Below are 125,283 nucleotides of genomic sequence, written 5' to 3'. Positions count from 1 at the left end.
AGATCAGGGGCTCTGGGGTGACTTGGCCTCTGCCCGTGTCGCTGGTGGGAGGCTGGGGCCCAACAAAACTTTACCATGGATAAAACTTCAATTTCATATGATTTGCACATCAAGAAAGAGTCTTCTTTATGTTTGTTCCTTACCACTTATATATACAAAAATCAGGGGAAAGACCCCGAGGGCCTGTTTACCGAGGCCAACGTTGTGGCCTGCGTCCTGGACATGGTCATCGCCGGGACGGAGAACACCGCCGCAACGCTGCAGTGGGCCGCCCTTCTGATGGGAAAGCACCCGCGCGTGCAGAGTGAGCCTGGGGCGCGTCGCGGGGCCCTGGGCGCAGGGGCCGGGGCCCTGGCCCTAGCGGGCGGGGCATGGACTAGGGACTCAAGTGGGGCTCGACGCGCAGGGGGCGGGGCCCGGGACGGCGGGGGCGGGGTCCCGATACGCGGGCCCTCTGTCTCGCCCGCAGGCCTTGTGCAGTAGGAGCTGGACCGCGTGCTGGGGCCCGCGCAGCTCCCGCGGCCCGAGGACGTGCGCGCCCTGCGCTACATCAACGCCGTGCTCCACGAAGTGCAGCGCTTCATCACGCTGCTGCCCCACGCGCCGCGGTGCACGGTCGCTGACACCCAGCTGGGCCCCTACCTGCTCCCCAAGGTGCGAGGGCCAGGCCCCCGGCGCCCCAGACCCTCCCCCTCTCCTCTCGCCGCGGTAGATGGGGCTTGGGACGGCGTCTCAGGGACACAGATGCTGAGCAGGGCTTCCCGTGCTCCCCATCTGCGGAGAGCGGCCGGCCGCTCACCTGGCGCCCCCGCAGGGCACACCCGTGCTGGCCCTGCTGAACTCCGTGCTCCTGGACGAGACGCAGTGGGAGACGCCCCGCCAGTTCAACCCCGGCCACTTCCTGGACGCCAACGGGCGCTTCGTCAAGCGGCCGGCCTTCCTGCCTTTCTCCGCAGGTACTGCAGCCCCCGCCGGCCGTGGCCTGGACCCCAGGGCCTCGGAGCTCAGGGCCCCCCCGTCGGGGCTTCCCCCACGGCCTCCGGGACTCACCGGCGCCCCCTGTCCCCGCAGGCCGCCGTGTCTGCGTGGGGGAGAGCCTGGCCAGGTCGGAGCTGTTCCTGCTGTTTGCGGGCCTCCTGCAGAGGTACCGCCTTCTGCCCCCGCCGGGCCTCAGCGCCGCCGCCCTGGACACCACACCCGCCCCCGCCTTCACCGCGCGGCCGTCCGCCCAGTTGCTGTGCGCCGTGCCCAGGCTGCAGGGGCGCTGACTGCGAGGCCTGGCTGACCGAGGGCCCCAGGGTTGGGGAGGGGGGAAGCTGAGTTGCTCTGGGCTTGTGGGTGATGGAGACAGGATGGTCGGAGAGACACACATGCAGCCGCTCACCGAGCTCTCTGCTGCGGCCACCACGGGCTGTGTGTCCCGGGCCAGGGAGCCTCATCTGGGCACCATGGGGGATGGGGTGCTCCCCAGCCGGAGGGCCCCTCCCAGCCTGGCCCTCCTCTCCCCCTCCCAGGCCCCACAGCCCAGGGCAGAGCTGGGTGTTGTCCCTGCTCCACCCCCAGCCCCTGGAGTGTTGCTGCTGCCTCTGTCTACACCGGGGCCCCTGCCCATCCTCCGGGGTCCCCGCAGCAGGTGCTGCACCCCCACATACCCACAGGCCCCTCAGGCTTCCTGCTGTCCCCGCTCCCACGTTCCCCTCCCCACTGGCCCTCATCCGGTTCCCCAGCAGGGCCCGCGTCACCAGCCAACACGTGCCAGGCACAGGGGTGTCACCCACCTGAACTTGGGGTGCAGGGAGATAGCTGGGGCTGTTGGGCCCCAGGGCGACATCCACCCAGAGGCCAACCTCGGACCAGCATTCCCGACTTGCTCTGCATCGTGCCAGGCCCTGGGCCCGCCGGGTCCCTGCAGACCCCACCCTGTTCCTAGGGCTCCTTGGTGCCCTGTGGGCGGTGGACCAGTTGAGGGAGAGCGGCTGCCCAGAGCGGGTCAGCCAGGCTGGGGTGAGGCAGGTCGTAGGAGTCTGCAGGGAGGCCTCCTCCAAGAGCTCTTGCCCCACAATCCACCTGGACCCTCCCTATGAGCCAGCTCCTGATCCCTCGGTGGGGGCCACCCACCTCGGGGCAGCTGGTGGTGGGTGGGGAGCGGGCCAGGACGTGCAGGTCAGCTGAGATCACAGCCCTGCCTGCCCAACACCACCTCTGCCAGTGGGACCCGGGCAAACAAGGCGTAGCTTCCGCTCTCCTGGAGCTCGCCAACTGAACCGACTGGACCAAGGGAGGCATGGGGCCCTGGTTCCCAGCTGGGCCGTAGGGCCTTCCTGGAGCCGGGGGGGGGGGGGGGGGGGCGGGGGGCGGGGGGCGGGGAGCGGGGAGCATCAGATGAGCAGGAATTAAAAGGTCTGCCTGCTCTGAGTGTCAGTGACCACGTGGGGAGGCTTCCCTTGGGACGTGAGCTGGTGAGCAGGACGGGGTCGGGGTGAGAGGAGCTGGGTGACAAGGCACGCGTCCCTCCAGAGGTTCAAATGGAATGACCCAGGACACACCAGTCAGCACACAGATCTCGGGAGTGAGGCAGGGCAGGAGAAGCTTCCTGAGGATCTGGGGCAGGGCCGTGGGTGGCCGTGCCTGGATGCACTGATGGCCCAGTGGGCCTGGGGAGGGGAGGGGGGAGGGGCTGCCGAGTCCTTCTCTTCTCAGGATTTGTCTCTTGGCTGGGTGGGGCTTTCGTTGCCCCACTGACCCCAGGCCAGTGCCCTGTGCTCCTGGAGAACCAGGGGAGCAGAGGGAAGGGGCCCCACCTGCCCTCCATCCCGTCAGTAACAGGCGCACCCGCTCACCTGTGGGGGTGGCCCTGGGCGTTTCCTCTCGGATATGGCGCTTGGTTCCCCCCAGCCCCTGAACCTCCTCCAGGGTCAGGAATCATGAGGACGGGCATGGATTTCCAAACCCCATGGCTGCATGCATTTCATTTTTCCCCAAAACTTAAAAATAAAGGAAGTTAGTCGCACAGTGGTGTCCAACTCTGTGCGATCTCACGGACTGTAGCCCGGCACGTCCACTGTCCGTGGAATTCTCCAGGCAAGAATACTGGAGTGGGTAGCCGTTCTCTTCTCCAGGGGATCTTCCCGACTCAGGGATAGACCCCGGGTCTCCTGCACTGCAGGCGGATTCCTTACCAACTGAGCTACTAACTAAAAGTGTTCCTAATCTGTAGGCACCACGACCAGTTTTAACTCTAACTCGCTCGGGCACGTGTGTCAGTGTGGGGCGGGCTATGTGTGTCTGGTGGCACGAGGCTCACGTGTACTTTCCAGCCCCATCTCTCCAGGACCTGAGGCCATGGCGGGGGGGCGGAGGCTGCTGGCTTCGGTCCTGATCCCAGTCACCCCCCGAGGCTGGCAGAGCCTCAGTCAGGCTGGAACACTGGACTTCCCGCCGAAAGTAGCCTGGCCGAGGCCCTCCAGGGGGCGCCAGCAGGCCTGAGGCTGGAGGGTCAGGGGCTCCAGGGAGACAGAATGTCCCGCGGCCTCCCATACCTGCACCCTGAGCGACGGCCAGGTCCCGGGGAACAGCGTGGTGCAGGGGGCAGCTGACAACCGTGCCAGTCAGGCTGTGCTGTGGCCCCCGGCGCATGGCGTCCTGAGCTGAAGCTGGAAGTTGGCAATTCTCCTTTTTTCGGAATAACTCAGCGAAGTCAGTGACTTCCAAGGCGGTTTCAGTTGCAGCCTGCAGGGCCTCCGTCCTGTCAGGAGGAAACTTTGTTGCGGTGCATTGACTCTACTTTTGGTCCGCTGGCTCCAGAGCTCAAGGGCTTAAAGCTGCGAGGCAGGTGGGATCTTAGTTTCCCCGTCCAGGGATCAAAGCATCGTCCGCTGCAGTATGAGGTGGATTCTTCACCACTGGACCCCCAGGGCAGTTCTGTGCCCTCTTCCTGTCGGTCTGGAACACCTGGGCGTTGGATTCGGGGCTGAGAGACCAGGCCTTGCCCCGGGCACAGCGGAGGGACGGAGCTTCATCCTGCAGGGGTTGGGGGGTGGGCTGGGCAGAGGCCCCGGCCGTGACTGGGAACCACGGTGACCCCGGGGGGTGTCCTTGCATGGCAGAGTTGGGGAACCCCGTTTCTGGGCGGAGGCTCTAGTAGGCGTGCGTCTTTGTGGGGACAGGTGGGCGCTCCCCCCGTGACCTCCATCCCCGTGGCCGATCTCGGGGGCCTGGCTCCCAGGACGCACAGCGCCACACTCGGTGTCCTGTCAGCCCTGGCCCCAGCATGTCCGCAAGCGCTGGACGCCGACCACGCCCGAGGGCAGCGCACCAGGCCGGGTCGACGAAAACACCCCTCTACCCATCTGACCGTCCGAGGTGGCCGGGCCACTCCCTGAATACGGCCTCCGGGCGCCCCGTTGGGGACCGAGGGCTGGGCAGGTGCTACCTGCAGGGGGGCAGTGCGCAGTCCCTGCCAGCGCCTGGAAATGCAGGCTGCAGAGCAGTCAGAAGCTCCACCCGAGGGGCTCCCCCAGAAGTCACCCCAGGGAGGCCACGGAGCCCACGCTCACGGCCTCTGGGCAGAAAATGAGTCACGTGACGAACCACGGTCCCCAGGGGCCTGTTTTTTATTGAAAATACAGCCAGGGGGAGGAGCAATGGATGAACCTCAGCCCAGCCATCAGCGAAGGCAGGCAGGTGGCCTCGAAGAGGCATGGGAGGGACCATCAGCCAGAGGAGGGGGCCATGCCCCACGCGGATGGGCTGCAGCTGGCAGGAAAGGCCAGCTCTGACCTCTAGCATAGTCCTGGTAGAAAAACAAGACGTTTCCCACAATGAGAAGCTTCTGTGGGAGCCTGTGGGCCACCGGGAGGCCAGGTCATTTCAGAGTGACCGCATTCTACCGTGGAGGGGGTAACCTGTCTTCTCCTCTGAAGAGTTCCTGGTCGAGGAGTTAGGAGAGAGAGGCAGGCCCTCCGGGGTGCAGGACCCAGAAGACCCAGGGCCCTTGCCCTCGCTGGGGTCCACGGGGCCCAGGTGCCCCCGAGCTGCCCGCTAGGAGAGCAGCTGCAGCACCTGCCGGGCGCGCTGGGTCCCCCCGGGTGGCAGGGCGCAGGCGCCCACCTGGTCCAGCTCCCGCATCAGCGCCTCCGCCTTCTGCACTGTCAGCTCACGGGCGCGGCCCCTGAGCCCCTCCAGATAGGCCAGCAGGGTGGGGAAGTGCTCATCAGGGACCTGGAAGGGGCGGGAAGGTGGTCAGGGTCGGTGGGTGGTGCGCGGCGATAGCGGGTGTCCAGGGCTCACCCCGAGGAGCTGCTCCCAGACGGCACCCCCGTTCCCCGCACAGGCTCTCCTTATGCTCCACGGGCTGGCAGAAGTTGGCCCTCCTGAAACGCCGCTAACAGTAGGCAGATCGTTTTTAGAGAGAAGTCACTTGGGACAAAGAGAATCCATGAAGAGGTGACAGCGTTCTGGGGCAGAGATGGATGAGAATGCCGGGTCTCAAGAAGGGGAAGCTCAGGCTGAGACCGGGGAGTCCTGCTCAGCCCCTCCCAACCCCCAGCCCCTCCTTCTGGGGCTGGCTGCGCAGCCCTTCCAGAAGCAGGAGCAAGGGCGGGGCTGAAACAGGGGCTGGGGTCCAAGTCAGAAGCTGCTGGCGCCCCGCGGACTCCAGAACCTGAGAAGAGGCGGGTGCCCTGCGTGGCGAGTGGGGAGGGCTGCGGAGAAGGGGCACAGGCTGGCATTTCTGGCCTCTGCGCCCTGCGTCCGGCCCCACAGCACATGGCCTCCTCCATGGAAGATTCCCCGCCCCGTCCTGTGCACGCAGAGGCAGCCCTCGACGTCCCCACCGGGGGAGCCCCTCCTAACTGGGATGACTCTGACGATCGTCCCGATGGATGTGACGGCTCCAAAGGAACGGATTAAAGCCCGTCCAGGGAAACGGGCGAGTCTAGGCTGATGCGAAACTCGCAGTCCACAGTGGAGCGGCAGCAGAAGGAAACAGAAAAGCCCCGGACAGGGTCACTGAGGCGCAGCGAGAGTGAGACAGGAGGCAGCTGCTCAGCTCCAAGCGGCCCCCAGACACGTGCTGGTCACTGAAGGAAGCAGGAGTGACGTCACAGGAACAAACCTGACAGCCACCCGCGTCACACGACTGACATCAACGTCAAGCCACCGCGAACCGGCCACGCCCGGCCCACCACGCCGGGCACACAGGTGCCACGTAACTGTCCTCTGAGCACGTGGGGCCGGGCGGGTCAGGTAAGAGGAGACAGGGCAGGCCCCCGGTGAGCGAGGTTCTGCACAGACCCCGCACGGATGGCGGGCCGCTGCCTGGTGGACGCCCCATCGTCAGAGAGGCGCACCGCCGGGTCTGACAGCGGAGGAGCCGCGGCAGGGAAGAGTGGGCAAGACCTCCAAGCTCGTGGACGGTGGCTTTTCTGGAGTGGCGGCCCCGGAGCCGGGAGCCCTGTGGCTGAGTCCAGCTGCTGGGCAAAGCCGGCAGGGCTTCTGCTCCCTGACCCCCAGGGGCCCTCCTTCTGGGCCCAGTTTCATCTCTGGAAGACAGAGGGCTCAGCGGGGTTCTCCCACGCGGCCTCCATGAGCTCCATGATTCCTTGGCCTCCTAACACAGGCCACGGGAGGGGGAGGACTTCCCCGCCCCTGGAGGGAGGCCGAGTCCAGTGTGGCCCAAGCAGGCGCTGCCAGCCGGTCCTTCCCCTCCATCATGAGGAGACCCGACCGCACCCTCTGCCGCTCAAGTGTGCACAGGCCTTCCCCCACCCTGCATGCACACCGACCTCCCCTGCCCCTCTGTGTGTGTGCACAGGCCCCCCCACCCCCCGTGTGCACAGACATCCCCCCACCCCCCGAGTGTGCACAGGCCTCCCCGCCCCAGGGGGAGGAGCCCCACCTGGTCACGGTCATACATGTGCAGTAGCAGCCAGGTCTGCCTCGTCTTCTGGAACCTCCAGTCCTCGTGCTTCTGGGCCCAGCTGGGGAACAAGGACAGGGCGGCTCAGGTCCCGGAGGGGAGGCGCAGGCGGCCTCTCCCTGATGAGGGCCAGGGCGTCTGCAGAGGATCCTCCCAGGGAGGGCGGCCCGGGAGGGGGGGTCTCAGGGGTCTTCGCCAGGTCTCTGCTCGCCTGCTGGGGGCCCTCAGCTGGGACATCAGGCCCAGGGGGCACAAGACCACTTTCTTCTAGCTCTTCGTAGCCACTCTTTTATGATTCTAACGGAAATACCCTGAATTTCACAAACTCGGTCCTTCCAGAAACACAGATCAGGCAGGGTCACCTGATCACCTGCAGGAGCAGGCACAGCCTTCCTGCCCTGGAGGATGGGAGAGGGGAGGCAGAGAGCGGCTAGGACCCCTGACCTCGAGGGCCACGCAGGGGTTCCCGTGGCCTTGGATGTGCTGGCCCCTGGGTGACCAGGACACTGGGAGAAGCCCAGGCCAGGGAGAAGCCCGGGCCAAGCTGGAGCCCAGTGGAGACCCCAACACTGGGATGGAGGCCGCAAGGCGGACGGAGGTCTGGGCCCCAAGCTGCTGGCCGTGTGGGAGGGGCAGAGGGCGGCTCCGCGGCTGCAGGACGGCAGGAGGGCCTCCTCGCCGAGCAGCCTGGCCTGTGACCGGGTGCACGCGGGACAGGGCCCCGCTCTGCCTTCCCCACCCGCGGGGGCGCACGGGCCCGGCTGGGGCCTAGAAGCGGCCCAAGGAAGGGCCGCCAGGCCAGGGAGTCAGCGGTCCCCCGCCACCCCCCTCGCGGAAGGCCCCTGTAGGCCACCCCGAGGGGCCCCCGCTGCCCTAGGACTTCTCCAATGGTGGTGATCAGGGAGCCACCTCATCGTCCGCCTGGGCCAGTGGAGAAGCCCTCCCCTGCGCGTCCCTCCCGGGAGGACACAATCACCCAGAGACACGCGACTCTCGGATGGGGCCGTGGTCCCCGCGGCGTAGCGCCCCCTGGCGGGACCCCCGCGAGCCAGAGGCCGCCCGCAGGCCGCGCTCCCACTGCGGGAGCCTAGCCCCTCACATCCCCCGCTCTGCAGAGTCCTCCTTCCGGAAGGCCTGGCTGCTGCTACAGCAGATCGGCCTTTACAAGGAACACCCACCCTGTCCCCCACCTGTGGTTCCACCCCCATCGCGCCCTGGCCCATTCACCTCCCCTGGAAACTTCATTTCCCCCAGGGTCTCGGTCCCTCCTGAGAGGTCAGAGGGTTTGGGAGGGACGGACCACCTGCGGCCTGAGGCTCCCCTGGCGCTGCTCCCTCACAGCTGACGAGGACGGGCAGGGTGTCTGCCCAAAGCAATGCCTCTTCCCTGACCCAGGGCTCCAACCAGGGTCAACTCAATGCCCGTGTGGTCAGCGGGGACCAGAGGTGGCTCCGGGGTCTGGGGGCCTTGAACTGGCTTCAGATGCCCTGCCCTTGGGGAGCAAGGGGCGCTGGGTGGGGCCTTGGGAGTGTGGGGCCCACAGACACAGCAGGACCAGGCGGACATCGCCTCAGCGACCCCGAGCCCCCGGCAGGGGAGAACCTGCAGAGGAAGGATCTGTGTGACTGCAGTGAGCTCAGAGGTCAGCAGGGAGGCTGCGCTGGCGCGCGCACACGCGCGCGCGTGTGTGTGTGTGTGCGTGTGTGTGTGTGTGTGTGTGTTGGGGGGGGCAGTGAGGGCTGAGCCCCATCCTCCAGAGGGGCTGCGGCCCAGTGAGCAACCCCCACGAGGATGCTTTCCTCCCAGACGGGGCGGAGAGGCCGGTTCAGGCGCTGCCACAGCTCCAGCGACCTCCGGAAGCTGGTCCCTCAGGGATCGAGGGTGGGTCCACCACCCACTCCCTGGGACCACCGTCTGCAGAGCCGCCCCCGAGTGCCAGCGGGCCCCGAGTCTGTGGCCTCTGCTGCGGGTGGAAGTGCCTGGATGGGACCAGGTGTACACAAGGGGCCTCAGTCCCAACGGCACCCCCCACCTCGCAGAGAACCGCCCAGGGTCAGGGTCGGGAAGGCTGCTCCGCCGGGTGGCCTCCTGACCCCTGGGCTCCACACGGTCAAGGGCGGTCACTGCAGGTCGAGGACCTTCCTGTGAGGAGAAGGAGGCACTGAACCGAAGGTGGATTTCCTACAGACAGTGGGCAGGTCTCAGTGGGGAGTGTGTCTCCGCCCCGCAAGCAATCCTGGCAGGGCCAAGGCCCTCCCCACCCCCGACACCGTCCTGCTCACGGCCTGTGCCCCCCACTTTGTGCCGAGCTCCGATGGGCTGGGGGGAAGGCAGCCCCCAATCTGTCCCACAGGGCACGTGTGAGCCCTGCCCAGGCAGGGGAGAGGGGGAGGGGAGGGGAGAAGCAGAACGGCTGCCCTGCAGCTGACTCACGGGTGCTCAGCCCTGTCCAGGAATCTGGAGGATTCTGTTGTATACCAAGCCCCAGAGCGGCTGGGCAGGGCAGCTCCTTCCGAGAAGGCTCCAGAATCCCACCGTCTCCACTGCGCCCTTCCTGGCCGACCTCTGGGTTCACTCTGCACACGTGCCCAGGCCTGTCTGCCCTCCCAGACCGCCCTGAGGGCCCCCAGCAGCCCTGCTCCTGAACCAGTTCCAGGCCGCCAACCCCAGTTCCTGGCTGGGTGTCCAGGATCCCACGAAAGAACAGTTCCTGGAGGGAAACGTCGAGTGCGCGCGACGGTGGGGGCAGTAACGATGCTGAGGGTGGGAACACCGACTTCCAGAGGTGACGGGGGTGGGAGTGACAGGCTGATGGTGGCGGTGAGACGCCACCGCCACCGCCATCACGCGCCCATGAGCCTTTCAAGGAAACCCTGAGGCCGTCTTGTCCGGCGCTCAGCTGACCCTCGTTTTCTTGATGAGATGGAGGCCCAGCGCCCCGACCGCGGGCAGGCTGTGACCCTGCCCCGCTCACCTGCACAGGTATTCCAGGGCTAGCGCGGCCCCCGAGCGCTTGCTCGCCGGGCTTGGAGCCGCAGCGATGCCCGTCTCCCGCAGCCGCCTCCGCGCCTCTTTCTTCCGCTCCTTCTTCAGCTTCCTCTCCAGGACCCTCTGCTCCTCCTGGGACACGGATGCGGATGCGGACCCCTGGAAGCGCAGGAACCTCCGTGAGGGCGTCGGGAGGGGGCAGCATAGGAACTGGGACCCCCGGCCTGTGCCGGGCCCCTCTGCCCGGGACCTGGGGGCGGGGGGCGGTGCTGCAAGGACCGCCCCCCAGGCCTGAGGGCAGCAGGAGGGGCGGGGGCGCCAGGGCTGTGATGCAACCCGCCTCGCCCTCCCCGCCCCCAGGAAGCCAAACGAGAGTGTAGGCCAGAGTGTAGGCCAGCGGCTCCCGGACCTTCCCGGAAGCCGGACGAGGCGAATTCAGAAGGGTGAAGGCCGGCAGCCCTGGGCGCTGCCCCCGCACACCCCGTGTGCAGAGCCCGCAACCCGGAGAGCGAGGTACAGTGGGGCCCCTGGCAGGCAGGTTCCTCCTAGATGCCAACCCCTGACGCCCTCTGTGCTCCCATGCCACACCCACTCCTCCAGGAATCTTCTAAAGCAAGAGAGATGCTCTCCCCAGCTGCTCCAGCCTTCTCCTGAAACCAGCTGGGGTTTACCGCCTCGTGGAGCTTCAGGGCTGCACCCGGTGACACCCGGCAGCCCTGACGTGAGACGCACGGCCCACCCGCACAGGAGGCGCCTTCCCTGAGGTGGGACACGCGCCCCCGCACGCACGCAGCCCCGCGGGGCCGGGGTGGGGGCAAGGTCCAGAACAGCTGGGAGGGCAGGATGGCCAGAGGGCGCGTGCAGGTTTTAAAGTCACACCCATGCCTAAAACACCAACACCAGTCACAGCCAGACTCCTGCTGACAGGGAATAAAGTCAGATTTTGAAAGCAGCATATTCTTCCCTGGAGTGACACTGGTTCCTGCTTCCGAGGACCTCCTGGCGTGCATGTGTGCCTCCGCACTAAGTTGCTCCAGTCGTGTCTCTCTTTGCAACCCTATGACGTGTATGCGGCCAGGCTCTTCTGTCCATGGGATTCTCTGGGCAAGAGTAATGGAGTGGGTTGCCATGCCCTCCTCCAGGAGATCTTCCCGACCCAGGGACTGAACCCTGGTCTCGTCTCACGCGCTGGCAGGTTGGCTCTTTACCACTATCGCCGCCTGGGAAGCACTAACCACCAGCCCTTTGGCTCCACCTGTCCCGCTGCAGCTGCGCCTCTTACCGCCCCGCCCTGCGCCTGCCTCCCCGCTCTGTAACCACCACCCTGTCCTCTGCATCCTCCCGGCTTGCCTCCTTGTGCCACAGATGCCACGTGTGTGAAATCACACAGTGACTTATTCCAGCACAACGCACTCCAGGCCCGTTTATGCTCTCACAGATCCCAAGCTCAGCAGGCTGGGGTCTAGGAGACCCCCCCAACCCCCACCCCCGGCTCATGGAGAAGCCACGCTGGATGCAGGGAGCCCGGCCCCTCTGAGTCACGGGGGCGTCGCACTAGCCACGAAGCCCCAAGTCCCGGGGAAGGTCCTGGGGATGGGCCAACACTGACCCCCTAGGGAGGCCAGCAGGTCGGACAGGCCGGGGAAGGGACAGGAGGGGGTCTCCTAGGACATGGGGGGTCCCAGCCACCCGTCTGATCTCACGGGGTGCTGGCTGCTGCCCCCAGGCCAGAGGAGAGGCCCTCATCAGAGACCTGGTGAGGGTGGAGCTTGGTGCCCACCCCAAGGGCTCATGGGGGGCCTCGTGGGCCCCGTGATGGCCCAAGGTGCCGCTGTCCCCATGGAGGGGGCGCGGGAAGGGGGCTGGCAGGGGGGTTGGCCCCCACTGCAGAAGGGCAGCAGGAATGTGAGCCAGCATAGGTCTGGGAGGGCGGGACACAGACCCAGGCACTCCCTGGAGGCCGCGGGTGGTGGGCGGATCTGAAGGGTCCAACTGCCTCTCCATCAGGACACACGTAGGACTGGCACCCTGCCCACACTCAGGTGACCAAGGGTCTCCGGTTACAAAGAGGCCTCTTTCAGCCACTCTTCCCTTCCCTCTGCCTCGGGGAGCAGAGTCTTCAGCCACGAAAGGAGGCTGGCAGGCCCAGCACAGACCTGGGAGGGCACAGAGGAGTCTGCAAGCCGGGTCAGTGTCCCTTCTCTGGGGCTCTCCTGCACCCCGGCCCCGTGCCACGCTCAGGTGAGGCGCTCTTGCTCCATGTGCGTGTGGAGAGAGCCAGTCGGTGCAGCCCCCGGGGCTCTCAGGTCCCACCGTGTGGGGTGCCTGGACCACCTCAGCCTCCCAGACCACACACATGGGCTCCCACCCAGAGGCCCTGATGCTTGGGAAGGGGGCGGGGAGTCTGCCTCTCCACCCTGAGGGTCCCAGGTGTAGGGAGGGGCCAAGAAAGGCTCAGCTGGGACGGCCCGAGTAGGGTTGTGCTGGGGGCCCTTACCATCTCGTGCAGACGGGCTACACCACAGCTTTGGATCGGCACGGGCCTGGCAGACTCTCCTCCCTCAGACCCCTTGGCCTGCCGGCTCAGGAGGAGCAGAAGCGCTCGGAGACAGGCAAGTTCCAAGACCCCGAGCTAACCGGGCCCGCCTCTGGTCTCAGGCCACGCCCCGGGCCACACGGCGGCCCGAGGGTGGGATCTCTCCAGCAGCTCCCAGGAGCTGGGGGTCCCAGGGTGAGCTGACCCGGCGAGGGGAGGGCGGTGCCCATCACCCACATGGGCCCCAGAAGCCTCCTGCTGTAAAGAGCATCCACCGCAGCCTAGGGGTACAGTTCCCCTCCCCCACCGTCACCTGCAGGTGCCTGGACTTGGCTGGGCCAGCAAGGCATGCCCCCGAAGTGGGATCCTGGGGTGAAGGGGGCTGCTCTTGGCTGACCGCTGATATACAGGGGCAGGGGAGGCTGGGGATGGGGGGTCAGCGAGCTGCAGGGCAGCACCCCACCCACCAGCCCATAACCCACCTGCTGTGTCAGGGTGAAACCTCTCAACCAACCCCACACAATCAGTAGACTAAGAAAAGTGTGTGTTAAATATCCTTGTAACATATAAGCCTGAACCAGGTCTGAGCTGTAAGGTGTGACCTCGCCCAGGTGTGAGTACTGGGGTCACAATCACAGTGACCCTGGTGTGTGTGTGTGGGCGGCATAGTCCAGGCCTCTGCTTGGCTGTCTGCGCACAGGCCGGACAGCACCCCAAAGGGCACAGCTCCTCTCCAGAACTGCTCAGAGGCCAGAGTGCTCCTCAACCACAGGTCTCTGTCCCAACAACCGCCAAGGTCCAGAGCCCTGCCTCCTCTCGCAGAGCTCAGGGCTGCAGGGCGGGTGCCCCCACCCCAAGCCATGCAGCCCACTCTTCCGGTCTGAAGCCAGGCTTCCTGGGCAGGAAGCCCATTCCCTGTCTGCAGCTTCCAGGAGACGCTGCTCCACTGAGGACTAAACTTCCACCAGATGCGTTACTGCAATTATTCAAACTCAAAAGGGCAACTCGCGCTGTGGAGGGCAGGGCAGCCCTGAAACCCCGTGGACGGAGGAGTCTGGTGAGCCGGTCCATGGGGTCGCAGAACTGGACAAGGCTCAGCGACCAAACACTACACGCAGCAGCCAATTACTCTTTCCCTTTCTGAAGATAAACAACAAAAGAGAGAATGTTTCCTAGATACTTTAATAAAACTTTGCATTTTGAAATTAACTAGATGCAACCTGGGAGGCAACATACAGATTCCATGAGCCCTCCACCCAGCCTCCCTACACACTTACAGCAGAAACAGAGGAGACACTGAGATTTAAGTTACCCATAAAAAGACAAAATGCAGGTACAAACCATTAGGTTCTTTAAGGGCTCATTCCAATGCATGATGCTGAGTGACTTTTGCCGATTCAGAAACAGAGCTGCTCGCCCTTTTGTTTGCAGAGCCCTGGTTGAAACAATTCCAAACAACTTAAGGATGCACAGGTCGCAGGGGGCTGTGAGCAACCTCGTGAGCGGGGGGGGGGGGGGGGGAACGGACGACGACGACGCAGGGCTGCTGTGGGTCCTGGCCCTGCAGAGGCGCTGGCGCTGGCGGGAAGCAGACGCGGGCTCTGGCCTCGAGGAGCGCACGGCCGGACCAAGTGAGCTCCTGGAGGACAGGGACAGCGGCTGCCCCTGCTAGGCGGCCCTCGGAGCTGGGCCCTCCATCCGGACGCTGCAGAGCCTTCAGATGAGCGAACCAGGAGACCAGATCACGGCACACAGCCTCGAGTCATCAACCCACCAGGCGCAGAAACACGAGGGGACAGTGAGATGTCCCTGCACCCCCAGACCCCCGGGGCCACTCTAATCCACTGGCAACACGCACAGTGGAAGAGGGGCTAAAACCCAGTCAGCCCCCGAACTGGTGAAACGGAGCCCGCACTTGGACTCCACCAGGCCCAGCCTGTCTCTGGCTCTGACACCACATAGGGCCCCGGGCTCTCCCCAGGAAGGGCGTCCCTTTCCCAAGCCCACCTCCACCGTTCCAGTCCCTTCTTCGCGGGGCTTGGACAGTAAGACAAACATATCAGATCCTCTTTACACACACACACACACGAATCCTACGTGAGACTAGCTCCTCAGTCACAGAGGAAGAGGAGAGGGTTTCAGGGGTTGTAGGGGGAGTCTCACCACAGCCATGGGCTGACGGCCCTCCCAGACAAGCCAGGGCTCTGGGGAGGGTCTTTCACAGTAACCTCTTCAAACCCTGCGGCCTTGGCTGCAAGCAGGACCTGCCCTCCACCTGGGTGGGAGACACTGGCCCTTCTTAGAGACCAGCTTTGGAACCAAGGCTGAGCCTGGAGGCACTCAGCAGGCTGGGGGCACCAAGGACCAGACTTAACTTTCACCCTGCTTCTCCTGTGACCCAAGAATTAAAACAAACGTTTATGTCTACGTGCACGGGAAAAGCCAGAAGACACAGGATACACAGATCAGGGTGCTGAAGCCAGGGAGACGGTGACCAGCCGGACAAGTCCTTCCAAGGCCCCCAGAGCTTCAGCCTGTATGACCGGGGCGGGGGAGACCTGCCAAGGCTGTGCTGGGACCAGCTTCTGGCTTCCTCTGGCCAGGAGAGGCGCGGTGGTGGTGTCCCAGCCAGGGCAGACTGTGAGCCCTCACCTGTGTCCAGGAGGCCTGGCGCGAACACCCTCAGACTGGAACCCTGTTTACTGAAGATCAGATTAGATTCCCAGAAACAGCAAGTCCTGAGATGCTGCAAATGCTACTTCACTCCCTCTACCTTTTCAAAGGCCGTCCATCTGTTCCTGCCCTTGAATGGACAAGGGAGCAAAGCCAGGCTAGAGCTTTCAGGGAGGGCTGGGAGGCAGGACACCCGCACTGGGGAGGAGCCGTGGGGGATGGGGGAGCCCTCAGGGACTTGTGGTCACCAGAGAGCCAAGTGCAGCGAAAAGACAAACATGCCCCCCTCCCCCCAGCGGTCAGCCAGTGGGGGCAGTGAGCGCCACGCCCGCTAGCAGGCACAGAGGCGGCCAGCAGCAGCCCACGAGGCCCAGGGTCTGGACACGGGGAACCTGGTGCACCCAGCACCTCCCCTCCAGGGCGCTGTGTGGACAGGCCTGTGCCTGCTGCCTCAGGGGACACAACAGAGCTGACGCAGGCCTGTGGGGGGACAGCTCCAGGGGTCTGGGGTGAGGAGCGCCCGGCTCAGGTGGACCGTGGGCGCCCTGCAGGCTGGGGGGACAGGGGCGCAGTGTGCAGTCCCACATGGTCCCCGATGAGACCTCAGAACACACGGCAGAAGGGCCTGGGAGCACAGAACACAGGGCATCAGGAAGACTTCCAGTCCTCCAAGGCAGGGCTGACAGGAGGCCCCACCGTCTACTCCAAGTCTGGGGGCAACTCCGCTTCCAGAGAGGCCATCGGCTCCCGATGAGCTGGGCTCAGCGAGTCCTTAACCAGGGGTAGCGGGGAGCGGCTTGCGTCTCCTCAACAGGGGAAACCTGGCTCCTCACCCAGTCTTCAGGGCCCTTTAATTAAGGACAGGAAGGGGCTGCCTGACCCCTTCCTCCCCCAAAACACCAAGCTCTCCCACCAGCAGGCAGAGGTCACACGCCTGGGCCAGGAGGACCCCACAGCCCCTCCCAGCTACAGTGGGCACGCATCGTCATGAACCCTCAAGACCTCATCGCTTCCCAGAACCTGGGCTAGGCTTCTAGGCTGATCTCACCCACATCCAGGGAGCAAAGAGGTGTCAGCTGTCTTCTGCAGGAGCTCTGATGTCCATGAGGAGCACTGCCCCGCAGGCCTTCCTTGGGTTTTAGGAACGAGGGTGATGTACAACCCTCCCTGAAACCTTCACTACTAGGAGGCCCACACAGGCTTGCGGCCCAGCTGCCCTCTGCTCAGTCAACAGCCTGACGTGGGCCATCCCAGCTATGGGAAGGCAAAGGTCACCCGGGCTCCACGGCCAGTGTTCACAGAAGCTGCTGCGCAGCCCACGGCTAGGCCCGCCTCCTCCCTAGAGAGCCCGCTGCCCTTTCACCTTTGCAGACGTGAGGCCCGGGAAGAGTTCAGGCTGCATTTTGCGTTTAACCTGGAAACACCGTTCCAGCAGCACACAGTCAGCACCGGTAGAGCTGAGTGAAAAGTCAAGTGTAGGAACTGTGGGCCATGTTCAACATGCAGAAGGCGTCATTCCCAGCATCTCCCGAAAAATTAGCCAAGTTGTTCCTAGTTTGGCAGCCCTGATCTTGCCGTTTAAAGGAAAATCAGAATCTTATGTAAGAAACACGTACAAGACCTCTTTCCCCGCTCAGTCGAGGTGGGCCCGGGCCACCAGATTTCCCACTCCGACACTGCTTCGCTCAAAGCAAAGCCCCACATTTCTGCACAGGGTTTTCAATGACGTCTTGGCCCCGCGGCGACCGAGCAGACTCTGGACTGTCCTCCTCAGCGGCTCCCGAACCCCGGGCCTTTCGTATAGAAGCCTGCACGGCCTGGGCCGAGTGCTGACCCCTTCACCCGGGCCTCCCGGGGGCCCGGCGGCCCTCCAGGCACCAGGCTGAAGACTGTTCAGGGGAAAAAGACAAACAAAGCACGTTACTACCCCATCACGTCGTTCGTCGTTAACTGTAATTTCCATAATCACTTCAGAACACTAGGGAACTACTAGTTGGCTTTTTCCCTCACTTCCAAGAATTCTTGAGTGTAACAACGAATTTAAAAAAAAGAAAGTCACAGAGCCAAGTAACGAGTTACTCACACCCAAGCGATTTCGCAAGCAAAGCGGTAAATGCCCCGGCGGGTTCCGCCCCCAGGCCCTGACATTTAACGCTGCGGGAGTGGGCCTCGCGGGGCCGCGGAGGCCTCCGGATACGAAGGCCCGAGTGCGGGGCCCCACGAGGGACAGCCCGGGGGGCGCGGTGCAGACGCCGCCCGCCGGCAGAGCGAGAAGACGCGCGGGGGCCCGGAACTCTCGCGGGGGCGGCGGGCCCGAGACCTCGGCGGCAGGGGGACGGGCCGAGGCGCAGTTCGGGGTCCGGGCCCGCGCCGCGGCGAGCGCGCCCAGGCCGGCCGGGCCTCCGCCCCGAGTTCGCGGTCTGCAGAGCGCCGCCCCCGCCCCGCGGGACGAGCCCCCGAGCCCCCCACGGCCCTCTCCCGGCCGGGAGCACTGACCTCCTGGTCCCCCGCCGCCAGGTGTAGCCGGGAGCTCGGCGCCGCCTGGACGCCGCAGCCCCCGCGCACTGCGCATGTCAGGCCGGCCGGGCTCGGCTAGAACCAGATTCAGCCGGCTGGGCGGTGACGCAGGCGCGGCGCGGCGCGTAGGAGGGGCTGCAAGCGGTCGGGGCGCGTGGGCGGTGACGCAAGCGCGGCGGGGCGCGTGGGCGGGCGGGGTAGGTCTGCGCCGGCTGGGGAGACCGAGGGCCCCAGGCCCGGAGCAACGATCTGGAGGCCAGGCCAGTTACTCCAGCTCTCCTCAGTACACAGGGGCCCGGCCCCCTGGCGGGGCGCACAGGGGAGCAGGAAGCCCACGCGGTGCAGTCACCTCCGACGCAAGCGCGCCGACCACAGGCTGGGTCCTGCCCGCGGACTGGAGCGCCACTGCAGCCCCCAGCTTCAGGGAGGCCTTCTTGCCTCGCCCACGAAACTAACCCTAGCGTCCTCTGATCAGTGTCTCGACCCCCAGACTGTGAGCTGCCCGGGGGTGGAGATGTGTTTGCCCATCACTGGGACTGACAAAAAGCAGGTGCTCAGTAGAGGCTCGCGGAATCGATGCATGCAGCAGCCCTGCCCCCAAGACAACACCGCAGGCCAGCGTTCCTAGTTGTGCGCGTGCGCTCTGGAGGCGGGGCTGGGTCCGGGGGCTGCTCGGGCCCCCCTGGCCTGAGGACGCGCTGGCCCTGGCTGCTGAGGGCTCTGGCAGCCTCTCTTCATTCCCCCGCTGTGCGCTGGCGTGCTGGCGGGTGTGAGCTTCCCGCTTTGGGCGTGGGTGTCCCAGCTTCCCGGCCCGATAAGGATCTCCAAGGTCTGGAGCCAAGACTGCGTCTTTCTGTGCTTTTCCTCCTGGCCATTTCCCGACCGCCCAAGGCCGGTCCACACACACAGGAGGGCTTGGTGGTGCTGGTGGGGGCAGGATCGCAGAGGCCTGGGCCAGAGCTGGGTGCGGGGAGCCGAATGGAGGACAGGGCTCGCTGCTAGCCCAGCCTCGGTGTTAGGAGGTCTCACCACTGTGATCCTGTTCAATTCCAGGATGCAGGCATCAGTGCTCTCACTTTGAAGCTCGGAAATGTAAACAACCAGTTTTCACGATCTCCGATTTCGTGGAATGGACTCCACTTGGGGTCTTCTGCACTTCCTGTGTCAGTCCTCTGACCTGAGAACCCCTGATCTGGTCTCCTCCTCCCACGGTCTTGTCCTGGTGATGTGAACGGGCCACCTTGGGAGACTGGGACAAAGGCGAGAACAGGACGGGAAGAGCGGAGAGCTGGCCTGGGGTGGGGGAGGAGCTGGCTGAGGACACTGCACACGGGGACGTGCAGTCCAGGGGTGGCCTTGTGCCCCCCATCACCTCCACTGTGCAGACGCATCAAAGGTGTGATGTGGGCCACGTCTGCCTGCTCTCTGTCCAGCCCCTTCGCAGGCCCTCCTCTGCCCAGGGTCCCTGCAGGGCCTCGCACAGAGCAGGTGAAGCTCATCCCCAGCAGGTGCTCCTGGTCGAGCTGCCTCCGGTTGCCCACCCTGAGCCCATATCAGAGAGCACAGGCGTGGAAACACTCACCACTCAACACCCACTGGGGCTCACTGTAGGAACCCCAAGAGAAAAGGCACTTGGTCCAGCCCTGAGGACCTGTGTGAACCAGGTCCAGCTGGTGGAGTGGGATGGCGTGGCCGGGAGGGCTGCCTACCGTGTGACTCGGCAGCGGCACTGGTTCCACCCTGAGGGGCTCCAGAGACCCTAGAACCACCCCCCCCCTCCCCCCCTCCAACTTGGCCCAGCAGATCCCAGTCAGGAAGGGTGGGTACACGCAGGCCTGGAAGCATTCCACAAATACTTGTTAAGCAACATCTTCACAGCAGATAGTCTTAAGTGCTAAGCTTCCTGTGGGGACCAGATCAGATAAAAATGCCTGCTACCTCAGACCATGCTCCAGTGCCCCCGGAACTCCTGTATTACACTCCTACCCACCCCCACCACCTGTGCTGGCACTAGGAGGTGGGGCCTTTGGGGGGTGACCAGATCGTGAGGGGGGGCCTCCCCACACTCACCACTAGAGGACACAGCGAGGAGATCTGGGATGAGAACCCACCAGACACCAAACCCGCAAGTGCCCAGATCTCTGACCTCCAGCCTCCAGAAGTGGGAGAAATAAACCTGCTATTTCTGGGCCACCCAGCCTATGGTATTCTGTGACAGCGGCCGGAACCAAGACACCTGGTCGCAGGGAGGCTGCATTGGAAGGCTATGACATTAAGGAGGAAAATTACGCGCAACAGACAGGGAGCGGGTTTATCTTCGTTCTGTAATTTCAAGCGGTTGTAGGAAGACACAGGTCAAGGAAAATGGCATCAGGAAGGTGACACAAGACTCGGAGGTGAGGACACAGCCAGTGGATGCTGTGGGGAGAGGTGGCCCCAGCCAGGGGTGCAGCAAGCCCATATCCTGGTGGGGGCAGCGCACAGGGGCCCGTGGGAGGCAGAGAAGCCAGGATGGCTGGGGCCTGGGGAGGGGGACAGAGCAACTCTGCCAACCTGGAGTTCTAGAAGCGCGAAGGTGCCACCAAACCCTTCCCTCGAGGCAGTGACAGTAAGCTTTCAAAACCGGGGTGCCAGCGCCCCAAGATCACGGGGCTCATTCTGAGTCATTGAGGAAAGAATAAATACATCCGACGCAGACATCATCAAGCAGACCGTCTGGCTGATCCGATCACGATTTCCCGGGCATGCTGCCTCACTGCCTCCCAGAACCAAGCCCTGGTGTAATTCACAGGAAATGCTAGGGGGAAGGGTTGGAACACCCGCTGGGATGCCCACAAGCTCCCGCAGGCACCCACCACTTCCCCTGCCCAGCCTGCTAGCAGGCCTGCCTGGAGGCACTTGGCTGGTGGGAACTGTGAGTGTGGGTGTGAGGGGAGCCCCAGCCCCCAGCCAGGTGGGGGGAGGGGAGGCAGAGTCTTTGAGAGGAGGAAGCAAAGTACTTCTGGAGGCTTCTGTGCGGCCGCCCACTAGCCTTGGCATTCACTAAAGTGACAAGTGATGGCAGGCCTGGCTCCAGAAACCTGTGTCCAAGCCTAGATGGTTTCCCTGGAATTCTATGAGATATTTAAAGAAGCGTTAACACCAATTACACAATCTCTTCCAGAAAATGGAAGCAAAGAAACCACTTCCCAGTTTGCTCTATGAGGCCAATGTTACCTTGATACCAAATCAGACAAAAATAGTACCAAAAAAAAAGGACAGAAAAATATAGATGAAAATCTCTCATAAATATAAATGCAAAAATCTTGTTCAGCAACATATAAAAAGAATTATACACGCTGACCAAGTGGAGCTTATTCCAGAGATGCAAGGCTGGTTTAATATCCAAGAATCAATCTATAAAGCTAAAGAAGAAATATCACATGATTGTATCCACTGACATGGAAAAAGCACTTGACACAATTCGAAACCCACTCATGATATACATTCTCAGAAAACTAGTAATAGAGGAGAGCTTCCTCAACTTGGTAAATAACACACAGATTGGCCCCTCTCCCCCAGCAGGTTGGGAACAGGGTGAGGAGATCCATTCTCACTGGCACTATTCAACACAACTCTACGAGTTCTAGCCAGTGCAATAAAGCAAGGGAGTAAAATCAAAGGCGCTCAGACTGGAAAGGAAGAAATTCAGCTGTCTGTCTACATGCGGGATGATGGTCAACACAGAGGACCCCAAGGAGTCTGCACATCTTTTTCTCTGCAGCACCGTTTGTCGTAAAGACTCTCCACTGAGTTTACTTTTTTTCTCCTTTAACTTACTCTTGCACCTGTGTCAAAAATCAAGTTGCTGATACGGGGTAGCTTCTGGGTCGCTATTCAAATATGTGTCTCTCCCTCCATCAAACCATACTGTCATTGGGTTTTTGCTTACTACTAATAAATATTTATTTGAAAATTTCTAAGCCTGCCAGAGTGGCACTTGCCAAGCCTTAGGGGCAACCTTAGGGGCACCGTCCCTACCAAGCTCCAAGGGGCCACAACAGTCCCCCACACCTTTCCCCGTCACCTCCCCCTGCCCCCCACCAAGCATGCATACCCACCCTTCTGACCCTGCCAGAGAACTAGGGGGCACTCTCCCTCTAGAAGGCATTACCCCTGAGTCCAAGAGCCAGGCTGGCAGCCCTCTGGCCTCCCAGATGATGGCAGGCAGAGCTGCTTGCGTGGGATTAGGAAAGAGAATGAGGAGGAAGAGGCACCAAGGAGGGCTCCCTGAAAAACCCCAACGTTACCCCTGGACACAAGAGGTGGCTCCTGCATACCACCTTCATTTCAACAGGTCCTAGGGGGTAAAAACCAAGACCCCCACCCACTGTCCCCTAAGGCCTCGGTCAGGATCCTGGCATGGGGCAGACTGCCTTCCCCATGGGAAGCCAGGCTCTCTCCAGCAGGGTCCTTGTGGGGGCCCACCCACCAGGGGATGGTCCTCTGGACACGCAGACTGGGACACCTAAGAGCCAGAGAGGCCCCCCTCCCCCCACCCGACTGCCACCAGGTGGTCCAGGGGCTCCTGGGAGGGACCACGTCTTCCAGACCTAAGAAGTGCCACCAAGGCCATGCCAGGGTGCCCATCAGCCTCAGGCCAGACAGAGCGCTGGGGCCAGGCGCCCCTGCTGACTCCCGGGTGCCCCCAGAGCCTTGGCTGGGTGCCTGCCTCGGGCCAGCCGGGGGCTCCCAGGGGCCGGGCCTGGTCAGTGCACTGACCTGTCGGAACCACTGGTCTGCCCCAGGCCAGGGAAAGGCGCAGCATGGGCAGGGACCCCGCAGACGCCCACCCTCTGTACTCCCTGGGTTAGGAATGGGGAGATCTGCTTACAGGGAGGACAGAAGAGGTGCTGGCAGAGGCCGAATGGGACCGGACTTGGGGGGGCAGCAGATCGTGCAGACCAAGGGCAGTGAGGCAGCTGCACCAACAGGGGAATGACCCAGGACGACCATGCAGACTCCGCGGGCCCAGCCGTTCACTCATGTTTACCCCCAGCCCCTCCAGGCCCTCCAGGCCTCCCAGGCTTCCTCATCAAAGTCGATTACAATGACCCGGGCTTGAGCAAGAAACATTACAGTAACAGAGCCACAGAGATGTCAAAACGTGTGACTTTTCCATAAGCCACACTCAGAACTAACCGGTGAACTTACACGCTCCTTGCTCTTGACTCACATGTCACAGAGAATCACACTTCCCCATCGGTATGCCGTTTCTGAAAAGGTGCATCTTCAAAAGGAAGACCCTTCTGCTGTGACAGAGAGGGCGGCCCAGGCGGCAGGCGGCCCTCAAGCCCCTGAGCAGCAGCCTGGAGCCCCTGGCGTGCAGCACCCGCCCTCGCCCCGGGTCACTGCTGCTCCAGGGCAAGCGGGAGGGTCGGCCACGCCTGCAGCCTGGTGAGCAGCCTCCCGCACCACAGCATAGCGCCAGCAGGGCACCAGCCTGGTGAGCGTGGCCTGTGTGGCTACAATGGTGGAGGCCTGGGGCCTAGGGGCACAGGACAGCTCCTTGGGGGCTTCACCAGAAACAGTGGGGAGGCCAACTCCATGTAGTTCTCAGAAGTGAACCCTAGACATGCAGCTGGAAGCCCCGGGAGCGGGACCAGCTTCCTGCAGCTCTGCCTCCAGGATGGCGCAGCAGCCCAGGCAGCAGGCCGCAGAGCTGAAGGCCCACGGAGCGCGTTTACATTCCAGAGCTACAGGACGCTGATCTGCGCCTGGCTGGAGGGTGGGTCCACTCTGAAGATCTCCGACACACACAAACTCTGCCATTCCCCCTGGCCAGGAGCTTGCATAGTGGAGGAAGTCTTTCTCTGCAGATAAGGCAGCGGGGCGACCCAAGGCCTAGAGAGCCTGCCTTCCCCAGTTATGATCGCAGCTCTACCAGGTGCAGCATACCCTGGCATCCTAGGGTCTCTGACTAGGAATTCTGGGCTCCAAGGCTTTTCAGAAAAAGAGGTAACAACACTCCTAAAGCACATTGGTAGGATGACCCAAAGTCCTAAGAAAGCAAAGGCCACCTGGGTGCAAATTCTGTCTCCGCTCTGCTGTGTGACCTTGGGCACCCTGGCTAAGTTCTGAGCCTCAGTACAATTTAAGAGGAGGAGGGTACTGTTTTCCATCAACAGTAAGGCGTGGCTCCTCACTTAAGCAACTCTAAGATCAGCACACTTCTTATGATGGACAGCATCAGACTGTTTCCTTGTAATGGTCCATAAAGTGCTGATGTACGCAGCACTGACGGAGTTTCAGACTTGATGAAAGGTGGCTCATACACCTTGAAAGGCTGCTGTGAGGGCCCAGAACAGAAACCTGCATCGAGCCTGTCCTCCTTCCCTGCCGGACGTCAGTGCCGGCTGACCACACCCCTGTCTTCCCCATGGCTGGATACCCACGGCCACAAGGACAGTGCTGGGGTGAGAAGCAGGTTACCGTAATGACAACAGGGCCAAGTGGTGGGTGGGGACCCTAGGGTTCTACAAGTGGCTGTAACAGAGAGGGAGAGGCAATCTGGTGCCCTAGCTGACCGCCAGCTTCCCTCTCTGATCCGTGGTCAGGAAGCTGTCCTGTGAAGTAGGGTAGCCTAAGCAGCCCTGAGCCCAGAAAGCAGGACCCTGACACCACCTAGGGCCAGCCTCGGCCGCGATGCTCATTTTTCCTGTTCCATCAGCCCCTGGTCCCACAGCAAACCTGCATTAGAGCTGCAACCCGCACACCTGTGTTGTCAGAAAAGAATGTTCTTATTGCCGGAGCCAGAACGCGTTGCTAGGAGCACTGTTACAGCACAAGCCTTATAGCAGAGGAAACGATCTTGTTGTCACTTTTCCAACACCTAATTAGAGCAGCAGCTACGGAATTAATTAGGCTGCAAACAGTGCACTGTCTCTTTAAATGGTTTTCCTGTGGCCAGTTGTTTACAAAGAAATTCCTCAAGCCAGGAAGTGAGGGGTGAGCGTGGAGCCAGCAAACACACTTGGGGCAGAGGAGCAGGTGCGCCTGGCAGGCCCCGATTACAACCTTCGAGGGCGGGGTGTCTGTCCCCTGCAGATTAGAGCGCGTCTGACTCAGCGAGCCGGCCCGCCCGCGGACCTCGGCCAAGCGCGCCGGACACCCGGCGGCCCGGGTGGGGCGGGGCGGGGCGGGGCGGAGCCGGGGGCGGAGCCAGAGCGGGGCGGGGGCCAGAGCCAGAGCGGAGCCCGGGGTGGGCAGGCTCGGGGGCGGGGCCAGGGTCAGGGCGGAGCCTGGGGTGGCCGGGGGCCGTGCCGGGGGCGGGGCCAGAGCGTGGCCCGGGGCGGGGCCGGGCGGGCTCGGGGGCGGGGCGGGCGCGGCGCGGTCACGTGTGTACACAGGCCCGCGCGGCGTGCGCGCCGTGAGCCCCGCAGCCTCCCGGAGCCCCGAGCTGCCCACTCCCGCGGCGACTGCGCGGCCCGCGGCCCAGCGAGCCGGTGAGTGGGCGCCGAACGTGGGGTGGGGGCGGTGGGCACACTCGGGGGCTCTGCCCGCGCGGGGAGAGGCGCGGGGACGCGGCGGCCGGTGCTCCGCTCCGACTCCCGGGTCCCCTCGGCCCCGCCCGGGCGCTGTCCCCTCCCGTGGCTGCCCTCCAGCCGCGCGGCGCCCGGCCGGTCGGGCCGCTGCCCTGCGGTCATTCACCTGTCCGGGCCGCTGAGAGCTGCTGGCCGCGTAGGCGGCTCGGCAGCACCACGGGCTCCTCACATGTCCTGCGGGGGGCTGACCGCCTGTTTCTGGGTCACGGTGGCTGTAACTTTCGTCTCTTTTATGATTACAAAATCTTGGGAAGTTCTGGAACAGCATCTAAATGGAGATATCAAGTGTCCTAGGACACTTGATAAAAAGATAAAAACCCCTGGGGCTGGAGGCTCCTTCAAAACTTGAGAAGGCAGTGCCCCAGCCTCAGACCGCCCACTGACCTGGGACAAGAAACCCAACACCAAGCTAATGACAGGAGCATGGTGGCTGGGTTCTCTCAGTGGGACACTGGTCCCAGTCATCTAACCAAGCTTTGAGGGGATGGAGGGTGAGTCGGGACCTGACGCACACTTGCTTGGCAGCCCTGGGCCATCTGCCAACAACCAGCTCCAAATCTTGGCGGAGCAGAGGCCCCCCCTCCTCCCCACGGTGTCTGCAGCACCTAGTGAGGCTGGCCTTGAGTTCCCAAACAGTCAGCAGCCTGCTGGCCAGGCCTCTGCAGACACCAGTGTGTGGACTTGATGACTGACCACGCTCCTGGGCTGCTCACACATGATAGGGACCCGACACTCTGCCGTCTCAGCAGGGTCTTCACTGGGGTCTTCACTGGGGCACCAGTCACCACCGAGAGGAGAAAGAGGATGTAGTAGTAACTATACCCTGGGGACAGTCACATGCTCCCTGGCCTGCTGGGTCTGGTGCTCCAAACTGGAACCTCTGGTATCTTGCTAAATGAAGAAAGCCTCTAGAGATAACAGGCTTTTAAAAATCATAGCTCCCATCTGGTGCATGCATACTGTGCCAAGTCATGGACAGGAAGCTGGGGCCCTGCCCTTGACCATTGCTGTCCTGACGCCGTGGGGGTCACAGAAACATCCAGAGGAGAGATGAGCCCAGCGTTAGTTCTGCATTGACTTGGGGTCCCTGGAACTTGGAAGCCCCTGGCAGGTAGGTGACGGGAGAAAGGCACATTCGTGCCTGGACGTGAGTGGTGGGGTTTTAGGTTAGAACGTAGCACTGCTTATTGTTGTAGTTTAGTGGCCAAGTCATATCCCACAGCCTGCCAGGCTCCTTCTGTCCATGGGATTTCCCAGGCAAGAATCCTGGAGTGGGTATCCATTTCCTTCTCCAGGAGATCTTCTCAACCCAGGGATCAAACCTGCGTCTCCTGCGTTGGGAGTCAGGTTCTTTACCGCTGAGCCGTCAGGAGAACCCTAGAGCTCCTTAAACCTATTATATAGTGAAAGAGGGACAAACCTGCCAAGGTTCCTGCCAGCAAATACGCATGCGTGATTCCAGGTGGGACGAGGGGCCAGCCACTTTCCAGGGCCTGAGAGGAAGGCGCTCCTTGGGGAGGTGGCAGCCACACCCTCCAGGCCCTGGGATGTCATCTGGAAACCTCAGCAAACAACTTGCTGCCTGGCTTTTCATTGCCCCCGCGGCCCACCAGGGCCGTGTCCTGGGGGTGGGGCTGCCGTGCTCTGCCCGGGACAGAAGCGTGCTTCCTCCTTAAATGGCGTGTGCCGCCATCTCCCCTCGCTGGCCACTGCCGCCGCCTCTCTCAAGGCTGCAGCGGCTCGCGCACCTGGGCGGCAGCAGGTGTCCGTGGGGTCTCACAGGTGTTGCAGATGTGATGCTGTCAAGGGGCAGGGTTCAGGTCCCTCCTCCGCCCCCCGGGGACCTGCGGACAGAACCCCCTTCGAGTAAGCAGCAGGACAGGGTGCAAAGGGCCAGCGGCTCTGTGCTGCCCCACAGGGGTCTCCTTCCCCCCACACGTGGTGGGAGGGCAGAGAGCACACAGGAGTTTCCCAGGTTTAATTAGAGCCAAGGAAGCAACTGTTACTATTAGACCAAGTGTAAGGAGCAAAAATAACCGCTGGTTCCTCCCTTGGAAAGAACGCAGGCAGCCATAAGATCTGCGGCTCTGCTCCGTGCTCCCCCAGGTAACAGCACACCAGTGATGGGCTGGGCGGGGGCCCGACTAGGTGCCCGCGGAGACGGGAAGTTCTCAGTCTGTTTCCCCTGCTCGCTGGAAGGAGCGTTAACCTCAGAAAATTAGCCAGGAGACAAAAAGAGAAAAAAGCCAAGGAATAGTGCTCCACAAGCAGGAGAACACGGGTCCATATTCTTCCAGGGAGACCCTGGAGCGGGCCAGAACCTGGCCGGCTGCTCCCCCTGCCCGCAGCCCTTCCCAATTGGCGGGCGAGCCCATTCTCTTCCCGGGAGAACCAGAGACGCTGCCTGCTTCACGCTCACTGCCCTCTAATTCAGAACCTTAAAAAGCAACAGGCTACAAAAACCAAGACACCCCAAGTGTATGATAAACCGTTGCTTATCACAGCCCAGGAACGCACAGTGTCTGTGATACCAATCAGTATGCGTAAGCTCTCTATGTTGAAAACCTATGAAAACATCAGCTTTTCCGGAGCGTCTGGCTCCTACCAGCTGGATGTTAATTGTAGCTAGAGCCTCTGCCCATTATTGCAAAAGGAAATAAACACTCAGGAGTCATTTTCAAATCGTTTTGATGGCTCCAGAGCATTCAGTTGAAGTCCAGGCACAGAACAGGGTGGGTCTCCAGGACATCATCAGGCAGGCCGGGCCGGTGCCCACCAGGACACACTGCCCTGGCCTCGGGGCCCTGCGCCCACCTCCCGGTCTCTGCTCTGTCGGCCCTTCTGCCAGTGGGTCCTCGAGCTTGCCTTGGGGAAAGGCCTTTTGAGGCCATCTCGCAGGCTGCGGGACACCGGTCACGGAGCTCCCTCTTTGGGGTGCTCTGGGCAGGCGGGAATAGACGGGTGCAGTAGGATGAGGTCAGCGACCTTGGATGGGAGTTAGCTGTGCTTCGGTCTGGCAGGCTGTGTGTGCACAGGGTCACTGGGGAGCCCCTGCCCCTCACGGCCCCCGCCCCCCTGCTCTGCTGCGCTCCTGGCATCCCTCTTTCCATGGAGATCACCATGCACTGTAGCCCTGCGTTTGGGCAAGGCTTTTCATTGCCTGTGGACATTCACTTTTGAAAGGTTAGTTTATACAGTTCTAGGCTCTTTTTTTAAAAAAAGACCAAGAAGAAAAGATGCTGACATCTGGCCTCAAAATGCTTCCAGCAGCTAACCTAGGCGTGCAGTCCTTGCTGGCAGGGAATGAAAGAAGGGGTGTCTGTAAGCAGGGTGCCATCGGGGAGGACCCGGACCCCATGGGGCTGGGACCCTCCACCTCAGCAAGCGCGGCTCCAGAGACGAGCTGTCTGTTCCTACAGCAGCCCTGGGGCCCTGGGCTGCTGAGCTGTGGTAGGACCCCCCACCCCACCCCCTGAGAATCTGCCCTTGGCCTGTGTCCCCTCACGCACTCTGCCCTCCCTCCCCCGTCTCCTCTCCCCACGCGGCAGCTGGCAGAGTCTGAGGGAGGCCGCATGGCAGCGTAAACGTGTGGGAGGCAAGGACCTGCTGTTCCACGCCCAGCACTAGGGAGGGCTGTGATCACCGCCTCACCCCCTCACCCCATCCTCCCCACAGCCTGACCGGGGACCCAAGCCAGGCAGCTGCGGGCAGGGCGCCCGGGAGGCCGGTCCTCGACCATGCGGAGTCCTGTCCTCAGTCCGTGGCCGGGAGCCCCCACCAGGCAGCGTGCGCCCCTCCCAGGGGAGGTCTAAGTCGGCCCAGGGGGCGCGATCGAGCTGCTTCCCCAGAGGACAAGAGTGTAAGAGGCAGGCAGCCCTCAGCCCCCAGTGCAGCGGGGCTTAGACACGCGCCCCCGGCCCAGTGTCCCCTCGAGGGCTGAGAGGCCTGGTCTGCCCAGCGCGCTGGCTTGGGTCAGCACGGCCGGCACCCGCCCAGGCACCGAGGACGACATGTCCCGTCCCGGGAGCTCGTGCTCAGGCATGGAGCGGAGCGGGGGCCACCCTGTGCTCAGGTGCCCTCCCCGCGCGGGGCACCCTCTGCTCTGCCAGGCTGGCTGCTCTCCCCTCTCCAGTCCACTGCTGGCCCCAGGCGGGAACCGCCCTGGCCCCAAGGCTGTGCAGACCTCTCCACTCCCTGGAACGAGACCAGCCAGGAGGCGGGTGCGTGGCAGTCCCCGGGGCCAGGCAGGGCCACTGCCCCAGGAACGCAGTCAGAGACGACAGACACTCAGTGTGGGGATGCAAGTCACCTTCAGTCACGTTCACCCCGTCGGGAGAGACGGGGCACGGTGACCGCCGGGCCACCACGACGACCAGGGAGTGAGCCAGCCTGCCGGAGCCCACCAGCCCTCCCCTAGGGCCGCGCGGCGCCAGGGCTGCGCAGTCCTGCTGCTGGCCTTGCTGTGAGACCACGCCACACGCCTGCACGCGCCAGGCGCGCCCCTGCTCCGTGGACAAAGGCTGGCCACAGGCCTGGCTGGGCACGCCCGCCACAGAAGAGGGGTGCCCACGGGTGGGGGTCCGAGAGTGAGGGGATGACTCCCAGCAGACGCGCACACCTGTATGTTCCCTGGGCCCGGCAGAGGGGGCAGAGGGCCTGGGGGAGGCACAGGCCCGGCCCGGCAGAGGCAGGGGTTCTGGGCAGAATCAGGCCCTGGCCAGGCTGGCAGCACGGGAGTCCTGGAGGGCCCTGGAGCAGGACCCCTGATGCCCTGTCGGATGAAGGGGCCGTGGACAGCATCTTGCGCGGACGCGGCTGGTGGGGCCGCTGCCCAGGGAGGCCCCACCACGCACGGGAGGAAGGTGGCCAGGCCAGCCGGGGCGCTTGCAGGCAGGTCTGCAGAGGTGCAGACAGGCCGCCGGGTGGGCAGTGGGCAGGGGTGCTGGTGGGAGGGGCAGGCGGGGAGCCGGGAGGCCCGCGTGGCAGTGGGCAGCCCTGACCCGTGTTGTCAGGACGGCCCTGGAGCAGGGTGATAGGACCAGCCTGGACAAGGCCATGGGGCTCCTGGCCCCACCTGCCCCCCAGGGCCATCCTGACGACACCGGTCAGAGCTGCAGCGGGTGACAGGCGGCCCAGGCGGTGTTGTCAGCCCTGCCGCGCGGGGACAGCGAGGGCCCGTGGCGCAAGCGAGGCCGGGGGGCAGGGCTCGGCCGCTGAGGGCCCACCTGGCTTTGCCTCCCGCCCCTGGGAGGGCCAGGACCACAGAGAGCCCTGCCTGGAATCCTGGTCTCTGGCTGCCGTCCAATTTCCCCTTTCTCAGGAAGGAAGTGAACCGAGAGCTGGTAACTGGAAAGACAGCCCAGCCCAGTCCAAGCCAGTGTGGCGGGCGGGGGCCACCATTGTTTTCAGGCCCCCTCCTCACAGGGCCTCGGGGGAGAGGAGCCTGTTCCCAGACTCCTGCATGCGCAGAGCCAGAGCACAAAGGGAAGTGGGGTGACTCGGAGGCGGGAGCGGGGATCCGCAGGGGCAGCACAGGGACCCCGGACACGGCAGGACGCCAGCTAGAGGCCTTGCGCATTGACCAGCTGCCCCACAGCCGGGGTGGGCAGACACTCCCAAAGTGACCGTTGCTGATGGCAGATCTGGGGGTGCTGGGGCGCAGCTGCTGTTCCGGGTCCCTGAGAGCCTGTGAGCACCACCGTCCCAGCAAGCGTCTCAGTGCCTTGCCCCCTGCGTCGGCAGTCTGCTTCCTGCCCTTCTCACCCGTGCCCCCACATGGTGAGGGGAAAAACGCCAGGCACCCCAGACAGGCATCCCCACCCTGGCCCTGCGTGACACCTGGAGACAAAGGGTCTCCGGGAAGAACACGGGGACAAAAAGCGAAGATAGGCTAAAAGCAAAGGAGACTGGCACTCGTAGCTCGTGAGCTGCCTCTGAAGTCAGCCGTGTCCCCGAGGTGGATGCCGACAGGATGCGCAGAGCTGTCTGTAGTTTGTGGGCAGAGGTTCCAGGTTCTGTGTGTATGAGCTACCAGAAAACAGCAACTCGGGTGGGTATTTTATTTAAAACCCAGCACTGACCACAGAGACACCACAGCCCCTCTCACGCCAAGCAAGCTGGCCATTTAAGCATGTGAGCTCTTGAAGAAAGTTCTGAGCAGATTTGCTCCGCGTGACCGCCTCCCAAGAACCGCACGGATCTCCACCAGGGCAGGGCCCTGCCAGCACGACCCCTGCTTTCCTCACTCTGCCCACGGGCCTGTGGGGCCCTCTCCAGTGCCCACCCAGCATCGCAGAGGGCCTCCCCTGGCTGAGCCTGCCCTCCAGGTGGATGGAAACCCCCAGGAGGGGCCGGGCCACAGGGGAGCCCGTGGGCAGGGTGCCCGTCCCGTGTGCCGGCCCTTCCCGACATGACCCTCAAGGTTCCAAACTGCCTGTAAACAGGAGGCGCAGCTGCACCTGCCTGGGGAGGAGGGGCACTGCGAGAACCAGGAGGCGGACGCGCGCACACCCACCCCTCACCAAGGAGCACTCCACACCGGGAAACAGGATCCCAGCGAGGCAGGAGGGGAGGGACTAAGGCCCGGGAGCCGCACAAGGTGCCTGCGCGCGGGGGGCGGGCTGGTCAGGCACGGACAGGATGCTGTATGGACCAGCATCCAGGCCCAGCACCACCCAGGCCTCAGCTCAGCGCACAGAAGCCTGCTGGCATTCGGGAGGGAAACGAACAGCGGATCAGCTAGAAGAGGATGGACGAGGGCTCCGAGGACCCCTCAGGCCCGGCCCTGCCTGGGGCTCCTGCCAGCACCCTGGACCCCAGGCCTGGGAAGAGGGACCCGAATCCCTGTGGCGGCTCAGAGTAGACGCCCTCCCTGGAGGTGATGAAGCCGCCTGCTCGGCACTGCCGCAGCGGCTCATTAGGATACAGGTGCCCCCGCCCTGTGAGGCTCCTGCCGGGCCCCTCCGTGTCTGGGTGGGGGCGGCTCGCAGGCACACACCCTGCAGGCAGGAGCCCGCTCTGTAGCGGCGCCTGGCAAACAGACGCCTGTGGACGCCACACGTCATTCCGTGACCGCCACGCCAGGCTTGCTCCCGCAGGGTGGGGACCTGGCCTCCCCTCGCCCCTGGACCTGGGAGGCCAGGATCTTCCCCAGAGGATTGCTGGCCTCGCTCTGAGAGCAGGAAGCCCAGTGGGCTCAGAGACGTGGTGTGGAGGGTTCCCCCCCCCGCCCTGCCCCAGGACTCACGCATTTCTCAAGGTCTGTTCTTCCCTTACTCCCAAGGCGCCTCCACCCGCCAAGGCCCACCCAGACCTCAGTGTGCGCCTGCCCCGACCCCGCCAGGCTGGGAGGGAGGAAACGCCCTCTCCACCCGCCTTGCACCAGGCGCACGTGCAGACCACTTCCGGCCCCTCCCCAGGGCTCCAGCGGTAGCTGGGCTTCAAGACGGGTGCTGATGCCCTGGCGCGGGCCACCGGCGCTGCCCAGGTGGCGCGAGGGAGGCGGGTTGCTGGGCAGAGACGCAGGGTGGGGAGGGGTGGGGTCAAAGGATTCAGCAGTCACTGAAAGTAAGGAAGGATGCGCCCAGCAGGGCTGCTGCAGCCTCAGAAAAGCTGAGGATCCCGCGAGGGGGTCTGCGGGGCCAGGCCTGGGGTCCACCCCCAGCACACTATTCCTACCCCCCCCCCCCCCCCCCCCGCAACCAGGCCTTTTTCACGTGGCCCAGGCGCCACAAGGTGGCAGCAGACGCCTTACGGCTCCAGGGCTGTGGGTTTCCCGGCAAACAGGGTCAAGGAAGCCCACTTGGCTTTTAGGGCCGTCACTGCTTCCAGCGATGGCGCCTTCGGTCGCAGAAAACATGCGCAACCCCGTTTCCCGCCGGCCTCGGGGGCGGGGGCCGCTCTGTGCTCGCGAAGGACTCACACGCTGTTCTTCCCACAGCCCGCCATGTGGAGCTGCCCGCTCAACGGCACGGGCGGCGACGACCCGCTGCCCTGCCTGCACGTCCAGCGGGCGCTGTCCGCGCTGTCGCTGCTCTACCTGCTGGGCGGCGTCCCCCTCGGCCTGGGCTACAACGCGCTGCTGCTGCTGGCCAACCTGCACGACCCGGGCGGCATGACCATGCCCGACGTCTACTTCGCCAACATGGCGGCGGCGGGGCTGCTGCTCTGCGCCCTAGCACCCGCGCATCTGCTGGGCCCTGGCGCGGCCGGTGGGGCCACCTGGGACCTGGGCAGCGAGGTGCACGTCTCGCTGCTGGTGCTGTTCAATGTGGCGGCGCTGGTGACACTCTACTCCACTGCCCTGTTGGGCCTGGACTGCTATATCGAGCGCGCGCTGCCACGCACCTATATGTCCAGTGTCTACAACACCCGGCACGTGTGCGGCTTCGTCTGGGGCGGCGCCCTGCTCGCCGGCTTCTCCTCCCTGCTCTTCTACATCTGCAGCCACGTGGCTGCGAGGCTGGTGGAGTGCTCGCGGATGCAGGACGCGGCGGCGGCCGACGCCATCATGCTGCTCGTCGGCTACCTGGTGCCCGGCCTGGCCGTGCTCTACGCGCTCGTGCTCCTGGCGCGGGTCCGCAAGGAGGACACACTGCTCGACCGGGACGCGGGCCACCCGGACCCCTCGGCGCACAGGCTGCTGGTGGCCACCGTGTGCGCGCAGTTCGGGCTCTGGACGCCCCACTACCTGACGCTCCTGGGGCGCACGGTCTTGGCAGCGCGGGGGAAGCCACTGGACGGGCACCACGTGGGGACGCTGCTCCTCGCCAAGGACCTGTCCCGGTTCCTGGCCTTCGCCAGCAGCGCCGTGGTGCCGCTTTTGTACCGCCACCTAGACAGAAACTTCCCCGGCAAGCTCCGGAGACTGATGAAGAAGCTGCGCCGTGGGCACCAGAGCTGTTCCCCGGACCAAGCGGGGGCGCAGCCGGTGACGGCATAGACGCTGCTCCAGGGGCACCGCCGGGGGCGGGGCGGGCCGCACTGGCCAGAAGCACAGCCCGCGGTGATCGGTCCCCTGTGCCCGAGGTTCGCTCCCTCCTCCCAGGTCAGGCGACCAGGAAATGACGCTGACTCCAGCCCCTGCTCCCTCGCCCCCTGGAGACGAGGCAGAACCAGGCACAGCCCCGTGGAGTTCCCCAAGCGCCCGGTGTGAGGATGAGCCGTGTCCTCGGTGCCCGGCCACCCTTGGGTGTGCTCGTCTCCTGCTCGCACCTTTCAGGTCCGTGCCTGCAACAGCCTGCTTCCCCTCAGGCGCAAACAAAGTAATGAAAACCTAACACCAGTATTTATACTTTGTACTGTTAAAATACTAGCCCCCCCCCTCTTGTTTTATGAGGAGATGTTTGATAGGAAAGTCAGAAGGTATTAAAATGAAGGAAGCTCAAACTCCGGTGGCGGGCCTCAGCAGGGCTGCAGGTGTCCCAGGGTGCGCGGGCCTAGTGGGAGAGGTCAGATGGGGCGTCTGCGGCTGCCAGGTGTGCCCCCGCCAGCGCTGGTCCAGTGAGGGTCTGTCCTGCACAACTCCCCAAAGGGTGCACCAAAGTTGAGTGTCAATAAGGTGAAGGGAGGAAAACGCTGTTAGGATTTCTAACCCCGAAAACCAAGGGGCCTGCCCACAGGAAAGATGGATCTGGGTGGGCGGGCTCACGGGGCTGCAGGGCCCCGGACAGGTGGAAGATGCAGTCTAGACGACCCAACCAGCCTGGGGTGCAGAGCCCACCCACCACCCCTTGCCCTCTCCCGCACCCCGCCTTCTGTGTCAGCTGTAGGGGTGCAGGGGCGCCTCCCCTCCCCCTGCACACATCTTCACAAAGAAATCACAGCCCCCCAACCCAACCCAACCCTGTTCTGAACCCAAAACGCCCTAAAAGCAAAGGTATGTTTCTCAAGGCTGCAGTCTGGGTAGGACACCTTTCAGACAAAATATGAATGGGACACTGGGCTCCACCCCCACCCGGCTGCTGCCCAGGGCCAGGCTGCTGTTCTCGGCGGGTCTGTTAGGAAAACTGCCCCAGTGGCCCCCTTCTCTTGGGAAGTCGAGCCAAGAGAGTGAGGTGCATGCTTTTCTACCTGCAGACTGATTTCTTTCCAGGCTGGAGGCCTGTGCAGAACTACGGACACACACTGGACTCAGGCTGGCAGTCAGCCTTGGGGGACAGAGCAGCAGGAACCGGTGAGGTCTCTGGACGCTCCTGGTGGTGACGAGCACAGATGCCGGCCGGCTGCTCCAGGGCCCCGAGGCCTGGTGGGAGCGCTCCTTAAATTCCAGGGCCTCGGGCAGACGCCTCCGCTCTCCCAGCACGTCCCCCCATGGGGACCCCGAGACAGCAGCAGCCGTGCTGAGGGGGGCTGGGTGCCCTCCTCAGGGTCCCAGAGCCAGTGCCGCCTAGGGGGAGCAGGAGCCCATTGAGAAGCAGCTGTCCTCCGCACCAGGGGCCCCTTGGAGAGGGTGAGCCCCAAGGGCCCAGATCTCTGCCTGCAGCCCCACCCCCACCCCTCAGCCCATCTGGTTTCCCCCACACAGTGCAGGGGGCCTAAAATCACTTTTTCAGTTTCTCAGTGGCTCTGGTTGCAAGCTGACTAGTCTCCGGGGGGGAGTGTGTCACACAGTAGCAGCCACACATTTCTGTCCTGTGTCCACCTCTACTTCTGACAGATGACGAGCCGGGGTCTCGGGTGCAGACCCCTCCACTGCTGCTGCTGCGTTCTGAACCCCTCTCTGCCCCCCAACTAGAGGAGCAAGTCCACCTTCGCCTCAGCCACTAGCATCTCAACAATCTACTTTCCATGGACGTTGGCTTGACAATCTTGTGCTGAATTCTGGATCACTTCTTGCTGCCCCAGCATGTTTGATTCCTAGTACTCCTGCCACAGTTGCTAAAAAATTGAATGAATTTTGAATCATTTTAATGAGATCAGGCAGGTTTGGGGTTGTATGGCCGTACATAGACTTGAGGCATTTAGAAGAGAATAAGAAGCTATTTGGAAAATGTCAAGGCAGACTGTGCACTCTGTCCTTTTTCTTAAAAAAAAAAAAAAAACTCCATTTGTATGTATTTTGACTGTGTGGCATGTGGGATCTTAGTTTCTGACCAGGGATCGAACCCACAACCCCTGCGTTGGAAGCACAGAGTCTTAACCACTGGACCACCAGGGAAGCCCCTGACTGGCTTTAATCTTATTTTTGTCAACAGACAAACTCACCTACCTTACCATGCTTCATGACTGAGGATCCCCAAAGGTGAATTTAACCTTGGGTTTATTTTATGAAGGTTATAAAACTTACTGTAAGAAACTGGGTCTTTTGCTAATTGTGGCAGATGTTATCAAGAAGTCAGGACTTCCCTGGTAGCGCAGTGGGTAGGAATTCTCTCGGCAATGCAGGGGACACGGGTTCGATCCCTGGTCCGGGAAGATCCCACGTGCTGCGGAGCCCCTGAGTCCATGGCCACACTACTGAGCACCTGCTCTGGAACTGGCAAACCGGAATTACTGAGCCCTCGTGCTACGCCTACTGACGCCTGTGTGCCTGCAGCCCGTGCTCTGCAACAAGAGTAGCCCCCACAATGAGGGGCCCATGTGCCACAACCAGGGAGTAGCCTGCTCACCAACACTAGGGAAAAACCTGTGTGTGGCAGCGAAGGCCCAGCGCAGCCAAGACTCAATTTTTTTAAAAATTAAAAAAAGTCAAACATTTGTTTCTTTATATAAAGGACCTGACAAAGGACAAAGCAGGAATAAGTCATTAAGACGCTAAATTACACATCAAGTTCTTGAAGTTAAACTCAGTCGGGAAATGCCGGGGCCTCTCATTTCTAACCCATTACATCTGCCCAGACGGCTGGAGTTGTGGCAGGTGTGTCTGAGAAACTGGGGAAGAAAACCCACACGTTTGAAGATTGAATTACTTGATACTTATTAGCCAATTTCTGGATTCTAATGTGTGTGTTTCTTGGGATGTGTGACATGTCAGCTAAACAGCACACAGAGGTATCACAAAACAAGTCTTTCCCCTCATGAGGTAAACAAACTCCAGTGTTTTTGGTTACTCCGCGGCTCCTCTGTACTGGCAGGGCTGACCCTGCACCACGCGGGTCTTTTTTTTTTTTTTTTCTTCCCTAGTGAACCACGCGGGTCTTAAGTCCGACACGGATAAGCCCCGAGCTGTCCGAGGGCCCACGTGTATCCACGGGCCTGGTGGTGGGTGGGTCCCACACAGCCGAGGGGGGCAGGGCTCCGGGAGGCGGGGGGGGGGGGGGGGGGGGGCTGCTCACACGGCTGTGCCCTCCGTCAACACCGCTCGTTCCGGACACAGGACCGGGCACTTCCTTCCCGCGTGTGGGTTTCCCAGCTGTTCCACGGGTGGTGGAGGGAGGGTCACTGCCAAACCGCCAGCCCCCACCGCCCCGAGAGTCACCAGGCAGGTTGCCGATGGGATTCGGATTCCAGGCGGGCTGACGGGCGGCTCAGTGACCGCGAGGGCGGAGCGGGTGTGTTTGCGGGGCGCCCTCCGGTGGCCGCCGCGGCCCTCCACCCTGCACGCAGGTAGCGGCTTACTAGCGCGCGGCGCCGACTTCCGAAGAGGCCCCGCCGCTCAAGCGTCCCGTCCGGGGGTTTCCTTCAGAAGCCGAGCTGTGTGGACACCCTGGCCCAGGATCCTCGGGGCCTCGGAGGCCACAGCAAATCCCGCCTTTACAAGACAGGCCCCCAGGGCGGGCCGTGGAGGCGCCCTGCACGCCCGGGCACTGCACACACCGGGCGCTGCAGGGCGCGCACACGCTCGGCCCGGGGGCACCGAAGCCACAGGCCGCTTCGCGGCTCTCAGGAGGCAGCTGGCTCCAGTCTCTGACCCCCAGTCGCCTCACTAACGCAGCGCACTGCCCCCTGGGCAGAGGAGCAGAGCCCGGCAGGAAGGCAACTGCTGGCGTCAACCCACCCAGGCGGGGCCTGCAGGGGCCGACCTGCAGGTGAGCACCGCCCCGCCCGCCCCCCGCCGCCTCCGCAGCCCCAGGACCCGGCCCGGCCCGCCCGATGGATGCAGGGCCGCGTCCCCCGCGCTCTGCCGCCGTGCAGCTGGACGGGGACCTGCCTCACCCGGGCCCTCGGTCCCCACAGGGGCCCGCAGTGGACACACCCGCAGGCAGCAAGGCCCTAAGAAGCCAGTTATGCCGGCGGGCACAAGAGGGGCAAGGGGCCGGCTGAGAGCAAAGGGCTAGGACGCCGGGTGCCCCCCACGCCAGCAGGCTGGTGGGACAGGCGCTGGGCTCAAGGCTACACCCCCGAGTGCTGAGGCCCGTCAGTACACATAGCCCGGGAGGGCGGTAGAATCTGAGCTGGCAGAGACCACAGGGCCGCGCCGTGACAAGCACCCGCAGGAGAGGGGCGCCCCCTATGGGCAGGTGGAGGAGACGCAGAACCACCAGGACAAGCAGAACGCAAAGCGTCATGCTCGGACGAAAGGCCAAAACCGAGACAAGAGCCCACCGAAGGGGTGGTGGGTAGCCAGCGCCCACAATGTCCGCAGGACTCTGGAAGCCGGGAAACTCACAGACCTCGGCGGCGCCCCTGGCCGGACGCGGCTCTGGAAGGAAGCCGGGCAGGCCCCAAGGTGCTTGAGAAGACGCAGCAAGCTGGGACGCCGCCCACCCGAGCCCCACACAGACCACCCGCCTTCTAGCCCCAGGAAGCAGTCCTGGTGAGCTGGGCCGGCTTCCTAGACCCTCTCAGGACTATTTCAGGAGCCGTGGCCAATAGCCATACAGGGAACACAACATCCTTATGGCCCGGGCTGCTGAAGCTCTCAGGGGACCCTGAGGCTGGACCTTGGCAGCCCTTTGGCAAGGCTGAGGGAGGGGGCCCCAGAAGGCCCAGTCCTTGGCCTGAAACTGGCACCAGAATAAGCCAGGGGGGGCCATCTCCCCAGGAAATTCCGAGCCTCACATGAGAGCCTCCAAGCAAGGGTTCGGGCAGGTGGGCCGGTGGACAGCCACGTGGGAGGGCGCTGGCGGCTTCACGTGTTGACAATGCTTCCCTGAGAACCAGCCAGCCCGCCCTTAAAAACTCAGCTGAGAAGAGGAAACTCACGTTCAGGTGAAAAACCCACCTGCAGGCTCTGCTGGCAGCTCTGCCTCTAGAAAACAAACCCGGAAAGGACCCAACAGCACTCCAGCCAGCCACCAGCCACACGGTGAGTCCTGCGGGGCACGTCGCCGGGCAGCCCGGATGCCTAGCATCTGAGGTGGGTCACGCTTACAAGGCGGGTGCCCTCCGACCATGGACCTCACCGTGGGCATGTCCTGAAACACCAGTGACCCGGCGCCGTTGGGGACTCCCAGCTCAGCATGGGGGGTCAGGCCTGCGCCAGCGTGCAGCCAACTCGGTGAAAGCAGAAGTCACTCAGTGGTGCCCGACTCCTTGCGACCCCATGGACTATACAGTCCATGAAATTCTCCAGCCAGCATACTGGAGTGGGTAGCCTCTCCCTCCTCCAGGGGACCTTCCAACCCGGGGTCTCCTGCACTGCAGGCGGGCTCTTTCACCAGCTGAGCCACAGGGAAGCCCCCTCAGCTCAGAGCAAATCTACGGAGAAAGTGTGGCCAAGGCGTCTGCCTGCACGGGTGCCCAACTCCCGAGAGCCATGCCCCTCTCTGCCCGCCTTTTCCTGGGGGTGGGGAGGGGAGCGCACTACGGCTGCAGTGGAGCCCAGGCTGTGAGCGGGTGGGAGGGGGCGCAGGGAACTGTGGGCGGTTTCCTGAGAGCATCTCAGCGTCTCCTGTTACCTTTCTAAACTCTCGCGGAAGTGGAGGTGAGGAGAGAGCTGGTTGGCCTGGCCAACGAGGTGGCTGTCAGCAGTAAGGTGTGTGCGCCAGGTTCCCACTGGGAGGGGGGCTCGAGGCCCCTGGACCCACCACTCTGCACCGGGCAGCCCCCCAGAGCAGGGACTGAGGGAGCGGGACACCGCACCCCGGGTGGACCCCCCCGACCTGGGTCTGCGGGTGGTTGAGGCCACAGACTCTCCCGTCTGCTCACAAGCCTGAGGCCAGGAGGGAGCAGAGCACTGCCCTGCAGGCCAGCGGGACATGAGGCCAGCGCACCCAGTGCCCACCCCAGGCAGGGGCTGTTCCTGCGTCCACCATGCAGATGGGGATGCTGGGTCCTGAGTTCAGGGGACCTTGGCCACGCCAGGACACCAACTCCCGTCTGCGGACCCCACTGCCTCCCACCAGACAGCCCACCACGTGGGGAGAAACACGACGCGGTGAAGCCGGGGCTCCTCTAGCCCCAAGGAAGGCCCTGGCCTCGGACAGAAGCCCTGACGCAGGAAGAAGCGGTCCTCGGGCTGTCCTGTCAGGTCCAAGGCTGGAGGCCAGGAGACACTGTGTGGCCAGGTTCCCCCGGGTGCCCTCCTCCCCACCCTGCCCCAGGCTGCGTGACAGCTGACGGCCACAGCTGCGGGGCCCTGCCCACAACACCAGCGGAGACCACTTGCGCAGGCCCCAGGGGCTGAAACACCGATTGCTGTGCGATCGGCCAGGATGGCCTGCTGATGCCGTCTTCCGATCTTGCCTCGATGGTCATGAGGTCTTTTCTCCAAGTTGCCTTAATTAAAGAGACAGGCCAACTCACTTCCTCAGTCTGGTCGTCCGTCTTAATTCTGACATTCCTCAGCACCTGGGCAATCGCTCATGGCCTTGAGCATCGGCATATGGAAAACGTCACCGCGGCTCTCGGACCAAAGGAGCCAGACACAGCCCGGGAACCAGCGGGTCCAGACCACTGGCTCCCCTGCGCGGGGTGCACAGTGGCGTCGACGCGGGCCGGCTCACTATGGGCCAGAATAAAGCCAGCAAGTCGACGCACACACACACCACACAACGTGCACGCAGGGCGTTGGCGTCACACACGCACGTACGGGCACGTGTGACAGGCACACGCGTGAGCTACAGACAGCGAGGAGGAGAGCCACGGCAAACCCACGGGTGCAGAGGGGCAGGGGGTCCCGACGCGCGGCCTGCGCCCACCACACACGCAGCCTGCGGTTACCGCGCCTCTGCCCGGTCTGCCTTTCGGCCTTCGGTGGAAACAGTTTCCAACTTTATTGCCTTAAATTTCCTCTGAACACACAGCAGTGTTCTCTCCCCACTTAAAGTTTGAGGAGTGGGGACATTTACATGGAAACAAGGTGATTTTCCGGCGGGCCGGCCTATGCCTTCGCAGTTATTTAAAGTCCTCCCTCCAGGACTCGAGCAGAGCCCCCACCCCGCAGAGAAGCCACAAGGGTCAGAATTTCTCTGGGTCCAAAGGTGGTGACACCCTGCCCCCAAGCCACTCGCGCTGCGGCAGTCGGTCCCCAAAGGCAGATGCCCGGGTGAGACCAGCAGGACGCTCGATTGGGCTGGAAATCGTGACACTGATGCTCGAACGCCATCCTGGAAACCTTCCGGGGACCCCGCCCCGGCCCACACGCGGCAGGGCGGGACTCAAAGGCACTTGTCCCTCCGCAGGGCGGGGTGGAGAGGATGCTGGTGGAGGCCGGGGTCCCTGTACCCACCCTGCTCCGGTGCCACCTGACCTGAATCTTCATGGGACTCATCACTTCCCAGGCCTGCCCAGTCACCCCGAGAACCGGGTGGGGCCCAGGGGCCTCCCTAACTCGGGGCAGCCCAGCCCTCCCCCGCCCAGCGCGCGCACAGCATTCCATCCAGGGGCGCTCGGCTGTGCAGCTCTGCCCCCCGGCGCAGCGGGTCGCCGGCGCCGTGAGCGCCAGGCAAGCGCCCGCTCAAGGCTGGGTGTTCCGGGTAACAAACTCTCCCCACGCCTCACAGGAGGCCTGCGCGCAGGAATACCGACGGGGCTCGACGGCCCGATGCCTCTCACGCGGGGCCGGGCCCTCACACTGGGCAGCAGCAGGAGGGGAGACGTCTACCCATTCGCGGGCACAGAAACAGGGGCCTGTGGCCCGGCAGCCCCAACTCAGTCCCGACGGAGAGCCCGAAGCCCCGGCCCACGGCCCCGTGAGCTTGGGACACACGGGGTGTCCTGCTCAGGTCGCGAAGCGGGGGCTGAAGGCTGTGTTCCCGCCAGGAGGGAGCGGCCGTGCGGCAGTGACGCGGCTCGGCTATTTCAGGGCCTGAATTTGTGCTTTATTTATTTAACTCGAGAGGAAACTGTACTTTCTCATGACTCATTTCTCTCAAGATGGCGTCTCCAGCATTTCTAGTGCGGAAACCATCCTGTGTGCAGCTGGCCAAAAATAGGTCTAAGATCAAATCAACACCATTTATGTTATTGGGCCATCCTTTAGAAGGCGAGCCTATCAGAAGCACAGCTGGGAACGAACCCTGAATATCAGGATTTTTCCATAAAAAATTCAACACAGTATTCTGCTGAAAATAGGTGCGTGCCTGCTAAGTTGCTTCAGTCATTGTCTGACTCTGTGACCCGTGGATTATAGCCCGCCAGGCTCCTTTGTCCATGAGATTCTCCAGGCAAGAACACTGGAGTGGGTCACCATGCCCTCCTTCAGGGGATCTTCCCGACCCAGGAATCGAACCCACATCTACTGTATTGGCAGGCCGGTTCTTCACCATTAGTGCCACCTGGGAAGCCGCTGAAATAGGAACCTCTCCTAAAACATACACCTGAAGGATGTCAAGTTAGCATCACTCCAACACCTTTGAGCTCACTCACAGGATGCAGCACGTGGCGCGGGGCTGGGGACCCACCCACATCCACACTCCCGCCTGCCAGCAGCCCTCCCACTGCGGGAAGCACACACACCGCCCCAGGCTCAAACTGCAGCAGTCTGCCTCATTTGCCCGTCATCCAAAGACCACTCAGCCTTCAGTCCCACAGCTTCAAAAACCCCCAAAAGGTTAAAAAAAAAAGACAAGACACCAAGAGGAAGACAAGATGGGTTAAAATGCACTGTTGCTGAAAAGCACAGAATTCACGCCTGCAGATCCTTGGCCCAGAGCTGCACACCCTGATGCGGGGGCGGCTCGGCCAGCCTCTCCCAGCTGCCGGCAGGTGGAGCACGTGCTCGGTCGGCACTGGGACAGGTCGCACGGGAGATTCGTGGCAGGAAGAGGGGTCTTCCGCAGCAGCTGCAGAACGAGCCCTCCAGGGGCTTCGGGAGAAGGCTTGGTGGGGGGGGGGGGTGCTGAGCTGGCTCCTCTCCAGTAGGAAACACTACTCAGCCTGGAACTCACTTGCCTGCTCACTGCTCGCTGGGTTTGCATTTCTGTCTACAAATGTCTTGTGAAGTTCGTAGGTTAAATTCTCTATGCATAATTCACACACTACTCTCTAAACTTAGGAAATTTAGTGGTTAGTCTTAAAGGCAGTCTCTTGCTAAAACAAGCAATAATACGTAAGCTTCGACAAAGAATAATATTCTCTGAAAGATAAACAAGACCCACTTACAGTCCCTTCAAAGTTAAAAAGAAAAGTTTGTATCAGCAGATGAAGAAAAGCCAGTCAACTGTAAACTTCCAGGGAGACGCTTGGGGAGACCCAGCTCAGTGCCGCAGGGTGAGAAAAAGACCGGCACCAAAGGGGTTACGCCAGACTCGCAGGAGGTCGCCGGCAGCCTATAAAGCCTGCGGCCGCCAGGGGCAGGCCTGGCCGGAGCAGGCGGGCAGGCTAGCCGAGGGCTGGGTGCCGCGGCTTCCTGCTCCTCCCCACTCCTCTCTGGAGTCCTGCGAAGGTCCTGATTCCACCCCAAGTCCAGAGTCACTACTGTTCCCCAGCAGGGACACATCGGGAGGCTGGCTGAGCCCCGCTCCCCGGGACAGGACAAGTCTGCTCAGAGCAAAGCACATCGGGTGGCCAGAGGCGGCACAGGTAAGGGGGTCCCAGGCGCCAGGATGGACGGGGCCAGGCGGCTGGGTTGGGCGGGCTGCCTGGGGTGGTGAACGGCAGCCAGGCCAATGTGGACAATTCGGGCGCCCCCCAGGCCTTCAATACGGAGGCTCAGCAGGAAGGTTCTTTTCTATCACAGGACAGCGGGGATGGTGAACGGTTTTTGTCCTCTGACGGCCAGCACTTTCCTTTCTCCTTCAGTGAGGATGCCCACCAGCCTGAGGTTACTTTAATACGTAGAATACATAGCTAATAGATCTCCCTGGAAAAGGAAATGGCAACCCACTCCAGTGTTCTTGCCTGGAAAATCCCATGAACAGAGGACTCTGGCGGGCTACAGTCCCTGGGGTCGCAAAGAGTCAGACACGACTGAGCGACTCAGCACAACAGATCTCACAAGAACGTGGCTCATTTTTTTAGACCTGGACAAGTGGTGGCAATCTGAAACAAGACAAGGCCCCACTGTTTAACACTCACCTTTCTATCTGTAAATTCGTGGCCAACCTTCATGAGGAAAGTGTATCAGCAGTTGACTCACGCCTGTCTTTTCTCAAGATGAGCACAGAAACAGCAACGACAGTCAGGGACGGGAGAGCACTTACTGGGGAAAGAAGAGCTGAGGAAAGCACACGGGAGGGCGGGTGTGCCCCAAGGCTCTGCTGGCCTGGAACTTCTGGAGAATCAGCGCAAAACTTCCCAAAATTCCCACATCAAAAGAGCAAAGCAAATACTCTAAGCAGCTTTTACAGAGAAATTTAAAAACAGAGGCTTTAAATATTACAGATGGGATCCGAGAACAATGGCTTTTATCTGGTTCAAATTGGGATTACCGACCAAAGACCAATAGAGAACACAGAACCAGCAGTAAGATCCAGTTTATCAACCCCAGAAGCAGAGGTTACTGAGTTTTTTTAAAAATAACTGACACCAGGGTCCTGATTTCTCTCTTTCCTTTTCTTGTTTTTAACGGTGTTTTCAAGCGCTCGCTCAGGAACTGTCTGTTGCTTTGGCAACACTTTGGAAACGATTCCCAACCATCTTGCAGGTGAAGCGGAAACTCTCCAGGCTGGGTTGCTAGGGCTCCTCCCTCCTGCCCCGCTGCCTGGCTGCCTGCCCTCCCCCCCCCAGCCTGGGACACCCTGATACCCCAGGCCCTGCCCAGAGGCCCAGGGAGCAGTGAGCAGAGCCCATGTCCGTCTGGGGCCTGGCGGCCACCAGGGCAGGACCGGCAGAAGCAGAGGTCCGGGAGGATTTCTCTCCCAGCCTCCAGGTCACAGCATTTCTAGGCTGCAAGGAGCAGTAAGGAGATACATTTGGTTTTACAATAACCGACAAAACAGTAAGATAAATTTTAGGTCCTGAAACAATGACCACTTTTTTTCATTTCATGTTATGAAAACAGCTTCGTGTTCAGCACGCGGACTCAGGATCAGCCAAAACCACCGGATTCCTTCCCCCTGTGCGGCTGTAGGAGCAGAGTGGGCTGCACCTTTGGCGCGTGCTGTGTCATCCCCTCTTGTCCTCCTGCGGCTCACCCTGCCCCCAGCCCTCACATCCCGCCTCGCTCCCTCCTGAGCTGTGTCTGGCGGGCCTCAGGTCCACGGCCCTGGAGCTTCGGGAGAACCCGGGTGTTTTCTGCGTGTGACTCTCCTGCTCCAGCTCAGGGCTGGCCACCTTCCAGGCCAAGGGAACACACCCAGCCCTCCAGCGCGCGTGTGCTCCCCCAAGCCGGCATGCCCTGGCGCCCGCTGACCCTCTGCTCTCCCTTCCCAGGTGCCACGGAGTGAGGGCGCAGGCTCAGTGCGGACACGGACTGCAGCCTCTGGCTGCACAGGTGCCCAGAGACCTGCTCTGGCCTCACGGACGCCTGGCTCACTTCCGGGAGCGCCACCTCTCTTTCTCAAGATGCGTTTCCTGCTCTGCACGGGCTTCCGGGAGCCACGCAGCGCATCCTGAAAGCCCGGCCACCCCCGGCGTCCCTGGCTCGGCATGGAGCTGCCGCCGGGCACCTACAACGACACAGCCGCGGGGCTGGAGCTGCCGCGCACGCTGGCCAACAGCTCCGTGGCGCTCTCAGAGCGGCAGCAGTACGCCATCGGGCTCTTCCTGTCCTGCCTGTACACCATCTTCCTCTTCCCCATTGGCTTCGTGGGCAACCTGCTCATCCTGGTGGTGAACATCCGCTTCCGGGAGAAGATGACCATCCCCGACCTGTACTTCATCAACCTGGCGGCCGCGGACCTCATCCTGGTGGCGGACTCGCTCATCGAAGTGTTCAACCTGGACGAGCAGTACTACGACATCGCTGCGCTCTGCACCTTCATGTCGCTCTTCCTGCAGGTCAACATGTACAGCAGCGTCTTCTTCCTCACCTGGATGAGCTTCGACCGCTACCTGGCCCTGGCCAAGGCCGTGCGCTGCGGCCCGTTCCGCACAAAGCCTTGCGCGCGGCTGAGCTGCGGCCTCATCTGGATGGCCTCCGTGTCCGCCACGCTGGCGCCCTTCACGGCTGCCCACCTGCAGCGCAGTGAGGACGCGTGCTTCTGCTTCGCCGATGTCCGGGAGGTGCAGTGGCTAGAGGTCACGCTGGGCTTCGTGCTGCCCTTCGCCGTCATCGGCCTCTGCTACGCGCTCATCGTGCGCGTGCTGGTGAGCGCGCACCGGCACCGTGGCCTGCGCCCGCGGAGGCAGAAGGCACTGCGCATGATCCTGGCCGTGGTTTTGGTCTTCTTCGTGTGCTGGCTGCCCGAGAACGTCTTCATCAGCGTGCACCTGCTGCAGCGCGCGCCGCCGGGGGCCGCGCCCTGCCAGCGCTCCCCCCGCCACGCCCACCCGCTGGCCGGCCACGTGGTCAACCTGGCCGCCTTCTCCAACAGCTGCCTCAACCCGCTCATTTACAGCTTCCTCGGGGAGACCTTCCGCGACAAGCTGCGGCTCTACCTGGAGCAGAAAACCGGCCTGTCGGCCCTGAACCGCCTCTGCCATGCGGCCCTGAAGGCCGTGGTCCCGGACAGCGCAGAGCAGGCCGAGGTGAAGCTCAGCAGCACCGTGTAGGGGCCGCAGGGGAGGACAGCGCGGCCCTGGGGCGTCTGTCCACCGGTGGCTCCCACAGAACCGCCCCCTGCCTCCGGCACATGCTGGGCCCGGGGCAGACGCTTCTGAAGCCCCCAAGGAGAGCAGAAAGGAGGGCGCCGGGATGAGGCAGCCTTGTTTCCAGGCGGATGTGCCGTGAACCCGCCATCTCGGGGACGGAAGGCGCAGGCTGACGTGAGCTGGGGGCGTAGGGCGCGCTCCACGGCGGGTGTGCACCAGGCCCCCGCGCCTCCCCCCACACCTGGGGGAAACCTCCTGAAGGGTGGGCCGCGGCAGGCGTGTGAAGAACCTGCCTCTGAAACACAGTGGTGACAGTGACAACTAGAGTCTTCCTGTTAAAATGTAAGAAAGAAACCTAACAAGTCCGGGGCTGTTCAGCCTTTTGTCAATAAAACTGTTGCCAATGTCTCTGAATTCTCCATCTTAAGTGCTTTCCTGTGGGTCAGAGGGGGGCACTCAGCCTCAGCTCCAGAGCCACCCCTTCCTCACAAGAGAAACACCCCGTGTCAGGAGGCCACCTCCCTGGCCAGACGACGCTGTCTGAGCCCTGGATGCTCCCAGCATATGGAGGGCGCCCCACGCATGTTGCACACTCTGGGTGGGCACCAGGATAAGCTTCTTGGAGGGGCCTTCCCAGGGGAACACTGGATAACGTTTAGGTGACAAACCCTGGAAAATGTTTAGGTGACAGGAGATGAGCCAGTTTTAGTTTTAACAGTTCTTCACGGTGCAAACCTCCAAAGAGTCTTTGTCCCAAGCAAATACCTGCATTCACCAGGTGTCTCCAGTGACTTAGGCCCCACCGAGGCTCGCTTCCCCCGTGAACTCCCATCTGAGGAGGTGAGCGCTCTTATTGAGCCCCTTGACCCTGGCAAGTCCCTGTCACAGGAGGAACCCCAGCACGGGGTACTCTCGTCCCAGCTGGGGGAGTGGCGGTGGGCAGGGGCAGGGAGACAGCGTGTTAGAGAACCAGGCCTGTCCCGGGCCCTCTGGCAAACCCAGGACGTGCGCGGGCAGCCCCGAGTCTGAAGGGCAGGTACAGGCAGAGGCCCCGACTTAACCACAGGGCTCTTCCCGGACCCAGTGCTCTCAAGCCCCTTTCACACGAGAGCCTGGCACCCGGTCCAGAGGCAGAGCCACAATCTGCCCCCGCAGGCTCCGGGCCCGGAGCTCACACCCGCCCTTCTCAGAGTGCTTGTCTGACAGCGAAGGCTGATATAACCATTCTGGCAGGACAGGCACAGATAAAATCAAGGCGTTCGATGGCTTTGCTGTTCCCTGGCGCCCCCGCCCTCCCAGGCAGTAAGGCTCCTCACGGCCTGCCAGGAGCCCAGTGGCAGGGAGCGGCTGGCACAGAGGCCGGCTCAGCACCGGGCGTGACCTCCCAGAGGCCTGGGGGCTCTGTGGCCTGCCCCCAGCCAGGCCTGCACCCCTGTGGTGGGAGGGCGGCACTCACGTCAGCAGAACCTGGGCTGGGCACCCACCCCATCGGCGGGAAGGCTGGGGCCTCAGCCACCTCCTGGCTGGCCCTTTGCCCCACGGTGTGGGGGAAACACCCCTGAGATGATCCTCAACCGTCAGGAATCGAGCACATTAGTGAAACGCTAATTCCCAAGGCAGAGCTGCCGTGGCAGAAGCAGACGGGGGTGGGAACTGGGGCTGGACTTTGGCCCAGCATCTGTGGCAGCAATGAGCTTGGGGCGTGTGGTGTGGTGTGCATGTGGCTGTGGGCACCTGATGGGTGTGGTGTGATGTGTGTGCTGGGTGTGAGGACTCGATGAGTGTGGTGTGATGTGTGTGCTGGGTGTGAGGACTTGGGTGTGGTGTAATGTGTGTGCTGGGTGTGAGGACTCGGGTGTGGTGTGATGTGTGTGCTGGGTGTGAGGACTTGATGAGTGTGGTGTGATGTGTGTGCTGGGTGTGGGCACCTGATGGGTGTGGTGTGATGTGTGTGCTGGGTGTGAGGACTCGATGGGTGTGGTGTGATGTGTATGCTGGGTGTGAGGACTCGATGGGTGTGGTGTGATGTGTGTGCTGGGTGTGAGGACTCAATGGGTGTGGTGTGATGTGTGTGCTGGGTGTGAGGACTCGGGTGTGGTGTGATGTGTGTGCTGGGTGTGAGGACTCGATGGGTGTGGTGTGATGTGTGTGCTGGGTGTGAGGACTCGGGTGTGGTGTAATGTGTGTGCTGGGTGTGAGGACTCGGGTGTGGTGTGATGTGTGTGCTGGGTGTGAGGACTTGATGAGTGTGGTGTGATGTGTGTGCTGGGTGTGGGCACCTGATGGGTGTGGTGTGATGTGTGTGCTGGGTGTGAGGACTCGATGGGTGTGGTGTGATGTGTATGCTGGGTGTGAGGACTCGATGGGTGTGGTGTGATGTGTGTGCTGGGTGTGAGGACTCAATGGGTGTGGTGTGATGTGTGTGCTGGGTGTGAGGACTCGATGAGTGTGGTGTGATGTGTGTGCTGGGTGTGAGGACTCGGGTGTGGTGTAATGTGTGTGCTGGGTGTGAGGACTCGGGTGTGGTGTGATGTGTGTGCTGGGTGTGAGGACTTGATGAGTGTGGTGTGATGTGTGTGCTGGGTGTGGGCACCTGATGGGTGTGGTGTGATGTGTGTGCTGGGTGTGAGGACTCGATGGGTGTGGTGTGATGTGTATGCTGGGTGTGAGGACTCGATGGGTGTGGTGTGATGTGTGTGCTGGGTGTGAGGACTCAATGGGTGTGGTGTGATGTGTGTGCTGGGTGTGAGGACTCGGGTGTGGTGTGATGTGTGTGCTGGGTGTGAGGACTCGATGGGTGTGGTGTGTGTGTGTGCATGTGGGTGTGGGCACCTGATGGGTGTGGTGTGGTGTGTGTGCTGGGTGTGAGGACTTGATGGGTGTGGTGTGATGTGTGAGTACGGGGTGTGTGATGTGGAGTGTGTGTGTGCGCACGTGTGCTGGGTGTGGGCACCTGATGGGTATGGCAGCTGCACAGAAGTGCCTCCGCTCAGGTCTCTAAGGCCTCTGAACACCGCATCAAGGACAATGGGGGGCAGGAGGAAGGCAGAGTCGCCAGCCCAGCCCTGCTCCTCACCGAGTGCCCACCAGCCTCTGGGTCAAGTGCCTGTGAGCCCCTCAGCCCACCATGCCCTGTGGCACGCTCTAAGGCCTGCACCCACCAGCAAGCCTGCAGGGAAGGGCCGTGGGGCCAGAAGAGGGAGAGGGGTGTCTCAAGGAAGCGGGGGCACCAGCCGTCAGAGCAGGACCCACCCCGGCACCTCGACAGCAGGGCCGAGGCCAGCGCGGCTCCATGCGGCTGGAGAGCCCAGGAAAGGCCCTTCCGCTGGGTGGCCCCCGCGCCCGTGGGCCCCGCCGCAGCCTCACCTGCAACGCCCAGCTGAGTGCCGCCAGAAAGCCAGCTGCTCTGAGTGGGTTTGGAGTTTGCCATTGTCCAGAGGGTGGGGATCTTATCCGGGAACAAGGGTTTTACAGGCTAAAGAAACATAGAACAAAAGTGGACCGAACCCTGACTGCAACTCTAAGCCTCGTCAGTGGGTGAAGTCACTCTAAAACTTATCACAAGAAATCTGCTGCAGGGAGTCCTGGAGAGAGTCCAGTCACTGCAAGGGCGCCGTCCCCGTCTGTCCAGGGACTGGTCCCTAGGCCCTCTGTCGCAGGCGGTGCTGCCACCTGGGATGCACGTGGGCCCCCGCCCCCAGGAGCCTCGGGCTCTCCCGGGGAGGGCACGACCAGCTCCCACAGCCACCCAGACAGGAGGTTCAGCCCTGCTCGGAACACTCCCCCTGCAGCTGACGCGACAGTTTTCTCTGCTGACTCAACAGTGTAAGCCACCCAGACAGGAGGGAGACCACGGCGGCCACTGTCTCCACTCAGAGGTTTTACCCCCGCACTGCCACCCGCTGAGCCTACTTCTCCATGGAGTCAGCAGGAGGGTCAAGTGCCCACACGGCTGAAGGAGTCAGTGAGGTCGCCCAGGAGGCCATCACCCCGCTGTCCGTCACCCTGCCACACAACCCGGCAACCTCTGCCTCAGGCAACACCTGCAAAAATCAGCTCCTCAAAAACAGGGAAAACCGGGAAGAACAGGCCTTCCAGACCAATTTCCTGGGAAGCCTGAGGGAGCGGAGGGGAGTGATGGAGTGGGATCCGCCAGGGTCCTCGCCAACCCAGGACTGGCTGGGAAACGCCCATGAATGGTTTTCTAAAAGCAGTGGTGGGAAGTGGAAGGAGACTTCCCTGGCCGTCCAGATAAGACTCTGTGCTCCCAATGGGGGCGGGGGTTCAGGTTCAATCCCTGGTTGGGGAATTATCACCCCGCATGCCTCGTGGCCAAAAAAACAGAGACATAAGCACCACTGTAACAAATCCAATAAAGATCTATATATAAAGTGGTCCCCATCAAAAAAATCTTAAAAAAAAAAAAAGCAGTGGCCGGGAGCCGGGGCGGAGAAGAGAGAACCAGATGAAGATGTCAAAAGGCACAACCTTCCAGCCTGAGAGGCCAGGGGAGCCGGTCCCAAACAGGGCCAGGAAGCCACCGCTGGTGGCCTGGAGCTGGCACCGCTGCTGTGAGATCCCCTTCTATTTAAGGCTCTCTATTCTGGGGGCTCTGTCACAGCAGTGGGCCTGTACCCTGACACACACCTGTCCGTAAGCCTGTCTGTGTCCTGCATGCTGAGCCCTGGGTCCTGGCATGGAGACACACACCCCAGACCCAGGTATGCCCATCACACACTTCCGTCCCTGCCCCACGCCAGGTGGGGCCTGGCTCCAGCCGCCTTGCACTTCCAGGCCAGGAGGGCTGCTGGGTGGAGGTGTCTGGCTGTGGTGGCCAACGTGCTCAGCCCTGAAGAATGAGCAGGGCTCTGCTGGGCCAGCAGAGGCTTGGGACTCGAAGCCAAAGCCAAACCCGGTGGTCACTGGGGAACCAAGCCCTCAATCCCACTTGTCTTTTAACATGTGGCTTCTGAGCAAAAACTCAGTGGGTCAACACCTGGAGACCGGGGCCTGTGGGCATGCAGGTGCGTTCCCCCCCACTCAGGTGTGCATCTGAGGGACAAGCTCCTCCAAGCTCCTCCAGGCGCGCTCCCCGGGGGCGGCCCAGCTCAGACCGGCCGGCCTCAGCCAGGAACCCTCCGCTGACACCAGACGCCGTCTCTGCCCCTCGCAGCGGGAGACGTGAGCCCTGTGCCTGGGAAAACCGTCTTCAAAGCAGCAACTGTTTTCCCAGCTGTGAGCGCTCCATCCTGGGAGTTCTTTTCATTCTACTGCGAAAATACTTTTGAAAGACTGAACAAATATTGGGCCTCATCTGTCCGTTCTGGCATTTCAGACCCAAAACTAGAGAACTTTCTCGAGTGCATCGTCTGATAGGCCACTGAGTAATGTTCTATAGTTAGGAGTGACCCTTCTAATGAAGCTAGCTTCCTGAAATAAACATGGCGTCAGCTCTCGAGAACAATAAGCTGAGTGGCTCCCTACCAGCGGGGAAGGGGAGGTGGTCTCAGCAGAGACGACAGGACGGGGTGTTTCCCTGCGCCTACCTTCTGCTGTCTGCACACACCGGGCGCAGGCACGGTGACACTCCACGTCCCAAGCAAGCACCCTCGAGCAACGCGCCCCTCGAGCTTCAAACCCCCAGTTCACACACGGCTGGGGGTCACGGTGACGTCCAAGTTCAGGAAGTGACTGCGGCACCCTCCCGAAGCCCGGGCCAGGCAGACCCCAGGAGATCAGGCCCCGGGGAGAGAGTGGGGGACAGGCCAGGGCCTCCAGGAGCAGGGCACAAGGAGGGGCCCTCCTGAGTCAGGGCAGCCGGGGCGCGTTCCACCACTCCTCACGGCATAAGCCTCTGCACGGGGACAGAAGCGGGCCAGGCCCAGCGGGCCCACTGCACCTCTGCATGGCTTAACAACACGTGTTTCTGCTTGATAAAGGCGGGGGGTGGGGGGGCGTTGCCTTTAAAGGCTACATCAAGGGTGATGTCAGAAAAGACAGGACACACAGCCTGTCAGATACGCCTCAGAGGGACCGAGAGGGGACACGTAGGGGCGCAAGGGCAGAACGGGGCCTTTGAAACTTCCCTTGATGATTTTTTTTTTTTCCCCTTGATGATTTTGATGCTGTTTATTCAGAAGACAGACACACAGCCCCTCCCAGGACGAGGGGCTCTGCTCCCCACATCCCGAGATGCAGGGGTGGCAAGGGGGCAGTGGGCCCGCAGGGACGGACAGGGCCAGGCCCCAAGGCGCCTCTGGGCACCAGCAGGTGATCTGGACCAGCTGGGAAGAGGCCCCCAGTCCTTCGAGCCCCTCCGTGTCCCAGGTCTGTGCTGGGGGAGGGGACGGCTCTGGGCCTGGTCCTGGCTGCCCGCGGCTGGAGGGGCAGCAGACGGAGGCTGGAGGCCTCCACACAGGCTCAGGTTGGGTTCTGTTCACACCGCAGGGAGCAGGGCCGGACCAGTGGACGGACCAAAGTCAGGTGCACATGGTCGGCAGGAAAGGTGGCGGATGCACAGGCTGGGCGGCAGTGGCCACATCCAGGAGGCCCTCCACCATAGGGAAGAGGGTGCAGCAGCGGCAGAGAGGCTGCTCTGGGGAGAGGCGGTGGGCCCAGAGACTGCGCTGCTCACCCAAATGCCCCCGCGAGGCCCCTCCAGGCAGCCCCCAGCCCGGTCTGCGGGAAGCTGGGCCCAGCTAACGGCGGTGGGGAGGAGCCGGGTCCCAGGCCGCTGAGGGGGGCGGAACAGGCCACGTTGTGATGAGCCGTTAGGGTGTAGCTGGAAGCCGCCCGGCGCCCCCCTGGGGTCGGGGTCCTCCAGGCCTTACAGCAAGCGAGCGGCTGGCGCTCACGGGAGAGCCCCCTTCCCACACTGACCCGGGCACCAGAGGGCCGGCACACGGCGGGGAGGCTGGGCAGCTGGCACGGGGCTGTCTAAGGCCCAAACCACACAAATAACTCGGCTGGAAAAATATCTGAACTGCTAGGACAACGCACACTCAGCAGAGGTGTTTTCGCAAATCTACACGGAGACGGCGAGCTGTGCAACAGAGCTAGAAAAACACCCAGGCAGCTCGCAGGAAAGAAACCAGCAGCCGCTCGAGGCAGCAAGCAAAGAAACTGAAATCGCAACAATCACGCAGGACCTTTTCCTCTCATCGCACTAGGAAGCCTGGAAGGCGTGGTAACGCCCAGGGCTGGCGTGGCGCCTCACACACGGAAAAGCCAGGGCATCCACGCAGGGCACTGTGCCAGCCCAAGTGCCAACCGCAGCTCTCGTGGGCTGGCAGGATTCCCCTGCCTGGCTTCTTCTGTATGTTTCTATTTCCTTTTCTCTTTTTTATTCATTTGTCCATGTATAACTCAGGAAAAATAATAAACACTGCTTCTTTAAAATTACATTTTACTGAGTTATTTTCTGCTGACCACAAGGAAGCAGAGCTCACATAAGCAGTCCCGCTGACGGAGCGGTAATTCGAGCTTTAGACTCCGCACGGGGAGGGCTGGGGGACGAGGGCAGAGGGTCCAGGGCAGGGGGGCGCCGGGCGGCTTCCAGCTACACCCTAATGGCTCAAAGGCAACAAAGGACCAAGAAACCCCATTCAGAGACGCAGGCACACAGCTCACAGGCAGCCTACCAACAGACCGCGGGCCCTGGGGCACAGCTCCGAAGACGTCCTGGAAAAGGGCCCAGAGTCACACTGCAGGGAGGGCAAGGGCCGTGTCTAGCATGGACACAGCAGACGGCGCTGCCAGGAGGCCAGGAAGGTGCGCCACACACCTGCCCGGCAGTTCCCAGAGTTAATAAAGACAACAGCACACATATCTCCAAGGCTGGAAAAGCAAGAGTCTGCCCATTCCCCGGGCAAGTCAGGCCGTCCTCACCAGTGTGAGCACCGCGAGACACCAAACGCTGGAAGATGCAAAGAAGCCAGACGCCCCCCCGCCCCCCAACGATGGGCAACGGGCGTGGAGGGGGCAGCGGCCTCCTGCACATGCATGAACCGTACGACCAGCAGTCACATCCAGGCGTTTCCCGAGACAGGAACACATTCGTGGATGCTCCCAGCACTGCAGACAGGCTTCCCTGTGGCCCTGGGAGCTGCTGGTCACAGCAGGGCTGGGTCATGACACCTGCAGTCAAGCCGCGCAGAAAGACATGCACACGTACGTGCAAACGAAGGGCGTCTGGGCGCTCTGGGCGGCACCGACGCCCCCCCCCCCACCCCCCCCGGGTGTGACACCACAGCCCGCCACCGACGGGCAGATGGCACAGAGCACACGGCCCCCCGGCTTCTGCGGCTTCCGATGCGACCTCACGACGACAGCGAGGCGCTGGCACACAGCGGTCATAGCGGCCACCAGCGACCAGTCTAGAGACAGGAACTGCTGGAGCGGGCGTGCACAAGCAGGAACCCTCCTACATGGCGGGAATGTAGCCTGGCGCAGCCCCCACAAACAGCGTGGAGGGTCCTTAAACTAAAATCAGAGTTGTGGTATGATTCAGCAAGTCCACTCCTGGGCATGCGTCCGGAAGAAACTAATCTGAAAAGATACACGCACCCCGTTCACTGCAGCACTGTCTATAGTAGCCAAGACAAGGAGACAACTGTCACGTCCACCAGAAGGCGAGTGGATAAAGACGACGTGGTACATACAACACACGGAACACTGCGGGCTCAGTCACTTCAGGCGCGTCTGAGTCTGCAACCCCATGGACTGCAGCCTACCACGCTCCTCCATCCATGGGATTCTCCAGGCAAGAATACTGGAGTGGGTTGCTGCTTCCTTCTCCAGGGGACTTTCCCAACCCCGGGATTGAACCTGCATTGGCATAGCATAGTGGACTACTACTCAGCCATAAAAAGAATGAAATAATGCCATTGGCAGTAACACAGATGGACTTAGAGATTATCACATTAAGTGAAGTCCAAGAAAGACAAGTATCATATTGTGTCACTCCCATGTGAAATCTAAAACATGACACAAACTTATCTATGGAACAGACAGACTCACAGACAAAAAGAACAGCCCTGCAGGCGCCAAGGGGCAGCGGGAGGCTGGGCTGGGAGCCTGGGTCCGCAGGCGCTAGCAGAGGTGGACAGACAACAAGGCCCTGGCTGCGTGTGCAGCATGAGGAGCCCCAGTCACAGTCCTGTGATAAACCAGACGGGCAGGACGGGAAAGAGGGTACGTGTGTGCGTGCGGAAGTGAGCCATGCTCCTGTAAAGCAGAAACTAACACACTGCAGATCAACCACACTCAGTAAGGTTTAAAAATAAACACGCAGTCTACCCTGTCAACACCCCAATAAAGCCGCTTAAAAAGCCTACACACACAGTAAGAACAACTACACCCACAAGACGGGCCAAGACTGAAAACACGGTGGACAACGCCAAGTGCTGGAGAGCACGTAGCACTCTGAGACCTCCACAGGACTGGCGGGCCGCACAGACTCGTAAACACACGCTTCCATAGATCCTTCCCGGTCCTACGAATCCACCAGGAGAAACAGAAGCACAGGCCCCTGCACACAGCACATCCAGAACAGCCCCACACTGGCCACAGCCCAAGTGTCAAGACCTCGCTGCGGAGCGGCTATGCAGTGTGCGGGTGAGTCCAGGGGCAAGGGGGGCCCAGGGCAGGGGCCGCCCTCAGGGTCCCTGCCCTCAGGGTCCCAGGCCCGGGACCCTCTTAGCTCTGCAAGCCCATGGTTCGCAGCCCCCAGGGGCTGACCACCGAGTGCCCAGTGCTCACAAAGCAGGAAACAGGAACAGTGGAAGAGGGAGTTTCTGCTGAGAAAACAAGCCGGGCTCCCAGGGCGCTGTCCTTACAGACCAGCAACCCCTCACCCGCACTCGTTAACCACCAGATGTCCGCTGCCAGACCAGTGACATTTCTTAAGGCAAATACCACTGGTATGAAGTCACTTTACCGAGCAAATTCTCAAGGCCAAGAAGTTCACAGCCTCACTTGGCGGTTTTATGAAGCACGTGTGGGCTTCATGCCCACAGAATTCCTGTCTGTTTCTTCCAGGTTAAAAGCAAGGAGCCTCCTTCCCCCCAAGCACATGGGAGGTCACAGGAGCCCCGCTGCCCCATCAACTGTCAGCAGGGCCCATGAAGACACGGGGGCCCACGGGCCGTGCTGAGCACAGGTGGGCCTCCCCACCCCCGAAGGCCATGCAGGCGGAGGGCCAGCAGGTTGAAGCGTGCCAGCTCGGCCTGCCTGACACCGCCCGCACAGCGCCCAGAGCGGCAGGGTGGGGGCAGCGCCACCTCAGCTAGGGACCCCGGAGGGCCTCTCCCCACCCAGCCGCCCAGGGACCCTGGTGAGGACCTCTTCCCACCCCAGCCGCCCAGGGACTGTGCCCAGGACCCAGCCTCTCCGGCCAGCCCCTCTGTGAGGCCAGCAATGCCCCACACCTCGGCCCCCGAGAACCCGAGGTCAAGGTGCTTCTGTCAATGCAAACAGGCTTTGCAGACATAAGGAACTCTTCTCAGCGAGACCAGAGTGGAGGGCTGGGCTGCCGGCCGGCTCAGCGCAGGCGCCCCACCCCGGGTGGCAGACTGGCGCTGGCTCCAGGGCGACAGCAGCTCTGGGGCGTCGCCCTGCTGCGTGGGTCACTGTCTGCACTGCTATCTCCCCAGGGAGGGGGAGCTGTGGCCTGTAGACCCCTCACGTCCATGCACATTTGCTGGCCCGACCCGTCCTCCTGCCTGTCAAGCCGGAGACCTGTCTGGAAGGGGCTATCCGCCCAGCTCACGGGGAGGGTTAAGAAGCTACGAGATGGGCAGATGGACCAACTCCAGGATCCATGGTTCGAGCACCACTGTTGGAATAGAAAGACCTGCGAAGCATCTACATCACGAGCCCCTCCGGGAGGACCAGGAAGCGGCCGGGGCAGGCCTTCAAAGTAGCAGCTGGCCGGCCGCAGACCCAGCACGGGGGTGCAGGGGACTCGTGGCCACGGGCCCCACTCCTGCACGATGCCAGCCTGAGGCCCCGTGGGTCAACATGGTGACCTGTGCCGACCGGGACCGAAAAGCGGGCGGGCCCAGCTGCAGAGACGTCATGCGCTGTGGACCAACACAGCAGGGGGGCAGGGACAGAAAGGGGACGTGCTGGGGACAGCCCAAGCCAGGCACCCCCCGGCCCTGCTGCGGGGCACCCCCCCCCCCCGGACCCTCAGTCCTCCTGGCGGGAGCTCAGGGCCCGTGTTGTGGGAAGCGACCGCACAGGCACCCGTGGGCCCCTGGACAGCACTTCCAGGAGCACAGCAGCTCCTCGGGCTCCCGGCAGGGGCGGGCGGGGCAGTACTTTTCCACAGGCTCCTGCCACCCACCCCGAGAGGACAGAGGGGTCCCTCCTTTAAGAAGGCGGGGCGCGGCAGCTCCCCGGCTTCCCACGAGAACCAGAGGCCCAGCGGGTAAAGAAGCGTTTTGATGAGCAAAACCAGGATGTGGTCTCAAGGAAGCAGCATCCGTCTCCCCAGAGGACGACCCTGGAGACCAGCCCCGAGCAGAAGACACCCCCTCCCCAGCGCCACTGGGGGCCACGAGGAAGCTGCAGAGCGTGGCCCCACAGGGACCCTGCGATTGGCAGCTATGCGGCAAAGGCCGGGCAGCGGGACAGCTGGGAGGGAAATGCCAGCTTCTCCCCGCTTTTGTTTCCCAAATTTCTCTCAATCAACAAGCACTTAAATAACAAAGAAAAAAAGATCACTTTTTAAAAACTCGCCTGAATTTAAGAATCATGATTGGTCTCAGGTACGAATTTAAACTGTGCCATGCTTGGTGGCAAAGAACCTGCCTGCCAGTACAGGAAACGTGAGATGCGGGTCTGAGCCCTGGATGGGAAGCTCCCCCGGGGGACGGCAACCCACTCCAGTGTTCTTGCCTGGAGAAGCCCATGGACAGAGGAGACGGGCAGTCTACAGCCCATGGGGTCTCAAAGAGTTGGACACGATTGAAGTGATTTAGCATGCATGCGTATTTATCACAAACCCAGGCTGTTCTGTGGGTCCTGCCAGTGACGAGCAGCCAGCAAGCAGAGACCACTAACAGCTGGAAATTTTAACAAAATCACGTGTCACCAGGGTGACAGTATGGCATTCATTTCTAGAGAAAGCAGGGGCGTGTCCTGGAACAGGCCAGAGGAATCCACGTGCCCGGAGGCTCTGCAGGGATTGAGGGCCAGACTCTGAATGGGAGCTGGAACAGCTCTAAAAACCCAGTCTCCATCTGGGGTCTGGAAACCAAGGCGCGCTGACAAAACTGGGACCCAGTGGCAGGGAAGGCGAGGACGGCAAGAACGGGCCCTGGGGACACGGGACTGGCCGCAAGCCCAGGCGGGAGCAGACGCAGGGCCAGGGACACGGCCCGCCGGCTGAGCGCAGCCTGCGGTCACCGGGGCGCCCTGGCCAGGTGGGCACCAGGGAGAAGGTGGGGAAGGGGCACCCCAGATGGCAGGGTGGCTTTCACCTTGACTCAGGGCAGGACAGCTGAGACGACCCTGACCCAGGGCCCCTCCCTCCACACCTGTACCTGCCCACCCACTGTGGAGGGGGTGCGGGCGTGCCTCCCCAGGACACACAGCTGCCCAGAGGACGGCGTCCTGGGGTCCCGACAGTCCTGCACGAGGCCTGCAGGCCAGGAACCAGCCTCCGTGCTACCCCGCCCCAGCCTCCCACATGGCGTCCCCGCCCCCACTGCACACGCAGGGCGGCTGCGTGTGCCGCGACTCCCAGCCCCCCACACGCGTCCCCGCCCCCACTGCACACACAGGGCGGCTGCGTGTGCCCCGACTCCCAGCCCCCCACACGCGTCCCCGCCCCCACTGCACACGCAGGGCGGCTGTGTGTGCCCCGACTCCCAGCCCCCCACACGCGTCCCTGCCCCCACTGCACACGCAGGGCGGCTGCGTGTGCCGCGACTCCCAGCCCCCCACATGCATCCCTGCCCCCACTGCACACGCAGGGCGGCTGCGTGTGCCCCGACTCCCAGCCTTGCACACGGCCCAGGCTTGAAACAAAGACAGAGCTGGAGACATGGCTCCCCAGAGCGAGCAAGCCCAGCAACCACACCCACCAGGTCCAGCTTCCATCGCGTTCTCCCAGAAAGACCAGACTAGGACCCAGTCAAGTGGCTGACTGAGGGCAGATCCTCACAGCTAAGCCTGATCACGGCCCCAAACCACCCGATGCAGGGCGGCGCCAACGATGCTGCCCTCCCTGTGATCCCTGGGCGCTCAAGCGGGTGACCGAGGGCAGGAGGCTGCTCAGGCCCCCCCGCCGGCACCTTCACCCGCCACGTGGGCGAGAGAGAGGCATGTCTACCAACTGTCACTTCCTGTCGAGTGACTCCTCAGGGCCTGTGACCACTGATGCCCTCTGATCAACGACACGCTGGGTCAGAGCCAGCTCGGCACCGACGGAAAGTGACGCTCAGAACCCGGTGACAGCAGCAGCCGCTTTAGACGGAAACAACTCTGAGCGGACACAGAACACGTTTTGACATAACCTCTGCACACACACAGAACCCCAGGCCAGGCCCCCTCTTCCGTGTGAGGGGCTCAAGGCCCAGCTCCATGCAGCCGCATAACCCGGCACCCCACGGGGCCCCTGAGGCCCCGCCGGCGCCCCGAGGTTTGGAGGCTGAGAAAGGGCAGCCGCGCGGCTCTGACCCAGTTCCCTGCAGCTCTGATCTGCCCCCCAGTTGTCTAGAAGGCACGGTGCACGTCCACGGGGACTGCCCACCCCAACACCAGCCGCGTGCCACCTCACCCACCTTGGCAGGGGCCGTCCTGGCGCCCGGCGGGGCTGCGGGTGCTGGGGGCGTCTGTGCAGCTGACACCTTCAGGTTTTTGCTCTTTTTCTCTGCCACTCTGCTCTCTTTTCTCTTCTGTTTTGCCATCTCGCAACAGACAAACTGTAAAGACACAGGAAATAAAAATTCTCATTAACAGAGAAGGCAGGGTGTTATAAAAGAAATACAGAGATAGTTCAGGAAGTATGGGAAATATACAGTCAATTTGACAAAGTCAAACCCCCTCTTTTCATCACCTGTGGACAACTTACAGTGTGGTGGATTCCAGTTTTTCCTGAGGGTTTTATTTAACACAGCTACCATCACAACATGAATACAGACTTTTAAGAGTAAAAGAAGGGACTTCCCTGGTGGTCCAGTGGTTGAGATGCCATGCGTCCACTGTGGAGGCACAGGTTCGATCCCTGCTAGGGGAACTAAGAGCCCTCAAGCCATGCAGTGCCGCCCGCACTCCCAAAAGAGGACAAGAAATATCCTTTTTAGTGACAGTATCCAAATTTTCCAAAAATTGTGAACACTGGTCTATTCACTAAATAATAGCATTGGGGTTACTCTCACTTTCTACTATCAAGGATTAACCCACACTTCGCCACCAACGAGGGAAGCTGCCGCCCCACGGGCTGGCGGTGACCGTCGAGCAGTCCCTCGGGCCTCGGTCACCCACGGCTGGAGGTGGCTGGACTCAGGGTGGCCTCCGTGGGGGTGGAAGCAGCCCCACCGGGCCTCTGTGAAGGACCGACATGGGTCCAAGAAGGTCTGGCTCCGTCTCATTGAGCACAGGGCTACCTCGAGCTCCTCATACGGACAGAAGGACGCCCGTGAAATCCAGAATCAGCTTCCCTTGTGGGACCAGATGCTGAGGGAGCCGAGGAAGACCAGGGAGGTGCCGGAGCCTGGGAGAGTGGGGCAGGCGCTGGGAGTGCCTCCCACCTGAGGGGCACCGGCCGCAGGGACCTCCGAGGGATGGGGTCTGGAAGGCCGTCTGCAGGGCCCAGCCCACCCCGGGGGAGACACAGAAAATGACCCGCTCCTCCCACCCCCACCCCACCTGCTGCCCCCTGCAGGTGGCGCCCAACAGGGGCTAGAAACAGGACGGTCTCCGAGTCTCAGCAGCGACGCCGTGAGCATCCTGCAGTGCAGGGTACAAGGTGCTGGGGCGGAGGCATCGGGCAGCTGGTGCAAACCACACACACACACAGACACACACACACACGCTCCTCCTCACACGTTCATCAAGCAGGGATGAGTGTGTACATACACACACACACGCTCCTCCCCACACACGTTCATCAAGCAGGGATGAGTGTGTACATACACACACACACAAGCTCCTCTTCACACGTTCATCAAGCAGGGATGAGTGTGCACATACAAACACACACACGCTCCTCCTCACATGCTGATTAAGCAGGGGATGAGTGTGTACATACACACACACACACACACACACACGCTCCTCCTCACATGTTCATCAAGCAGAGATGAGTGTGTACATACACACACACACAAGCTCCTCTTCACACGTTCATCAAGCAGGGATGAGTGTGCACATACAAACACACACACGCACCTCCTCACATGCTGATCAAGCAGGGGATGAGTGTGTACACACACACACACACACGCTCCTCCTCACACATTCATCAAGCAGGGATGAGTGTGCACATACACACACACACACACTCCTCCTCACACATTCATCAAGCAGGGGATGAATGTGTACACACACACACACACACACACACACGCTCCTCTTCACACGTTCATCAAGCAGGGATGAGTGTGTACATACACACACACACTCCTCCTCACACATTCATCAAGCAGGGGTGAGTGTATACATACACACACACACACACACGCTCCTCTTCACATGTTCATCAAGCAGGGATGAGTGTGTACATACACACATGCTCCTCCCCACACACGTTCATCAAGCAGGGATGAGTGTGTACATACACACACACACACACAAGCTCCTCTTCACATGTTCATCAAGCAGGGATGAGTGTGTACATACACACATGCTCCTCCCCACACACGTTCATCAAGCAGGGATGAGTGTGTACATACACACACACACACACAAGCTCCTCTTCACACGTTCAAGCAGGGATGAGTGTGTACATACACACACACACTCCTCCTCACACATTCATCAAGCAGGGGATGAGTGTGTACATACACACACACACACACGCTCCTCTTTACATGTTCATCAAGCAGGGATGAGTGTGTACATACACACATGCTCCTCCCCACACACGTTCATCAAGCAGGGATGAGTGTGCACATACACACACACACACACACAAGCTCCTCTTCACACGTTCAAGCAGGGATGAGTGTGTACATACACACACACACACACACACACGCTCCTCCTCACACGTTCATCAAGCAGGGGATGAGTGTGCACATACACACACACACACACACGCTCCTCCTCACATGCTGATCAAGCATGGGATGAGTGTGTACATACACACACACACACACGCTCCTCCTTACACGTTCATCAAGCAGGGATGAGTGTGTACATACACACACACACACACGCTCCTCCTCACACGTTCATCAAGCAGGGGATGAGTGTGCACATACACACACACGCTCCTCTTCACACGCTGATCAAGCAGGGGATGAGTGTGTATATATACACACACACACACACATGCTCCTCCTCACACGCTGATCAAGCAGGGAATGAGTGTGTACATACACACACACACGCTCCTCCTCACACGTTCATGAAGCAGGGGATGAGTGTGTACATACACACACACACACACACTCCTCCTCACATGCTGATCAAGCAGGGGATGAGTGTGTACATACACACACACGCTCCTCCTCACACGTTCATGAAGCAGGGGATGAGTGTGTACATACACACACACACACACGCTCCTCCTCACACGTTGATCAAACAGGGGGTGAGTAGGTCAGCAGAAACCAGGAGAGAGAATCCCTCCCAATAACTGAAACCCATTAGCAGTGTTACAAATGTAGGTGGGACAGAATGCTAGGATGGTCTGCAGTTACATGTACAAAACAACAACAGAGAAAGCTACACATGGACTTACAGGCAAACGTCTGATGGATACAACCAAACCTTCACCTTTATACCTAGGGTGGGACTGCAAGGGACTCTCCCTAACCCTGCAGCTCAGTTTTATTTTGCTTTTTATCAAGGTTTTACACTTGAAAAACTTCATTTTTAAAAAAATACTAGTCCTTTAAAACTCTTTTTACAAGTCCTACTAGTATCAACTTTTATTCTAACAAATTACAAGAACGTATTTTGTATTATTTATCCTAAACTCATCCCCCTGGCTTCATTTATATGTATATCTTTATATGTGTATATAGATTACTATATAGACATAAGCACGTAACATGTACATTTTATACCCACACACAGCACATACACTGCGTCTCTATAATAGAGGTGCTTTCATTTCGGACATCTATCTGCATGGGAACGGACACAAACCCAATGCCTTCTTCCTCGGACACCAGAATACACTTTGGACTCCAGCACAGAGGCTCAAACATGTAACTCACTCATTCCACAAGTGTTTATCGAGGGCCGGTTCTGTGCCAGGCATGCTGGAGGCCGAACACAGGGCAAAGAGCAAGGGAAATAAGAGCCTTGACCCGTGAAGCTTCCCTTCGAGTGTGAAGTCCAGGCTCATTTGAGTGACCAGGTCAATGCTTTTACAGAGACAGACGCTGCCAAGAAACACAGCGGGTGGGTGAGAAGGTGCCAGGAGGTGCAGCAGACACGGACGGCGGCAGGGGCCTCTCTGCGGGGCCACATGGACAGAGGGGGTGTGAGCAATGTGCCAAGGCCCCAGGCCAGGTGCCGTCCGAGGGGCCATCTGCCTGCCCTGCCCTGCCCTCGGGGCCCCTCCCAAGGCGTCAGTCTCACTGAGGGCTCAGTGCAACGCAGGTGAACAGACGCCACCACGACATCAGCAGGGAGGACGTGCCCAGGTCACCAGCAGCCCCCCAGGCAGGCACCCCCCCCCACAGGTGCTGACCAGGTGCAGGGGCTGCTCCAGACTGGACCACGCGGCCCAGAGGACCTGCTCCTGAGCGCTCACGTTCTGATGGGAGAGACACACAGGTCAGGAAACGAGGATGATGTGATGCAAACAAAAACAGGATGAAGGAAAGGGCTATGGAAAGTGGCGATTATGAAGAGGGTGACTGTAACGGAAAGGACCCAGAACCCACTCTCTATAAAAAAAAATGCCAGAGCACCTTAAGATTCCCCATCTGGAGAGGAAAGTGGAACCACGGTACCAAGCTGCACCCACGACCAAGCCAGACAGTCACAGGCCACAGGCGAGACAACACGGAGCCAGAGTGGCAGGCCCTCTGCCCCTCTAGGGTCCACGACGACTCCAGCACACCAGGAGAATCTTACCACCGTGCAATCGGAAAACTGCCGGCGCAAAATTCAGCCTTATCTTAAGAAAGTACCCCAAGCCAGAGGCTACAGGGTCCAATTAGTGTAGTAAGAAATCTTGAAAGAATGAGACTGTTGACCCAGGGCTCTGAAAAGACAAAGGGCTCTGCAAGCCAATTACCCTGCTGGAGAAGCAAGAGAAGTTTAGCAAATATTTACACACCAGTTACCATGTAAGTTAAGTTAAATCTGTATTCATTCTGAGTTATCATTAAAAAGCTTAATCACTAAGTCTATTTGCTAAAAATGGGGAGAAAAGTCTTTTCCATACTATATAAAGGTTTCTTTTAATAGTCCCAAGAGATGGTGATGCAGACCTTTGAGACAAGGAATATTTGCTGTAGGAAATGACATTTCCTTACATTTATGGTCAACAAGGGGCCACAATGATTCAGTGGGAAGAACAGTCTTTTCAACAAGTGGCACTGGGACTTCTGGACAGCCACATGTAGAATGGAATGGGGCCCCTACCTCACGCCATACAGAAATCACTACTCACAATGGGTCAGAACCTAAATGTAGAGCTGAAACTACAAAACTCTCAGAAAATACAGAAGTAAAATTTCACAGGTGGCGCTAGTGGTAAAGAACCCACCTGCCAATGCAGGAGATGTGAGAGACACAGGTTCGATTACTGGGTCAGGAAGATCCCCTGGAGGAGGGCATAATAACCCATTCCAGTATTCTTGCCTGGAGAATTCACGGACAGAGGAACCTGGCGGGCTACAGTCCACGGGGTCGAAAAGAATCGGACACAACTGAAGTGACTTAGCACACACACACGCAAAAGTTCATGACCTTGGATTAGGCAACAGCTTCTTCATCATGACACCAAAAACACAAGCAGAAGAAAAAAGAGAAACTGAATGTGTCAGAATTGAAGATTCTGTGTTGTAAGTGATGTCAGCCACAAAGTAAAATGACAACCGACAGAACTGGAGATGTTTGCAATTCATATCTGACAGAAGACTTGTATCCAGAATGAAGGAAGGGCTCATAACTCAATAAAAAAGGCTGACAACCCACTTTAAAAATGGACAAAGGATTTGAACAGACAGTTCCCCAAAGAAGAGATACAAATGGACAGGAAGCCATGAAGGAGCTCAGTACTGGTCCTCATTAGGGAAACCCAAATGAAACGACACCGTTCCTAAGCACGAGGACAGCTGACATCAGACCGACTGTGGGAAGTGTCGGTGACGATGTGAAGACTGGCCCACTCGTCACTGCTGGCGGGCAGAAGGCGGTGTGGCCACTCTGTGCAACAGTCTGCTGGTTCCTCAGCAAGTCACACAGCCACGTGGCCCCAGACGACATACAGACAGACGTACTCAGCGAAATGAGCAGATCCACGTGAACTCTGAGCACGGCTGTTGGCAGCAGCAAGTCACAGTTATCCACAACGGGGAAGCATCCAAGATGGCCTACCACTGACAGATGAACGATTATTCAGCCAGAAAGGAAGCAGTGATGCCTGCTATAACATGGACGAACCGTGAAAGGTTCGTGTGAGGGAAGCCTGTCGTGGAAAACCAGACGGCATAGTTCCGTGTACATGAAGTGTTCAGAATAAGTGAATGACAGAGACAGAGACCCACGTGGGAGTCTGGGGCTGGCGAAGGGGGCAGGGCGGGTGAGCACTGATCCCAGGCTTCCTCGAAGAAGAAACATGTCCCAAAAGTAGGCTGTGGTCATGGTCACACCCCCGTGAATAACTTTAAAAAACCTGCTAATCCCGTTATTTGCTGTAAGTGAAAAGACATTAAAGCCTCGGTGCGATTTGTAGGGGACTAAATGAAGGGGAAAATCCGTCTCCTCCCCCCACCATGCGGGCAAACACTGCTGCAGCGTCAAAGGCGCTCCTCGCGTCCCCCAGCCAGGTGGGGCCTCCCCGCCCTGACTGCCCACCGACCATCACGGGTGGCCTGGCATCGCGGTGTCACAGCAAAAAGACCCTTTACTGGGGTTCTTTCCTTACAGGCCTTTCTGCAAAAATCCCAGTGACTCAGATTAATTTCTACAAGCAACACCTACTTAAGATTTCCTGTACTTGGTGGTGGGGAGGCTCTGGAGGGGTGGGTGGTAAAGCTAATTGTCCTTGTGGTCACCACTGAAACCAGCGCTCACCCAGAGCTTCCCGTGCGCCGGGCCCTGTTGCAGGTGCCTCGTACTTCCTGTGACCGCGGGACAGGACGTGAGGACACTGAGGCCACCTCTCAGGGGGAATCAACAGACTGGGCCTAAAATCGGTGAATCAAAAGAAAAAGAAAGTCACCCAGTCTGCCTACTATGTAGAATATCCAGGAGAAGCAGTGGGGAGACGACACTGCTCGCCTCTGAGGAGCAGCTGCCTGCTGGCTTATGTTAAGGTCCACGACCACCGAGTTTCTGGGCCATACGCACACATCACTGACTTAATCTGACAGATTAAACGTCTTTTACAAAGATTTTTTAAATTACGTTACTCAGCATTAGCCGGAGGATGATGAAAAGGACATGACCACGCCCTGCAGATGGGGAGTAAGTTGGTACAGCCATCCTCAAGGTAATATGAATCTTTTGTAACATTTAATCAAATGCTTTGGCCCAGTAATTCCAAGTGAAGGAACTCACCCTAATGAAATAATCATAGACAGAGATTTATGTAAGGATGATAATGACATGATATAAAGGATGATACCACCTCTAACACTACAAAGTGGACAACACAGTAAATGTCCAGTGGCAGACTGTGAAACAGATGATGCTGGCAGCCAAGGAGCTCGCCGGTACATCCACCAACACCTGTGATCCACTGCTTCCTCCTTGAGTGGGTGCTCATGACACAACATAGAGTGGAAGGACGGGCTATATACCAGAGTACGCATAACACGACCCTCGTCTGTAGGGACAACTGTACAGAGATATGCACAAAAGAGAAAACCAGAAGGAAATACATTAAGACATTAGCATTTTAGGGGACAGAATTAAAAGAATTCTTTTTCCTTTTTATTTTCCAGCAATTTCTACAATAAAAGAAAAGACATTTTGGGGGAATTCCCTGGTGACCCATTGGTTAGCACTCTGCACTTTTGCTGCTGAGGGTCCGGGTTCAATCCCTGGTCAGAAAACTAAAATCCCACGAGACACTCAGTGTAGCCAAAAAGAGGACATTCTAAGACATCAGCTCAAAACTGTTCAGTGAAACAAGCGAATAACCCACCAACAGGAGGAGGACAGCAAAGTGCTGGGTGGGCCGCAGTCGCCCGTGAGGACCAGGCAGCGCCAACAGGCTGAGGCTGACCCGCTCTGCGCTGAAAAGAAAACCCACCAGACCTTAAAAAAATAAATCCACCTCAGGGCAAAAAGATCCTTTTCAAAATCTGAAAGCATCACTCGTAGCCCCTGAGGTCCCCTCTCACCTGGCGCATCTAAGTCACCTCTGATGGGAGCTGGCAGACCCAGGGAGGCCCTCCGGAAGGAATCCACAGGAACCAGCACCCAGAGCCCCAGCTCCTGCACTCGGGACACGGCCGTGCTCCATCCTCCTGACCCGGACCATGCTGAACCCCGCCCAGATGAAAGGCCTCCAGCTTCTGCTCCCTGAACCCACGGCCCCCCTCCCGTGACCTAAAACCTGTAACCCTGCATCCCCCCTGTGAGCCCACCTCGAATCTTGCCAGCCAGGCCCTCTGGGTGCCCTGGGGCTCAGGGACTCTCTAGCCTTGCCAGGACATGTGGTCCGCTGCCTCCACACGTCCCCACATGTTCTAAGGCCCCTCACCTCTCTCGTGCCTGCTCCTACCTCATTACAATCATGCCTCTCTAGACACGCTCAGCTCCCTGCTCATTACCCCAACTCTAGTTCCTACTCCTGCCTGGCCAGAGATGCCCCAGGACCAAGCTGATTGGTCTCTCGTCACATTCGCCCCCAGGGATGCCCAGCAAAGCCTGCTTCCCAACTGCGGCCACGCACCCAGCTGACCAGTTCATCCTCTCGCCTCACAGGCTCTCAGACCTCCAACACACCCTCCCCTCCTCTGCTGATTCCTGATGGATCACTGAGCTTACAGAAGTGCCCCACGGACCCCCTACAGTGGAAAACCCAAACCTCTATGGGCTCTGACTCCAGGGGCCTCCGTGGCACTAAACAATTCCCTTCCCCCATGGGTTGACCTTCTCTTCTACAGCGTCAACCATGAGGTCCCACGTCTGAAAACTCTTGATTCCACACGCTCTCCACCCTGTTTCCGCTGTTTTCTACAAGAAAACCCTCAGGAGCTGCCCACTGGCACCGCTTCTTTCTCCTCCCAGCCACTCCCTCATCAGGCGGCCACCTGACTTGGCCAGAAGGCTCTAACTGAGACCACTAATGACACCCATCTGCTAACAGCCTCTCCCGACCAAACCCTGGCCAGCCTCCTCTGAGCCCTCCCACATCGGGCCTCAACCTGGGCCTGTAAAGACTTGAAAACAGTTTCTAGCAGCTCAAGGCAGCATCTTTACAGTGACTCTGTTCTATGTTGTGCTTAGTCATGTCCGACTCTTTGCAACCCCATGGACTGTAGCCCGCCAGTCTCCTCTGTCCATGGAATTCTCCAGGAAAGAATACTGGCGTGGGTTGCCTTTCCCTTCTCCAGGGGATCTTCCCCTCCCAGGGATCGAACACGGGTCTCCTGCATCACAAGTGGATTCTTACCAGCTGAGCCACCAGTGACTACTTACAGTGACTCTGGCCCCCCTAAAAAGCTCCTGCCTGAGAAAACTGAAGGCTACCAAGAGGGTCCTGCCAACATCTGAAGACAGGACCTCTGTGTGTCGGGGGGAGTGGGAGGGCAGAAGTCTCCTCCCTCAGAAGGAGGCCTGAGTCTGCTCACTGCAATTCTCCAGCTCCATGCCTCTCTTCAGGGTGCCACCCCTGCACCCCCCACCCTCCCTTTAAAACACCCTCTCCCTGCATAAATCCAAGGCGAGTTTGCACGACTTTCCGTCTGCCGCAATAGACACTGTCGATTAAAATGGGGCCTCACCGATTACGCCAAGTCCAGTGCGGCTTTGCTCATCCCTGACTGGATGCACTGACCTCACTGCAGTATCTGCCACAACCTGCCCCTCTTCCCAACGGCCCCCTCCTTCCGTTTTCCAACCCCCCTCCCCGCGCCACTCTCTGGCCTTCCTCCCACCTCCCTGCCCGCGGATGCTCAAGGGCCCCCAGCTCAGGCCTCCCTCCTTCTCTACTGACTCTCACTCCCCCATCTCACCTAGCCCTGCGGCTTTAAATACCAGCCAGGGGCTGATGACGCCCACGCTTCTCACTGAGCCGCACTACCACGCTGCCAACCCTTGTGTATCACCGATACACACGCTGTCTCACAGAAGACGTGTCAAATCCACACTGCCCATCATCCTCCACAAACCTGATCTCCCTGGCAAGGTCTGTCCCCTCAATCAAAGGCCATCTGGTAAAATGCAGATTTCAGCTCAAGCCCAAAACCCTGGTGTCACCCCCAACTCCTCTTTCGCAAACACCCGGCCGTCCCACGGTGAACCCCGCTGGCCCCACTCCCGAAGCACACCCAGAAGTGGACCTGCACCGCCCCTCCTCCCGAATCATTCAAAATTCTCCGACCGTTCTCCGCCCCTGCCCCTCCAGGCCGTTTCCGACGCCTCCTTCGGCAGGGTGCGTGAAATACCTAGGCCGGGTTAGGCCCACCTCCGCGGGGACCCTCCCTGGGGCTTCCCTCCCCGCCTCGGCCCTGCGCCCCGCCCCACGTCTCCCCGCCGCGCTGCGCAGAGTCTTCTGTCCTCACAAGCACCGCCGTCCCACCCGCCTCAGGCGACCTCGCTGGCTCCGAGCTGTTTCTGACTAGAGCCGCGAGAACACGCGGAACTCACCCAGGGGGCTGCGGGGACCCCCGGCGCGGCCGGCGCCCTGGTCCCCGCGCCCTCGGCAGGCCGCCGAAAGGAAGACTGCCAGGTCCCCGCGCATCCCCGACGGCCGCTCAGGCCCCGCGCCCACGCAGGGACCCCCTACCCCTCAGTACGCCACACTCGCCTACCTGCGCGTGGCCGTCGACGCTGGCTTCCGGCAGACGCGACGCCCAGGTAACGCGGTCCCGCCCCCCGGAGCGGCGCCGCCTATTGGTCGAGGCACGCCTCCGTCTCCTCTCTGGCCAATGGAGAGGGGCGGCCGCGTGGGATGAGGTGGGGCCGATGGCGTCACTGTTGGGCGCCGGGAGCCGCCGGTTGCCTGGCAACCCTCCGCGTTCCGGCTTCGCGGGTGGCGCCGGCAGGTTCCCCGGCTCAAAGCGGACAGCGCAGGTCGGTCCACGAGAATTAGTCTCAAGCAGGATGTAGATTTTAACTGTTGTCACTTAAAGTGGGCGCAGGATTGCGAGATTGTCCCCCACCCTCGCCCGGGGGCCTGGTCTCCTGGGGTCTGCCATACCCGGGCTTCGGGTGGGGGCCGCAGTCACTTCTTGAACTTGGACGTCACCGTGTGTGAACTGGGAGTTTTGAAGCTTGAGGGGAGCTTTGCTCGAGGGTGCTTGTTTGGGACGTGGTGTGTCACCGTGCCTGTGCCCGCTGTGTCCATAGAGCAGAACGTGGGCGCAGGGGAACAGCCCGTCCTGTCGTTTCTGCTGATACCACCTCCACTTCCCCGCTCACAGCGTTGCGCCTGCTCGCCAAGTTGTCGGTGCAGCGGTGTGTCTGCAGACACCTGTAAACCCAGGTTAGGTCGCCTGGAGAGAGGATAAAAGTGGATGCGGGCCCGACCGCCCGGGCGTCTGAAGTCTGAGGCGGCGCCACGCTGATGAAACCAACCACGAGTTAAATCATTTTTCGGCTCTTAGAAATATTAAACAGTCTCGCCCACCGCTGGTTCGGCAGACTTCTAAGCTGGGGACAGTGAGGTGGGGACAGCTAGACAGGGTTGTGCCATCAAGGGGGATTCTTGGGGTGGAAGATAGGGCAGCAAGCCAGGACTTTCTAGTTTCACTTTCTACAGACAACTAACTTGTTTCTAATTGTATAAGACACCTTGCTTGCCTCTCATGCACATAAGGAGACTGGGCCACCGGTATAAGCATGTTCAAATTTACCGACTCCAGGAAGAACCATTCCGTTTTCAAGCTGCTCTAACTGGCTTCATGATCACTGAAAAATGAAGTTCTCATCTACATACAAGCTTAAATAATATAGAGTATAAAATACAAATATGTTTATTGTGTATTGTAACCCAACAGGACCCTATGGAGCCTTCCTGGAAGGGAAGAGACTCCAGCCACTTACCCACCCCATGTCCTCCACCTGCCTCTTGTCTGTAGAAAAGCCTCAGTCCCCTAGGCCTGTCAGTGAGCAGGACCCTACGGGACATTCCTAGGACAAGACTCCCTCATTCCATGTCCACTGCCTACATTTTGTCTGTAGAAAAACTTTAAAAATGAATAGCTTTAATCTGAGAAGTCAGAAAATGCAGAAAGGAAAGCATTCAAGCAAGATGAAATAATAATAGCCGTTAAACAAAGTCAAGGACCTTTAGTTCCCTTCAAGAGCTATAGGTAATATTCTGAGCCATGTCCTGTTAGCTATTTTGTAGCTGCTGAAAGCCCCGGCAGTTGACGGAATTGAGCTGTGTGCTGCCCACAAGCACGCAGACCCAGACTGGTTGGGGTACTGAGGATGCTGAGTCCTGATTACGTCACCACCAACCAATCAGAAGAATGTCCACGAGCTGATCACCCACCCCACAACCCTCTCCCTCACTGTCTTTACAAACCTTTCCCTGAAAGCCTTCAGGGAATTCAGGTCTTTTAAGCACCAGCTGCCTGGACTCCTTGCTTGGCGCCTGCAACAAACGCTGCATTTTCCTTCACCACAACCCAGTGTCAGTAGATTGGCTTTACTGCCACCCTAAGCAGTAGAGCTTGGTTGGGAAACTGAAGAGGTGATCCCCAGAAAGCCTTCCATTGAAAATAGCTGAAAAACATGGTTTTATATATATATATACATATATATGTATATGTATATATATATATATAAAACAAGACATATAGATAGATAGATAGATAGATGACATGAAGCCAAAAAATAAGGGGAAGAGAAACCTAGAGAAGTAAGCCTTCTGGTTGGAGCCATTTTTCACTCAGTTCTGGAAGAAACAAAACAGTTGAAAGGCTGAGAATGTGAACAAAGATTTTGTCAGCTTTGCAGGCTTAGGGCTGCCAAGAGGAAGCGTTCTTGTAAGTGTCTCATCTTTGGGTTGAAATCCTGAAAAGCTACACTGTAGGCATGAATATAAAGAGAGACCAGCTCTTGCAGGCAATGCATAAAATCCACCTTGAATTCATCTCAATTTCTGAAACTGCATTTAAGTGATTCAGGATTTATTGTTGGTGCCGCTTGTGGGCTGAAAGAAGAAAAGATCAAGTTTAGAAGATTATCAAGTCCCACACCCCAGATTGTAATTGCTCATATAGCATGACCGCTAGTCAACAGAAAATAGCTACATACACAGGAGACAAACAGTGGGATAGAAAAGCAAGAAAAACCACCACCATCAGTGTGCACTGGGTTGCTGACACACCCACCCAACAGAGCCCTGTGGATCTGAGGATGGACTGCTCCAACTACTGCCGGACCAGGCTCACTTTGCCGGAAGCACAGCTAGCCAACACGCTGAGGTCTGCAGGAAATCAGCCAAGCAGGGAGACGGAAGAACAAACCTCAGCTCCACCTCCACGAAGGCAAGGGGCCCAGGGTACTTATGGGATAAAGAAGCAGGGCGGCCTGAGGTTGGATGGATGGGGAGTGTGGGGAGATGTGATGGGAAAAAGCTGGGATAATCTCACTCCATGAAAGTGTTAACCTCGCCACAGGCCTCTGCATGTTCAAAAGTGGATGCACTTAGAGACTAAGGGTGAAGTTCTCAGCTCTGATATCAAAGATCGTGGACAGGAGATTCGTGCTTGCCCACTGGAGGCTTGGAGTTCCCATCCACTCATAACCAGCTCAGAAACTCACTTCAGAACCCACCTTCCAGATTAGGCTGCAGCATTGCCACGAAGAATGAATGTGGAAGCCTGGTCAAGAACAAACATGGATACCAAGGGGGAAGGGGTGGCGGCCAGGACTGCGAGGTGGGGGCGGACATGCACGCGCTCGCCACAGGACGTCTGACAGGCGGCTGATGAGAACCTCCTGCCCAGCGCGGGGAAATGCCACTGAGGGCCCCGTGGTAACCCAGCTGGGAGGGAAATCCAGAACAGAGGACGTGTGTATACGCAGAGCTGACTCACTTTGCTGCAGAGTAGAGACACAACATTGTAAAGCAGGTAAATCCAATAAAAATTAATTTTAAAAATACACTTAAGCAAACCCCAATCCCTTTGAACACAGACGACCCGCAAACATTGACCTGGGGCTGATGGACTGGTCGCGCCCCTCCTGGCGCCTGGACTTGGTTTCCTGCAGGAATGAAGGTCCCAGTCGCCCGCCCCCTGCTTCTCAGAGGCCCTCTGGTGACACCTCGTGGGCACGTCTGACACGGCAGCCTTGCCGGCTGGACTGGTCACTGGTCACGGGGCGCTGGGCAGGCAGCCCGGCCCTGCCCACGGCGCTCAGCGGCCCCAGGCTCTCCCTTCCCCCACACGCTCCCGAGAGACACACGGACTTGCTGAGAAGGCCGGCCTGACCCTCCTCCTGCAGCGGGGCGGTGGTGGGCCCAGCGCCGGGCACTGAGGCCCGGCAGAGTCTGCACACCTGGCGACCCCTGCGCCTCGGGCACCTCTGAGGCTGAGCGCCAGCCTCGCCCCATCCCAGGTGAAGAAACCACGGCCAGCATCAGTGTGCTCAAGGTCGCTCCCAGCAGCTGAGGCAGCCTTCTCTCAAAAACGCACGCAGACCTGTGACACGTAAAAGGGGCACTCAGAACTCTCTCAATACCAGCACTTCCTACAAAAGTTTAAAATGCACTCGTGACTCCCCCATCCTTTGGGATGTGATCATGTCCACAAGGAATTCTCAGAACTAATGCTCAGCTCTGCTCATCAAGGCAGACCCGCTGACACCATGTTTGCATCCCATGAACTGAACCGGTGAAACAGCTGCTGGGGGTGTGGGGAAACTGACGGGGAAGTTGGTGTGACGTCCTGGATGCCCCCTCGGGTCCTCTCACCAAGCTCTGAAACACGGCCCTCCCCAAGCAACCAAGCCTGGGGGCAGCGACATGCCCAGGCCCCGGGGGACCGTGACCTCTGTAAACGGTGACAGGGACTGCCCAGCAGATGTCTGCTTTCCTGGCCTTTACCCTTCTGTGCCATTCCAATGTCTCTTCACACGGGGCCTTCAGGAAAATGCTAACTTCTCAGAAAGGTCTTAAACACACTTAAACATTCCAATCACAGCTCAGAAACATGAGTGCACTGGTGTAAGTTGAAAAATAATGTGGCATATTTTTGTCCTTTAGTTTGGATGATCAAGAATAGTGCTAAGAGAAATATGACGCGAGCTCTACCTACTTTTAAAATTCCTAGTAGCCACAATTAAAACACAAAACAAAAACAAGTAAATTCATTTTAATACTTTATTTAATCCATTGTATCCAAAATACTATTTCAACCTGTAAATATTTTTAACGAGATTTTTTTTCTTTTTTGGTGTTGTCTTCAAAATCCAGCGCTACCGAGTCTCAGTTTGGACATTAACCTCTCCTGAGAAAGACCTGATCTGTGTACAGATGTCATGAACCTTGCAGTTGAGAAACACACACTCAAGTTCCTGACACTCACCAGTGCTTCCGAACACCAGCTAGTGACCGCCAGTGGACCTGAACCCCAGGAAGTGCTTCATGCGCATAGCCCCGAGACCCACGGTGTCAGGAACGCAGCGGGGGCGGGGGCAACCCTGGCACCTCTGGAGAGCCAGCGGCCTAGACCTGCCACCACTAATCAGATGAGGCCACAAACAGCCGCATCACCCACCTGCAGACTGGGAACCCAACACACCGCCCCCTCCATCATATCCTGAGGCTCTAGACCCAGAAAACAAGGGGTGGCTGCGCGGGTTTTTGTCTGGCATCCAGGCTGTGTGCCCCGTGGCTCATGATGGGGACCCAACCGGACGGCATCCTCTCCATCGGGTTTCCTGGCTCCTGAGGCCCCACGAGACGAGGGCTCTCCTGGCGTCACCGCAACGCCTGCAGTCAGAGGGTCACGGCTGTCCTCCCAGTGCAGCAGGAGCGGTGGGCCACCTGGACAAGACCCCTACGGGGGAGGCGGTCCCCCTCCACCTGGGCTCGGATGGCCGATCACCACAGCAGCCACAGGGGAAGATGTCGTGTGACCCGCTGTCGATGGTTTGAGTGACAGAAGCCCCTTGAGTGACACCCAGGCCAGACCTGCTCGCGTGGGAAGCAGGGACCTGCTGGAGCATGAAGTCACCCGCAAAGTGCAGGTACCGTACGAGAACAGGCCAGTCTGGGCAGGATCGGTCACGTCATGGCTTTACTTTGAATCTGAAAGAGAAGAAAACAGCTTATGTTTTTAGATTTGTCTGGATTAACTCCAAACGGTGATCACGTACAAAACATTCACCACACACAGGCCTTCAGACCGCAGCTGTGCAGTGTCTCTCAGGGTCACCCCGGGGCTGAGGAGCCTGCAGGCAGGCGTGCGCCCCCTCCGCCGTCTAGCTGGGACGGGCTGCGGAGCCCCAGCGGGCAGGCAGGAGCCCCGCCGTGAGCGCTCGGCGTGACCGTCCCCCCAGCCTGTCCCGGGCCGTACCTGAAGCACCGGGCCAGCCAGCTGCCTGGCCCCTCGCGGGAAGCCCCCGATGGCCCGGAATCCGAGCACCTGTGGGGAAGGCTCAGGTCAGCATTCCGCCAACTCCTCACCTCTAGCATGGAGGCCACACGCGCAGGGACAAGAGGACCCTCCGCCTGGCTCAGGCAGACAACACGGGAGACGGTCAGAGACGGCGGCAGGGGACCTGGCTTCCACTCCTCCTGCAGCAGTTGGGGGCGGACACGCCATGTTCCCAAGGGGCCCGGCCGCCACCACAACCCCCAGGCCCACGGGGAGGGCAGGCGGCTGGCGGGGTGGCAGCCGAGCTCACAGCGTGGGGGGTCACTGTCCGGCCCCACAGACTGCGGGGCTGCCAAGGGGACACTTAGCGACCACCGCACAGAGACAACGCTAGGGGAGGCAGAGGCCAGGGGGCCCCAGGGAGATGGGGACCACTCTCCACGATGGGGGCGCCCAGGCAGACCCTCCCCGCGGCCCCGGAAAGGAGCCCGCCCTCGCCTGCACCATGAACGCGGCTTCTAGCTTCAGAACTGAGGTTCCAGCAAACGACGACTAGAGTCCAGCTTCAATTCTGGATCCACTTTTAGTTTAGATCACATTCACCCAAACCCCACAGTGGATATTCCACCCCCATGGCCAAGCGTGGGACCCAATTCCCGGTCCAGGTGGTCCCCATGCGCAGGCTGAGTGAGGCCGTCCTCACCCGGCTGAGCTGGCGGGGTGGCCTCCACGGGCGCAGCCATGGTCCAGAGGGTGTCTGTGCTGGAGGCAGAAGCTGCCGCGGCACTCCTCACACGCCACCCGCAGCATCTCCCTCCTCCTGCAGCCCTCTCTGGAGCAGCGGAACGTAAACACCTGTGAAATCAGAAGTCACTCCAATGCACCAACCGCCTCGCTGAGCAATCAGCCAGCCCCCGAGTAAGACCCTCAACACTCAAACCAGAGACAGTTTTAGCTCAACAGTACGAAGGCGCCGGGCTTCCACTGAGGTTTGTCAGGTAAACAGAAAAATACTGATTAAGAATGCTAATTAAGGAAACTTTTTAACAGATGACAGACACAAAGCTAGCACTTTAAGCTGGGGACTCATGTGGGATGCTTGGGGGTGCTCCCACTGAGAGAAACGAGATGGGGTGGGGGCAGACAGGGTCAGGGAGAGACGGCCACGCACGCGGCCTGAGGGGAGCCAGGGGGGCCCCGGGGACGGGGCGGCTGTGCTCCGTCGGGGAGGGGGGGGGTGGTCTCTGGGTGCTATAAACTGCCGGGCACTCCCAACTGTGCAGCTGGCAATGGGGGAGGCAGGGTCGGCAGCCTGGGGGCGGCCCTCCACCAAGGCAGGCAGTGACCGAGCACTGGACAGCAAGGAGCCGGCGGGCGGAGACCGAGCATGCGCGGCCACCAGGAGGGGGGCCCGGCCACCTGGGGAGGGCATGGGCAGACCGTGGTCTCGGGAAGGCAGGGAGGTTTTACAAGAGGCTCCAGAGGCTCACAAGTGCCCCAAACGGGGCAGCAGGACCGGTGGGGGGCCTTGGGGCCAGAGCACACGGGGCTGTGGGGGCTCGGAGTGGGGTTCTTGGGGCTGGGCGCAGGGCTGAGGGCCGGGAGGTCACGGGGCGGCAGGCGGTCTGATCAGAAGGCCTGGGGTGGAGGCTCCGGGCGGGCTTCGCCTCCTCCTGCTCCAGGTTATTTGTCTTAATTGTTTTTGTCCTGCACCGAGCGTGGGAAGCAGGGAGCTGTTGGAGCACTGGAGACGGTGACTCAGCCTCAAGGGAGCGGGGCCCTGGAGACGCACTGCAGGCTGAGAGCAGGGGGCCTCGCAGCCCGCATCCCAGAGGACTACCCGAGCCGGCCCGGGGAGCGCGCAGCACGGGGCTGGGCACGGGGATGTGCAGGAGGCTGGTGAGCCTCCCATCTTTGCGAGGGACAGGCCACCACGTGCCGTCTGCTGAGGCCATGGCCAACCCGGGGCTCCTCAGACACAGAGGTGACCACAGAGGGCGGCTCCTACTCTGCCTGAAGTTCTAAAGTGACCACAAAGAGACGTTCTGAAAGGGGATGAACGCAAAACTGGTGAAAGATAAAAGGGAACAACCACGACTTTAGGGAAAGCTCATGGACAAGCAGGACGCACTCAGCAGACGTCAAACCCTGCGAGCTGGTGCGGAGGGCCAAGAGGCAGCCTGCTTGTGACACAGGCCCCCCAAAGGCTCAGAAACCGCAGCACTGGAGGCTCGGGGGGCCAGGAGAGGCTGTGCCTCCAGGAGACCCCCTCCCCCACCCCCCACCCCCACAGCAGAGCTGCCCTGACCCCAGGGAGCCTGAGACTGATCAGGACCCAGGACAGAGCCCCCGCACGGGGGATACAGAGGAGGGAACCTGAGGGGGAAGGAGGCCGGTCTAGGAGGGCCAGCACGGCAGAGTGCGGTCCAGAGTGGGCGCAGGCCCAGGGCTCCCCGTCTGCGAGGCTGCCACACTGGGTCATGGACAGCGGTCGCTCACGGGCGCCCCCGAGCAGCAGCAGAAGCGGGAAAACCGCCAACGCCCACGAGCGCCAGGAGCACTGCCGGAGCGAGGGTGCCGGGCCGGCAGCAACCCCCGCGGGACAGGCACACATGGCACACAGGCTGGGCTCAGCCCACGGGGAACGCAGGCGGCACCCGCCCGCTCCAGACAGACAGACAGACGCGCGTGCTGGGGTCTCCTGGGGAGCTCAGAAAAAAGGCGCACGTGGGCAGCGATTCCCAGAAACCACACTAACTTTCCACCTCAGGAGAAATAGTGAGATGCCTGTAACAAAAGTAGATCCTAATGTAGACCCCGATATTGAGGAAATATGCTGGTAGAACTGTGAAAACCTAAGCCGTTCATAATCCAGGAAAACACTGAACAATTGTTCAGTTCAGCCGCTCAGTCGTGTCCAACTCTTTGCGACCCCGTGGACTGCAGCACGCCAGGCCTCCCTGTCTGTCACTAACTATTGCTAGGGTTTAATTTTACGCAAAAACTATTGTAAGTAACTAGCCTGAGTGGATAACGGCGCTTCTCCCCCAGGAGGAAGCGGCGCCCGCGGCCCTGCCTCACCTTCGCCGTCTCCTGCCCGGGGGGACGCCGACATTCTCCATCCATGTGCGCACCGACCACCACATCGGGGATCTCCCCCTTCTTCACTGGGACAGGGCTGTGACAGAGTGGGCACACCGGGACCCGAACATCCTAAAATAACAAACGTAAGATGACAGGGCTCATCAGAGAACCGAGATGCACGCACACGACAGAAAGGGCCGGGGCGCAGTCACACGGGGACGGCACAGACGCTGGCCTCGCCATCACGGGAGGGCCGACGGCAGCCTGAGCCGCAGTCAGCCAGCTTGGGGGGCCCAGGGGAACCGACGCACAACGGACTGTCACCCGCCCGCAGAGACGACCCTAAGGGAGCCAGCAAGGCCACCCAGGAGGGAAGCAGGTGAGCAGTCCAGAGGGCCGGTCTCGGGATGGCAGGGCCGTCTGTCCAGCAGTAGGGGTGAGCGGAGAAGCTGCTCTGACACCTCCAGGGTGGGCAGGGCTGCCGGGGGGCAAACGCCAGCGGAGAGGAGCCCTGGCCCTGCCCGCCAGCAGCCCTCCCGATGCACACAGGGCTTCCTCCCTGCCCACACCTCAGACGTGGTCACCCGCCAAGGCGCACGTGGCCCAGCTGAGCTCTCAGGCTCAGCACCACCCGCCAAGCCCAGGACGGGGGGCTCTGGAAGGAACCAGCAGGGCACCCAGCAGCGGAGCGCCTAGCATGGTTGGCATCCCTCAGGGCCAGGGCTGAGCTAGCTTCACCCAAGGAGCGCTCTGAGGTGACACTGACGCGGGCGAGTGACAGGTAGCCCCAGAGCGTCTGGGAGCCAAGCTGGGAAGCCACCCGGGGCTGCTCCCGCAGCTGGCCAGCGGGTGAGTTAAGCAAGCAAGCAGTGCTGAGTCATCTCTAGGCAGACCCACCCTATCCAGGGAAACGGGAAGGTCACGTCAACAAAACCACAGTGTGGCCTGGTCCTTGGTGCCGGGCAAACATGAGTCACCCTCCCCTGCCCGGCCAATCAGTGAAGGTCCAGACCACAGCCGACACTGGTCAAAGCCTGAAATGCCATCATCTGCACCTCTAACCTGCCACCTCAGGGAACCAGTAGAGTGCTGGCCAAAGACCGCAGGAAACCACTCCCGGAAGCACCCAAAACAAATGAGTTCAGATTGGGACCCCCTGAAACGTCAACAACCCAGGTCTCGCACCTCTGGACTTAGGCGCCTAAGTCGGCTTCCCTCAGCCATAGCCCAGTTTCCACCAGGTCCCATCTGAATCACCGAGGCAGGAGGCCAAGGCTGCGAAGTGACCCCGAAAGAGAGCATGCACAGTTCCTCCCAAACGGGTCCCATCAAGCCCTCCAAGAAGATAGAGCGGTTCTCCCTTGGTGTGTTGAATAAAATGAACTAAACATTTTAACGTGTTAAGTAAGCATCGAAGGTCTGGATACAACTGATTCCAGAAACCCCCGAGAATACCCTGTGGTTTTAGAGCTATGCAGCCTGAGCTTCCTGGGAAGGTGGACGCTCCTCCCTGCCCTGCCCATGCATGGTTACCGAGGGCCCGAAACGAGGCTGGTGTGACCGAGCAACGGACTTTACGGTTCCTTTCACACCAGCTGAGCTTCGACTATGTGGGGCTCGCGTCCACGATCTCGGGCAGCAAGGCTTTGGAGAGGGAGGATCAGAATCTTCAGAACGAAGTATGATCGATTACCTTGGTGAATGCAAGGGGACACTTATGTGCAGCGTAGGTAAAATGATCTTTACAGAAATCTTGTTTACACGCGTCACATTTTAACGGAAGAAAATCTAAAAAAAAAAAAACAGTAAAGTGTTTTAAAGACTAGAACAAAAGAATCGTACGTCATACTAAACAAGTATTTACCTTCCCTGACTTCATGTTACGCCTATCAAATACATCCTCAAGGTATTACATGAGAATAAAATAACTGGGATCCGTGAATTTCACAATGTCAGCAACACTGCAGGACCGGGACAGCTACCCTTTCCAAAGGGATCCCAGCTCAGGCGGTGCTTCGAGGGTTTGAGCAGTGCTCTTCTGTCCACCCAGTGCTGGCGACCAGCCTCGTACCTGGCGGTACAGAACCTCAGCCTCAGGCCAGCATCTCATCGCTAAGAACCATGAAGGCAAAGACCCAAAGAACATCAGCTAACCTCAGGCCAGCATCTCGTCGCTAAGAACCACGAAGGCCAAGACCCAAAGAGCATCAGCTAACCAAGACAATGGCCAGTTCTCCCGGCAAGCAGAGACAAAACGCCCATTTTCTGTTGAGGTTCTCTTAAAAGTGCTTACCTAGCTGCTTGCATGTTTTTTCTGAACAGTGCTTCCCCAAATCAGGGAACTCCATTGTAAGAACGTGTCCAAAACACAGATGTCAGAGTAAAACGTCACCTGCAAGAATTAGAAAAAATTAGGAGGAAAGCAACAATGTCCTGAATTTCAGTCACCAGGATTTATATCGTACAGGTGATCAAAGGAAACACACATTGTAAACACCCAAGTCAGCTGGGCCCCCACAGGGGACTAAAGCCTCACAAACTCTTGTCTGTTACCAAAGAAAAAATGGGCCTCTTAGTCTTAAGTACCAGCTCCTTCAGAATTAACCCCATTAAAAGGTTGTTTTTCAGTCATTTTAATTTCTAGTTTATGAAGCTCAACCCGATTTTAGGTTTTCATTAATCCATATTTTGATTCATATTGATAAGGACGCCTCATATTCAATTTATACAATCGCCAGAGAAAGTTACAGCTTTGGTGAACTTTAAATCCCAATTTCATCTACTGAATATACTTGTTGACATAAACAAAACTCCGTTACCAGGTGCTAAATCACATTAATTAACTGCACTAACCCGAAGAGATTCGATTCAGTCCCCTCCTGCTCCCTCTAACTCCCTGATGCATTGAGTCTTACTTAGAATTTACTCCTTAATGACACTCAACCTGGCGTTGACCAGGAGGAAGGGCAAGAAGTTAACTCACCAGTGGAAAACGGGTATAGAAAGTGAGGTCACTGCACCTGAGAAAAAACTGAAGTCCCCAGGACGCCTCACAGGCTCCCCTCCCATCAGGCACCCACTCTCGGAACTCCGGTCCCTCCCAGAGTCCACGTCCCCAGGGCGTTCCCGGCTCGCCCGGCAGCTCTCCCCGCTCCTGGGAGCGTCCCGGTGCCTGGGACACTCTGGCTACGGCTCACACCCGCTCCTGCCCTCAGGCCTCGGGTTAGAGCATTACTAACCCCCGCCTCACCTCGCCCGACCCTCATTTCCTCTATTCTAGAATTCCTTCCCCAGGACCCGCTCGCTCGGCTTCCCCCTGTAGCTTCGCACGCGCCTCTTGGCTCCAGGGGTCAGCGACACAGAGCGGGTGTGCGGGAACCGCTCCATCGAGGACCGACCAGAGACCCACCTCAATCCCTCCGTGGTCGCGCTGTCGGCGCTGCGTCCGCGGAGCAAGAGCCCCGGTGTACTGGGACACGGGCGCCCTGCCGTCCGAGGTCTGCGGCCCGGCCGGACCCCCGCCCGGCGTCCCCGACCCGGCCCCTCCAAGAGGCCCGGGCAGCCGCCGAGGAGAGAGGAAGGCGGCGGAGGCCGAGAGCTTGAGCCTCCTGTCCGTGGCGAACAAGGCCAAAGGGACGCGGAGAACAGAACCCAAACAACAATCGCGGCCGGCCCGTGCCCACCGAGGAGCAGCATCCCGGCGCCCGGCCTCCGGGCCATTTATCCGTAGCCGCCGGGCCCGACCGCTACCCCCTTCCGGGCGTTTCCGGCGCGCCCCGACACGTCACTGCGGGCCAGCCAATCGCGCCCGGCCGCGGCGAGGCGTTCCCGGCGCGCGCCAACACGTCACCGCGGGCCGACCAATCGCGCCCTTCGCTGCCCGCCCACGCCTCGCCTCTTCTCGAACAGTCGCGCGGCTTCTCGGACCTGTCGAGTCACGGCGAGGCGCGTCAGCGCGGGCGCACTGGGCGCGGCGGGGGCGTTTCCCCGCGCGGCGCACCTGGGCCTCAGAGCTGTGCGCACTGACGGCGGGGAGAGCACCCAGGCGATGATTTTGTAGTCACAGGTGAACTTGAGCAAGAGGGCAAGTTCACAGACGGGGAAGCCGCAGGGTCGCCTGCGCGCGTTTCCCCGTGTGTGCGCCGTCTCCCTTAGCCTTGTTCCGGACCACTGGAAAGCCTGCACCTGACGCCCGTGGCGCCCGCGTGTTTTCCCTCCGTGACCGGTCCAGCCACCCAGGACCCCACGTTAAGGTCCGACCCGCAGACCCCGCTTGGCTTTTTGTGGTGTCTCTTTCCTCTCTGCTCCAGGAGCTCATCTGCTGTTACACTTTCAGTCTCGTCTTGTCCCCGACGGTTTTATGAAAAGTCACAGACTCTCATTCGTAAAACGTGACTCTCAGGACCGGAGTTAGGTCCTGCTTCCTTGGTGATGACACCACATGGATGGTGCGGTACTCATCACCGGTGCGGGATCGCACCCCATCCGACCACGGGGATGTTCACTTTGACTGCCCTAGTCCTCACGTTTGCCAGGTTTTTCCACTTTTTCATCTGTCAACAGTTTCCCTTGTCCATTTATTTTTTAACGAATTCATCTCAGCCTCAGGGAAGGTCAGGAGAAAACGTGAGTGGACACCCGAGGGTGTAACAGGTGAGCATCTGGCCCACCTCAGTCCTTCCTGGCTCTGATCTGGCCAAGACCACACCACACTATCCTGAGAACAAGACCATCAAGTCAGTTTTTAGATGCAGCTTTTTGGTCATTAACTGAACATCTGCTTTGGTAAAAAGAGAGATGCTGGGCTTCCCTGGTGGCTCAGTGGTGAAGAATCCATCTGCCAGTAGAGGAGACACGAATTCTATTCCTGGTCCGGGGAGATCTCACATGCAATGGAACCGCTAAGCCTGTGCGCCACAGCTGTTGAGCCTGTGGTCTCCTGAGCCCATGTGCTGTAACTACTGGAGCCCGCATGCCCCAGAGCCTGTGCTCCACAAGTGAAGCCGCTGCAGTGAGAAGCCCGCACACCACAGTGAAGAGTAGCCCCTGGTCACTGCACCTGGAACAAGCCCATGTGCTGCAATGGAGACCAAGTGCAGCCAAAAATAAAGTTTTTTTTAAAAAATAGAGATGCCACCAAGCGTAGGTTAGGTGACCACTGTATACCGGAGATACTAACACAGCACGATTCAGGGCTTCCTGTGCTGTCCTCTGAGAACTGCTCTGCAGTCAGCTGGGGACGAAGGACCCTGCAGTGCTAGGACACGGCGGACGGGAGGGGAGGCAGACCTCGGAACCCTAGTTAGCAATCCTCAGGAAGTTCTAGTTGAGAGAAGAAGCCAGAGTGCATGTCTAGACACATCGCTGTCTATCAAGGGAGCAGTGTCCTTTGCCACCAGCTCTCTCTTGTGGCCCCTGTTTTACCTGCAAGGGGACAGGTGCAGAGCTGACAAGGGACACACCCAGGAGCCAGGATTCAGACTCACCTTGGAGTCCACATTTCTGACCCCCACTGTGCTGCCTGCACCGGCTGGGGCTGAGGATGGAGGGGCAGCCGGGAGCCAGGTCATCAGGACGCTGAGGGTCACGAAAAGATTTCGGACTTTGAGTACAAAGAGGTAGTGCTGAGAAGTTTTAAACAAGACCTTGAGGGGTGGGCAGGGAACACTTGTAAAATATATACTTTATGCAATTGAATGAAAAATAATTTCAACTTTCTTGATTTTCTGAAATTGAACTCCACTTTCGTTTGGAGCCCCAGACACCTGCCCCTGGCAGACCCGTTTCCTGTCCCATCACTGAGTGTCCGGTCTGTTCAGATCCAGTTCCCCTCGTGACCTCAGTCATTTTAAGGCTTCTTCCTGTAACCCCTCGTTCTCATCTCCTTCAGTGGCACCGGGGTTCAGGGAGGTGTGGATGACCCCATGGCAGTGCAGGGCAGGAAAACCTGGCCACAGCCTTTTGTCACGTGCGAGCACCCGCTGATCGCACCTCTGATCAGGAGTTCAGTCCTGACTCCGGTTTCAGGTTCAGTGACCCTCTCTGCCCTCCACACTGGGCTTTGCGGGGCTGGGGAGCACCTGTAGCATGTGAGCGGGGGGCGTGGCTCTGGGGCCGCAGTGGAGGCCCTGTCCCTGCCCGGCCACGCCCCAGGCGTCCTGCGCCGGCGCAGAGGTGCAGGCCGCTCCCCGAGGGTCAGGTGGGAGGGCAGGCGTGGACCCCGCTTGCCTTCAGGTTATCCCCCCTCCCCAAGCCATGTACCGTCTGAGGGCTGCAGGATGTGCGGGGGCGGGGTGGTTCTCAGGGGACCAGGCAGCATCCCAAGCTCGTGTCCTCCCTGTCGAAGCTTCGAGGGACTTGTCAGGTGCTCCAGTGGTTGGGGATCCACCTGCCAACGCAGGGACGTGGGGTTCGATCCCTGGTCTGGGAGGATCCTGCTTGCCGCAGGGCAACCAAGTCTGCACCGCAGCTGCTGAGCCCACGGTCCAGAGCCTGAGCTCTGCCACGAGAGAAGCCACCACGAGAGGCGCCCCCGTGCGCCGAGGCTGCTGAGCCCGCTGGCGGGAGCCTGTGCCCCACAGCGAGAAGCCCGCGCGGCAACAAAGACCCAGTGCAGCCAAGATAGACTTGAAAGAAAAAGAAAAGTGCATCAGCGCTCCCCCAGCCCTGGCAGTAACGTCCTTACGCCGCGAGCGTTTCTTTCACGTCTTTGCCTTTGGTGTCTTGCTCTGCAGGTGAATCTCACAAGCTTCGGTTCACCATTCCCTTTCCTCTGCCTTGAAAGCCTCTCTTTTAAGGCTGTGGCTTGTTACAAGCTCTTAAAAGATTAGGTTAAAACTTAAATCTGAACAACTTTAAAAAATATTTTGTACTTTTATTTTTGTCTGTGTTGGGTCTTCATTTGAGTAGTGGCTTCTTATGGCTAGACAGATGCTTTCATGGAGCGTGACTGTCACCACAAATGATGGTGGAAAACTTCTCAGTGATGGAGGAGAGAAAAGACACTGACGTTGTGCGTGCCATGCACCTTGTACCTGGAAACGTGTGTTCGGTCGCAGTTTGTGGAAGACGGATGGAGAAGAGGCTGGAACAGAAGCTGGGAGGGCAGCTACGAGGCTGTGGCTGCGGCCCAGGCGACAGAGAGGACGGTGACCACGGACACCTTGGAAACATGGTGCCTCACCCTCCACCACTCCCCTCGTCGGCAGGGCGTGAGCATGTGGTCCAGGGGAGCGGCCTCGGGAAAAGGTTTCTCCCTATTAAAAGAGAGGCACTCATCAGGACACAACCCGCTTCTACAAGATGTTTTTATGATGCTTGAAAGTAGTCTTCTCACGAACACATAGGGCAGAGCTTAAGGACCAAGCCAAGCGCTGGGGGTGGCCTCCGGCTGGAGAGACCCGGGTCAGTGCTTACATTGTTGAGCTGACGGTCAGTTTCCTTGCCTCTGGAAGAGACAGTGTACATCCTTATTGTGCAAGGTGTTGCTCACATTGTTTTGTTTTTGTAGCCAAAGCAGTCTCACTGACACATGGAAAAAATGTTTCAATCTAGGATGTATCCGCTATGCTGTGGGACCAGAGAGAAAAGTTGGCAAATAAGCACATGGATATGTGAGTCTGGAACTCCGAGAAGAGGTTCGCCCTGGAAAAAGAAGGCTGGAAATCCTCAGCGTACAGATGGCCGTTAAACCCACAAGTGCAAGTTGCCTCAGGAAAGGACACGCACGGAGGAGAGCGCCAGGCGCCCAGTGTTTAAACAGCAGAGAGAGACACTCAGGCCAGGGCGAGAGGGAGCGAGAGGGAGGAGCCGGCGAGGAGGAGAGTCCGGGAGGGCCCGTGGGTCGCCTGCCTCCCGCTCCCGCGCTGTGACACACCATCCCTGCTGCCTTCAGAGGACGGGGCGGGAGGTGGGGGCAGTGGGGTGAAGGGCAGGGGCACACGTGGCATCGGGAAAGGCCGGCGGGGTGCAGGTCGGAGAAGCCTTTGTGCCTGAGGAGGCGGTGAGACCTGCTGCCCCGCCCACCGGCCCATCCAGCTGCTCACACTGGCCGCCCCTCTCCCCCAGGACACGGTCTCCTCGGCTGGGCACACAGTCAACATGATCCTGACGTTTAGAATTCATATCCTCAGCAAATATCGATGGGATGCCTGCTGTGTGCCCAGCATCCTGTTTGGCTTAAAGAAAATAAAAGATTCAGCAGGGTCCCTGTCCCTTCCCAGGGGCTTAGAGTCAGGATCTTGGAGGAAAAAAGCTCCCCCACCCCACCCCGAGATAATGGGGCATCAAGTGTAAACACTGTGTTTGTGAGCGTGCAGGCCAGAGGCTGTAATCACTGGGGTTGAGAGGACACTCTTGGGAGAGTGTCCAGAGCCAGCCTGGGAAAGTCTGGCCGGGTGTCTAGCAAAGTCTCACGGGGGAGGTGGGGCCCACAGGGAGGGCAGGCTCCTGCAGGACCTGAAGACTGGCGGTGGGCTTGGGGGCAGGGAGGGCTGCCCACGCCGAGACTGTGTCAGCAGGACTCGTGACTGTGGGTGACAGGAACCACCTCAAAACAGGGGCTCCCCAAAGGAGAGCATCTTGGCTCCTGCCTGGAGATGTGCCGGGGCCCCAGGACTCGTGGGGCCCTCTGCTGTGTGAGGTGCGGCGGGGCTGCCGCGGGAGGGAGTGGCCAGCCCCCAGCGTCTGAGACAGAGGCAGGGGGGACGCTGATGTGCCTTCATGGGTAACACGAAAGGTGACGAATGTGACGCTGAGATGCTTCGCAGTGAAAACGGGCCGCTGTTGGTAACTCTGTTGGGACAGCAGGCACACGCAGGGACTCGGTCGGCGAAAGCCGGAGGCAAAGTCACTCTAGTCATGTACCTGTGGGGCTGCTTCCACCCTGGCAGACACCCCCCCAGGCTCACACACAGTGGGGAGAGGTCCTCCCCAGAAAGGCAGGGGTCTTTCAGTCCCGAGGGCACACGTGCGTCTGCCTGTCACGGCCTTGGGCAGGAGATGGGGACGACCGAAACCCGAGGGAGGCCACCCTGCCTGCTGGGAGCCTGTCCTGGGAGCCTGGCTTCCCAGGACACGCCTGCAGTGCGGGGCGCTCGTCCCGCAGTCCTGGGCAGCGGCTCTGACCCCGCCCCAGTGTCTTCCCAGGGAACCTGAGAGTCTGGGGGAAGGCTGCCACGAGGGCAGATTTGCCAACAGAACTCAGCCTCTGCAGCCCTGACGTGGTGCGGAGCACAAGGTCAGCGGGACAGAGCTTCCGCCTGGAAAGTGACAACGCGATGGTCCGCACGAGTTGCCTCAAGAGGCGTTTCTCAGAAAGCAGAAGCCCCGAGGAAGAGAAAGACACTCACGCAGGCTCCCAGGCGAGCGGGAAGCAGCTGCATGCAACAGAGATGACCTCACATCTTCTCCTCCCAGCTCGTAATTTTGTGATGAGATGTTATCTCGCTTAGGGGATCCCTCTGATGCCGGAATCTGGGTCATGTGACTCCTGCCCGCTCCAGCCTCTGACAATAAGCCTGCGCAAGCACTTCAGTTCCAATATCCTCTGTGTATTGTCAGAAAGCTCCCCCCCCCCCCACCCGAGCGCTGTGTTCACTGTCCGTCGAGTAAGGGGTGAGTGGCTGCTGGGTGGCAATTGTCTGTGTAAAGTTCTGTCTGTGCCTGGAGGTGCGGATGCCATGTTAGAAGAGAAAAGATGATGCAGTGTGAGAGTGGGGGCTTTTCTACATTTAAATTTTTTTAAAATGTGTAAACATAAACAATGGTTATAAATATCTATAAGTATAAGCCTTTAAAAAATATGATATATTTCTTTTTAATTATTTATTTGACCGTGCTGGGTCTTAGTTCCTGCACGCAGCGTCCTCCTTGTGTCGTGCAGGGTCTTCCGTGGGGACGCACGGACCCTCTAGGGGCGCGCTGGCTCCGGAGCGCGTGGGCTTGGTAGTTGCGGCTCTGGGGCTTAGTTGCTCTGCAGCACGTGGCATCTCAGTTCCCTGACCAGGGATAGAACCTGCGTCCCCTGCATTGCGAGGTTTGCAAGGTGGAGTCTTAACCACTGGACCACCACAGAAGTCCCTCTTTTCGTTTTCTTTTTGTGAGGACATTTTAAGCTTCCTTTCAGAGTCAGTCCTCCGCTGACTGAGCGGCCAAGGCTGTGCGTGATTCCCCTTCACCCTAGGGGTCCCATCCTCTGGGCTCCGTGGTCACTCACGTGATGGGAGGAGATCAAAATGCTCCTCCTCCCACTGAGAGGAGTCTTTGGCCCAGTCCCATCCCCCATAGACCCTGACACGGGCTCTGTGTGTCTCCTCGACTCACTGCCGTGGAAGACAGGCGGGGAGCCCCGGGCTGGCACCCCCAGGGGACGGCGGGAGCCCAGACAGACCTGCCGCGCCGTCAGCAGCGTCACCAACCTCCCCCCTGGGTTCCAGACGTGCGGCTGCCGGGGAAGCCGTGGGGGCTCGGGGCCCTCTGAGCCGTCCGGGCAACATTCCCGGGATCTGCAATGACTTCAGTGTGAGAAGTTGAAAATGAAGCCGAGTCTGTCAAAACTTCGGCTTCTATTGCGAGTCTGCCTGTTGAAAAGGCAAGCCGGTTGCTGTATCCTGGAGCAGAGCAGCAGGGGCAGCTGCCCTCTCTACTGGGTGGGAGGTGAAACTGTTTTCTCTCTTGACTTCTGGGGGGGACATGAAAGCACCTTGTGAACTGTACACATTAACCCGAAACTCCAACATTCTGCAACCTTTGTAACTGCTGCTAAAAACGTCTTGATCACAAATCTAGACAAGTACTATTGTACTCGTGACAGTTTTGCACCCCCCCCCAAAAAAAAACACTTCATCTTCAAAAAGATTAATAGAAAGGACTTACTGATATAAGTATGTGCGTGCGTGCTAAGTCGCTCAGTCGTGTCCGACTCTTTGTGACCCCGTGGACCACAGCCCACCAGGCTCCTCCGTCCATGAGATTCTCCAGCAAGAATACTGGAGCGGGTTAGCCATTTCCTTCTCCAGGGGATCTTCCCAACCCAGGGATCAAACCTGCATCTCTTATATCTCCTGCATTGGCAGGCGGGTTTTTTATTTTACCACTATTGACACTTGGGAAGACCTTTTAACAAGTACAAATTTCCGATAACTTTCAGATCATATCGCTGAACTGGGTAAGAGATTAGAGAATTCTAATGGAAAATCTGATGGCTTCATAAAACTGTTACCAGAAGATTAAAATCAAGAATTAGTCACATAGGACTGAATGAACTGATGAATATGGTTATAACTTTTTGGTGTTGGTGTGAAATATTTACTGGGTTTTAATCTATGTTTTCCAGCTCTAAGAAAACCCTACCCCTCAAGATAATTATGACTTAAAGCAATTTGGTGAGTTACACCCTTGTATGTAGAATTGACACATTTATCTTTTTAAATATTTTCTGCTTATTTATTTGGGTGCACCAGGTCTCAGCTGCAGTGAGATCTAGTCCCTGACCAGAGACTGAACCTGGGCCCCTGCACTGGGAGCACAGTCTTAGCTACTGGACTACCAGGGAAGCCCCAATAGTTCATTTAGGAAACAGGGAACTTTGGGAGTTCCCTGGCAGTCCAGGGGTTAACACTTGCTATTTCACTGCCGTGGTCCAGGTTCAGTCCCTGGTCGGGGCAGGCCTCCAGGGCAGCCAAAAAGAGAGAGGAATGCGGGCTCCTAAGGAGGCTAGTCAGTGCAGATTCACAGTTTACACTAGGGGGCGCGGGGGGTGGGCCTGAACGGGCCACGAAAATGTTCATTTCTATTGTATTACATAAAACATTGATTTCATTAATTTCCCCTTTCTATCATTAATCTTTCAGTAGAAAACATAAGGTGATCAATTTAAATTTAAAAAACAATTTTAGTTCTCTGACCAGGATTCCCCCAATTTTCCATTTCTTAAATCACTACTGGGGCTTCCCTGGTGGTTCAGTAGCTATGACTCCGTGCTCCCAGTGTAAGGGACCAGGTTTGATCCCGGGTCAGGAAACTAGATCCTGCATGCCACAGTGAGGATCCCAGTTGCCACAACTCAGACCCAGTGCGGCCAAATAATTAAATATTTTTTAAAAACCTATTGATTAATTTATCATTGACAGTTGATAGCATTTCTTGGTTTTTAACTGTTGTTCTGATCTGAGCCACCTCCAGTCCCTCCAGCCTCCGGATCCCTGGCCTGAAATCCAGGAGAACTCAGGGCCAACAGCAACGATGAAAAGCTATCCTTTTGTCTCCCCCCGTGTTGGTTCCTGAGGGGGTTCTGAGTCAGTGGCGATCAGCCTGGCTTCCCAGTGACACGGCATTCCTTCCCAGGCTGGCCCCTCGGCTGTCCCCAAATCACCACCTTAAATATTAAAGCCACCTGCACCCTGGCAGCTCCATTCTGAGAAGGGTGGAGTGTGTGTGGCTGGCTGGCTACTACATTTGTTCATTATTTAATCCATGCATACTGGCTAGGACTGCAACACTGTTTCTTTAATCCGCAAACATTGGTCTGGAATTGAGAGGGACCCAGTTTCCCACTGCAACCTGGAGGAAAAGGAGGGTTGTCCATTGTTCTGGTTATCATGCCTCCGGGAGGTCTGTGCCTCACCCTTTCATCTAGGGGGGGTATTCAGGCCACCTAGCCAGGGGTCTGATGAAGACTTGATCAAACAACATGCTTTGCTGGGTGCTGTTGTGGGGGGAGCATACGATTTGAGTTTGTAACTTCACGGAGAGTGAAAACGTGTACACTAAAAAATAAAAAGAGGACTTCCCTGGTGACTCAGTGGTGAAGAATCAGCCTGGCAATGCAGGAGACACGGGTTTGATCCCTGATCCGGGAAGATCCCACAAGCCGCAGAGCAGCTAAGCCCGCGAGCCTGTGCTCTAGAGCCCGGGAACCTCTACTGCTGAAGCTCATGCACCCTAGAGCCCCTGCCCTGCAACCAGAGAAGAGCCCGTGCAGCAATGAAGACCCAGCACAGCCAAAAATAAATACATAATTTTTTTTTAAAGGGGTCCAACCCAGAGCAGCACCTGGGCCGAGAGTGAACGACACGAGCCCAGTGACCGGGGTGACCCTCCAGGGGAGCACGTCTCTGGCCGGAGCCGTCCCAGGAGCGGCCATGGGAGCTGGCGGGCCAGGGTGAGCCTTGGAGAGGGCCGCCGGACGCTGATGAGGGTGCAGGGAAGGAGGGGTCACTGCTGTGGATGCGCATGGGCAGCAGGAGAGGGGGGACCTCTCAGGGCACCCCTCCTTTCATGCAAGACTCCTGGGGCAGAGCTCAGCAGCGCCAGCGGTCAGTGGCCACTGCCTGCAGGTCTGTCTGCCCCAGAGTCACAGGGTGTGAGGGAAAGTTGTCATGGGTCTGGGATCTGAAGGAAGGTCCCAACCCTCAAGGTCTCCCCCAGAGGGACTCAGGTTCAAACCCAGTGTTACTTACATGTGAAGACTTTGTCCTTTGAGATCAGGAATCGTCCTGTTATTGACGGCCAAGCCCGCGCTGAGCCGAGTCGCGTTGATTTGGCCGTTTCATGATGCTGTGGTGCGGTTGAGAGTTCTGCTGGAGGGGGAGAGCGATGAGGCTCGGGCAAGCGCGTGCGCTCTGGAGGGGGGCAGGGGAAGCAGGTGCAGACCCCCTGGGCAGCAGACCCTGCCAGCCCCAAGCCCCAGAAGCACCAGCAAACCCCGGACGTTCCTTTGGAAAGGGCTCCTGTGCATCTCTGCCAGCAGCTGAAGCTGTAAACACACGCTGATTGTAGCGGTAAATTACCAGGCGGTTCCTCCACCGTCAGGGCAGGTGATGGGCCTCCGGACACGACTGTGGGCCCCCACGGCTGCCACGGGCCCTCCTCTGCGGCGCTGCCGGGGGGCCTGTGTCAGCAGCTCAGACAGTGGTGCCGAGGCTCTGCTGTGGGACAGGACCCCCACCGGGAACACGCATGCAGCCCCTCCCGGAGGCCAGCGGGCAGCCTCTTGGAGGAGACGTGGGGTCAGGGCCCCATGGGGAGCAGACGCCTCTGGCTCAGCTGTGGGAGGGAGCCCGTGCCAGCAGCCCCACGTGCTCCACCGCGAGCCCCCAGCCTCCAAGCTGCTCTGCTCCTAAGCGGTGGATGCCGTCTGGGGGGACCGTTGGGACCTGCGTCTGAGCCCTCCTCCTGCAGTCTGTCCACGTACCTCTGCACAGACCTTGACCTGGCCCTCCAGTCCTCTTCGGCCCCTGAGAGCACAGCCACGTCACTGACCTCTGCCCGGAGGCCGCTGTCCTTCACCCCGTGGATGCCGGCGACCCAAAAGACAGCTATGCTATCTGAGGCTCTGGCTATGGAGAGATCTCCCCACCTTTCCGGACCACCTGTGGTCCCCCAAAGTTTACCACTGTTAGGAATTGTCTTTTTAAATTACAGATTTCATTTTCCAACACAGTTTTAGGTTCCCCCTCCCCTGGTACAATTTCCCTGATTATTACCATCTGGCCTTAGCAAGGTGGATTTGCTACAATTGATGAACCAATATCTATACACCAGTATTCACTAAAACCCATAGTTTATGTTCAAGCTCTCTCCTAGTGTGGCTCGGTTCTGTGGGTTTTAACAAACGGGCAACCTCTTGCGTCCACCAGTAAGTTATCATTCAGAGCCGCTTCACTGCCCAGAACCCCTGTGCGCACCTGTTCACCCTTCCCGCCAAGCACTTTTTCACCGTCTCTGTAGTTCCGCCTTCTCCGGAGGGTCATAGAGTTGGAATCACATAGTCTGTAGCCTTTTCAGACTGGCTTCTTCCCTCAGGGACGGGCATTCATTGCTCCTCCATGTCTGATAGCTCATTACTGTTCAGCGTTGAATGATCTTTCACTGTTTGCATGGACCACAGTTTGTTTATCCGTCACCTGCTGAAGGACACCTGAGTTACTTTCAGGTTTTGCAATAATGAATAGAGCTGCTGCAAATATTCACGTGCAGGTGTCCGTGTGGGCATGTGTTGTCCGTTCAGGTGGGTGGATACTGAGGCGTGGGACTGCTGGATCGAGTGGTGGGTGTACATTTACTTTTGTGAGAAGACCACCGCCCGCCTCTTCCAGCAGCACTCACGGGAGTTCCTGTTGCTCCCTGTCGTCACCAGGGTTTGGTGTTGCCGTGTTGTGGATTTTCGCCTTTCTGATAGGTGTGTAGAGGTATCGCATGGTTGTTTGAACTTCCATTTCCCTAAACCTGTACCATGAGCATCTCATCACACACTCACTTGCCGTATGCGTATCTTCTTGGTGAAGTCTGTTCAGATCTTCCACCCGGTTTTAAGTTGGGTTTGCTGTCTTCCTGTTGCTCTTTAGGAATTCTGTGTGGGTGCAAATCCCTCTTCAACATTATTATTTACTCCTGGCTGTGCGGGGCTGCTCTCGTTGTGAAGCCCGGGCTCCAGGGCACAGGGCTCAGTAGCTGCCGCCCCTCGGCTCTGGAGCACAGGCTCGGTGGCTGAGGGCACGGGCTTAGCTGCTTCAAGGCACGTGGGATCCCAGACCAACGGCCGAACCCAAGTCCCCTGCGTTGGCAGGTGGGCTCTTTACCACTGAGCCGCCAGGGAAGCCCTTGCATGCAAATTTTATCAGACAACACTGCTTTCTGAACATCTTCTCCCAGTCTGACTTGTCTTTTCATATCTTTAGTATGTTTTTCACAGAGCATGAATTTTAATTTTAATAAAGCCCAATGTATCAATTTTTTTGTTCATAGGTCAGGTTTTTGGTGTTGTATTTAAACACCAACAAAAACGGACACATAGGAAAACAAAACAGAATAGAGAGCCCAGGAATAACACACCTGTGGGCAATTAGTCTTCGACAAAAGAGGCAAGAATATACAATGGAGAAAAGACAGCCTCTTCAGCAAGCATTGTTGGGAAAGCTAGACAGTCACATTAAATCAATGAAGTTGGAACATACCCTCCCTCCATACATAAAAATAAACTCAAAATGGCTTAAAGATCCAAATATAAAACATGACATCACAAAACTCCTAGAAGAGAATACAGGCAAAACATCTGTGGCCATACAACCAGAGTAATGTTTCCTTCGATCAGTCTCCCAAGGCAAAAGAAATAAAAGCAGGGGCTCCCCTGGTGGCCCAGAGGCTAAGACTCTGCCCTTCCACTGCAGGAGGCACGGGTTCGATCCCTGGCCCAGAACTAAGATCTCCCGTGCCATGATGTGGCCAAGGAAGGAAAGGAAGAAAAGTCCACAAACAGCAAACGTTGAGGGGTGGTAGAGAAAAGGGGGCCTCCTGCACTGCTGATGGGCCTGGAAACTAGTGCAGTCTCTTTGGAGAACAGTATGAAGTTTCCCTGAAAAACTAGAACGAGCTACCACATGATCCAGCAATCCCTCTCCTGGGCATGTGTCAGGGGAAAACTGTAACTGGAAGGGTACACACACCCCAGGGCTCACAGCAGCCTCGTTCACAGGGAAGCAGCCTCGACGTCCGTAACCATTACAGATGAATGGGTGAAGATGTGGTATAATACACACATGTATTTCTCAGCCATATAAAAGAATGAAATAATGCCATTTGCAGCAACATAGAGGACCTAGAGATTATCATACCAAGTGAAGTAAGTAAATCAGAACAAGAAAGACAAATGTATGATATTGCTTATATGTGGAATCTAAAAAATACAAATGAATTTATTTGCAAAACAGAAACAGACATACAGACACAGAAAACAAACTTACGGTTAGTAAAAGTGAAATGAGGCAGGGGAGAGAAAAACTAGGGTGTGCGATTAATACATACACACATGGCTATATAAAGACAGATAAACAGCAAGGACTTACTCTATAGCACAGGGAACTATATTCAGTACCTCACAATAAAACATAATGGAAAAGAGCCTGGAGTTGTACACCTGAAACCAACACAATATTATAAATCAACCATAGTTAAAATAAAATTAAACTTCATCATCACCAAACCAGAGTCATCTAGATTTTTCTGTTCTATTCTAGAAGTTTCTAGTGTTGCATTTTACAATTACGTGGTTTTAAGTGGTGATTGACTTTGCTCATTTTGTGAAAGACATAAAGCCTATGCCTAGCTTCTTTTCTTCTTCTTTTTTTTTTTTTTGCATGTGGATATCCAACTGTTCCAGCTGCATTTGTTGAGAAAACCATCTCCACCATTAAACTGCCTTCACTCCTTTGTCAAAGGTCAGTCGACCATACTTGTCTGGGGCTATTTTGGGTTCTTGTTCTGTTCCATTCATCTGTTTGTCTAATGTTGCTAATACCACACTGTCATGATTTCTGGAGGTTTGCAGTGAGTCTCGAAGGCAGACAGCATTAAGAACTTGAACAGCTGTCTCCCTGGACACGCCAGGGATGCTCAGAGTTCAACCCATGACCTTCAGTGCAAGGTCCTCGTCACCACCCACACTGCAGGTCATCTGGCTCCAAAGGACCACTGTATTTTTAAAATATTTATTTATTTGGCTGTACTGGGCTTCCCAGGTGGCGCTAGTGGCAAAGAACCCATCTGTCAATGCAGAAGACATATGAGATGTGGTTTTGATCCCTGGGTCAGCAAGATCCCTTGGAGAAGGGAAAGGCAACCCACTCCAGTATTTCTGCCTGGAGAATCCCATGGACAGAGGAGCCTGGTGGGCTACAGTCCACGGGGTCACGAAGAGTCGGACACGACTGAGCGACACAGCATGTGTGGGTCTTAGTTGTGGCCTGTGGAATTGGGATCTAGTTCCCTGACCAGGGGTTGAACCCGGGCCCCTGCATTGTGATCTCGGAGTCTCAGACACTGGATCACCAGGGGAGTCTCCAGAAGCCCTCTCTGTTTACAGGTGAGGCTGGAGCCTGTGTGGTTCGCCCAGACCACCTGCTGTTAGAAGCACTTTAAAGACAATAACAAAATCTGAACACCCTTATCTGCACCGTGAAGGGTGTAACAGTGGAGAACTGAAAAGTAATTTTTATTTAAAAATATTAACCGAGCAATTCGGGTAGGGATTGTGATTTCTTGCCCAAGGAGAGAAAGTGAAAGGGAGGAAAAAATACAGAAGAGTTACCTGAAGAGCTCTCTGCTGCTAAGCTGGTCTCAGGACCTCTGTTTGCAAGGATACCTTCTTGCCTGGCGTTCAGTCAGACTTGATCACATTGTCAATAATCAAATTGTCAGGAAAAGATTAGAATTGCTTAATCAAGTAAGGACAAAGGCTAGGAGATGAACTGTCCATCTGTCAATAGGAATAGAAGCAAGGATTAGAAATTAGTGGGTGGCTTAAACTGATATTTTTAGAATCCCACTTGAAAGGGATAAGGATTCTAGAAACAGGAAAATGGTAAATGCCTCATAAGTCACTGAAGGCTCATGGCCAGTCTCATGTCCTTTGTAAAGAAACTGTTACAAATGACTTGGGAGGATTTAGCTGTGAAATTGCTTGAGAAGTGGAATTTGACCTGAGACAGGCAGCCCAGATTCATGGGAGGAAACACGCCCATAGTTGTGATGGAGATTTTAAAAGATACTGTATTCACAGCAGACAACGAGGTTGTGCTGTACGCCCTGCTTCTGTTGCAGGAAGGGGGACCCCTTCCAGGGCCCGAAACTGGGCTCTTGTCTAACACTCGGAAATGAATTGTCCGAGGAGACACATGTGCTGACAAAGCAAGAGATTTTATTGGGAAGAGCACCCGGGTGGAGAGCAGGAGGGTGAGGGAACCCAGGAGAACTGCTCTGCCCCGTGGCTTGAGGTCTCGGGTTTTATGGTGATGGGATTAGTTTCCGGGTGGTTTTTGGCCAATCATTCTAATTCAGAGTCTTTCCTGGTGGCGCACAGCATCGCTCAGCCAAGATGGATGCTAGCGAGAGGGATTCTGGGAAGTGGACAGACATGCGGTGTCTCCTTTCGACCTTTCCTGAACTCTTCCGGCTGGTGGTGGCTTATTAACTCCGTATTCCTTATCAGGATCTCCTGTCATAAAACAACTCATGCAAATGGTTACTATGGTGCCTGGCCAGGGTGGGCAGTTTCAATCAGTGTGCTTCCCCTAACAACTCCCCACTGAGAGACTTCATGCTCAAGATGCTTCTTGGGAATTGGGGCGGAGGTCTCTTTCTTCTGTAACTTCTTCCTGCTGTGCCTGGGCGTAGGCCTGCCTAGCAGAGCAGAAGTCTCTCTCTACCTGGTCTAAGTTGGGGTGTTCCATATCTGAAACCAGCTTTCACTCTTGTAATAACAGCAATTTAGTTTGAAACTGTTGGCTCCTCTTAGAGATGAAATAGACAGGGGCCAACAGGAGACCTAACAGGATGGTCATCACTGGTCCCCAGAAACAGGAGGATACATTTGGGGTGAGGGCTGCAGGGTTTGTGACTTTTTTTTTTTTTTGATTGGCTGGTGGTCAAGCAACTGAGCTGTGCTCCAGGAATCTTGTGTTTAGTCTGCAGTTACCATCTTCCACCTGGGTGGGGGCTCCAGTTCTGTAGAAGAACTCAAAAGACATTGCTATGCATATTTCTTTGAGTAGGAACCAGGGCCCGTCTCAAGGCTGTACCACCATTTGATTGTTTCTCCTGTTTCTGTATTCCCTCCCTTCCCTGATTAGCAATCATTTGAATCTACCCTTTGGAACTCAGGGAAGGTCAAGGAGGCTGAATGAAGCCCGTATCTTACAGTTAAGAAATGGAGAACACACAGCAAATCTGTACTCCAGAGTCGCCACCCACAGAGTCCTGCTCAGTTTTAATTTAGGGAACAGGGCAACTATGACTGTGATAACTTCCTGTCAAAATGGGGCATAGGACCGCCTCAGCTTGGAGAGGAGACACTGAATTGGAAGTATTCCTGAGTTCCAAGTCCTAGATCTGAACCTTGTATGATTAAAATCTCAATCCCTTGGTCTGCCATTTTGTTGTAACAGACCCAATTAGCAGTAGCTGGAGGAGGGATAACTGGAATTTTAATAGACAAAATAAATCTCTCTCTCTGTCTTTTTTTTAGAATAGGCCTGAAACCCAGTCTGGACCTGGCACTTCAGGGAGACTTTTAGCCAGGTGGCCAGTTGCCTAGTTTTATAAAAAGTAAGGTAAAAGTTACTAGCTTCCAGCAGACATTGTTTTGAGAATGGTGGCATTTAAGCCTGACAGGACTCAGAAAACTCAAATGTTTAGCAATACAATGTCTAATCTGAAATTACACCCATAGTAACACCTGGTTATTTCCCAGGATGTCTGAACCATAGCTGAGTACTCTATTTTGACTTTTAATTGTAAAATTTTCCCTAATAGCCAAAGCAGATGTCACCATTAATGACGTCAGTGTTTCTCTAGGTATGAGAAGATGCAAGAATTGGGACTCATAAAATCTCTTGAAAAGATCTAACTATCTGAAGGCCTGTTCTGCCAGTTTTTTTCAGAGCACAGAGTGCCTCATTCCTGATTTTCACCTTGAACTCCTTTCAGGGCCGTTGAAAGTCAGCAGTTGCACAGGCCATGATTTACTCTCTATAGATGCAGATGGCAAGTGTCAATCTTCAGTTGGCAGAGCCCCTTTTTGCTCATAAACTTGACCACGATTTTGAGGGGGGCATTTCATGACCATTTTATCCCATGGTGCTGAGAATGTCCATTCTCAGGTTTGGCAAAGATTTTGTTGACCGGCCACTCAATGTGCTGTTACTGGACTAGGCCATAAAACAGTATCCAAAATTCTCTGGACCACCTGTCTTACTAGCCTCTTGGTCCAGGAAAACATTCCCTCTTGTTGCTTTTTCTCATATCTAGAGTTCCACTGTTATCATCATCGATCTCATAGGGAACTATATATTATTCTATCAGAGGCCTCAGTCACACATTTGGCAGTGTAAGAAACAGCAATTCTGTAAAACAGGTGAAATACAAAGAGCATAGCCAGCAGTATTAGTAAAGTCACAAGTAAGACCTAAGAGCTTCCATTAGATGTAGCCCAGCATATCCCAGGTCATCTGACTTAGTCTACTCTGCACGAATCTTTATCTTTCAGGGAAATTATACATTGGCACCACTGTCTATAAGGCACATAGCCCAGTATATCTCAGGTCGTCTGACTTAGTCTACTCTGCACGAATCTTTATCTTTCAGGGAAATTATACATTGTCACCACCGTCTATAAGGCACACAGCCCAGTTTTCTAGTGTTACTAGACTGATTATCCTTAGTATGATTTAATTGTTTTCAACACAGAGGAGACTTTAAACCTAAATTACCATAGCCTGGTGTTATCTATATAAATCCATCTCATAATTGTGGGAGATTTCTTTTTCCTTTGCTGAAACTTTTCTTGTTGCTCTGATTGAGCTTGAGTAATAGTAAAAGGCTCAAATTTATGGCCAGAGTCAGAGTAGGCATTATTAATTGGCCCAGTGAGGGGATCCCGTCTGGTAGTATCACAGTGACCTGAATATGACTATAATTTTTTTTTTAAGTAAATTTCCTCAGGGCCAACCAGTTAGAGTCTTGTAGTAGAGAAATTTACCAAGGTAACCCAGAACTAGATACAGGTAATTGGCCACAAACCCAACAATTGGATTGATTTCTAAAACTGGCATAGAATCAGGCCTATGATAGAAAAGCATTTGATTTATATGCAAAGGTCTAAGCAGTCAAGAAAACATTATAAATGATCATACGAAGCAGATCCAGCATCTTGGGCAAGCTGTCTACCTCTGATGTCATTGTCTTTTCATCCTGGTGTAGTTTTTCCTGTTTGAGCATCATTTTAAGGTGAGATAAGGTCAGCTGTCTTCTCTATAGACCAATCCAGTGTAGGGGCCTTTGGAAGTGGGAATTAATCTAAGAGTTAATTTCCCTTCAGTTTCATTGTGCATGAACTAGTTAAGAGTACCTGATAAAAAGTCCTTCCATCCAGGTTGGAGATAGCCCCTCAAATTATGTCTTTTTCTAGTCCTGGTTGCAGGTCATGAGGCATCTGATCTTCATCCAAAGATAGATTACTGAGATAAGCTTCAGAAACAAACTTAGGGTGTTCTCTAAGAATTCAATTAAATTTTGCATTAATATCACATAACAACAAAGAACTATCTAAGAAATTAGTCTTACTACATATAGACCTCCATTAACAAACTGGGATTTAACATTTTTGAAATATCTTTTTCTCTCTAAAGTTACCTTCATTTTTATCAAATACAACCAAATTAAGGCTAGTTTGTTTGCAAAATAGGTCTGTTCTCACTAATTTTGGTCTGATGATTTATATAACCATAATTGATTATAGACTTTTTATTTTGCTGAAACACTTATAGGATCTCAGACTGAACTTTTAATATAAAACAGGGCTGGGAAACTCACACCAAAGGCTTATCACAGATTTTGCCTAACAAATCTAGGTGAACTCTTCCCTTCTTTCCTTCTTTCTTCTTCTTTCCTTGAGATTTTTGTAACTGTTAGTGAGATAACCTTCCTAGCTCATTTGATAAACTTACTGGAAACCTAAGAGTTTCAAATTTCTGGAGGAGTCAGATAGAGAGAAAATATAATTGTTCTGTTTATAACATATAATTTTACCAAATAATTTTCATAATTAGTTTGAGAGGAAGGTTTTCCCTACTCCCGGAAAACACAAGATTCAAACCTGTAATTTTTCAGATAGAAAACATAAAAGTTATAAACATATTCGCTGGTTCATTCAATCCTTTGTTAACTTTTGTGATGTCATCAGGTTTCTCGTTAGAATACCAAGACATATCAAAATGTTAAGAACTCCATATAATTTCTAGGATATCTGTATTAGTAATTTTACCATACATTATAACTTGGGTGGATTTATTACTCATTTGATAATCTTTTTCATGTAATTTAACCAACCAAATAAACACAGTTTAATATCTCTCTTTGGGATGTTTCAGGGGCCCTCTGAAGCACCCCAAAGTTAGCTAGAGGTCAAAGGAACTTCAAAAGAATTTGATTTAGGAAGTTTTATCAAAAAGATCAATTAAAAGCGTTTAGAACATTTGGTCAGATTTAGTCAATGTTGATGGGTGTATCATTTAGCTTGTTGATATGTCACAATGGGCGTAAATACCAAGGCTCAAGGTCTAGTGAAAGTCAGCTCCGCCATCTTGGACCTAATTGGCTCTAACCAGTTTTCTTATGACCATGTCATTCCTAACAAAATCCATTTATCTAACTAATTGTAACCCAATTTTAGAAAATCCTGATCATGCATAACTCTTTTTAGTATTTTTTCATAACTTTTTTTACTGAAAGCACACTTTCTACTTTCCTTTAGCAACCAAGAGCTAACTTTTATATTAGCATTTTATAGATTGGTGAGCATAAATACCAGTGATAATTTCTAAAACCCTTGCTTTCTTAAAACATTTTAGGATGGCATCAAACATTATTCATTTATAGTCCCAAATCTCTTTAGTTTTTCTGTAAAAGGAAATCAGTGTTTAGTAGTAAATGTTTCAAAATCTTATTTTATTTGGAAATGACCTAATTATTCAATAGACTTCCAATACTTAGTTTAGCACAACCCTTAGAAATTTAAGTTACGCCAATCTGGAGAGACTACTGTAGACAGATATTCCTAAAGAATAATTATTCTTAATAGTTTATATACAAACTCATATCTCATTTACATTTTTTAGAAGTTTCTTCACTAGAGGTAATTTCCTTGTTGACAAACTTGTAACAGATATAATATTTAACTTATATTAAACCTAGGTACAATGAAAATATTCTACTTGATGTTAATTACTCTAAGACATGTCTATATTAGACAGGTCAACAAACAAACATTAATATCAGGTATTTAATACTGAATATTTCCCAGTTCATCTGAACCTGGAATTTATTGTTTAATTTAGAATTATTTGATTTGTAAGTGCTTACCTTTCTTTAAGCCAATTAAATAGAGCTCATTTACAAATTAACCTAAAAAATATTACCCAGAGACAAAGACATACCAAGACATATTTAGACAGACACAGTGTGAGATCTAGCTTCATTTTCTAAGTTTGGTCATGAATTAGATATTACAATATAAAATTTACTAGTTTATTTAAAAAGTTGAAATAAATAAAATTTTTAAAGGCTTTTTCCCTTTTTCCCTCAGTCTTAGGAGTTAGAGGTGGTCTAGATAAGTGTTCCTGAGAGCCCTGGTCTCAAGGCACAGGGAAAGAAAATCAAGTTCTAACAAAAAGCAAAATGGCCATCAAAAATCACAACACAGAACACAGAGTTAAAACACACACACATAAACCTGGCAGTCCTCATCAGACACTCCCTTAAATACAAGAATACAGTCTCTCAGAAAACCTTTTATAGAGACACAAAACTTCAGATGTCTTCAAAGATTTCAAAAGGAGGAAAGGAAGCCAGGTTGAAAGAAGGGGGAGGAGGCGGGAAAGGGGGGCAAAAGGGGTGGCCTTACAGACGTCTCTTGCCACCTGCAGACACCCAGGCGTTACGGGACTTTCCCCTGGGCTTCCAGAGAAGGGAGGACTGGAACTCGGCCCTACCAGAAACCAGACCAGAATTCGAGTTCTCTGCCAAGAGGAGGTGATCTGTCTCCAACCCTCAGCTCAAGCTGAGGCCCTTTGACCAAATTCCCGCGTCCAGGACCCGGGGACTAGAAAAACGGGAAGGATAGGAAGGGCTAAGGAGGGAAAGAGAGAGGGAAGGGGAGACAGGTCAATGAAGTCTCTTGTTCCTTACCGGTCGGGCACTCTGGCCAGTTGTCCGCGTCAGGAGGAGACCAGGGACAAAAGGGCCCCAGTTGCGGCCACTGGGTCTTGTCCATTGGCAGGCAAGCTGGCCCCTGAGTAGCCCGAGTGGTCAGGATGTCAGTCTCAGCGAAGAAGAGTCCCACCAGAGTCGCCATTTGTTGCAGGAAGGGGGACCCCTTCCAGGGCCCGAAACTGGGCTCTTGTCTAACACTCAGAAATGAATTGTCCGAGGAGACACATGCTGACAAAGCAAGAGATTTTATTGGGAAGGGCACCCGGGTGGAGAGCAGGAGGTAAGGGAACCCAGGAGAACTGCTCTGCCCCGTGGCTTGAAGTCTCGGGTTTTATGGTGATGGGATTAGTTTCCGGGTGGTTTTTGGCCAATCATTCTAATTCAGAGTCTTTCCTGGTGGCACACGCATTGCTCAGCCAAGATGGATGCTAGCAAGAGGGATTCTGGGAAGTGAACAGACACGTGGTGTCTTCTTTTAACCTTTCCTGAACTCTTCCGGCTGGTGGTGGCTTATTAGTTCCGTATTCCTTATCAGGATCTCCTGTCATAAAACAACTCATGCAAATAGTTACTATGGTGCCTGGCCAGGGTGGGCGGTTTCAATCAGTGTGCTTCCCCTAACACTTCTGTTTAAAGATTTATTCTTAAGGTGAGAAGTGGGAGAAGACATGAGAAGCAATATTGCGTCTCGAGAACCCCACATCTTCATGCGGACGCTCATGCCTGCCTCACTGGCGGCAAAGTCGAGACAACTCATAGCTCGTCCCCCGCGCCGCGCACGAAGCCTCGCCTGGATCAGGGCCTTGCTCGTGGGTTAATATGTGCACAGGCTGACGGATGACTCCCCAGTCACCAACACCCATTTCAGCAGGAAGTCTAAGCAGTGAGGAATGACTCCTTTGTGTTGCTAAAACCAGCCTCCTTCCCCTTCCTTTTTTCTTTCTTTATCGTTGCTGGCGGGGGCTCTCTCTATGCAGTGCTCCGGCTTCTCATTGAGGCGGCTTTTCCTGTCGTGGAGTACCGGCTCTCAGGTGCATGGCCTTCAGTACTTGTGGGTCCCGGGCCCCGGAGCACAGGCTCGGGAGCTGTCGTGCACGGGCTTAGCTGCTCCGCGGCACGTGGGATCTTCCCGGATCAGAGGTCGAACCTGTGCCTCCTGCATTGGCAGGTGGATTCTTTACCACTGAGCCACCAGGGAAGCTTCCTTCCCCTTCCTTTTCACTGGAAAGAGCAAGCGCTTCTTTCCGTGAAGGGAGCCAGCTTCAGAGTCCCTGATGAGGCCTTTCCCTGAGGACGAGATGGCTGGTGAATGCTCCCTGGGCAGACAGAGGTGCTGATGGGCAATGGGAAGCATGATCAAAGGCACAAAGAGAAAAAGAAAAAAACAGACCAATTGGACTTCACGGAAATTAACATTTTGTGCACCAAAAGACAGTATCGGCAAACTAATAAGTTAACTCAGAATGGGAGAAAACGTTTGCAAACCATGTATCTGATAAGGGATTAATATCTGGGATATATAGAGAACTAAAACTCAATAAGAAAAAAAAAAAAAAAGAAGACCTGATTCTAAAATGGGCAAAGGACCTGAATAGACATTTCTCCAAAGAGAATATATGAGTGGCCTGTAAGCACATGAAAAGATGCTCGAATCACTAATCATTAGGGGAATGCAAATGAAAACTACAATGAGCTCCCACCTCACACCTATCAGAATGGTTACTATTTATAAAGGAAAAAGAATGGGATTTCCCTTATGGCCCAGTGGTTAGGAATCAGGGCTTTCACTGCTGGCTCCTGGGTTTGAGCCTTGGTTGGGAATTAAGATCCTGCAAGCCGTAGATTAAAAAAAAGATCCCGTATGTTGCAGTGGAGATCAAAGATCCCAAGTGCTGCCATTAAGACCTGTGCAGCCCAATAAGTAAACAAACACATCTTTGTGCTGCGCGCTAAGTCACTTCACTCGTGTCTGTTTTAACTATAAATAAAATAATACAATTTAAAATAAAAACTTTAAAACAGCTCAGTTGAAATGTGTCACATGCCGTGCAATCCACCTGTTTAAACTATGATTTAAACTGTGTGATTCAGTGATTTTTAGTATATTCACAAGGTTGTACAACTGCCACCACTAAGTCCAGAACATCTTATTACTTCAAAAAGAAACCCCCTCCGGTGGAGGACCCCCCACGTCCTCCAGCCCGAGGCAACCAGGAATCTGTCTCCCATCTCAGTACATTCATGTGAACGGAATCACACGGTGCAACCATGCAGTCCTTTGGCTTCTTTTATGAGGTATCATCCTTTCAGAGTTCTCCCACGTAGCTCCTGCCAGTACTTTTCTTCTTTCTCACGTTGCCGTTTGGTTCTGGACACCATTTTTTACCCAGGTCAGCTCAAATCTCACCTCCTTGGGTAGTCTTTTCAGACTGAAGCTCCAAAATCCGGGGGTCCCATGCAGGACTGTTGCTATTTCAGAAATCGACGCTGGCCTGCCGACGCTCGCTCAGTAAACCACAGGGACGGAGCCTCACTCTCTCAGACACACACTCCTCGTTTTCTCCTACTAAGGACGCTTTTCCATCTGACTTGCTCCTGGATGACGCCGGGGAAGCCCTGGACGTCACGCCTGTCTCACTCCTGCCGCCATGCGGCCAGAGGCGGGCATGACACCTATTTGAACAGGACCAGACCCAAGAACTTAGCAGCAGCAGTAGCAGCCCCAAGAAGCCAAGTCGCCCAGGCTCTGTTCTGGCCTAAGTGCAGGACTTTGCCTCTTCTCCAGAGTGTGGCCGACCCCCTGTCCCTGAGGATATCTCAAGGCCCAGAGCTGGGCTTTCTACGCGCTTGGTTAGAGGTGGTCTCCACCACGTACAGACCAGGCTAGTCATCGGGGACACCTGCATGCGGTTTGCAATCAGAGCTGCCAGCGCCCCATCTCGGCCTGTAGAATCAGAATCTTCGGGGTTGCGACTGTGTTTTAAGAATCCCAGGGTAAGAACCATCGTGCTGACCATGAACCCTGGGTCACATCTGTTGTGCCTGCTCCTGCCCGCCCAGCACGTGTGAATACACTAGGGTGAGAGTGGACGAGTGAGTGGTCAAATACAGTAAAGGCCTTTATAAAGCTGTTCTTTAAATTGGCATGCAATGCACATAACAAAATCAGCATTTTAAGGAGAGCAATTTGGCGGTATTTAGCACACTCACAATGGTACGCTACGCATCCACCACTTTTACCTGGCCGCTCCAAAACATTTCCGTCACCCCCAAAGGAGACCCCCACCATTCCAGGCACTGCCCATTGCACCCCCCCGCCCCGCAGCCCCTGGCACCCAGTCATCTTCCGTCTGTCTCTGGGATTCGCCTGTTTTGGACGTTTCTGAGAGATGGAATCACACACCGAGTGTCCCTCCACGGGGCTTCTCTCACCGAGCGCCCTGTTTCCGAGGCTCGCAGGCCCCGCAGCTGCGTCAGCGCTTCGCCCCTTTATGTGGCAGAGCCGTGATCCGCTCTGCGGATGGGCCTCGTGAATCTACTGGTCCGTCGGTGACCGGGGGCGCTTTGCACGCAGACTGCTTCTTCACAGTCAGCTGACGGCGGACTCGCCGCCCGCTCCGCACTCTGCACAATGGACTTAGGGGCGCATCCGAGGGGCCCTGAGCCGCTCCTCCCCGTGACACTGTGCCTTCAAGATTCGTGGGTCTGTCTCGTCACCCGTACAGGGCTCCCTGTGCCGGCTCTCAGGCTCCTCGCTTGCTCTCTGCAGCCCCCGTCCGGGTCGTCTCCACGCCGACTCCGGAGGCGCTGCTCTGGCCGCGCTCCTGTTGGCTGTCCTCTCATCCCCGTGGGGGGCATGATGGGTGGGGCGGCCCTGGGCCGTGCGATCGGGTACAGCGCCCACGGGCACCCCCCTTCCTCGAGACTCACGGGGAACAGGTGCAGGTCAGCGCAGATGGGAACTCTTGTAGTTGCAGAAGTCGCAGCCGAGGTCGTGGGGCGCCCTCGGAGCACCACCTTCACCTCTGTCTCCCTCCTGCCACCTGTCGGCATGGGCCACCCACCAGCATGGTGCCTTTGCCAAGGTGACCCCGCGAGGGCAGTGTCACCAGCCCGGAACCCCCACAGCCCTGCGGGCCGGGGGCCTTGACTCTGCCCACTGTCCTCAGCCCCGCGCGGCTGCTGGCTGGGCAGGAGGCACCAGAGCCAACAGCAAGCGGGACGATCCACAGGGGGCCCGGGCAAGGGGCAGAGGCAGCCCAGGTCTCAGTGCTGGGGTCTCCCGTGGGTGAGCCAGCCGGGTGGGGCAGGAACGAGACGGAGGGACCCGACGCTTGGGGGCCCACCAGAGACCCCAGGGTGGAGCCCCGAGTCCTCAGGGAGACACTGGTGTCCCCGTGGGCCTGGGGTCCCTTCAGCCTGCGGGGGCACCGCCTTGACCGTGTTTGTTGTCAGGCCCTGACCTTCAGAGGTCAGCCAGCGCTTCTGCTGCGTCTCCTTTGCCTCCTCGGAAACCCTCCTTTTCCCTCTGACTCTTTATGTTTCAGTCTGTAATTTCTTTCTTTAGAATCACCTTCTCCAAATTAAGTCACCCAAATTCCCGAGTAAGCTGAAAAGCCATTTTTCTTGCAAATCTTATATGAAGATAATTTAATATAAGGCATAAACCAATAAACTAAAGACCATATATTACAGCAATAGCACAGTGAAAATCAAGCCACTGTAAGAGACAAATGAACAGTATTTTAGCCAAGGGAGAAAGAAAACGAAGTAGAAACAAGATGCAAGTTATACTCTGTGCATAAATAACTTTAAAGGGAAATAGTAAAGATGACTTCTATAACTTTAATGTATTTGGGGAGACATTATTTAATTGCAGTAAAATAAGAGGTGATAAGTCTAGCTGAGGTTTTGCAGGATCAGGATTATGTGAGTTTCCTGAGAAGACAGGAGGGTGAGTATTGTTTTATAGGATATTTAAGGTTCTGGAAGTGAAAGTGAAAAGTGTGAGTCGCTTCAGTCGCATCCAACTCTTTGCGACTCCATGGACTACAGCCTGCCTGGCTCCTCTGTCCATGGGCTTCTCCAGGCAAGAATACTGGAGTGGGTTGCCATTTCCTCCTCCAGGGGATCTTCCTGACTCAGGGACTGAACCCAGATCTCCTGCATTGCAGGTGGATTCTTCAGTATCTGAGCCTCCAGAGAGATAGGCAAAATTTCTCTCCATTCGAGTGCCACTGACTTCAGCTGGGCAAATATCCTAGCTCTGAGAGGCGGTCAATAGTCTTTAAAACTCCTTTCAAAATCTCATCAAACACAGAATTTAGCAATAAAAAACAGCACAAACTGTGGCATAGCAATTTGGATGAATCTCCAGAGGATTAAACTTGAGTGCAAGAAGAGCCAATCCCCAAAGGTTACACACTGCATGAGTCTATTTACAGAACATTCTTTGAGGTGGAAAATTACAGAGATGGGGAACAGGTGAGCGGTTGCCAGGTGTTAGGGATGGTGGGAGGGAGGTGGGTGTGGCTGTAAGAGGGGGTCCCCGTGGGGCTGTGACTGTGGTGGTGATACTGGGCCCTGCACATGGGGCAAAACCCACGGTCTAAACTTGCATACGCCAGGAACACGTGAGGAGACACAGAGCCGGGGAAACCAGCCCTCGTGGGCACCTGTGTGGCTCAGCTGTCCCGGGAGAGACGGGGGTGAGACGCATCCCAGGTTCCACCCCTAGTGCACACGGCGGGGTCCCGAGGACACCGCTGTCCCTCGTGTGGCAGGAGACAAGCAGTGGTCCTCATGTGGGGGGTGCGCTGAGTGCAACATTCCGTGTTTAAATTCCATTTTTAAACCTGTTTGTTTGGCTGCGCTGGGTCCTTGTTGCGGCACACGGGATCTCTGTTGCTCCATGCAGACCTCCTGCTGCAGCGAGCGCATGGACTCGCGTGGACTCCATGGTTGGGCGGGTCGGCTTAGTTGCTCTGTGGCACCTGGGATCACAGATCCCCCAACAGGGATCAAACCCATATCTCCTGCATTGCAAAGCGGATTCTGAACCACTGGACCACTGGGGAAGTCCTTGCATATTCTGCCACCCCCCATTTCCCAGCTGACACCACGGTATGAACACTGCTCCGTGACCAAGCTGGGAAGAACGTATCTAACTCATGGTGTCGTGGGTGTGGCTGCACCCAGCCACCCCCGCCGCCCAGCCATCCGGGCTTTTGCCCCTTGATTTCAGAACCAGGCACTCCTGGGGGCATCACCAGAGTAAGTGCCGCTCAGAGACCTCTTTTTCTAAGCAGCACAGGGTTAGGAAGGAAAATTGCCCATGGCACCTGCTTGCTTCCCAAGCACAGGACTGAACTCGCCATGAGTCAGCTGGACCCCTCCTGCCGCTGGGCTTGGCTTGATGCGGTGAAGCTGGGGGTCTGCAGGGGGAGGAAGGCCTTGCATCTGAACTGCACCTGCTTTGGAAAGGTATTTCTTCACTGTCTCGGCGTGTGTCTCACCCAATGCCTGAGAGTCTGCCCAAGACTCTGTGCTGCTTCCACACGGAAGGAGAGGCCGTAGACCTCACAGTGGGCCACACCAGCCCACACCCTCCCACCTGCACCCCAAGGACGCAGACCAAGCATGTCATGGCTTCGGGGGACGTGGGGGAGGGCAGGACGGAGACCATTTTTACCTCACAGATATGCTACTTTGGGTAAAAATATGGGAGAAGATGCCTTCAGTTTAGTCTAGGAAGGCACAGAATAAAGCTTAATTTACAGAAGGGTAGCAAGACTCCTACTTCTTCCTCTTCTGTGCAAAAGAAGTGTGTTAGACTGTTTGCCAAGGATGCTTCTGGTCCTGGGGGCCTGGACTGGCCTTCTGACTCCTCACCTGTCCACGGGGAGGAGCGGCCCGCTGGCTGGCTGTTCTCTGTGATCCAGGAGGAATACCAAACATCCTGCTCCCAAATCCGAGGCAAGAAGAGAAGTTAGTGGGTAGAATGCATGTAACGTGAGTTTTCCCCAGAGTGGCTGTACCCCCATCCTGCTGCCCATGGGGGCAAGCCCCTGAGACGTCAACCCTGCCAGTCTCTGCCGCGTTCCACATCTCTGCCTGCACGTCAGGCTGAACACACAGACTTATTGACTTTATTTCTGTCCAGCTAAAATGTGGTTTCTTGAAATATTATCATTTTTAAGTGCAGAAAATGATATGCCTATAAGATAGGAGTCTCCTCTGCCTGTAAAACTGTTCTGGGTACCAGAGGGAATAAAACATCCCTGTAGTTCTAGGTGTTCAGCAAAATCACTATGACTCCCAAACGCTCTGATACTCACCAGAGACTGGCTGCCTGCTCTGCGTGCCTGCCCTGCATAGCTTTCCTGCAGTGATGCAGGGGCTGAGCCCTCTGGGAGGACAGCTTCCTCCATGACCGTCAGAAGTGCATCTCACAGTGGGGTCAACCTGAGTCCCAGACAAAGTTGGGAAGGTTGCCTCCGGTGGTCCTGCCCCTTTGGCATCAGTAACTGAATAGCCAGCTGCTGGAATTCTCGATCTTCCTCCTGAAAGCTGCCCCTTCCCGTTCTTAACTGTCTTAGTCAATGGCAGCCCATTTCCCCACCTGCTCTGGCCAATACCCTGGAGACATAGATGCCTTAATTTTCCCCACCAACCTCCAATTCTATCCATCAGCATGTCCTACTGACAATACTCCAGACCTGCTGGCCACTCTCCATCTCTGTCCCCATGGTAACACCCTAGCCCAGGCCATCATCCTCTCTCCCAAGCCGTCTAACTAGACCTCCTGCTGTACTTAGTAAACCAGAAAGAAGAGCATGTCACTCGCCTGTTTAAAACTTTCTAGTGATTTTACATCAGTCCGGGTCTAAGCAAACAGACTCAACGTGTGAATAACCAAGGGATTTAAGGTAGGGAGTTGATTACACAGAGGTGAGGCAACCTAGAGGCAATGCCGCTAACATCACCGGAATCCAATGCCGCTTCTACACCAGCGGGACGAGGGCGGGGACACTGCGGTCAATGCAAACTCCCTGCTGTGGCCACATCAGCCTGGGGACGGGGAGCAGTGCCTGGTGTGCTGGCACTCGGTAAATGGTCTATGGGATGGACGGACGAGGGAGGGAAATTGGCCTTCCCACTGGGCACCCCCTTCCAGACTTCTGCATCCATTCTGGAGGCACCGGCGGCAGCACTGGCTGCCCCTGCCAGGACCTCTGCCCAGTAAAGTGCAGCCTCCACGTCAGAGCCTGGCATCCCGTGTCAGACGCGCTCGGACTCCGCATCCATCAGTAGGGGGACCCTAACACGGACAGCTGCCTGGTAGGGGGGTGAGGGGCCCCAAGGGGCACAGTCTCAGGGCTGTGCAGCAGGGGTGGAGGGGGGGGCGCCTCCCCAGAGGACACCCCAGCCTGCAGTGCTCTGGGGACAGCACCTTAGAGCTGGGCGGCGTGTTTCCGAGCCTGGCCATGGGGTGGCGCTGCTCGCTAGCCATTGGCCTGGGCGGCTCTGCTCCGCCTGGACGCAGGCCCTCCTCTGCCAAGGGCGGCTCTGCCCAAGGCGGTCAGCACAGACTTTCAGTTACAGTGCACACTGCCATGGGCTGCCCACAGAAGGGGGAATTCTTCCAGGAGCTGGACAGGAGCTCCTCTGGAAGTCTTTGCTGATACGGATTTTGGAAACTTGGAGAAGGGTGAGACCAGGACTTCCTGGACCAGGTTCCAGACACGGCTCCCGGCGGAGGACGACGGTCCGACACCTGGACGGCCAGCTCCCCACACCTCCTGCCAAGCCTGCAGACACAGGGTCGGCGCACCCTGACTCGGGAGCTCAGGGGTTCAGCCTGAGTACCCAGTCTTTACGTTAACTACATTCTAGGATGGAATCTGATTGTGGAACTGACGACACATGTGTAGTAACTATTCCTTCTATTAAACATCCCCTCACTGCTTCTCCCAAACTTCCAGCCCCCACCCCCACCAGCCCCCACGAGCCCCAGCACCGTGACTGGTTGGTGCCGGGGCTGAGCGCTGGCCCGAGGAGTCTGGTCCAGAAGTGTTGGAGCCAGAACCCCACGTGGGGGTCAGAGCGGGGGCAGCCCTGAAGCTGGTCCTCCAATGGCCCGGTGGACCCAGAGGTCCCGTCCCCAGAGGGAACCGTCTGCCTGCCGGCCACCCCACCCCTCCCACTGCAGGCTGGCCCTCCTGCTTGTCACCAACCTGTGGCCCGCCTTGTTCTGAGGCTGCCCCTCCTGTGCTGTCTGTGTGTGCGCACGTGCATGTGTCTCGGGCTCAGCTGCTCTGCAGCGGGGGGCACCCTCAGCTCTCTGACCAGGGACTGAGCCGCAGTGTGTTCCCTGCACCGGAAGGCGGATTCCTAACCACTGGACCACCAGAGAAGTTCTGGGATCCCTTTCCTAAAATGCTAAGTTTCATGTGATCAGAAACATGGTCCTAATCCTCAAGCCAACAGGAAGCTTTCAAATGAACTATTAGAGGAGCTGCTCTCAGATCCCTGGTGAAAAACACAGGGAAGCCCTCATGTCTTGCAAAGAAGAGGAGAGACACTTGAAAGAAAGGGCTAAAATTCCTGCGCGCTGAGACTCCTTTCATGATGTGGCAGCCCTATGTGGCAAATAGATTGCTTCGTCTGACAAGTCAGATCTGCAGCCAGTTCGGAAGGAGCTAGAAACCCCGAACTTTCTTATACAAACCTCAGCAGCAGAGAAAGGCTGCCTGCTGGCCTAAGTCGGACACCTGGCTGCCCGCGGGCAGGAGGCTTCGGCAGCCCCGGGTTCCTCGGCCTGGGGTGGGCTTCCTGAGGGCGAGAAATGCTCGCTGGTAACACGGCCTGCAAGCCCAGCTCCAGCAGGAATGGGTGGTGAGATGAGCACAGAAATCCTCAGGATGAGGAGGATTACAGGTCCCATAAATATTTATGGAGCAACAGCAGCTTCTTAGGCGGTGTGCACAGGACATCTGCCACCGAGGCCAAAACACAGTCTGGATGTTTCCATGCGTCGACTGAAACAATGTGCTACTTTTTTACAAAGTGAAATCGTAGTTTCCAAGTGAAGTTTTGGTCAAGGGGCTTACTTCCTTCTAAATTCCTCATCCACCGAAACTGCCTGCCTCCAAGTTCTCAGAAGCAGCTCCTGCCCCCGGATTCTGACCCCCTTGCTGTCTCCTGCCAGGAGACCACCGCAGTGTCCCCCCACCCTGTCCTGGGGATGTGCGGGGTGTCCACGCCGGCTCCTCCTCGGCCTGCAGCCCTGGGTGGGCAGGCGTCTGGCTGGCGGTTTGCCCGCTTGCCCCAGAGTCCCTGTGAGGAGCCCGGCCCGCCTCCTGTTGTTTTGGGTTGTTGTCTCCACAGCGCTCCCGTACATATGGCACGTGGAAGCAATTAAAGCGGAGCTGCGGAGCGGCCAGTCCCCCAGGGCTGTGAGCTGCCAGGCTCCCCGCCCGGGGAGGCGCCCACGCTCTCCGGAGTCGGTCTGTGTTGTTACTTTTCAAGGCTGAATTTCAACATCAGCCGGCAAAAAACAGAAGCGCTTCTGTGCGAAGATGAAGCAGATTTGCAGCTGCTACTGGCAGAGGCTACGTTTGCCACCGCTCGTCGGGAAACTGCCATGGACCGTGGGCCGTGCCGTCTGTGGGTATGTCCGTACGGCTGCCAAAGCCACGCACGGGAGACCTCGGGGCACGAAGGTCACGAGGCCGTGTGCTTCGGCCTGTCTGTCCGTGTGTCACTGGAGCAGACGCCGCGTGGCACGCGGACTCCACGGGCACTTGCAGCAGCTGACGTGCCGCCCGCCACCTCCATGGCCGCCGCCAGGACACGAGTGCAGGCGTGGGTGCCAGGCGGGCTCTGGGGCCAGAAGGTAACAAGTTCTGGCCTCCTTTGCCCCCAGACGATGCGTATGTATCATCAGTCACATCTGACTTTGTGCGACCCCATGGACTACAACCTGCCAGGCCCCTCTGTCCATGGGATTCTCCAGACAAGAATATTGGAGTGGGCAGCCACTCTCTTCTCCGAGGGATCTTCCCGACCCAGGGACTGAGCCTGGGTCTGCTGCGTTGGCAGGCAGGTTCCTTACCACTCAGCCACCAGGGGAGGCCCCCCAAATCACGCAAAACAGAACAGGGATCCCTAGTTTTCTTTCTCTCAGCCCTGACGAGAAAAGACCCAAACTTCCTAAGTGTGAGTTTGTGGAAAGAGGCAGGGGACAGTTTACATCATCACTTGTCAAAGTCGAATGGCCTCCGTTAACTGACAGTCGACTCGATAAGCTCCCGCATATGGTTAATTAACATGTGACATTTAACCTGGTCATACTTGTGCAGAAGGGGTTACGCCCCAGGAAGGAGCCAGAGTCTACCCGACCTAAAGCGGGCAGAGATTCATTCTGAGTATGAAGGCATATTCTTCACCCTCACGGCGGTAGAGGAGCCATGAGCTTGAGTATGTGAGTTATGGAAGCAAACAGCAGAGGCATGGAAAATAACGCCAAGTTCAGACCTTAGCGACGCCTATCAACTCTTTACGACGGTACGGAATGGAGGGGAGACAGCAGAGGATTAAACTTCAATAGTGATTTAGGCTGACTGAACGATGACACATTCACTTCAATATTCAGGACTAGTCAAGTAATTTGCTCTGAACTTCCAAATAACACTTCACTTTACTTCCAAACTGAAGTAAATGGCATCAGCCTGGCCAGAGGCTGAGTGGGGGGTAGTAGTCACACCCAGAGCAGGGGCTTTGCTGTTCTGCGTCTCACCCCAGCCTTCGTGGCCAGGACGGCTGGACAAATGGTCCGGAGACAACACATGCGTGTTTCACCCCCAACTTGGCAGCCACTGGGTCATGTTTGTGTGTGTTTGAAAGAGAGAGAGAAACATCCTGGCTGGGCAAGTCAGAGAACCATGAGTCTCCTTGTAACTCTGCTGCGAAAAGACAGAAGCTGCTTGCAGGCAGGGAGCAAGGTGTTTCTCTGGGCGGTGTGATGAGCTCGGGGTTTATTTCTACAGGCTCAGAAGTAGCCAGGGCTCTCATGAATTCCGAGGTAGCGTCGGGCTCAGCTGGGCTGTGCGGGAGCCCGAGGGTTCCGGCCCCCCTGGCCTGTGCTCACTGGAAGAGATGATCTGCAGCATCAATTAGAGGACAGCGTGGAAGCAGAGGTACTCAGCTCTGCACTCCGATTTGAGGAGATAAGGTGGTCTCTGGGAGGAAAGACAGTAACTTTGCCTTAAATACGCCCACACACAGAGGTAGAAGACAAATGTATGGACACTAAGTGGGGGAGAGAGCAGGGTGGGATGAACTGGGAGACTGCGGTTCAGGTACTTACACTACTGACAGAATCTGTCTCCAAGGCAGGAGGCGAAGGAGATGTGGATTTGATCCCTGGGTTGGGCAGATCCCCATGGAGGAGGGTTTAACAAGCCACTCTAGTATTCTTGCCAGGAAAACCCCACGGACAGAGGATCCTGGTGGGCCACAGTCCATAGGGTCGCAAAGAGTGGGCAACGACTGAGCCACTGAACACAGCTGACGTCAGACAGACAACCGATGAGAAGCCGCGGATGGCACAGGTGCCCTCGGCAGTGCGCTGCGATGACCTGCGCGGGGGTAACCTGACAAAGAGCGGGTGTGAGTGTCTGCATCACCGACTCACTTTGCCGTACACCTGAAACGAACGCAACCTTAATCAACTTTGCTCCATAAAAATTAATAAAAATTATGTGCCCGGAGATCTCACTGTCCCTGAGTACTTGGAAGAGAATTTGGGTATTCATAGCATCAGTGGACCCAGGGTTCAAGGGTGGCACATTAAAAAAGCCCAAACCCTTGAATGGGGACGTTTTCAGTGTTTTTCTCCAGTGAGAACCCAGCTCCGTCACAGACCCCGGCAGCAGCACTCCCCGGGTTACCTCCAGTGCAGCAACCGCATGCTCAGCTCGCCGGTCCCGCCATCAACCACAATGTCTTATGTTTCTCTAAACCAACTTTTTTTTTAGATTAATTTAAATTGAGACTAGATATCACTACCACAGGGGCAGCAGAGGATGAGACAGTTTGATAGAATCGCCGACTCAATGGACATGAATGTGAGCAAACTCTGGGGGACAAACATGGCATGCTGCAGTCCATGCGGTCCCAAAGAATCGGACACGGCAGTGACTGAACGGCAACAAATCACTAAATAAAATTACACTTCAGACTTTGAGGAGTTCTCCACTTCTAACATACATGCATTAACAAAGTAAAATTAATCAGAATCTTCGTCCTCCTTTTGACTGAGCCAGGACCCAAAGCTGCATGCCCTGAGACGAGGTGTCTGTGTCGCCTGTTGCCATCACCCAGAATGTTTTCATCTCGTGTTAACCCTCATGAGCCCCTCTATTATTGCATGCTGTGCAGTCAGTGCAGTTTACTGAGGTTTACTCATGTTTGCCTTTTTAAAGAAATCCCACTGGGGCATCTTGCATGTCATTCTTCCTCCTGGATTTTCCTTATTTCCTTAGTAGTTCTTTCAGCCAGGGTCTGTGTGAACACGTCTTTCTGGCGTTATTTCACCTACAATGGCTTAGAAGGAGTGAACAGTCCTGCACGGAGGTCCACGTTCTCCCAGCAATGTGAAGGTGTCGTTCCACTGTACCGTGGGCTCCATCCTGCAGGTGAGAAGCCTGCCACCTACACCACTCGTCTGCAGGAAACCTGGCTTCCCGTGCTCACCGCTCCTAAGATCATCACTCTGCCTTTGGTGACTGTGGTTCTGCAGCAGCGACTGGGACACAGATTTCTTTTTAAGCACCCTGCTTGGGGTTTACGTCTTCTGAACCCATGAAGGTATTTCTCTCATCACTTCTGTGAAATCCACAGGCACTGCCTCTGTTCCACCTCCCCACCCTCTCCTGGGAGGCCTGCTGGGGGGTGGGGGTCTCCTGGGTGGTCTCATTCTTTCGTCTTCTTCATGTGATCCTGTCACCAGCCTCCTGGTCCCTCTGCCCTCCTCCTGCCCTCCCGGTCTCCATTTGGGTTCCATGCACAGAAATCACTGGAACTTCATTTCTACTCCCAGTCCCCTCTGTTCCTTTATTGCTCTCAGAACACCTCACTAATCACAGAGGTGCAGTAAACACTTGGTGATCTGACTGAGTTTTCAGAAACATCAGGAACAAACACCCAGAATTCTGGAGAAAAAAAAAGTTTCCCCTGGGAACCTCATAAAACAAACAGAGTCATGTTTATAGACTTTCTCTCAGACGTCCTGCATTCTCCTGGCAGGAGCCCCATCTCGTTCAGGCTGGCCTCATTTATTTTGGTCCCACACACATGAGTCAGCGCTTATTTTGATAAGTGCACTAGTGCTCCCACACTCTGACAGGTGAGTCATCACCCCAGCTCCCTAGTGGTCACCAGCGTCCACCACCTCCTGCGAGGTGGACCCCGCCGCCCACGGGCTCCGGTCTGTTCTCTGTGATCAGTTCTCCAACAGTTGAGCCTTTCAGGATGGTTCCCTCCAGAGACAGAAAGCTTCACGTGGAGTGTGTGAACACCCTTCCTAAAGCCCACGCTCCCCTCTAAGCAGGACGGCAGGCTATCCTTAGCCTCTGCAGGTGTCCGGGGAGGGACCCCGGCTTTTGGCTTCCGCACCACCCGGCAGGCCCCTCCTGCGCAGCCTTGTCTGCGGCCAGAGGGGGGCTTCTGTCCCAGCGTGTGGGAACACGCCCAGAGCTGGGAGAAGCTGCTCTACAGAGCGCTCCCAGGAAGCCCCCACCTTCACTGGGTTTGGATTTCCCTGAGTCTGGACACCTCTCACATCCAGATGGTCTAATTAGGCAACACGCTGGCTTTCAAAGCACTGGGAGCTTCAGCTCTGAGCCTCCCAACCCTTCGTCCTGAAGATTCCAGTCAGAACAGAGGGCGGCCAGTGGAGGGCAGGTCAAGGACTGAGCACCAAACCTCAGGATCCAGACAGAAGTCCGTTTGTCCCTGGGCTTCCTCCTCCAAAGGCAATGACCCCAGAGTGTTCCTGGGATAATGCTAAAGGTGGGGAGGTTGGGGGAGGGGAGTGGGAATCCTTGCTGGCTGGCCGGATGCCAGAATGAAGCCCAAACACCTGGGCACCAGATGTGCCTTGGGCTTGAGGCCCACTGTTGACCAGCGGCTGCACTTTCCACCCAGAGCTGAGCTGCTGGGCTGGGACGCTGAGGACGGGCGTCCGAAGCCAGCACCTTCCTGCCGTCCCCCTTCTCTCCCACCTCCAGGCTGCGGCCCCCGGCTCGCCTGTGGACCATGGTGGACTTCAGCCTGGACGCCCAACACCGGAGCTCGGTGCTCATTTCGCTGATTCACCTCTTGTATCTGTGAAATTTCACTGGAGGGGACGCACTGCTGAGTCTACTAGGATGGTGGTCCACGCCACGGGCATGTAGAGGTCAGGTGAGAAGTGACAGGCGGGCCACACTGCCCTAACCAATGGCTGTTTCTGAAAAGTCAGGAGCGCCGTGGTAGCGTCCGTTGTGCTAGAGTTCCGGCCAGGGTGACACAGAAGCTGAAGGCCACCTCGGATCTGCTCTGGCTCGGGGAGCGGCTGGCTCCATGCGAGCGGGGGAGGTTCTTCCTTCCCTCCTGGCGGGGTCTGTGCCTGGCTGTCTCCCTCTTGGGGTAACAGGTTTGGAGGAAAGGCAGGCTGAGTTCATGCCTGCTCTTCCGCCTTTGGTAGCTCCGGGTACGTCCCCTAATCTCTATTTGTGAGGATGACAGATGGCAACCCAGTCTTTCCAGGGCCCAGAGCATTGGGAAAGCAGGGTCCAGCACACTCCCTCGCCTGTCCTCACCTCTAGGGTCCCCGTGGCCTGTCCCCTTGCAGGGGTTTTCTCTCTGGTAGAAGTGTTGGAAGATTTTAACATACTTCAGTTTAAAATGAGAAAGTTTAGGGTGGAAAATGGATGTGGCTGACAGTAATAGCCATACTCTGCCAGAAAACATCACAGCGGCCTGACGCCCCTTCTGGGACGTGCATGTCAGGAAAATGGAGGCACGTGACGACCCACAAGGAATCTCCCAACTCCTTCCCCAAAGGTGCTCCACAGGCGAGCAGTCCCGCCAAGGCAGGCGGCTGTTCCCAGCATCCCCGTGCACATCGCGTCTACGGCCCATCCCCGGGATGGGGAGGAGGAGACTCACTGTGTAAAAGTGAGAGAGCAGGAAACACAGAGGGCGACCAACCGGTGAGCACTCCTCTCCCGGGTCTGCACCTGCAGGACTGGAGATGAGGCCTCAAACACACATGCCCACACGTGCTCACAGCAGCTATGCAAAGACAGTCAAACGTGGAAAGCAATGTCCACAACAGGTGACGGACAAACGGGCTGGCTGTACACACACTGGATGGTGCCTCGCCAGAAAGAGGAGTGAAGCTCTGACACATACACAGCCATGAACCCTGAAAACACGATGCTCCGTGAAAGCAGCCAAAAACACAAGGCCCCACGGTGAGCGATTCCATTTATGTGAAACGGCCAGAACAGGCAAATCCACAGAGACAGAGAGATCAGTGGCCACCAGGGGCTGGGAGATGGGGAATTGAGAGTGACCACTAACGGATCTGGGGTTTCCTTGGGGACAAGGAAAGAGGTCTGGGTAGAGGTGGTGGTTGCAGGATATTGTGATGGTATTAACGATGTTCACTTTAAGATGGTGAATTTCATAGTATATAAATTTCACCTCGAGAAAGCCACTTCAGGGACTTCCCTGGTGGCCAGTGGTTAAGACTCCAAACTTTCAATGCAGGGCGCATGAGTTTGATCCCTGGTCAGGGAACTAAGATCCTACAAGCCAAGTATCAAGGCCAAAAACAAACAAACAAAAAAAACAAAGAAACCACTTCATAGAATTATGCATCTACTCCAAAGACAAAACAATTCCCCCACTACGTGAAAGAGCAGATCTGTGTGTCTCTCAGTGAGAATCACCTCAGACAGAACAAAGCAGAACTTTACCTGAACCCCCCCAGGTGAAGACAACCCACCTGGCAAGCTATCTGTTGACTGTAAACTTCTTCCTGGTCTTAACCAGCGAGATCTCTCTTGCCGAACTGCTCTTTTTCTGATTTTGCTTGTTTCACATCTGAAGTAACTTGGGATCAGCTCTAATATTTTTTGCTTTAGAAAAGTAGTAAAAATTAATTAATCTACAACTGTACTGATAGCAAAAGTTAATAGAAATTTTAATAAAAATACCACCTCAATAAGCTTCCCTATTGTTCTAATAAATGAAATAGTAGTTTAGAACTGTAGATAAAAAAATTAATAAAACAGCGGAGACTCGGGACCACAAAGCTCAAATAACGGGACGCAGCCTCTGCTCAGCCCCTCCAGCTGGAGCGCTGAGGGGCGCCCTCCGCGTGCAGCTCTTGTTTCATGCTGCGTATTGGAAATGTTCCCCAATGTTTAATGAATGTGTCTTGTTTGGTGGCTTATTTTGAATTATTCAGGGACATTTACCCAACACCAAAGAGGCTTGGTGACAACTTTAGCAGCCAAGTATCCAGACGGTGGTGATATATTCACAGAGAAAGTAGGTAAGGAGAGTTTTTTAGGAAAACCCAGACTCTCAGCCAGGAGCTGAGGGAAAGCTGGGCTTTAAATGCCGGGGAGGCGAAGTCTCTGGGTGGTTTCCTAGGAGGAAGGAAAGGGTGTTTGTCCGACCGGTTTTTCTTTCCAGCACTGTGACCGGAACTTAAGGATGGAGGAAACCACTGACCCCAGGGAAACAAAAACAGGCCTCGTTTTCCGGGGCAGGGGCCTCTGGGTGCAAAATCAAACGGGAATGTTTCAACTCGGGTGGAACATTTTAAAAGGTGAGGGAAGAGTGGAAATGAAAGTTGTAGGGAAGAGGAAAACCTTTTGTTAGTCGGCTTTAATGGAGACAGCTTTCTTTGCTAAATGCCAGCACCAGAACTTACGTGAATTTAAATGTTTAAACATAGGGGTGTTCGCTGTGCTGAGCGCACAGAGAGAGGAGGCAAAGCGTGACCTCAAGGCCCACGAAGGGGCAGAGGGCAGAAACCGAGCCCTCCCGAGGGAACGTCCTCACCTGCAGGACTGCTCCCGGCCCGCCCAGCGCCCCCCAGGAGGGTGAGTGGGGCCCTCCTCTGCAGCAGAGGTGTTGCTGAAATGGGATCCCTGGGCCCCTCCTGGGCCACCTTTACTCCGTCCCCAGAGCGGGGGGCCAGAGAACCAGAAAGGCTCCTTTAGAAATAACCACATTCGGAGGAACACAGAAAGCCATAAGAAAGCCTCCAGGGGCTTCCGTACCTGCACAAGCTCTGAGACCCCAAGCCTAGAAGCCAGCCCTCCTGGAGAAAACCTGAGAAATCTTTTTAAAATTATGGAAAATTTCAACTATGAACGAAAGTGGAGAGACTTAATAGCATGAATCCCCATGTACCCACCACAAGTGCATTCTCTCTCCTCTTTTTTCCCTCTATTGCAGGGAAAACATACAAAGCATAGAATTTACCATTTTAGTATTTTGCAGTGTGCAGTTCAGGAGCATTAAGCATATTCATGCTGTTATGCAGCCATCACTACCATCATCTCCAGAACCTTCTCACCTTCCCTGACTGAGACTCTGTCCCTGTTTAACACCGAGCCCCCCTCTCCCAGCCACTGCCCCCACCCCCTACATCCTGTCTCCGTGACCCTGACTCCTCTGGGGACCCCACAGTAGTGGGGTCATGCAGTGTCTGTCCTTCTGTGTCTGGCTGATCTCTCCGAGTATCATGTCCTCAAGCGCCATCAACCCCTCCACTGTTTTTTAGGCTCAAGGAACCCTGAATCCCAGAGAAACACAATCCTCAGTTCAAGCTGCAACAGCCTTTCATTTAGAACAATGACAACACTTTCCCCAACTCTCTCCCAGCATAAGCTCACCCAGTCCTCACGGCCAGCTCACTCTGCAGCGGAGCTGGGCACGTGGGGCTCAGGGAGGCCCAGGGGCTCCTCCCGCATCGCTCAGGCAGCGGCGGCGGCTGGACGCGGAGGGCTCCTGCCTGGGCTCCTGGGCGGGCTCTGTCCCAGGGCCCTTGTTGGCTCTCACGGAAGGACGGTTTCACTTTTGCAGAATCCGTCATTAGGTCATCTGGTCTAGGACTTTCCCATGCGGAGGACAGCGGGCTCCTGGGGCCTGCAAGATGACCATGGGGGCACACAAACAGGCAGTCTTTAATAACCATCACTTATCTCAACCGTCACTTATCTCTGTATGAGAGAAAGCAGCGGGCACGCTGAACTTGGGATTTCACAGACTTGGTCGAGGATGAGGCTGAATTAAAAAGCAATTCTGGGGAACTCACCCACTGTCTAGCTGTTAGGACTCACCACTTCTACTGCCAGGGACCCGGGTTCAATGCCTGGTGAGGGAACTAGATTCTACATGTTGCAACTAAGAGTTCATATGCCATGACTAAAAATCCCACATGCCGCAACTAAGACCTGGGGCAGTCAAATAAAAATACTTTTTAAAAAAGCAATTCTGGGATATGCCCTGGTGGTCCGACAGTTAGGACCTGGGTTCAATCCCTGGTTGGGGAACTGAGATCCTGCAAGCTTCAAGGTGCAGCTAAAAAAGTTAATTAATTAAAAAAAAAAAAAAGCAATTCTGCTTCAAGTACATTTAAAGAGAAACAGAAAATACACCGTGGTGTGTGGATACACTACAGCAAGACTTCAGTAACTGACATTTGGGAGTTACTGAGTCCAGAGGGCCTTTTTCTCTGGAGAGTGAACGAAGACAAGCCCCTGCCATCCAGGACGAACCCCCCCCCCCAGGAGTCCCGCGCTGTCCCAGAGCAGCAGCCCCAGACAAAGCCGCCCTCTGGGGAGCAACGGGGGGGACACGCCTCACCGCGTCCACCACAGACCAGACGGAACCGCTGTCTGAGCCACAGGGGAGGGGCCTCCTCTCCAGGCGGAGACACCCGGCGTCGTCTCCCAGTCTGAGAGTTCACTAGGTCACCCCGTTACAGAAGGACCCTGCTGCCGACCGCCCCGGCTCAGAGCCAGGCGGCGCCCCGGGCCTACCTCAGCCCCTCTGAGGCCTGCAGCCCACTTTCGGACCTGGCCTTCCACCCCTCACCCCTCG

The 125,283-nt window shown here is 57.4% G+C and overlaps 4 protein-coding genes across 16 annotated transcripts; 2 read left to right on the top strand and 2 right to left on the bottom strand.

The window, feature by feature from the left end:
- Positions 1-3,703: 3,703 nt before the first annotated feature.
- Positions 3,704-71,616, bottom strand: C10H7orf50 (chromosome 10 C7orf50 homolog). Of its 10 annotated transcripts, none has more exons than XM_061153828.1 (7): positions 71,354-71,504; positions 60,964-61,104; positions 9,894-10,066; positions 8,952-9,061; positions 6,899-6,980; positions 5,110-5,220; positions 3,704-3,745 (listed from the first exon to the last, which is right to left on the bottom strand). In XM_061153828.1, exons 1-7 carry the CDS (start codon positions 71,445-71,447, stop codon positions 3,719-3,721), a joined length of 738 nt encoding a protein of 245 aa, XP_061009811.1. In that variant the 5' UTR covers positions 71,448-71,504; the 3' UTR covers positions 3,704-3,718. The 10 variants fall into 10 exon arrangements, with proteins under 10 accessions (XP_061009811.1, XP_061009809.1, XP_061009818.1 ...); XM_061153826.1 differs by lacking the exon at positions 3,704-3,745 and adding an exon at positions 4,591-4,792; XM_061153835.1 differs by lacking the exon at positions 3,704-3,745 and adding an exon at positions 4,591-4,792 and having other exon boundaries at positions 6,915-6,980.
- GPR146 (G protein-coupled receptor 146) lies at positions 25,071-34,502 on the top strand. Of its 2 annotated transcripts, none has more exons than XM_061153825.1 (2): positions 25,071-25,117; positions 33,156-34,502. In XM_061153825.1, the coding sequence occupies exon 2, from the start codon at positions 33,162-33,164 to the stop codon at positions 34,155-34,157; it is 996 nt and encodes a 331-aa protein (XP_061009808.1). In that variant the 5' UTR covers positions 25,071-25,117; positions 33,156-33,161; the 3' UTR covers positions 34,158-34,502. The 2 variants fall into 2 exon arrangements, with proteins under 2 accessions (XP_061009808.1, XP_061009807.1); XM_061153824.1 differs by lacking the exon at positions 25,071-25,117 and adding an exon at positions 26,222-26,327.
- GPER1 (G protein-coupled estrogen receptor 1) lies at positions 34,307-47,521 on the top strand. Of its 2 annotated transcripts, XM_061153823.1 has the most exons (3): positions 34,307-34,436; positions 35,874-37,073; positions 45,854-47,521. In XM_061153823.1, exon 3 carries the CDS (start codon positions 46,070-46,072, stop codon positions 47,132-47,134), a length of 1,065 nt encoding a protein of 354 aa, XP_061009806.1. In that variant the 5' UTR covers positions 34,307-34,436; positions 35,874-37,073; positions 45,854-46,069; the 3' UTR covers positions 47,135-47,521. The 2 variants fall into 2 exon arrangements, with proteins under 2 accessions (XP_061009806.1, XP_061009805.1); XM_061153822.1 differs by lacking the exons at positions 34,307-34,436; positions 35,874-37,073 and adding an exon at positions 43,596-44,062.
- Positions 71,617-76,035: 4,419 nt separating the features above from the next.
- ZFAND2A (zinc finger AN1-type containing 2A) lies at positions 76,036-84,108 on the bottom strand. 2 transcript variants are annotated; one of them, XR_009694543.1, is made up of 7 exons: positions 83,756-84,108; positions 82,640-82,738; positions 82,040-82,134; positions 80,344-80,475; positions 77,966-78,117; positions 77,352-77,462; positions 76,036-76,973 (listed from the first exon to the last, which is right to left on the bottom strand). XR_009694543.1 is itself a non-coding variant. In XM_061153821.1 (7 exons), the coding sequence occupies exons 2-7, from the start codon at positions 82,692-82,694 to the stop codon at positions 76,955-76,957; spliced, it is 522 nt and encodes a 173-aa protein (XP_061009804.1). In that variant the 5' UTR covers positions 82,695-82,738; positions 83,756-84,108; the 3' UTR covers positions 76,036-76,954. The 2 variants fall into 2 exon arrangements, 1 of the variants encoding a protein (XP_061009804.1); XM_061153821.1 differs by lacking the exon at positions 77,352-77,462 and adding an exon at positions 77,242-77,310.
- Between the last annotated feature and the right edge of the window lie 41,175 nt (positions 84,109-125,283).

The sequence above is a fragment of the Dama dama genome, chromosome 10 (genome assembly GCF_033118175.1).
Source record: "Dama dama isolate Ldn47 chromosome 10, ASM3311817v1, whole genome shotgun sequence".
In the NCBI taxonomy this organism is placed as follows: domain Eukaryota; kingdom Metazoa; phylum Chordata; class Mammalia; order Artiodactyla; family Cervidae; genus Dama; species Dama dama.
Note: the sequence above shows the minus strand (reverse complement) of the source record. Positions and strands in the feature narration are given on the sequence as shown.

Coding starts and splice junctions, on each gene's coding strand:
- GPR146 (XM_061153825.1), top strand. CDS start 33,162: ATGTGGAGCTGCCCGCTCAACGGCACGGGCGGCGACGACCCGCTGCCC.
- GPER1 (XM_061153823.1), top strand. CDS start 46,070: ATGGAGCTGCCGCCGGGCACCTACAACGACACAGCCGCGGGGCTGGAG.
- C10H7orf50 (XM_061153826.1), bottom strand. CDS start 71,447: ATGCGCGGGGACCTGGCAGTCTTCCTTTCGGCGGCCTGCCGAGGGCGC. Junction 61,105..71,353: donor GGGTCCCCGCAGCCCCCTGG/GTGAGTTCCGCG, acceptor GTGTCTTTACAG/TTTGTCTGTTGCGAGATGGC. Junction 5,221..6,898: donor ACATGTATGACCGTGACCAG/GTGGGGCTCCTC, acceptor CGCCCCTTCCAG/GTCCCTGATGAGCACTTCCC.
- ZFAND2A (XM_061153821.1), bottom strand. CDS start 82,694: ATGGAGTTCCCTGATTTGGGGAAGCACTGTTCAGAAAAAACATGCAAG. Junction 82,135..82,639: donor AAAAACATGCAAGCAGCTAG/GTAAGCACTTTT, acceptor TTTTTTTTTTAG/ATTTTCTTCCGTTAAAATGT. Junction 77,311..77,965: donor CACCCCGCCAGCTCAGCCGG/GTGAGGACGGCC, acceptor CCTTCCCCACAG/GTGCTCGGATTCCGGGCCAT.